This window comes from Anser anser (genome assembly GCF_964211835.1).
Source record: "Anser anser genome assembly, chromosome: 1".
NCBI lineage: Eukaryota > Metazoa > Chordata > Aves > Anseriformes > Anatidae > Anser > Anser anser.
Genome location: NC_139720.1, coordinates 34862541 through 35006719, shown reverse-complemented (window position 1 = coordinate 35006719; position 144179 = coordinate 34862541). Strand labels below are relative to the sequence as shown.

The window sequence follows — 144179 nt, the reverse complement described above, 5'->3', positions numbered from 1 at the left end:
ACTTGATTGTTTTGTATCTTAATATCTACAATTCAATGATAAACAATAAATGGAAACATGACTTTATTTAGAAGATGAATTATAATATGATGAGGTCTACGGTAAAAGGTACTGAAATGAACAGATCCAAAAAAAAGAGACTGGGAGGTTGCAATATGAAAAAAATAGACTTAAAAAAAATAAACAACAAAAACAAGCTTAAGTAATTTACTTACCAACCAGTTAACCTACTGCTTTGTTTTAGTAAAACATGACCACATATGCCCAAATGATACAAAAATTTCTATTAATCACTTCACATTTAAGGGAAAATATATCTTTGATAGCTACAGTATTGCACAGGATACATAAAGATTGTTATTGTTATTATTTAATTATTCACCTTTCTGCAACATATTGAGTGTTTTTTGTTTGTTTGTTTGTTTGTTTGTTTCCAAAAAACACCTTTTCATTATTCCTTGAAGTTATAAAAAAGCCTTTCCCTCACAGAATACGGCTCTTTCCATGCAGGACTGAATGAATTAGCACATTTTAATATTTTTCACAGTTGCTCAGAATTTCATGATGTAAAAAGACGAGTCCTTACTGCTGGAGATAAAAGATGTATATCTGGTAAAAACCTGAAAGACTCAATTTTTAAAAAGGGAACATGAGCTATGTAAATCATATAAAAATAATAGAAATATAATTAAAGTCTTGCAGTGGGGTTGGTGGGATTTCATAAAACCGAGTAAATGCAGTCATGTCATTTTGGTAATTTTCCCTTAAGTTTTGCCTTTAAAATTAGGTTTCTATAGACAGCTGGAAGTGATCAACTAATTTACAAGTACATAATTGTGCTAAAAACAATGCTTGTAGGGTGTTGTTCCTTTTCTATATTTTTTCTTTAGGGAAAGGCAGAAAGTCATGGATTGCTTTCCCATGCCATAGAAGGCTCTTCAACCTAATCAAGAGTGGGAAAAAAATCTATTCTTTCCAATCCTCAGTCTTTCAATTACTCAGATTTTTCAGCTTAGAAATTAGTTCCTACTAATCTAGAATAAAATAATTCTCTTGACATGTGGATTCTTTTTGACAGTTCTCTCTTTGTTGTGAAAGAAATACCAATTTTCTGTTAGAAAAATCTAATTATAAGTTCGATAATACACAAAAATAGATATTTTGTTTTTCTTATTTTTGTAAGAAATAAATTTAACAGTTTTTGTTTGTTTGTTTGTTTATTTTCAGTAGGGATTGCCCAATAGATTCTGGCTTACCGGTGGTCTTGGAAGTAGTTTATGGTATATAAATATGTTGTCCCAGTTCTTAATACTTCTTTTGAACTGGAGGCCATTACCTTCAAAACTGTCATAAAAGCATCTTTTCATTCTGCTATATAAGGAAACATAAGAAGTTGTCTAAAAATCTTACGTTCAACAGCTACAGACTGACTCATGTGGTTTTTAGCTATCCTAAAGTGTATCTATGTAGAGAATTACTTGGGATATTTTCTTTCATGACGGAAAAACCATCAGTGTATAATGCTAACAAAGCAATGCCACTGTCTCTTAGCTGTTTTCTACACCAAACACAGCTAGTAGCAAGAACTCCATGGACTGATGTGAGGGGAGGCAGAAGAGCTGGGGGCTGAAGGAGAATGGGAAAGTGATGTCACAACACTCATCTGAACTGAAACTGGTGAATGAATTGATAGCCCTAAGGATTTTCAGCCAGAAAGGCACGTGGTTTAAAGAAATACCAATATGATACATGTTGGGATCTGCAAATCTCAAATCATTGTTTCACAAAATAGAAATTGGAGGATGAAACATATAGAGATTTAATTGCATCCCTCTTCTTGGTGTCTCAAAACATTGCCTGAAAATGTATTGGGCACCATGTCCTTCTGTACTGACTACCTCATATCCTATCTTCTATCTTCACTGAGCCTCCTGGCAAATGCAATAAAAATTAAAACAGCACAATTTAGGTGAATTTCAGAAACTCTTCCAAACCACCAAGCAATTCTTCATATTAGTACTGCCAGCATTTCATTTTCAATTCAAAACTTAATTGCTTTCAGTTTGCTCACTCTCCTGATTGTGTTGGTCTAATTTTCACAGTATTCTTCAAACACAGGGCTGATAGATAGTCACCCCAACTCCATTATCGTCCTCAAAGGAGTGATTAACATTGTGTGTGATCTTCATGAAAAGTCAGTAGTAAACTGTGGGTATTAATCCTTTTTCTATTTTTGTAAAAAGTGGAAATGTTAATATACCTGTTTTATGATGAAAAGCCTCAAAGCCTTGAAAAGAGTGGTCCTACACACAAGCAGGTGGAGGCACCCCACATATTTCTAGCAGGACTATCAGTTTAGGAGTTTGCTATCCTGTTTATTTATTTATTTGGGGGTTGGAGGGAGAGTTGCTTTTTTTTTTTTTCCTCAGTTTGTTGTTTTTGTCATTGCTTTCTTTGTGTTTTTTGTTTGATTGATTGATTGTTTATTTTACTATTTTGACCTATATTGTTCTTCACTTTAGACCCTCTCTAACAGTTACAGCAGCATAAGCAAGAATCAATGAATTAAATTGAGGGAGCAAAAAGGAAGTGGCAAGAAGACTGCTCTTAATGATATTTTGCCAGCAGATAAATTATAAAGCTAGATCACAATGGAGTTTCTTAATAAAGAGCATTCTATCCTTCAAAGAATTAAGTGCTTTCTAGCAGTTCTTTGGAGTAAATGAGGTATTTCTGTTAGCTCCAATAAACAGATAATCTTTAAAAAAGGGAAAGGCAGATGGTAGGCTTGGCTAAGGAGATTCAGAATGTCTCCTCATTAAGGGCAAGTAATCTCTGAGGAAGGGAAATCTTGAAATTGTAAACTCCATCTTCAAATCCCTCAAAAATGTTGTGTTAAAAAAGCCGGTGTTCTACCTCAAGCAGATATTTCTTACAAAGGCATAATGTCCATTAGGAAACTGTTTCTGGACTACACAGGAACTGAGTTAGGGTCCAGCCCGACCAATGGAAAAAGAGGGAGGTAGATATTTGGGTTTGATTCTGATGGGGGTTTGCTTTCTTCCTTTTGTGTCATATAAATTATTGTACTTTCATCCCTATTTTAAGTTTTGGAAACAAACAAAAAAAGTTTATTTTTATCTTCCATTGTTATGTAACCACCCATATGCTACGGGTGGTTGTAAGCTAAAAATCAAAGCTCACCATCTCTTTGATACACCCTCAGTAAGGAAAGTGGGACTTACTGGCAGTTTGAACTCTTTCCAGTTTATGGCTCCAGAGAATCCCTAGGGTAATATGTTAGCTCAGTGGTAATATGTAGTATCTCAGCTGCATCAGGCAAAAGCTAGTGAAATAGGAGCCTTGGGGGGATAAGATTTTTACAGTCATACATGCAAGTGAAAAAGAAAAAGAAAATAAAAGAGAAAGAGAAAGTAGGGCAATAAAGAGCAAACCTGTATCCTAAAGTTCTCAGGCCAGCTTATGAGCCCAGTTTTCTGACTTTTGCCTTTATTATTGCCACTGAATTGCATGATCACAGGAGTAAAATCACTCTTTCATTAAGGGCTTGTTATCGCTGTCATTAAAAATAGTGATAACATCTGACAAAAATTTTCAACAGTCTGACAGTCAAGTGTCAAGGCTGATTTCAATCTCAAATAGAAAAAATAATTAAAAAAAAATGTCAATTTGCTTGGAAAACGACAAGAAATAACTGGTTAAACTTCTTTCCCCTGTCTTTGGGGATAGCCAAAACACTTGGATTTGTTCACTATCATACTTACCAAATAATCTTATATGTTGTATAGACATTTTGCATTGTATGAAAGCCTGCAGTTTCTAGCTCTTGATGAATAATCATGTCTGGAACACAACTTTTCTTATTCCATAGTTATATGATCGAGCCTTACACATATAAAAAACTTATTTGATGTGTTTCTGACAACTTAATATACCGTCAGACCTGAAATCACATTCATAAAGCAGATCAGCAAAAATTCATGAAAATCTTCATAAAAATTCTTTTAGAATCTTAGTAGCATTAACGAACAATTAGAAAGGTTCCATCAGGATTATGTTAGTACTCTCCTCCACTTGTAATCCTATCAGTGTGGTTAATTCTGCCTTATTCTCCTCTAACTCACAGTAGTTTAAAATCCATTTTGCCCTTACTCACATCACTAGCATTTTTTGCCATTCCTTGGTGTCTTGTCCTGCTCAGTGGGGGAGAAGATGTTTGTTTTGATCTCTGTCAGAAAGCAAGACTGTATGAGTCTTTCAGGATCTCAACAGGGTTAAATTTTACTGATAATTTACTGAGGAATCATTAGAGGCTTGGCAAAAGCACATCCATTCTAAATAAACCAAAATAAATATAAGGATAGAGAGAAAAAGTACAGAGGTAGAAACAGGGATAGAAATAGAGATAGAGATATCACCACCCATGGATCCCACATTGACTTGTCCTCTTCAGGTTCTCCAGTGGCAGGCATGCACATGGGTGTTCTAGCATTGGAGTTTTAAAGCTTAGTTCCTGCCTGTTTGGGCAGTCCTACACAACCCTGGGAGTCCTACACAACCCTTTCCTGGGTATGTGCATTTCATATCAGGGAATGTTTGAGAAATGAGTCATTGGGGTCTGTGGTGGTCTTCTACCTGGCCCTCTCCCTCCCTTCCCCCCCTTCCTATTTCAGGAGTAGTCAGCCAGGTTACTTTTGCCTATGTGCTGGAGTAGGAAAACATGTCAAGAGAGACACTGCAGTGCCTCCATGAGGTGAATTCCTCACCTTTGTTCCCTCTCAAGATAGTTAAGACATAATAAAAGCTGTGTTGTGGTTGCTTGGGGGAGCTGGACTGCACACCAGGAACAAGAAGTTAGCTGAATGCTAGCAAGGTCTGGATCCCTTAATGATCTGGAAGTCATGTGGTCCAACCGCCCTGCTTAAACATGAACACCCAGAGCAAGTTGCCCAAGACCATGTAATATCTTTATTGATGACTTGGATGAGGGAATTGAATGCACGCTCAGTAAGTTTGCAGATGACACCAAGTTGGAGGGAAGTGTCGATCTGCTAGAGGGTAAGGAGGCCCTGCAGAGGGACTTGGACAGGTTCAGTCGATGGACAGAGGCCAAGGGGATGAGGTTCAACATGGCTAAGTGCTGGATCCTGTACTTTGGTCACAATAACCCCATGCAGCACTACAGGCATGGGACAGAGTGGCTCGAAAGCTGTACAGAGGAAAAGGATCTGGGGGTATTAATCGATGCTCGCCTGAACATGAGCCAGCAGTGTGCCCAGGTGGCCAAGAAGACCAACAGCATCCTGGCTTGTATCAGGCATTGTGTAGCCAGCAGAACCAGGGAGGTTATCGTCCCCCTGTGTTCTGCTCTGGTGAGACCACACCTCGAGTACTGTGTTCAGCCTCGGGCCCCTCACTACAAGACATTGAGGCCCTGGAGCCCTTCCAGAGAAGGGCTACAAAGCTGATGAAGGGCCTGGAACACGAGTCCTAAGAGGAGTGGCTGAGTGAACTGGGATTTTTTAGTCTGGAGAAGAGGAGGCTCAGGGGAGACCTTATTGCTCTCTACAACTACCTGAAAGGAAGGTGTGGGGAGCTGGAGGTCAGCCTCTTCTCTCAGATAACTAGTGATAGGACAAGAGGGAATGGCCTCAAATTGTGTCAGGGGAGGTTCAAAATTAGGAGACATTTCTTCTCAGAAAGAGTAGTCAGGCATTGGAACGGGCTGCCCAGAGAAGTGGTGGCATCACCATCCCTTGGGGGTGTTCGAGGAAAGGTTGGACTTGGTGCTTAGGGACATGGTTTAGTGGGTGACATTGGTAGCAGTGTGATGGTTGGACCAGATGATCCTGAAGGTCTTTTCCAACCCTAATGATTCTATGTCCAGATGGCTTTTGAAAATCTGCAAGGAGGCAGACTCCACAGCTTCTCTCAGTAACCTGTGCCAGGGCTCAGTCACCTGCATGGTAAAAACACAGAATCATAGAATCATTAAGGTTGAAAAAGACCTCCAAGATCATCTAGTCCAACCTAGTAAAGAAGTACATCTTCCACAAGATGGAACCTCTTGTGTTCCAGTTTGTGCCTACTGCCTCTTGTCCTTTCACTGGTCACCACTGAAAAGGGACTGGCTCCACCTTCTTTGTATCTTTCCTTCAGGTATTTATATACATTGATTCCCCACTGAAATGATGTCCATGTATATAGCTTTGATACAGGAAAAGTTTTTCCATCAGAGAAAACAATTACTTATTTTTTTATATATATTTAAATCCCATAAATCAGAATTACCTCCACACAGTTTTTATGGAAAAGAACACACAAGTAATGAGCACACCATAACATGAAGTTACCAAGTCAAGATCAGACTTCTGGAAGATGATTTTTAGTTATAAACAACTTGAAGAACTTAGCACACAAATAAGTATATAAAATTTTCCAGTTTTGTTACATAAGGTGTTGGGCTAGATGGTCTAACCACAGATTTCAGGGTCAAAAGCTATGAATATGCTAATATGTTATCTTGATTTTTGACAAATTTAGGTATGTACCTAAGTACTTTTTAAACCAAACCAAAACAAAACCAAACAAACAGAACCCTTAACAACAATCAGTTTGGTCTTAATTGTAGCTAGTAAACACCATTCTAGAAGTAATTCCAAAGACTTTTAATTATGGAATCAGTAGAGAGATGTAAATATTTTTACTGTGATTACTTAAAAAGAAGATAATGAGTAGTCTGAAGCAGTCTGCAAACCCAGAGACTGTGCAGAGCAGATAATTATATAATTGGGAATATGTCAGCACCCATACTCTGAATTAGAGAAAGGACCTGAAAAGGAAAACATCTTTCTTCTATTTGAATTTTATGGATTTTTTAAAAACAAAGTAATCAGTCCTTGAGAATAGGTGTTGGGTTTCTTCCTCTGCAATTTATATTAAATTGTCCTCCGACATTTTATTTTGCTGTTTAAAGTTGTTGCAACTTTGAATAAAACACTTTTTGTGCATTGTGTGTTGTAAATTAATTGCTCCTGTCAGATGAACAGCTCATCTTGGGAATACAGCAAATTATTATATACTTGACAATGGCTTTTTTAGTACACCCATGAAAACTGAAGGGAACTGATGCAAAAGAAACCCCCCAAACAAAACAATGAGTTCCACTCCCCCTTGAACAGATAAAATAATAAGCAGAGCTCAGTTCATCTCAGAAGGAGCCTCCAAGCAGTGTCATGTCAGATACTGAAGTGTAGAGTACATTCACCCTTCAGGAAAGACATTTTTAAATTCATTTCAGTCATTGCTCGTAATTGAGTTTAACAGCTGAAAATCCTTCAGTTGACCTCCTGTCTATCTTTGTTTCTTCTTCTAATACAATTGCTCAGAGAGAAAAAAAAAAAAGTCTATCTAAACAATCTAGAATTTTGTTTACACCAATACACATACATACACACACATATGTATGTATATAACAACAGTACCAGCTTTATATATATATAGTACACATACATATATTTTACACACATGCATATATACCTAATATTTATGTCTAATACATATATACAGTATTGTTGTTCAGTATATGTATTGTTTTTCAATATATATAGCAATATATATTTATATGTATCCACTATCTCTCTACATACATAAAGAATAAATAAATAAATAAATAAAGTCAAAGCCATCTGTTTTGGGAACAATAGAACTGATGCAGGCAAATAATTGCAATTGTTTAAATTGCTTCTTTTTCCATACACAAAGAAAGTCTCAGAGCCACATGGTACAAACAGATCACATATGGAAACTAATTAAAACCCTGTCAAAGTGAGCTTGTCATCTTCAACTGAAGTGAGTGAAAAGGAAAATGGAACAACACTGCTATAAAATTTGGCACCAAAAGTTGCTTTTATTTGAAAATATCTTGAAAGAATTTAGAAGCTGAAATAGCAAGCTCTTGAAAACACTGTTTTTAATCATATATATTTTATCACTCCCCTACTATTCTTTAGATATTTTGAAGTTTCTAGCCATGCAATTCCTCCAGCTTGACTGGAATGGTAACATCACAACTTTATCTGGTTTTGACTATATGCTTTTTTGATAAAAGCATATAGTATTTTGTTCCATCGAAGAAAGATATGTAAGCAAGTAGAATATGGATGGGGAAAGAATGGTGAGGGGAAAAAAAATTAAAGGAGGAGGGTTCTTACAGATGCCCCTTGAGCACTCCTACTGCCTCTAGAGAAGTCCTACTGATCCATCAAACGTTTGATCAAAGGACCAAAAATGATCTAATTACCTAAATGGCTGATAGTCTGAAGCTCTACCTCATCCAAAACATTTTTTTTCTTATTTAATTTGCTTTGGACAATTCCTTTAAAATGTTGGTTTTGCAGCTACCAAATCATTCCCTTTTAGCTTTGTCTCTGTCCTATCAACATTTCTTTTTGAAATCTGATCAGCATGTTTGACTAAGCTAATAAGAGTATGCATTTCTAAGGGAGACACTTACCACTGAACCACCAAACAGATGGAAAGGTAGGAAAACAGTTGTTTTCACTACATGATTTCCAAAACCTGTTGTCATACTTTGTACCATTCTACTTCTACCTTCCTTGCTGTCTCATTTCTTTTTCAACTAGTAGAACAGAAAAACTTTCTCACCCCTAAAGAAAGGTCAAATAAATTTTGACATCTATTGGCGTTTTAATAATCTACTGAATACCTTAGATCCAGTTTGCTGAAGGAAACAAATATTCCCAGCTAGGTTTTCTACCTGCTCTGTTTCAGTACTTGCTGTCTGTCCAGCTCCACTTCTTAAAACAAAACAAAACAAAACAAAAACTAACTTTTACTAACTTGGAGTTTATTTCTGTCAGGACCCCAACCAGCCTCATCTGGAACCTCGACCCAAAACAGTCATCCCAGGAGCAGTATTTAAGATAAACCTGGGGGCATTTACTCTGCCTATAACAGAAATGAACTAGTCCACAACTTAGCATCTGTCTGGAAACTGCTGGACCTAATTCTGATCTGGAGGCTGACTTAATGGTTTGATCTTGGACCTGCTTCATCACTGTGAGGAGAAAAAAGAATAAAAAAAATTTTGCTTTAGTTCTCTCTTCCCCTCAGTTCCTTTGTTTTCTTTCCCATTCACCTGCTGGCTTCCAATGCTTCCTCACTTGCTTGAGTAACTTTCTCCAATTTGGGACTGCCTTGTAGTGCTTTTCTACGCCCTTATGGTGAAGCCAGTTTGGATGTGGTAGGCCTTTTGTTCAAGACGCTTAGCCTTCAACGCTTCTAGGGAGGGGGCATCCACACCTTCCACGGGCAGCCTGTTCCAGTGCCTCACCACCCTCAGAAAAAAGAATTTCTTCCTAAAATCTAATATAAAGCTGCCCTCTTTTAGTTTAAAGCCATTACCTCTTGTCCTAGCACTATACTCCCTGACAGAGAGTCCCTCCCCAGCTTTCCTGTAGGCCCCTTTAGATACTGAGAGGCTGCTATAAGGTCTCCCTGGAGCCTTCTCTTCTCCAGGCTGAACAACCCCAACTCCCTCAGCCTGTCTTCACAGGAGATGTGCTACAGCCCTCTGATCACCTTTGTGTCCCTGCTCTGGACTCCTTCTAATATTTCCATGTCCTTCTTGTGGTGGGGGCCTCAGAGCTAAACACAGAAACCCAGGTGGGGTCTCACAAGAGCAGAGTAGAGGGGGAGAGTCACTTCCCTCAACCTGCTGGCCACTTTTCTTTTGATGCAGCCCAGGATATGGTTGACTTTCTGGGCTGCAAGCACATATTGCCAGCTCATGTTGAGCTTCTTGACAACCAACACTCCCAGGTCCTTCTCATCAGGGCTGCTATTCTACCATATATTCTTGGGTAGGTAATGTTTGTTTGTTTGTTTTCTGATAATTTGAGAAAACTAAAGGAAGAGTTAGGATAGAACTGAAAATCTTTAAGCATATTTACTTTATTTATGAAGTAAAGTATAAGGCAGTCCTACTGTGGTGGTTTCACACCTGCGACCAAATGAACTCCACCACACTGCTCTCTCATTCCCTGTCCTCAAAGGAAGAAAAGAAGAAAACATGATGAAAAAGGGATTAAGATTATTCTTCTCCGTAAAAACGGGGAGATTGCTTACCAACTATTCATGGGCAAAAGAGACAGCACAGGGAGATTAATATAATTTATTGATTATTACTAGCAGACTAGAGTAGTGAGAAACTAAAAGCAAGTGAAAAACACATTCCCCCATATTCACCCTCTTCTACCTTCTTCCCCTCAAGTGGCACATGGGAATGGGGTTGTGGTCAGTCCATAACGTTTCATCAACTGCTGTTCCTTCACGGTCACTGCCCCTGCTCCACGTGGGGTCCCTCCCATGGGATGCCGTTCTTCCCAAACTGAGCTTGCAGGGGCTGCCCACAGGCAGCAGCTCTTCAGGAACTACTCCCACATGGCTCCGTACCACGGGGTCCCAGGAGCAAACTGCTCCAGCACGGGTCCCCCACGGGTGGCAGCTCCACCCAGACCCCCTGCTCCTGCGTGGGCTCCTCTCCACGGGCTGCAGCTCCAGCCCGGGGCCTGCTCCTGCGGGGGCTCTCCATGGGCCGCAGCCTCCTCCAGGCCACATCCACCTGCTCCACCGGGGGCTCCTCCACGGGCTGCAGCGTGGAGATCTGCTCCGTGTGGGACCCATGGGCTGCAGGCGGACAGCCTCCCCTCTTCCAGCTGCTCTTGTACAGCATTTTTTTGCCCCTTCCTTAAATCTGCTCTCCCAGAGGCCCACCCAGCATCTCTCACTGACTCAGCTCTGGCCAGCAGCAGGTCCCTTTTGGAGCTGACTGGAGCTGGCTCTGATCTGACATGGGGCAGCTTCTGGGCTCTGCTCACAGAGGCCACCCCTGCAGCCCACCCACTAAAAACCTTGCTATGTAAGCCCAATGTGAGAAGAACCAGATAAAGGAACAAACATTCTATCCTGTTATTATGTAGAAGACCAGTCAAGGTCCAGGACTCTTAAGTAAGTTTTAGTAAAAATCTTAAAGAATTTCTTTTAAGAAAGGAGCTTAAATTCATATGGATCATGAGCAGAGAATGGAAGGTTTTTATAACTAACAATTGCTTATTTTGTATTCTGCACTGATAATTTCTGTATGCTTACTTCATTCACTGACAGAGTAGGAAGAGTTTGGAATTTGGCTTTAGCTTTTGATAGCCATTTTCCTTTCTACAGAATAGTTCAATGTGTACTGGTTAAATATAAATACATCATAAACTGTTTAGGGTAGACAAAAGTGGACTTTATATGAGTACTGCATTCTGAATGGTGACTGAGAATCAAATCAATGTGTGTGATTGTTTACACTATTTACCGTATAGAAGTGAGGCCTGAAAGGTGGTTTTGTATTTGGAAACAGGCTTATCTTCTCCCATTTATTTCTCATTGGAAATATAAACAAGATTGCTTTTTGTCTCCCTTGGTTGCAGGACTTCTGAACGTCCTATTAATATTTTAGATGCTCTTTGTGCTTACACTGGAAAGTTTATTCAGTAGCATGAAAGATACATTTATTCACTGCTGCCAGTGGATGTTTATATAAAAATTCCAAATATTATTTCTACTATTTAATATATGTAGTTTGACTATGCCCATGAGCTCTGGCATAGAGAAAATATGATTAATTGATCTCTACAGCCTGCACTTGGTTTGGATATATTCCATTGCAAAGACTGTGAATCCTGCTACCATGTAAGATTTATCTGCATGGAGCAGATTATCTTGAGGGTCATCACGCGGCACTTGCAGGGCAAGCAGGCGATCAGGCCCAGTCAGCATGGGTTTATGAACGGCAGGTCCTGCTTGACGAACCTGATCTCGTTCTATGACAAAGTGACGCGCTTGGTGGATGAGGGAAAGGCTGTGGATGTCGTTTACCTTGACCTCAGTAAGGTTTTTGACACCGTTCCCCACAACATTCTCCTCAAGAAACTGGCTGCTCGGGGCTTGGACTGGCGTACACTTCGCTGGGTTAGAAACTGGCTGGATAGCCGGTCCCAGAGAGTTGTGATGAATGGAGTCAAATCTGGTTGGAGGCTGGTCACTAGTGGTGTCCCCCAGGGCTCGGTACTGGGGCCAGTCCTCTTTAATATCTTTATCGATGATCTGGATGAGGGCGTCCAGTGCACCCTCAGTAAGTTTGCAGATGACACCAAAGTAAGTGCGTGTGTCGATCTGCTCGAGGGCAGGAAGGCTCTGCAGGAGGATCTGGATAGGCTGGAGCGATGGGCTGAGGTCAACTGCATGAAGTTCAACAAGGCCAAGTGCCGGGTCCTGCACCTGGGGCGCAACAACCCCAAGCAGAGCTACAGGCTGGGAGATGAGTGGCTGGAAAGCTGCCTGGCCGAGAAGGACCTGGGAGTATTGGTTGATAGTCTGCTGAATATGAGCCAGCAGTGTGCTCAGGTGGCCAAGAAGGCCAACAGCATCCTGGCCTGTATAAGAAGCAGTGTGGCCAGCAGGTCTAGGGAAGTGATTGTGCCCCTGTACTCAGCTCTGGTGAGGCCTCACCTTGAGTACTGTGTTCAGTTTTGGGCTCCTCGCTACAGGAAGGACATGGACGTGCTCGAGCGAGTCCAGAGAAGGGCGACCAAGCTGGTGAGGGGTCTGGAGAACAAGTCTTATGAGGAGCAGCTGAGGGAGCTGGGGTTGTTCAGCCTGGAGAAGAGGAGGCTCAGGGGCGACCTTATCGCTCTCTACAGTTACCTTAAAGGAGGCTGTAGAGAGGTGGGGACTGGTCTGTTCTCCCACGTGCCTGGTGACAGGACGAGGGGGAATGGGCGAAAGTTGCGACAGGAGAGTTTTAGGTTGGATGTTAGGAAGTACTTCTTTACCGAAAGGGTTATTAAGCATTGGAACGGGCTGCCCGGGGAGGTGGTGGAGTCACCATCCCTGGAGGTCTTTAAAAGACGTTTAGATGTAGAGCTTAGCGATATGGTTTAGTGGAGTACTTAGTGTTAGGTCAGAGGTTGGACTTGATGATCTTGAGGTCTCTTCCAACCTAGAAATCTGTGATACTGTGATACTGTGATATTTCTCAGATCCAGCCTCTGTTCAGTAGTTACGCTGAAGCGGGACCAGAATAAATCATTGCAGACTCTCTAAGCCAACAGATATCATTAGGCTTGAAGTTATGAGCTTAGACAGATGTCCTGAGACTGCAGTACAGATCCATCTTTAATCAGTGAAAACGAAGAAGAAAAATTACAGTTGTACTTCTACAGTGAATATTAATCAAATCCCAAACTCCAGGTAGAAACAGACAAGGTACTTTGGTCCCCTTCATTTGATGATCTCAGACATGACTTTATGCAGTGGTTCTAGATCTCAATTTGCATATTACTCTCCATGCCAAACATATTAATCCTGGAGAACTGCTAAGAAATCTAGATCTCACAGAAGACAGCAATTCAGTACTGTTTTCATACTCAGAGCTTATTAGGAGAAAAGGGGGGAACAGGATTTTTTGCTTTCTTTTCATTGTGGTTTCAGAATAGTCAGCTGGAAAGAATTCATCACCTGCAGATTCTTCCTCCTTGAAAAATACTATAAGAAACAAAACTCAGGTAACTCTGCATTTCCTGTTCTAGCAGTAATGGGAGCACTGGAAGACCTGCTAAGTCTATACACCTATGGTATTTTTTTATTTGGTTGTAGAACAAAAATCCTCAAAGCATAGACATGTTTGAGATGAAATGCAGATTCTGTCCTTCAAATTATAATTTCAATGCCCTGCATTTTGTCCATTCAGCATTCCTGATTTTTTCAGGCTGTTTCCTTGCAACCTTTCTATGACATTTTCCTCAAATCTCTTGCTGTCTTCCAAATTCAATAACACTATACAGGTAGTGCTTGTAAGGTATATCTTGATTTGATTTTCTTGAAAGGTAACTCTTACAATAGCTCTTAGAAGTGACTGTCAAGATAGGTGCAGAAAGTGCTTAAACAAACAATAATTGGAACCAATGAATCTAAATTTCTTTTGTTGTTGTTGTTCTATTTGATTTGTTGCCTTCATTTATGGAGTCAGAGAAACATATTCATAAAATTTCATTCTCTCTTCCTCAGCTAAGTTATTGCTTCGTTCACATGTTAAGAAAGCTTCAGCAAACAGACTTCCAAATCTTCATAGCAGAATGGAAAATTTATATAACACATTTCACTGAATGAATTTATGATGTTTTCTCCTTATCTTGTTGTTCTGAGTGTATCTGTCCAATAATGATGTTTTACACTCTCTGGATCAATTAAGAAAACTCTAAATTCAGCTACATTATAATAATATCCATATTGTAATGAAACTATCTAAATTGCAAAGAATTATTTCTGTTCCCTGGTTGGAAGAGAGATCAAACCACTTCAGCACAAATATTAAAAAGTAATTTAATACTGTTTTCCATAAGTATTGATGCCAGTAAACTGCATTTCTTCAATGTTCGTGGAAAGCAAACAAAACAAAACAAAAAAAAAAACACCTGGAATGTGACCAGTTAGATTCACTTACAAGTCTAAAAAAATACAACTAAGAGCTTTTATATTGTTCGTGATATTCTTTTTAATACTAGGAGCTGATGTTGATGCTGGAGACAACTTGATCCTACAGTGGGGAAAGAGACTAAGCTACAAAGCAGTCATTTCATCTAGTGGTTGTGCCTTTACACGTGTATATTTTTAGTGTTTCTTCTAATAAAAGTTCTAATAACCCTTTTCCAAATAGTATGAAATAAATGTTATCCTGTTGTAACTTCTTTTTGAAAGGTTCTAGGTAGATTACATTAGTTTTATTTTGTTAGTGCTCACCCAGAATATGGTTCGATGAACTTGTGTGAGAGAATACAGAATATATCGAATGATTAATAGATAGACCTGGTTATGCAGATTTTATGGGTTGATTATATTACTGAAGGATGAAATAGATGACACAGTAAGCATTAAATGCATTTTCTGATGCCATGTTTTAGAACTGACATTCTAAGTTTACACAAAAAATACTGTTATAAAAATACCAAGGAACTTGAATACAGAATGGAATAGTTTCAGTGTGTTTTAGACTGATTCATTAGTATGTATTCTTATTGCTGTTACAAATCTTGCTGTTTGACCATTAGCTGAAGAATTTAAATCAAAGGTTCATGATTTCCCCACAAGGACACTAAATGGATACCCTTATGTCTCATGCAGCTTGACAGAGTGCAATTCATCTCTTTCTTCAATTTGCCTTGCTGCCTCTATTTATAATATTAACAAGTCCCAGGCAGACCAGACAGGAATGTAGAAATTAAATGTAGCTCTGAAAGCACTCAGATATTATTATTTTTTTTTTATTTTATTATTATTATTATTTTGTTTTGTTTTCACACTTCCTCTGAGAGTAGACATTTGAAAATATTGTGGTACTGCAGTAGGAGGAGAACAACTTCTGAAGAGAAGGTGTAAGCAGAGCTGATGATCAGCAGAGGCAACTGTCAGTTTTTGGAACAGGGAAAACCCAAACACAGAGCAAATCCTGAGATGAACAGCACACAGAACATGCACACAAGGAGGAAGGAAAAATTGGTGTAGAAAAAAATATATATATTTATCTAAATGTATATCTGACAGTCTAACTTCCTAGAATTGTTCCTGGTTCATATGTTGCTACTTCAGAATGCAGTGGCCTCTCAGTTCTATCCTGGAGAAACATATCTAAATTCTACAATACTGAACTGGAAGGGTGATAATGTTCACAGTCCTGACTCCTACACACAGCACAGTTCAACAATGTGTATGTGTCTAAATTTAGTCATTTATACAAGAACTCCAGTACACTGAGATAAGAAGTTTCTTGCTATATATCGTACCAATCCATTCATCTCAGGACAAAACTTATGTCTTAGCTCAATTTTTAACCTGATACAAAACTTGAAAATAGATCAGATATGGAGGTCTGCTCGGATCTCAGCAACTGGTCACATTATCTACCTAATTTGGGTGCCCTTTGCCATCCAAAATAATCTGGCTCATCCTGTTCTGAATATTCTACCCTATTTCATTTTTTTGTTTGTTTGTTTGTTAAATACAAATACACACACAAGTATGTATGTGTATACATCTCCCTCTCCTCCCCCTCCCCGCTAGATGTATATCTGAGTGCTTCTGCCACTTCCAAAGACGTGAAAAAATATTTGGATTGCAGTTTTGTTATTGTCATTATATACTTTCTGAAATGTCTTTCAGGTTTGATTTTGACGACATCATCTATTTTGCCCTATGTGCTTCAGGCCACAATTTAAGCCTGAGAAAACTTTGTTGTCAAATAGTCTAAGGATGAAGTAGTATACCACAAGACATCAAACAGGAAAATGGCAAATACAAAGACCTCCCTGTCAGCTTCTGTTCAGAATCTTTACAAGGGTAGGGTTACCTCTGTTCTAATCTAACCTTAAGTATTTATATTTCAATAAAACCTGTTTTGTTTGTTTATTTTAATTTTGAAATACCTAATCTTAGAGAATTGAGTTAAGGGGTTTTATAATTTGCCCACTATTGGAGGTTTGCTCTAAACATTATTAGTATTCCGTACTAATCACTTCTGGATCATACAATTATACCTGCTGTTTCAGTAAAAACAAATGAAAAGACTCCTTTAAAATAATATAGTTCTGTTCCCTCTCTATTCTGTAAAGAAAAACAAGAACAAAAGAGAGAATATGTATAAAATCCTGAAATTTTAATTGTGATAGCTAGTTCTGCTGCAATTTAACCAAAATAGGCATTTTATGTTCTGATAGAAATGTTCTGAGTTAATCTTGCAGCCTGACATATCCCAGCTTTCCCTGAATCTTATTTATTTATTTATTTATTTATTTATTTATTTATTTATTTATTTATTTATTTATTTTGTCAGTGTAGCTATTTCTTTTGCCTTGTTGTTTGCCAAAGTTTGGGGGACAATATGGATTTATTTTTTTCCTGATATTATGAAGATATTGTTCTTCCATTCTTAAGTAGCCAAGTTCCACAGGACACAATGTAGTCTATTTTTCTTTCTTGGTTGAAGATTTTTAGCAAATATTCCTCTGGAATATGTTAGCAGATTATATTATACACTTACGGTGTATAATGCACGCAGTGAATGGTGAAATACTCCCATTTCAGATCTTACATATAATTTAAAGTGTTGATTCCATTAGAGAAGGGAATGTAAGCTCCCTTTATGCACCTTACATATTTTTTCAAGTGTCTGTTTAGACTACTGAGGAAAAAACAGGTCTTTATTGTTGGTATTGCAAAGTCAATACTTGAATCACAAAATACAACTGATTTTTTTTTTCTGATACATGGATCACTAAAACTAACTGCTTAATTGCAGTTTAGGAATATGTCAGTGTATGTAGTACCTGCCAAAGACATTTCTGGAGCTTCAGAGCAACACAGTATTTTTAAACAAGCTCTTCATATTTCGTATTGAATGGTTTGATGCAATAAAAGGGAGATAGATGGGCAAGTGGGACAATCATTAACAAATTTTTTAAACACTAAGCATTTTCTTTGTCAGTCTGCCTGCCCATTTTCTAAATTAATCATTGATATTGACTAATGAATATCAGACTCAGAAACCTGAGATATAATACAGAGTAGACCAAATTTCCAAGAAGGATTTCTTTCCTCTGTATTATCAAATATTTAGTTTACTCTTCTAGTTATAATATCAAAACTGAAGCAAAATATGTAGCCACTGAAAAGTCTGTCTGTTAGTTTGAGTCAAATTTGGTTTTAAATTTTAAAATGCAGAAGGGAAAAAGATAAAGAGTTTTCACCAAAACTATTAATGTTGGTTTCTTCAGAGAAATTTTTTAATCTCTTTAGAGATTGAGATGTGGGTTTATGGGCAGAAGTGGACTGCAATCTTGGTGGCTTTGACATCAGTGAGATCAGAATTTCAACAGTTAATATGTTGGTGAAACAATATCTCTAGCATACACATATTTTGGAGTTCTTTACATACCTGTACTGGAATATTGCCATAAGTTACAAGACTCAACTCAATAAATACTTAAGAATTGGCATATTTGAAAATTTATCTGAAACCATACAAAAATCTACTAGAACTCATTAAGTTCATTCCTACAGCTTTTTGGTAATATAGACTTCAATTAATATTGAAAAATTATCTCTGATGAGAGATCAAGTTTTGTAATTTTGCAGGTGCTATTGTAATTTTATTTGTTTTTTTTGGGGGGGGGGGTGGCAGCATTCTTGAGTTTATGCCTATTCAATACTATTGTTAGCACACATAGACAGAATAAGATGTAAAAGCCATGCATTATTTAAAAGCCAACCCCCATCCCTTGACAAGTGATGACAGTTGAACATGACAACTTTGGAGATGCTTATTTGTTAAGATTTCACAATAATCACTTTTCAGACTTCTTGCAAAATTCCTGTTAAATAATAGTTTGAGGCAGCTCAGAAACAGTACTTTATTCTATTAAACTAGAAAATTCCTCTGCAAACCATCTGGGCTGGCAGGTGTTCATCATCAGATCTAGGTTGCTATGAGACAAGAGATTGCTTATGCTAATTAGTCATGCAGCAAGAAACTCTAATTTTGCTCATTTAAAGCAACGTACATTTGCTAGGGTATATTATCAATACCTGTGAAGCTCAAGGTTTAAAACTCAAGGATGTGAAAAAGTAATGATTTCATCTTTGAAAAAGTCCTTCAGAGTAAGACCTGTGAGGGGGCTATGAGTATAAGAACATAAATGTTCACAGGTTTGTCCTTACCTCTCTGACCCATGGACATCTACATTGTATGAATGTGTTAGTGTTTATCTGCTTGAGATAGTCCCAAGTCTGGCTCAGTTATTCAATTTAACAGAAATTTGCAGTGCTTCTCTGAGTTGGAGTTATTGTAGTGTTCGACTCCTATGAACTTTCCTAAAGCTTCAAGGTGCAGGACAGTAGAAGGCAGGAAATGCCATGCAAAGCAGTATGAGAAGCTGAAAAGTCCTTGACTAAGTGTAAGCACTTCTCTGCAACGATTAAAACATCAGTATGTTATCAACTTCGTTCTCATCGTAAATCCAAAACACATCACCATACCCACTATGAGCAAAATTTATTCTATCCTAGCTGAAACCAAGAGAATTCTCCATGCCACCTAACCCTGGTAGCACTCTAAGGAAGACTCCAATTTTGGATCCCCAATTTCTCTACCCACTGGCTCCCAGGTACTCTGCATATGATGTTCTAAACTCTTGGACTCTTTGTAAACACCATAAAAATTCAAAGTTGGGTTGAGAGTGGTATACAAGGATTGGTTATACCTCCACTAAGAGGTCAAGACTACTAGAAAAAGGCTGAGTTCAGTCTAAAGAACAATTGGCCAAGATTTCACCATCACCGTGGTCTCATTCAAGAGTGATAACTGCAAGAGACAATGTAACTTACGGTTCCACAGAATGGTTTCTAGAGTATCTTCTGATCCTGGCTTCCAGGTTTATGCATGCATATTTTTCTTCACCACAAAAAATGTAAGGATTTCAAAGAAAACAGAACTCAGAGAGTCCTTATGCCACAGGAATGTTTGTTTGTTTGTTTGTTTGTTTTCTGCTTGTTGTTATTTTTGTCCCATAAATCTTGCAGAGCTTGTAGATGGGCCTATGGAGGGGAAGGACAGTTTGTCACTGTCATTCACCATGATCGGTGAATAATATTGTAAACTATTAGTGAAAACTGAGAGTTTCAATTGTCTTGGACTGATAGAGTCCCCATTACCCTTGTATAATGGCAGTTTCTCTGTTTATCTAAAAAGCCAGATATTTTTCTCTTTAAGTTTCCTGTACCTGTTCTGAAACCTAGCTAAAACAAATTCGTAATGAGCAGCCCTTAGTCAACTGTCAAGGCACCTGAAATCATCTTAGACGTAGTCTTTGCCTACTCTTTCTCATTCGCTGGTTGTAGCTGCTCCCTGACAAACCTACAGGAGCACTGAATCACTCTTTGAAGATCTTGCTGTTAGAGGACTGAGACTGTCACATCAGAGGCCATGCTGTCTCTGATTTTCTGTCCAAGGTCATGAACCATGTTCTGGGCTGCATCAAAAGAAAAGTGGCCAGCAGGTTGAGGGAAGTGACTCTCCCCCTCTACTCTGCTCTTGTGAGACCCCACCTGGGTTTCTGTGTTTAGCTCTGAGGCCCCCACCACAAGAAGGACATGGAAATATTAGAAGGAGTCCAGAGCAGGGACACAAAGGTGATCAGAGGGCTGTAGCACATCTCCTGTGAAGACAGGCTGAGGGAGTTGGGGTTGTTCAGCCTGGAGAAGAGAAGGCTCCAGGGAGACCTTATAGCAGCCTCTCAGTATCTAAAGGGGCCTACAGGAAAGTTGGGGAGGGACTCTCTGTCAGGGAGTATAGTGCTAGGACAAGAGGTAATGGCTTTAAACTAAAAGAGGGCAGCTTTATATTAGATTTTAGGAAGAAATTCTTTTTTCTGAGGGTGGTGAGGCACTGGAACAGGCTGCCCGTGGAAGGTGTGGATGCCCCCTCCCTAGAAGTGTTGAAGGCCAGGTTGGATGGGGCTTTGGGCAACCTGATCTAGTGAGAGGTGTCCCTGCCTATGGCAGGGGTGTTGGAATTACATGATCTTTAAAGGTCCCTTCCAACCCAAACCATTCTATGATTCTATGAAATGAAGTCAGATCCAGAGACAACATCTACATCTTCTGATGCATGGCTTGCATTTTAGGTATGTAATTAGTTCAAACAGCATAAAAAGTATTATTATTATTATTATTATTATTATTATTATTATTATTATTTTGTTTTATCTTTTTTTTTCCAGTTGGAAGCTTTTTTCTCTGTTTCAACTCTGTCTTCTTGTCTTTTAGCACACTCGACAAAATGCATATGGATTAACTCCAGACAGCTTCTCCTGTAACTAATACGTGATCATATCTGTTCTACAACAAGCTTCCTCCTGGCTTAACAAATATACAGGGGCTCAGATTTTATTTTTATTTTTCTTTATTGCACACAACCACCCAGACAATGAAGAAAAAGAAATAGTGTGATAGACCAGTTTATGATGTAGAAAACTGCTTTAGACTTTTAATTCATAATGCTAATAAGCAGTAGTCAGCCTTCAGCAGAAACAGTGACTTGCAGTGTGCAGCTTATGTTCCTTTCTGTGATTCAATATTTCCACTCTATCCCCTTATCTTTTTTTAATCAGAAGAGCCCAGTTTCAATTAAAACAGAACAGTCGGGTTCTGCAAATTTAATTTTACTGTTAAAAATTCTTCACTCAAGCTTAATACTGCAAGCCTGGTTTTACTTAAGATAGTCCTGGGGGACCATAACCATCTCCAGCTCTATCTACATTTTCAAGTCACAGGAATAAAAGCAGTGGATCTTCAAGAATGAATCACACGATGATGAAGGCTTGATGTCCATATGCATTTTGGAGGTTGAAGTGGGGTTCTTACTTCAGACCAGAGTCTGATGTTATGGAATGAATGTTAATTGTTCGAGGTGCACTAGATATGTTCCTGAAGCATGACTTTCAGTTTATTTTTAATCTGAAAACAACTGACTTCATGTACTCCAAGAATGTCCTGATATGAAAGACAGCAAAGAAGGCCAGTAGATTCACTTTCAGAAGCCTGTCTTGATCTGAACTAAAAGCTTCATATGGATGCATCTTTCATTTTTCAATTCTCCAGACATAAAATGTGAATCATATTGCAAATTTTCTACAGTATCTCTTTAAACCTCTTTAAACCATAAGTTATTTAGGTCTAAATCATCTTGAGTCTCCTTATACTATGCATAACTTCAATAGGCTCTTACAGACTAACTGCATTAACATGAAAATAATAAAGACATAGTATACCCATTAAGTTCTAATGCTTGACTGGGGGTCTAATTTTGGTTCTTAGTCTATTCCTAAATTTTCATTTTCATTTTCAAAATATTAAAAGGCTCAAAACTTTTGATCTAGTAATTTAACTCTGAAGAGTAGAACTACTGTAAAGCCCCTCTGTTTCATGTTGAAAATATGTCATCACGTGTCGTTGTCCCCCCAACCCAATCCTATAAATCCTCATAATCAAAATTTAAAAAAAAAAAAAGGTGGGGGGGGGGGAAGGAAAGAAGGGAAAGGAAAGAAGGGAAAGGGAGTTCATCTGAAGCTGACTTGAAAGGGATTCATTGCTTTCCCCACAGAGAAAAGTTTGTTGCAGCAAGAGATGGAGCAATGTAATGTGTTCCACTCAGTTGTTGAGTGGCCAGATTCATTAAAGTCTTATTCACTCATGCAACAAGCAAACTGAAAAACATGCTGATTCAAGGAAATTTTGAGTATTTTTACTTACATCATTCTACATCCAATTATGGAGAAACAAAGTTTTGTTCTGTCTTGGTATGGAGGACAGGAAATCAGGCATTTTATTTTCTGGTAATGCAAACTTATAAACTGAGAATGTGGAAAAAAAAGCTCCTAATATTTTTGATGAACCAAGTACCCAATGCAGCTGCTCCTTTTATTTTTTTTTCCTGTTTAATTCACCTGTTTGTTACCTGATTATGCCATGCGTTTTCCATTTATTTTGTTTGTTTGCGAGAATATCTAAGGAGGAGCTTTTATCTGCTATTTGTACATACCACAATATAAACACTATTTTTGTCACTGCATACCTGCCTCAGGTGGTCTGAAATGTAAATATTGCAAAAAGAGCAGGAAGATAGATTTCCAAGCACTAAACAATCAATTAAAGTGAGTTAGAGGGTGGAGGAATGTGGGGAGTATCCTGCACAGAGAAGGCTACTTTGCTGGAGAGCATTTGTTCTTCAAAGAGTGTCCACTGTATAGCTTGATGATAAGACAAGTTGAAAGACCAGATGTTGCACAACATTTGCTGCTTATAACAATATTTGTGTGAACATAAGTTAATAGGCTATGGGCTTCCAGACTAGTTTGACTAGTCAGAGGGGATAGGAAGGAGATATACCACACATGGTTCTTTGTTCCACAAAGAACAGGAGAGAAAGGAAGGAGGAAAGAGGGTCATAGATAAACACTACTTCTTATAATTTGTATAACACCCCTTTAACAATATAAAGGCTGTTGAACACTGTATCCTACTGTCCTACTGTGTTCCTATCAGCATCTCATCTTACTAAGTGCAGGTCACTAAATTCCAAAATAGTCATTTAAGAAGCAAAGTTGTATGCTTTTTAAATAAAGTTTTGGGGTTAGAACAACATTTACACCGTGTCTTTGGAGAGCTGTGAATGCCCATTGTTACAAACACATAAAGTCAAAGAAATACTGCTTTCTCCATTGTCCTTTTAGATGGCTTTAAGCAATCATCTTTTCTATAAGTTTTTCTGTTAAATCAAAGCCATGCAGTTGAGATGATATGTATGTCCAAAAATAACCTGTCTGGACAGATGCCAGAAAAGGAACTAAAAAAGAAAATCTGATGATAAATATAATAATAATAATAATAAAGAAAAAAAAATCTGATAATAAAGAAAGTATAACCTGTGGCTTTATTCATTCTAGACAAGTATTTGCACAGACCATAACATGCATGCACCCTCCACAAAAAAAAAAGCACAAAAGTGGGATGTGGGAGCAGATGTTGTGATAGTCACTACCACTAGAAGGATGAAGTAGGTGCTGTGGTGGGTAGTGCAAAACTTATCTGGTCACAGCTAAGAGACTAAGAAAAGGAGAATGGGGGAAGTGGGACAGAAAAGTTTTAACCTGGGGGGTTGGGGGGAGGGGGTGGAGGCAAACAAAAAGAAAAACAACCAAGAAATAGAATAGAAACCTGAGACATAATACAGAACCTGGAATTTTCTCTGGCAAAAGAGAGCAATCAGCTCAGCCTGAACCACAGCTTTACTTACTTTCAGTAGAGGTTTAGGAAATACTGTGTCCTGAAATTTTTGGCGATGAAGTCATTCACAGTGTGACACCCTGCTTACACTTTTGAGTCAGTCACACTGTAAATCAGAATGGTTTTTACCCCCTCTTCCATTGCCCATGTCTTTAAAATACCTCTTGATGAGCAAACTAAAAGTCTGCTCAGTAGTCTGACTGCTGGGCTGACTGTTCCCACAGCTGGCAGTGAGGGTTGGTGTGGGCTGCAGTCCCCACCTCACATGAGGCTGTTGGAGGAGAGGGCTAGGTGTGGTACTCCTCAGCATGAGACTTTATGCAGCCCATGGGAAGGCTGAAGGAGCTGCCCCACCGCCCCATTCAGAAGTGGCAGCAGTGTGGAGTGAAGTGCCTGGTCAGCACCTGACCCGCTGCAGGGATAATGAGCTCTGCTTTGCCTGCTGATGCCTGGGACACACCAGAACCCTTGTGCTGTGCAGGGCAGCCTAAGGGCACCCTTCTGTGGCTGAACATAAAGAACATAGGTACTTCCCCTATGATGCAAAAGAGCAAGGTTAAGTTTTTCATTTCCAATAAAGACTTGAGAGTTTCCATGCCAGAGGACATTTCCCTTGGACCTTTCTTGCTGTCCTGTGACACCCTTATGATTCATCAATGATGTAGAAGGCCTGAGTCACAAATGCGGCCCACACCTTGCATATAAATCACATTGCTCTGAGTACTTTGTCTCAAAGGATGCTGATAGAATTTTAAAATATCCTTCAAAGAGAAAAACAACCTCAAACACATACAAAATCCTATAAAAGCAATTCCCTTAAATAAATGTCTAATTGGAAAGTGCTTAGTGCTTATGGTTCACAACTTATGACATTTAATTCTTTTTTTCTTTTTTTAATAAATTAGTGAAAGTCTGTTGCTGAGCTAATTAGTCAACTGCTTTTCATTAGAGTGTTGTTTCAGCTTATTGCCAGCTCGGTTTTTTATAAGTAAAATGAGCATGATGATTACAGCTTACTTTCTAGCAACCTGATATACTGAATCCTTATATCTGGCATACCTCAGCAATTAGCATAATGCCCAAATGTAATGGGTTTGCTGGTACAGCATCTGAGCTCCACCTCTGGTAACTCATATAATTTACTAAACAAAATTAACCAAGCATGGCTTGTAGATGCTGAAGCTTATTGACAATAAGACATACAAAAGCTTAAACCCTTCTTTGCTTCAGCTGCGTGTTCTCTCCCACTAACATTGTATTCCTTCCCTGAATAATCAGGTTAACAGAACTGAGCAACATTGTGAGCAGAGGATTGTTATATATGTGTAGACAACAGGGTATATACTGATAACAAGGACTTCATCATCAGTCTATGTGATGCAAATGGGTTGTACAAAAGACTCAATCATTAGGATGCCTGCATAAAATTCTTTAAACTACCAGTTACTCTCTGGAATAAATTTGTCCCAAAGTATGTTTATTCCTCATCTGGTCAGGTGTGAAACAGGGAGAATGGCTTTTCTGTATCTGTGAGCATAAACACATTTTCAGGGCAGGGCAACAGGATAAAATAGGTAGAGCAGTGCTGACAGCTAAAACAAACTTCCGATCCTTTCCACAACAAAGAAATAATTGCAGATAAATTCTGCACCAAGGTGGACATGAGATAAGATCCCCACAAAACTCCCTTTTTTAGCCCACGTTAGATTTATTTTTTTTCATCTTTGAACTCATTGCAATAACAAAGCACTTCAGAAAAGCAAACAAACAAACAAACAAAATTTAAGTCAAACCCTCTGCCCCTCAACCAGAAAAAAAAGCACTGCTGTTGTTTTCTTTGGATGAAAGAAACTGAAAAAAGTGAGGGAGTACACTACCAGTTGAGTAATAAGCAAGCCCTCCACAATAAGTACACTTTGCAAGACTCAAAGCAAGATAACAGGATAAGAAGCCCTCTACAAAGCGATAATGGATACATTGTTCATGATAATACCAGCAATAACAGCAAGTTGCATTTTACAATAATGTATCGTCTTGTACAGATGATAGCGTTTGAACTCCTCTGTGCTCTTCTTTCTTGCTATGAAAAATGAACAGTAAACAATAATGAGTGCTTCTGCCTAACATCTTGATTCTCTGTTTGAAAGATGCCACTTTTAGGTAAAGAAAGCTTCAAAAGCCTACCATTATCAAATGAAATAAAATCAGTACGAGTTGGGGTGTTTGTACTTGTTGGATTTGTAGCAGCATTAGTGCACACACACACACATACACAAAATAAATAAATAAACAAAACTAAAGCTATCTGATTTAATTTGTTTCTTGCTTTGGATGCAATTCTGTGTTGAAGCACACTAGTGAAGCCTTCTTACTCTTTACATTTTACTGTGGCTGATATAATGTATAAAGGCAAAGGAAAACACAGACTAGATCTTACTGTCATTAATCACTCTTCTAAAAGAGCAGCCCGTAGCTGTAGACTGCAGTTGGAGCCATGATCTCATTACAGGCTCAATGCCTGGATGAGGGCAAGTCCAAGGCAAACTGCAGATGTGTGAGGAGGTTGAGCGGATGCCATAGCTGCGACCCAACTGGCACTCCTGCCTTGACATGAGAATGGAATGGCCTTGGCATTAGGATGGAAGGTATGGATCAAAATGCTGCAGATGGTGTTCTTTTAGTAACTGAAGTAATTAACCCAAGAGTAGAAAGAAATGGAATATTCCAGAAGCCTGTGCAGGTATATTAAGTTGCTCACAGCTGGAAGTGGATGAATAGTGCAATAGGCTAACAGGAAATTAAATGTAGTACTTCCAAGAATATGTAACACCTGTCTTCTGTTACCCTCTGTTCCACATAGAAGTGATCCCCCTGGTCTATGATGTTCAAAGGAGTCAAAACAGAAAAGTAAAAGCATCAGCTAGCTAAATAGAAAATGTCAGTAAGTGCTAGGGAGAGGAAAGTCTAAATTCTGCCCCTCAAAGGGCTGACCCCCACAAAAGCTGGCAAGCAGTCAGCAAAGGCCCTTCCCATTCTTCCTATGCCTCAGAGAAGGCATGAATTTCAATATTTTCCTGCACTAGTAGTTCACTCCATTTCATAGTAGTTCACCAGAAGCAATCCTCATTAGTTGCTCAGATGGTGACAACTGCAGTTCTGAATCTTTTTTTTTTTTTTTCCCTCCCTTAATGATACAGGGAGCCTGTCTCTCTAAAACCAAACTCTCAGAGCATGCTGTGAGCAGTTGTTACAGGATTTGGCTCTTAGCTCAAGCTCTGATTTATTTCATGAGAGAGTATAAAGTCTTACTTCCAATTTCTTCTTCATAGTTTGTTTTTTTTAAGTTAACAGAAAACATGCCAATTGATTTAGGTAGGTTTAATTTTATCCAAGAAAGAAGGATTTAATGGTGAATTAATAGAGAAAGTTATAAAAATAAATTGCTTTTTATTTATAGCTCTTTTAGTACCTGGATATGGTAGGGTAAGCTCCTTCATTCACCTATTTATTACATTATTATTTTTATTGTGATGATTTATTTTGTGTTGATTAAATGTTAATGATGGGAACTCTTCTCATACATCTGTCTCCAAATATTAGTCAGTGCTGGACCTGCAGACGTTCAAAATTTAAGAAAAGAAGATGGTCGTTTTCAGATGTTTAAAATTGTGAAGGTGATTTTTTTTTACCCACTTTTGGTGCTAACTGAAAAAAGATTACCTTTATTTTTTCCAAGACTTTAACCTAAATTTTGCTATGGAATGAAACACCAATGAAATTAATGTCTGAAATTTCAGAGGCTTTTGAGTGTAGAAGAAAAAATGTACAATGAAATGTTAATACGTAGTGATATTCTAATTATTCCCATGGGCTTAAAATTGTGAGGGAGTCCACAAAAATATAATAAGTAAATAGAGCAGGTTTTGTGTATTGTTCTTTTGAACATATTTTTCAGGACAGCTCTCTTGGTATTAGCACTAGCTCCTTCCTGGTAAGATTTAAAAAAAGCAACTAACTTCAGTACACTGTCTATTACATGAACAGGACTTGTCATTCTTTACCTTTGGAAACAACTACTTAGTATGCTAGATGTTCTCTGAATGCAAAGACTCCATGAAAGTGTGTTAGCCCTTGAATCTGTGACTAGTAATGAGTTTTAGCTTTACTCTGCCTCAGTTCAAGAACACTCCCGTATTACAATTTCATATCAAAATGAACAAGGAAACATTATGACCTCGTTTTCTCTTAGATTTTTTTTTCATGCTATCTTTTCATCTGGGAGTACTGAATAATGACCATAACTGTGGACACTCATATATATAATTGGTTAATATAATTGCACTATTATCTGTATTTTTCTGTTCAAATTCAGTGAACTGTCTACAAAGGTTAGCTGATTCCTATATGAGTTTTATTATTTCATGGTAAAGAAGCATTTTAAATACAGAGAAAAAATAAAATACATAAATTATGCAAACATGCACTTAAAAAAATTATCAGCAGCTAAAGATAAATCTGAATTTTGCATTAATAACTTTTTCAGGAACAGTTCAGAAAGCCATGAATATAGTAGTCAAAGGCTATATCTCTATGGACCTACATAGAGATATGTTGGTCTCATGCATGTTGGACTACATGCATGAGAACTCCATACCAAAAGGTCTCTCTCTATGGCACAATTTTTCAAATAATAACAATAACAATAGCAATAACAATAATAACAACTAGATCCTTGGAAGATAAACATTTTTTACAAATATATAATCCTCATTGTTATTTTTTCGTTTGTATCCACTGCTCACACAATCACAAATAAATATAAATTGACCAAAATAATTGATTTCTGTTATTAGGTAAAACAGTTATAGGTAAGGAAACTTTCTAACGAACTTCCCAATAAAGTTTTATTTTAAAAAGCACATTTCCATCACAAGCATACAAATATTTTCAATGTCCCTTATACAGAGTAAGGTTTCTTCTCTCATTTTAAAAACCATCAGAAGTGTTGTCCCACAGATAGGAGCAGATTGAAAAAGTTTCTTGATACAAAGTATGTAGAATACATTGCCTTGCATTAAAATCTCAAATGTTTCCCATTATGTCAAATGTAATTTCCTTCTCCAACTCCTAGGACGTTTTGAAGCAGATTCATTCCTATAAATTTTACAGGCATGTCAAGCTACCTTTTCTCAACAAAATAACTTCGCTTATTTGACTTCTGAGCCGCAACTCACAGCAACTTTTATCTTTCATGTAGTCCGTTTCTCTTAAAGTACCAGTACGAGACATTAGGTCACATTTAATCACATTTAATCAAGAAACTCTTGCTTTTTAATGAAGTAAAAAAAAAAATGTAGCATTTTACTACTATAACTTATAATGTCAGTGGATTTAGTACTCACAGAGATAAAACTGAATTTCAGCAAATCCGTCAGCGCACACTACCACACAGTGCAAACACTGTTGAAGGTATCCATGAGTCTCTGTCACTGTATGTGATTCATCGCTGGGACACACAGTAGGAGGCTAACAGTCACAAATGTCTTCTCAGGGTCTTTTGATGTAGTTGTGAAGAATGATTGAGTCGGAAACATTAACTTCTCTCATTTTCATTTTGTAAACCAAGACAACGTGTGAAGAGAGGCTACATAGATTAAATAAAATGTATTGACTGACAGTGTCATTAGCCACCAGCATTGCATGTATGGAGTTGGAGAATCTATTTCTGCCTGCAAAAATGCAGAGTTTTATAGAAAAATATGTAAATCAATGGAGTTAGAGTACTGTTGCATCATTCAACCACTGACAAATTGACTTAAGAAAGTTTGACTTTCATAGTTCTGTGTGACAACAGGAAAGTATTTTTGACCACTGTGGGATTTCTACCTTCACATATTTGCAGCAATACTGTCTGATCATTATATAGATCTGATGAAAACATGCAAGACAGAAAGTGAAAATAATATCTTAGTTTTGGTTTAGTTTTTTGTTGTCGTTGTTGTTGTTGCTGTTATAGTTTATTTTCCATTCTGAATCTTTTTATATAATTATTGCTTATTTTTTTTTTCCTTGACAATGTATTCTTCTAAGTAAATATTCTGTTTCTTTTTGTTCAGTAACAGGCAATTGTTTAGTGTTTTCTGGAGGTTAGAATTAGCTATTTTCCTCTTCACCAAAATGATTATTAAAAAGGTTTGTTCTAGGGGAAAAAAAGTTTTCCTTTCCTTTGCTGTTTAGAGCACTGACAAACAAAAGCTACCAGCAGATTTGGAATTGCATTGGTAAATATTTGTCAGCTAACACAAAAAGTAGGAAGTGTCAGTAGCACTCTTTCTTATTTCACGTATGTTTACAGTATGTGGTGTCCCAGCTTGCTTCCACAGGAGGGACTTGAGAAGAATCGTGTGTATCTAACGCTGACCATCTTCATCAAGAAGTGCTGTCTGTCAGATTACAAGACAAAAGCTGCCAACCTTCCCAAAAGTGTAGTGGTTCTGAGTGCTGAAGTGGACCAAGGTGGGTGTCTCATGTGCCCGTGGTGCCAGCACATGGCACAATGAGGGTGTGCTGTCACTGTGTGATGCTGGCCAGCACCGAGCTGGACCAGCTGGAGAGTGGGGCAGGTGCCTGGGGGCCAGGGGAGGGTGTCCCTGGAACTGGGACATGTGGAGGCCTAGGGTGCTCAAGGGCCCCAGGCTGCTGGAGGCAGAGCAGGAGGCCCCTCAGCCCCATTATAGGGGTATGTGACTGTGTGACTCGCTGGACAAGAAACAGCTCACCAAATGTCACCGGCACTGTTCCTGTGACAGACTTTTGGAATCAATCTTTGACTCATCTACGGTACTTTGACTCATCTGTAGTACTATTACTGAAATGGAACTTTATTTTCCAATGAAATGGAAATTACTGAAATAGGGAGCTTTACATTTCGATTTGAATTGACATGACAACATTTTAAATGGTGGATAATGTCATCTTTCTGTATTCCATTTTATAAAGTGATTTCCATCTGTTTATGAAGATTTATGAAGTAATGGGGAAACTTTTGAATTAGATCAAGCCTCTCTAGGAAGAATTGGATTCAGATAAATCAAAATGGAACACTTTTTAAAGATTATGGAGAATTGAAAATAAAGGGTGGTGGAAAAGTGATAGATCACACTGATCTGTATGATCTCTGGCCTTGAAGACATTCATGACCCAACTGGATAAAACCCTGAGCAACCTGCGCCCCAGAGCAGATGCTCAGGGTGCCATGAGGCTGGTGGCTCCTATGGGCAGGCAGTGGCAGGGTCTCTCCACGGGGTCTGTCATGGCAGGGACCCCCAACCAAGGCCTGTCCCACCACCCCAGCAAGGAGCAGGACAGCCAGGGTCACTGGGATAACCCCAGCCCCAAAGCTGGCAATGGGGATGAGCCTAGGCCAGGCTGGGCCCACAGTTGAGCCTAGCTCAGAAGGGCCTATGGTCATGCAGGACAGGACTGTGGGGAGCTGCAGCCCAGCCCTGCTACGGCCTCACTGGGGCAGGGGCTGACAGCCCTGGGGACAGGCATGAGGAAGGGCAGGGCAGGGGAGGGGAGGCCCTAGAAGAGCAGGTCAGGGACAGTCAGGATTGTGACAACATTCAGGACCCAAACAATGACCCTGCTTTGAGCAGACTGGACTAAAGACATTTTAATTTGAACTATTTTAGGATCCTATGACCTTGGGAATATCAATTGCATTAATAGCAACAATTAGTACAACTATATTTTTTGTTGTTGTTCTTATTTGTTTTGTTTTGTTTTCCACAAAAAGCTGAAAGAATTCTCTGTCAAACTACTCATAATCATTTTGTAGTTAGTGGTGTGTACGGTTCATTAAGTTGGCTTTGGTATGAGAGAATGGAAGTCAATAAAAAGTGATGACGATTATAAAAATGTTTAGGGACTTCTCAGAAATTACTGTTCAATAAATCTGACTCATACTGGAAAAGCTAACTGAAAATATATATTTGACAATGGTTAGAAATGGAATACTTGGAAATATGAGCAGCTGCTCTGTGAATGGATATTTGAAAATATCCATAATACTATTTCATTTCACGGAGAAACAAAAGAAAAACAGCAATACAAACTATGCTAATACATTCTGAATCATTAAAGAAAACCCACAACCTATTATAACTGATTCATTTTCACTGGTTAAAACACAGAGTAACTTCAGTTGTTTAAAGTGCCTTCGATTTACACGGTCAGATATAGTAACTGGATTGGGAAAGCTATTGGATTTTGCATATAAATTTGTATTACATTATTTGTCTGATGCTCTAATATGATGAAAGAAAGAATAATAACCTTCGTAAAAAGAAAATAAAGTCATTTTCTTCACTTTTTTTTTTTTTTTTGAATATCAATTATAGGTTTTAGATGTCTGGTTTAGTCAATGTAATGTCTTCACATGTTACTGGAAGAGAGGAAATTAAGTCTATTATTTGCTAATATTTGAGGTTTTATTTTCTCTCTCTTTTTTTTTTTTTTATTTTGGTGTAATCTTTGCCTTAAGGCACTTGAGTAAAGTTTGGATATGTTCACAAAAATGTTTAGTAAGGTTAAATGCAAAATATAACCTTGCTGTTTTAGCGGATTTAGGCGCTATAATGATTTCAGTCAGTAGCATGGGGACACTTTGAATGAACAATATTATTTAATTTTCCGGGGAAGAAGTCGGTGGTGGTAGGTGTGAAAATGGAAGCTTTCTCTGGAAGAAGTGGCAAATAAGTGGTGACTGCGGAGTAAATTTCTAGAGGCTCAGTGATTGTTAACTGCATTACCAAGTTGATCTACATGTTGTACACTTACAATTACTTTTATAAGGAAGCCTGTGAGTTGAACTGACAGGAGAAGATATTTATTTTCTTTTCAAGTTTTTGTTTCCTCAAAGCATTTCTGATTTTCTTTGAGTTGCTTACCCACTAGGAATGTTTGTGAGTAATAAAGGCTTTTTGACACTCTATACAATAACTGCACACAACCTTTTTTATGTTTTTAGTTTTCCATTAAACATGCATCCAGTCCCAGCTCTTTATCAAGCAAACAAACAAAAGATGATCTCATGGTTACATGAAGGTATCTAATATTGATCTTTCTAGAAAATTAACAACAACAACAACAAAAGTAAGATGACTTATTGAACTTAAGAATTACAAATGAAATGAAACTATATACAGTAGATGCTTGCATGTAAAGGTGTTTTTGCAGATATTATTTGATCTGAGAGTTCTTGATTTCTTCACTTCTCGCTATTGTGCATGAACCTACAGGTTTGGACTTAACTTTCACCTAAGCGTCATTGAATATAATTCTAATTCTGACTATGGGAATGACCTAAATGTAACTTGAGTTGTTTCAGAGATATTTTTCCACACATTTAATGACCAAGAATAAGACATCCATGAATGAAAGGCACAGCCACTACCTGTCTTACACATCCTGGTGATTAGAACACTCACCCTCAAAGTAGGAAGTATGTATTTAATTGCCTACTTAAATTGGGAGATCTCCATTTACATTTCTCACTCTTATTTCCTCCAAAGTTTTCAGCAGGCTATTGGATAACCTGGAAAAGCAATATTTTCCCTCCTCTTCCTCTGGAAATAGCATCAAAAACTCCTGTTTAGTGATTAGGCTACTGATCATCTTCAGTTCTACTAGACTCAAGCTCCTCAAGCAGTTCTGCAATTTGCATTGCATTGCTATTGAATGAAACCAAAAATAATACTGGCTGATCAAAATCCAAGACTCTTTGGTAGAGAATATAAAAGTAAAGAATCAATTATTTTTTCCATTTTTTCTCATCTTCTGTCTACAGGGCAAGGATTCAACATCACAGGGATTACACAGGAGAGATATTAAACATTCCCAAGTCCCTCTTATGCTGGAAGTTAAGTTTTCCTAGGAAGCATAGATTTGAATTCCAGTTTCTCCCAGAACACTGAACCAGGGTATTGCTCTTAGTGATCCTTCAGATAAAAGGATAAAAAAGACAAGCTTCTTGTACCACTGCCATCAGACACAGACACAGAATAATTTGTATTCACCTAAATTCTGACTAACAATCTTCTGAATTAATTTCAGGCTCCAGTTTCTAAGTAGTAGTTGTTATATTTGTAATACCGAGTAGTACTCAGTAGCCTGATTCTGATGATAAACTCTGAAGAAGATGAATTGTCTAAAGGCACCAAAAATATCTGCCTTATTTAAGTTGAAAGCACCTAAGCATGTAACAGAATTTAATCTAAGAAGATATTTGCAGGACTATCTTCTAATGTGTAACAGGCTGTTTAAATGTAAGACAAACAATGGGGCACAAAAAACTGGTATTACCTTAATTAATAGGCTGCTGAAATTCTCAAAAAAGCTGGTTTGTGTTTTTGTTTGTTTGTTTGTTTGTTTGTTTTTCATTTAATCCAGCAGCAAGTGGAGATTATCTAATTGTCTTGTTCAAAGAAAAGTGATATTAAATAACCACCAGTACTAATTCCTGTATCATGCATAGTTTCCTTGAGGGTCTCCAGTCCAGACTGAATGCCTCCACTTCTTCTTCCTTCCACACACCCTCAATTCATTTATAAGATCTGACAGGACAACAGCTGGGAGTAATATGGCTGTGAGGCATAAATTAATATTTAATATCTACTAAAGAGAAGATATTACCTTTGTAATATCACTGAATTTTACAAATGTAAGTCAAAAGAGGGTAAAGATTCTTCACAGCAGTAAATGAGGTTCCATTCACATGATAGAACTTACTAATATTCTCTCCAAATGGAAAAATAAGCAAACATGCTCTTTAGAAGTTGACTGAGTCACACTGTTCCAAGCACAAACTCTTACTACTGGCAGGACAGACTGCACTTGTATTCTGGAATCCCTCGGAGAGTCTCAGTGCTGTGTGATCAGGACAATTTATTCTTTTTTTTTTTTTCTATTTGTCCTAAATGCAGAATATGGAGAGATGCTGCATTCATGTACATCACAATACTACAAGTAACCAGTGTGTCTACATAGCATATTATTTCTTTATTAACCTACCTTACCCCCCGCCCCCCTTTCTGCTTCTGATTTCCCATGCTTGTTCCTCTCCAAACCACCTTAATCCCTCCCTTTCCGCACCTTCACTACATCTTCTAACCATTCCACAGCAAGTCCTGTGCAGTCCCAATATCTCTTCCTTTCTCCCCACTGGGAGCCCTGTATCCCAGACAGTGTCCTTGGACTGTGGGGAGAGCCTCCTTGCTGATGTTGGGGCACCCGGCTTGTGGGGCTGGGGCTCTTCTGGGACAGCTCTGGTGGGGGCTTCTGTCTCTAGACTAGGATAATGGGGTTCCCCCCACAATCATAGCTTTGTGCTCCTTTGGGGCTGTGGCAACAAGCCTTTCTGCACCCCATGAGACAGGACTCTGGTAACACAGAGCTTAAGAGACACAGCTTCAGAGTGCAGAGGTCTGCAGCAGCACCTGGAAATGGTGGCATGAAACCTCCATTTTTTTTCACTCTTCCAAATTTAGAAAATTCCAGGTATATGTGCACCTGTGCAGGTCTCATATAGGACTCTGTCTTTTAACAGATTTGATATTTTTTATATTTTACAAATGAAGTTAGATAACAAGTATGTAAGTATATGCCTTATCCTTTATACACAGTTTTCTTAAACAAGTTAAAAGAAGAATTACAGTTTTGCAAGTGTAATATTCTTGTCCTGTCTTGAAAATGATATTCTGAGCTCCATCAAATGCAACAGGTGAGACTGCATTTCCCAAAGTAAATCAGGATATTTGAGGAACCACTCTGGGACATAAGAGAATGCTCCTTGAAATATTAACATTCTTTTTTTCTCTATTTACATTTGGCCATTCCTATTCAAATGAATGTTTTAATCTTGGCCTAGATATGTCACTCTTCTCAGATGCAATAATGGACAAATTTAAGCACCTGTTATTGAATGAAAGTTCAATAAATCATCAGGAACTTCAGTTTTCCTGCTGCCAGCCTTAGGTCATTGTGTTATCTATCCAGCTCTACTGCTCACAAACAAGGCTTCCATAGTCTGATATCACTAATAGTCTGTGTCAATGAGACACAATTATGCAACTTTGCCTCATGATGGGATACTTTATTTCCACTACAGTTCTGATGCAGTTATCCTGCATTCATTTTATTTTCCTTGCTCAAGAAAAAGAAAACCAAAACTTAGAATCTCCAGACCCTACAGGAGTTTGACTTACTGCTGAGAACTCTGTAGTAGAAGTTCCACAGGAATAAACTGAGAAGAAAATGATTTACTAGGAAAAAAAAAACCAATGAAACAAACAAACAAACAAACAAACCCTGCAAATAAAAAAAATGAAGTTCTTAAGTTTGGGACTGATTCAAAGACGTAGTATTTGACTCCTGTATTATTTTAGTGGTTTTGTTTGTCTGTTTGTTTGTTTTAATATTCCTGGTTCAGTAAATATTTTTTTTGATAATCAGGAGGAAAAAATAAGTACCATTATCTTCCTTCCACCTCTGAGATATTATAGTAAAGAGTGGCACATCCTTGAAGGGGTGAGAAGATGAAGTCCAAAAATAAAGACAGAAAAAAGAGATAGGCAATCATAGCAACATGACTGGGAGAGAAGGAATAATATCTACAAACTGGGAAAGGCTGAAATAGTCACACAGATTTCAGTCATTTCTTTAGTGACAAAGAGAGTACATATGATGCCAACAAGTTTTATTTTCCTTTGTCTTCCCTACCAAGGCTGACCCAGCCTCACACTTAGTAATTACATGTCTTCTATCACCAAAAATAAAAAAAAAAAAAGTACATCTTTGAAGTATGATTTGATGAGACAGGCAAACTAATTTCAAAACACACAGGGTGTAGCAGTTCTCATTTGGTGACCCTTGGACATCTGTGCTAATGGCTTTGTCTCTTGATTATCAGTGTATTAGCTCAATTACAGGTACTTTCATTACATATGTACTTGTGAGAGTTAGGAACTTGATTAACTTTCCTAGCCTACCTGGAATATGTGGACTGACATACCAGTTGTGTCTTCTGTTGCTGAGCTTAAAAATCAAAGCTGAGTCAGTGAACTGGAGTGTCAGTCCAGGTCTAAATGCTCTTAAATGCAATCATTTTAGCTGACACTAGGAACAGAAGTTTTCTTTGTAAATAGTGTGTTTAGTTTAGATTGGACCAACAAAATAGACAGAAAATATTTGTATTTTTCTCTTATTACATAAAGATGATGAATGAATTCTAGCTTGATTTTTTTAGAATGTTTTTAATTTCTGTGTTTTTTACTTTAAATATTGTGTATAAAGATACATACATTAATAAATATAAATATATAGAATCAAATGCAGTAGTCATTGTTCTTCAGTACTGTTATTCCTGTCTTGTCTTGGATTTTTAGAATTATTTGTAATAAAGTAATTTGTTACAAGGTAATGAATCTGCATACATCCCTTTCATGGGTAAAGTTATGGGGAATAGTAAACTTCCAAACAAAATGTAAGGCTTGCACTTTAATATTTCAAGAAGAATAATATAGCATATCATAACATCCTCTCAGGTTGCTGAATTTTAATATTGAATCTAGTAAAGGCCAAGAAAATTACTAAGAGTTGAAACATGATAATTTTCAAAAGATACAGAACCTATGTGAAGGCTCTTACATCATTTCCTCTGTTTTCCACTACTGTTGTAGGGGAAAAGGCACCCAGACCAGAATTCTGCTGTCATATTGGTCCAGGTGATCACTGTACTGAGAAATTCATGATGACAGTGAAAGTGAAAACAGCTTTGAAACAGACTGGTCTAAATAATAATAATAATAGTAATAATAATTATTATAATAATTATTATTATTATTATTTACTTTTTCAGTAAAAAAATACTTTTTTAAATTTGAAAATAGCTCTTTTTATTTGAAAATAGTTCTTACAGGATTTTTTTACTTTGGTGAGGTTTTTGTTAGTTGTTGTTGATGATGTTGAGTTTCTGGTATATTTTTTTCAGTGAAACTTGAACAGTGGAGAAAAATGAAAGATAGAAATTACAAAGATAGAATGACTGTGGAAGAAGGAGAGAGAGGAAGAGGGAGATGTATTCCTTAGTCTCAATTTGGAGAAGAGACAGATGTCTCTACAAGTTATTAATCTCACCTCACTTAGAGATATGAGGACAGCAAAAATCCCCTTTATTAATAGGATTAATAACCAGAAAGGGAAAAGGGGCTTATGTGTGAAATGAATTAAGTATCAAATACTAGCAGTTCAGAGAGAGAACTCTGAACAGAGCAGTTTAGAGAATAGTAGTGGTTATTTTCCAATAGTACAAAACTAGTTCAATAGCACAAGACATACATTAAAAATATTAGGTTTATTGTGAGTACACAATCAGATTTATCGTGTAGCTAATGTATTTCTACTGAAAATGTATTTGCTCTCATGGAGAGCAAGAGCTCCTGGTTTTTGTTGTTGTTTGTTTTGTATTTTCATTTTTTCTTGGTGTTTTTTGTTTGTTTGCTTGGATTGCCTTCTACTATGAATAAAAATATTACTTCATCAAACCCCATTGGTTCTAGATAGAACTTCTGCTCTTTTCCTTGTTTCCTTATTAAATGGGTGAAATTATTGTGTAGGAAAACAGACAAACAAACAAACAACTTATTTTTAAAAAAGAAATATACTGTCTTTGTGCACTGTAAAACTAATGTAATTGTTCTAATTCACATCAGACAAGAGTCTCAAAGACAGCATTACTTAAGCAAGTGTTAAGGATATGATTTTATCTAAATCTATTTTTGCTGTAACACATGCTTTTGCTTTTCTGTCCATATTCAATCAGTTTCACAGTTTAAACATGTGACACATCAAATCCTCTTGTTTTTCCCTGAAATATTATTTATGACAAATTCACATCTCTTAGCATCAGGCTTGAAATGCTTTAGATGATATATGACTTACACGGTGAGATTTTCAAATGAACAAATATCAGGTGACATATCTCTTTTATACACCAGTCAAATCTCATTTAATTCTAAGAGTGTACTTTTATTTTTAAAGTTATGTCCTTTATTCTGACAAAAAAAATTATTTTCCCTTGCATACAACTCTGTAGAAGGAATAATCCAAAAATTTTTGTGGAAAAGTGTATGCTATTGGGGCTCAAGGAAACTTGTTACAATATAGCTGTGATGGAAATATTCTCCATAATGCTACTGGAATAAAAGAATCAGAGCTGGAGGACCACTGACTTAGCACAGGTATTCACTGCAATGCGCTGTGCAGCACACTGGGAGATCAGGTGAACAGAAACACGCTGAAAGGTCAGAAATTTGTAGACGGCCGTAAACTTTAAAATTCTCAGATAACTGCATAAAGTGTTATTCCAGCACATTAACATAGTCTTTGATGAGATTTAAATATGATTGTTTTGGAGTGGGTACAAGTTGTTGTACTTGGGTGTGCCTTGTCAAATTATTTTAAAATATTTAGAGTCTGGATATCTTACAGGAAGACTTGAAGCACTCTTTATAGGCTTAAACCTAACTTTTTTTTCTCTTCATTTCAATTCAAAGCTTAAGAGTCTTGAAGTCTGAGAAGTCCAAGGATGCCTTTCATTTCTTTTGTTAAAGTGCGGATTTCATGAACAGAGCAGCAAGTATGCTTTTTGACTTTACACAACTTCGATTACCAGGATGTTTCGGGGACATTCTTTTAATCTTCTGAGAAGATTCACCTGATGACTCAGATTATAAGGATAGATCTCATTTAATGATCAGTGCAAGCAGACTAAATTTCTTATACTTTCAAATATACCCCCCACCCCGGCTTTTTTTTTTTTTTTTTTTAATATAATCTTCCTAACAGAAGAGCTTAAGGAGCTGAAATATAAAATAGACAGTTAATTATGTATATAGAGAAACTGCCTGAATGAAATAAGGATTGTTCCCTATGAGCAGGAAAGCTTTAAAAGTTGAAATATGAAACATTTTATTTTTAATAATTAATATTTTAAAATTGAAATGAATCAAATGGAAATTCAGCTGAAAGTTACCTGGAGAGTTCTGCAGGAAGTATATACTCAGTACAGTGGATTCCTATGGACCTTTACACATACTTGCTAGGGAAAATGAAAGTGAAGAGATATAAAAGCTGTATTAAACAGTGGGATTTTTAATTTACTTGATTGGGATTTTTAACACTGATGGAAAACTTGCTTGATCTTTTCTATATAACAGTTTTCATTAAATGTGAAAGATCAAATTAGGCAAATAAGTTGTCATTGTTGTTGATTATTTTTTTTTGGGGGGGGGTAGAGGGGAGGAAGGGGAGAATATTTACAAGATATTGAATACCAAGTAAAATGTATAAATAAATGTGATAAAACATCTTTTATAAATGTATATGTATTTCTTTCTGTTTATAGATACTTGTAATTGAAATATGTGTGTATATATATATATTACCTCTCTCTCTCTTTCCCCCCTAGGTCTTCATGGGTATTTAGAAATTCAGTTGTAAATCCAGTGCTGAGTTGAACGTGTATCAGAATGGACATGTCCTACCATAAAACACAACTGTAAAAGTGCTTCAACTAGCTTCCTAGAGGTTTGTTTCAGCTATTCTATAATGTAATAGAAATAGTATTTAAATAAAGAGTAGCATTCAAAATTACACTGCAGCAGATAGAAACTCAACATTGCAGCTGAGGGTCGGGCTTTCATGTAATGTAACTGAAGGCAGCGAATATGATTTTCATCGGTTTACAATGAGTTTCATAAAAACTATTGTTAACTGAAGTGAAGACACCACTACACATTGAACTTCATATATCAGACTATAACTAACAAATAAACATAGCTTACCATGTCCTTTGTGGATTGCATCCATTGTTTCCTTTATCCCTTCTCCTTGCCTTTGCACTGTTGAAATTAAGGCTTTGGAGAACAGCTTATTTCCTGTTCCTGAGAAGATGCTCTATTGTTATTGTAGAGTCCCAACAGGCAATTCATCTATGACTGTCTCACAGACATATGTAGGTTGGTAAAGCTGAAGCAATAGCAGAATGTGACAATAGAAGACCTCCTCATTCTCTCTTCCCCTCTTGTAGCCTTATGAAGAAAGAGTCGGAGTCTGGTTTGAAGGACTATTCATCAATCCGTTGCTGCCTGGAAGGACTCCACACACACACCTTCTTCAAAATTTCTCACCTTCATACAAGAAATTTTTGCTTTCAGATGGGTAGAAACAGCAAAATGTAATGTGGTTTAGAGATAAATTTATTTGGTGATGTAGCCAGGCTGCTTCTCCACCTTTAACATTGCGTAAATGAAAGGGCTTCTTTTTTTTTTCTTTTTTTTTTCTTTTTTTTTTCTTTTTTCTTTTTTCTTTTTTCTTTTTTCTTTTTTCTTTTTTAACGTCTCTACAAGTATGCCATGAAAATCCCAATTGCTACAGCATCCATATGTCACAACCTGTCATGCAGCAGCAAAACTGTATTGCTGTGAAATTATTCCTATTCAGCAACTCTTATGTATGTTTTCAGGTAGATTGCACTTTGAGAGACACAATAGTGGATTGGGAAAGCCTCTGTGAAAGGAAACAGTGAGAGAAGGGCTAGCCCAGCTACTACCTTTCATGGTAGATGCTATTGACATGTCCCTGGGAAAGGTGAGTCTTACCCCTTCTGACCCTGACTGGGAACTCTGAGACACCATAGTTTAACTTGTGAAATGGGGGGAAAGATGTAGTGGGAAAAGAAGACTTTATACCAACCTTGCAACATTTGATCTTCAACTGTTGGTGACAAAAAGAAACTGTCTCATCACAGCAGCTTCAAATGCTCAAGGGAATAGGCAGCTGTATGAACTTTCCCTTGCTCCACATCGTCTAAGTTATGCAAGGCTGTATAGTGTTATCCAGTCAATACAATTTAGGGGAATCATTTGGACTTACAGATGCCTGTTTTCATAGTAAAAAAAAAAAAAAAAAAGTAACTGTGTGCAAGGTAAGTTTTCATGCAGACTAGATATTGTTTCTGAGGTACTTGGCTTACATTTTCAGCTTTAAAGAGCATTATATATACTTTACCTAATGTATTAGCAGTATTACAAATATCCATATCTATTGTCTCCTATGATAATAAGCCTGACAGAAATAAGAAACTGAGCAGAGAAACAGTTGTCTTTAATTTAATATGTGGCTGTGAGTGTTCTGAACTATGAAGTTATTCCTAGCTTGGAGGTGTTAGAAAGTGAGTAGCTGTTCTGGTATTCTTTCTTCAGGGACGTTAGCAGCCTCATGCTGAGAACATATTGTCTGCAATTTTGCAGCAGGGAAAGTGGTTCTTCAGCTGCTACAAAGGTGACAAAGAAAACAGTATGTGTTTTGAGAACATAAAAATATCAGTAATCACTGATATTACACCTTGAATTCATAGGTCTCTCTCTCTCTCTCTCTCTCTTTTTTTTCCCCCAAAGGTCTTTAGACATCATTTCTTGTATGCTTAGAAATGTAGGATAATAGTCCAGAAAGTCACTAGGAAACTTCCTAAAATAATCCACTGGACAGATACAAATCAACTTCCAGTTATCTTGCATTTTAATCTTCATTTTATTTATTCTGTGGTCCTATATTAAAGGTAAACTTTCTAAATATACAAGCTTTTCCAGAAAGTCTGTATGGACTTTCAAGAGAAATGATAATTTATAAGAGTGGAGGAAAGACTCCTGGGTGTGCAAATTCTGATTCTCCTTAAATTCGGTCATTTTTTTCATATTCCTTTCACCCACCCAAGATCCTGCCATCATGGGATAGTTAACGATTTTCACAGCCACATGTGATTGGTCAGAATTATTATCCCCAAATGTATTCTTCCATACAGTGACTGAAAATTTCTTGGCAGAGATGAAACTGTCATAAGGACAGGTTGCCTGAAGCGGAAAAATCTACTCAGAAAGCTTTTTGATTTCTTCCAAGTGAAGTTCTTAAGGTCTTTGGCAAAATCCATCATAAAGAGAATTCCTCATATTTAAAAACCTGATGTTTTTTCCAGTGGAATATAGTCGTGCACACTGAATCTCATGACTAACAGAGAGAGAACCCTCCCACACCCCACACCCCCCCAAAATGTTTAGCCTAAAAGCTTTGTGTTTGTCCTTTGAGATGGTTTGGGGCAAAGAGAGGAAGAATCTGGACTGTGTTTAAAACAGATACTCTTCGACATAACTTTCAGTGAGCTGAACCACTGAACTGAGCAACTTGCAGAGCTGATGTAAGGCATTGGTTAGTTATTTTGTATTGTGTATGCTTAGCTGTAAGCTGGAGAAAGTAAAGAAAAAAAAAAAAAAAAACAAAGGCAAGAGATTTTCACCACAGGCTCTCCAGGTAGCTGTCTGATCTGCACTTGGAGGAAAGTGAGAGAAAGGTTATCATGGAGGCCTCTCAGTGACTTGCTTTGGTAAACAGAAAACTCGTTGCTAAGACTGATGACACAGATGTGGGAATAAGTTATTAACTGATATACAAAATAGCGTTGTAAATAGTTCCAAGGTGTTTCGTGCTTGTTGATGATGCCCTGCAGCAAATGCAGAACTTCAAGCGGTCTGCTGGCTGCAAACTTGTGTTAATCTCAAATTCTTGAAGGCTATTAAGCATGTCACACTTTTGAAATCCTGTGACTACATACTTCTGTCAAAAGCCCCCTTGCCACCCTCTACCAGCTGCACTGAATCTCCAGGTTGCTGCTGCTGCTTTCATTAAAGAAGAGTTTAGGAATGAGTTTTTAGTATCTTTTCACTTGATCCCTGAATTGAGATCATTTAGTGACGCTGTTAACTTGTGGGGAAAATCTTTCTAGACAGATTAAATCTCTTGGAAAATAATTGCTACTTTGGGGCAGTATGTCACATTTTCTTTTTGGATACTTTTTGTATACAGACTGAACTTCTACATCTCTAGATTTGAGGATGGGAAGACAAATATCTAGTTGTGTGAGGTAGTCATTTTCAATCATCTCAGGCTCTGAGTTTGATACAACAAATCTAGTGTCCATGTAAATACAAAATATCTGACTGTGAATTTTATTAATATCCAAAAATTAAACCTTTTGTTTGCAATGCACATCAGCCAAGGAAAAGAAAGAGATCATCAATACAATCTATTTTTTTCATCTTTCAGAAGCGATGCGTACTGTATCTTTCTAAAACAATGCATTTCCTACAATATTACCCAAACACAATTCCATAGGATTTTTCTGGCTGGAGAGTAACAGAAAGTTCTTTCACTGGTGCTCTTTCACTTTGCATAAAATATTCACTGTTGGAAGACTTATAATCCAGGTGCTAGAGTTCATCCATGTGAAATGGAACAAAAGATTACCAGTCACTGTGGCAGTAAAAATTATGTAGAGCAGAGGACAGCAACTCACTCACTAATCCTCAATTTTTTTTGGAAGAGGGAATCATGAGTACATTCACAGAATGTACAGGCAGAAGAACTGTATCCGTCTGTTTGTATGAATGAATAATATGATCATCAATGAATCCTGTTGTTTTATAAGTAGTGTCCAAATCTTCCTTTATTTCCATTCAAAAGATCCAAAATGTAATTGAGAACATGTGTTTTGTAATTAAGGCAAAGAAACACATTTTCTGAAGGAAAAAAAAAAAAAAGTTACATTCAACCTCAACCATTTTTTTCTCAATTATTCAGTTCATTGATTGAACTGAATAATTGCACTGCCTAAATGCTACTCATCTATCATTCAGGCAAAATGGAATTGCAGTTATTAATCAAAGTGTATTATGATGGTTGGCAAAATGAATCACTGTTCCTCCAAAATAAACTTTTTGTCAGTAAAAACTGATATATGTATGACACTTAAAAAAATTTGCCATTTCTTTTGATGCCTAACTATGGCTTTAGGGTTTAAAAGGACCATTTCTGTAAATATTTATTTGGTGGAAAATATGACCACATAAAATTTAGTTATTTCTTTTACTGTTTGGTTTAAACTTATTTTAATAGAAACTTTTTAGAGTGTTAAGATTTTGAATAATTCCTAAATATTTTCCTAAACATTTCACATGATTTTTATGCTCTGAATTTCAAATACTATTTAAATTAAAGAATTTTATTATATACGGCATTCTTTCTTTTTTTTTTTTTCTTTTTCTTTTGCAGGCTTCCATGAATGTTGATGAAGACAATAAAATCAAAATAAATTGTGTTGATGAACTGCTGTCTGAATTAAATTAAGAAATAAGAAAAGTTGTATTAGCAAGTTTTTCATTCCAATTTCATAGACATTAAAGAATTCAAACAGTTTGTGCACAATTCCAGCTTATGAAACTGATATGAAAGTAAAAAAGGAAGTGCAACAGCCATAAGACCTGACTGGGAGTATGTATCGTTGGTATAGAAGGCACCAAAACTTTTCTGGTATCACAGTAAATTGGCAACAGTTTTATACAGAAAATGGACTCCCAGCTATTGCTTGATTTACTATAATTGAATAATTTACAGGGGGGAAAATATATATATACATACATATATATATATAATCAAATTCAGAAAAAAAAAAAAAAAAAAAAACACAGACATTAAAAGAAAGAAATTTCATATATTTTGTAAGAAAAGAAAGCCTTGCAAAATACTGATAGATTCTGTTGAATACAAGTCAACAATGTGCCCTGGCAGCCGAAAGAGCCAACTATACCCTGCATCAAGCACGACACTGCTAGCCAGTCGAGAGAAGGGATTGTCCCTCTCTGCTCTACACTGGTGTGACCTCACCTTGAGTACTGTGTGCAGTTTTGGGAGCCAAAGCATAAGAAGGACATGAAGAGTGTCCAAACGACACTGTGTGGAACCAGAAGTTGAACTTGATGATCATACTACCACTTGAAAGCATTCAAATTAAAATTGGAAAAAAAATCAAAGCAATAGCGTCTAATCTTTACTATATTATAAATATATTTCAGTATATAAGGATGGCATTTACAAAAGGTGAACAACATGTCCTCCAGTCATGCTTTTTTTTTTTTTTTTTTTCCTTTATGGAGACTTGGCTGTTTCCAAGAAATTTCTGAGAGATGCTTTTTATCACATATGATATGACACCTTAATCTTCCAAGATGTTGGAAAAACAACAATATTTTTTCTTACTGTTGTTATTTAGGTGTTTGTGCTTTTTGTTGTTGTTGTTTCATTTTGTTTAGCTTTGATTTGCTTTTTAAATAAAATCAATGTCTAGCAGCTAAAATGTATCCCTTTACTTGATGGGTGTTTCTGCATGGCCAGTGTGGAAAAGTCAGGAGGAGAAGAGCACATGAAAGAGGAGAAACAACTTGATTACCCTCCAGGTCCATTTACATATTAAAGCTCTGAAGAGAAAGAGAAAGAAAAATAGAGACTGAGGTCTCCATCTATCTTGCCACTGAACTATCAAAATACAAATGCTCAGAAACAAGTATGTTTGGTCAAGTATGTCAGTGTCTATTAATCAGAAATGTATTTTAGTCAAGCAACTGGATTCATTGAGGCAACATACGTTTAGCCATGGAAGTGATAGCAACAATGTCTTTGATTAAGGTTAAATATTATATTCACATGGAAAACAAATGGGAAAGAGCAGTATTGGACTACATTCATTCTGCCATTTCTTTTACCACTCTGTATTTTCAATTTTAATTTTAGTCTTTGGTCTGTGTCTCAAAATTGATTATTTATGAATATTACACATATTCAAATATGTAAATATTATACGAGGCTAGAATCTAAACAAAATCTAAATATACTCTGATAGCTGAATCAACATTTCCATATCAAGAGAATTATTGATAACATTATTTGAAAATTGGTTTTGCAGTTATTAGAAATCTAAAAATAAAGGTCATTTGCTTTCATATTCGGTTATTTTTTGTATTCAATAGTTCAACTTTCTTAAAAAATTTGGCACCTTTGTTTCCTACTAGCTTATTGTTCTTCTGTGTAGAAGGTTCATAAACTGTATGCAAAGGATATTAATCAATATCTCTAATTTTAAATACCCAATCACATTCTATAAATAGACACTAATTTAACTGGGGCAAGCAAGCATAACCTTAAGCCAATAGACAAATACATAAGACCTGGAAACACTTCGAAAGACGAGAAGGAATAGAGTTTTCTATATCCACAATTTCAAGCCATATGGACAAATTCCTCTTCTGTATGAAAATGACTGATAGTGATAAATGAATGATATTCCATGTACATGGAATATAGAAAAACATCCCAACCAGACTAATGGGTGTCCAGATGTTTTCTGAGTAATTTATAAGATTTAATTGTAATTACAGAGGAGTTAGGGATAGCAAAGGGCTGGTAGCACATTCTACTGCTGGTAGTATTCTTCCTACACAAGAAAATTTTTAGTTCTGTTTCTGTATGCAAATACAAGTGATTTTGAGATCCTAGCTAAATCTGAATAGTGACTCTATGAATATATCTATGAATATCTGCACATTTTAAAATTGCAAAACATTTACTACTAAAAAAATAAATAATTAAAAACAGAAGCTCTTACATTTTCAGAAACTTTACATGGAAATTTTATTTTAATTTCTCTCTTTTTTTTTTTAATTGCTTATCATACACATTTTTTCCTTGTACTTTTCCATAAATATATATGGACAAACTGGACATTAGACACTAGTATAGGCCTAGAATAAAGGTTCATGAGCAAGAATGCATATAATTACAATTTAATGCAGTGCATAAGCATTTTACAGGGTTAATATACATTATGAACAATGAATTTTGTCAGGTCAAAAATGCATTTGGCATGTAGAAAGAGAATGTTATCATCCACCCAGATCTCTTTGGAACATAAATAGCACCTCTAGCTAATAAATGATTGTCAAAACAAAACAAAACAAAAAGCCTAGCCAATATATTCAAGTAAAAACCATACAGTGTTGCGAAATACAAAAAGAAAAAAATTTGTTAGTCAACAACAATGGCTACTGCATGTTGAATTATTGCATAGCAATACCAAGTTCTATTGGTAGATTGTAGACATGGTGAACTTTCCACGTAAGCGGTAAGCAGAAAATACACCTATGCCACACTTAAGGAAAGGTATTTATTTAAGTGCTTTATGTACCACTCTGAAAATTTTCTCAAAAAAGCTTTAAGGTAGAACGTTTTAAGAGTCAGAGACTAATGTAGACATTTCACTGACTTGCCTACTTGCAGACAAAATAAAAACAAAATGTGGAAAAGATACAAAAAATTGTCAGGTTTTTTATAGCCTCGTGTTCTGGAGAGTTTCCCATAATAATTTTATGGGAGTATTGTTTGCAGGGCCTTCGGTATCCTCATTTTCCATAGTTTTTACAAAAGTATCATGTCCATCAATATTTCATATGATCTTGACCTACATACTACAACAGAAAAAAATCAGTCTACATTTTACAGTCTATTCAGAGATCAAGTAGATAATACTTTCACAGCAAAACCAACCAACCAACATCTCTACAATGGAGGATTTCTGCAGTCTAACAACAATGAAAATTCTCAATTATTTTAAGCCAACTTTGAAGTGAGTCATGATTGACATATCAGTGTTATGGAATATTTCAGTTTTCTGAATGAATTTTTAATATAAATGAAACCACCAGAAACTGAGAAATAATAAAATATACTCTTGTAGAAAACATTTAAAATTTTCTGTCATTTGCTGCAGTCTTTTATCTGTTTACAAATACGTTTATCAGGCACAGTATGCAACTTACTCTAAAACATTATATATATTTTATATACACACAAATATATATAATATATATAAATTAGAGTTGTATATATAGGGGAATACATATATACACACATACACACGTGTGCGTCTATATTCCCTTATATATATATTAATATGTACATTCCAAAAGACACAAACTAATTGCTCTGGAAAGAAAAACAGGGAAAAATAAAATAAAATAAAATAAAATAAAATAAAATAAAATAAAATAAAATAAAATAAAATAAAATAAAATAAAATAAAATAAAAAGGATTTTAAACTGTTGAAGGAAGGCTTGAAAGGAAATAGATAATTTCCTTAGGGGTTGAACAGATTTGATCAGATATATATTCAAATATATCCCCTATATTTATAATCTACATTCAGAATGTTTTTTGTTTTGTTTTTGTTTATTTACAGACTATTAAAACAATACATATTGTGCGTTAACTTAGGAACTGATTCATTAGGAATATTATGCAGGGATAGCTAAATTTGCCAGTTGCAACAAATCCTGCATTTGCTGTTTTATATCTGACATTCCTGAGATTTGATATGGAGAAAATAAGGCTGAAGCCTCCACTGAAGCCAGATCATTTCCAATGTTTCATAAAGTTCTTTCACTTTGATAGTTTGTTTATGTTGGCTTCAGTGGACTCTGTACTAGGTCCTAGAAGGCAAGAATGGTTTGCGGACTAAAAAGAGTATCTTTGAAGAAACAATCATCTCTGTTTTTGTAAAGAAGATATGAACAACAATCATTTTTCCTTGGCCCCAGTGCAATGTTTTGTGATCATCTTCCCCAACTACCCCACAAAGGGAAAGAAAGTTAAAATTCTGTATGACTCCCAAATCAAATAATTTTATTTATTTATTTTTAGGGGTGACGAAGAATGTGAAGTATTCTGTAATACTTTTTAAAACTCTGTGGATGTGTTAATGATGTAATGTCTCCATTTAGTTGATTTCATTAATTCAGATATGGGGGAAAAAAAAAAAAAAAAGGGCAGCATCATCTCACAGAAAGGGCAGTAGACTTTGGATACTTAAATGACACTTTTTACACTTTTTTTTCTTTTTCTTTTAATGACACTTTGAATTTTTACACCAGCTCAGTAATGTAAAAACTATACCAGTATGGCTTAAGTCTTCATACTTACTAAAAACTATTCCAATTGATTCAAAGAATTTGGTCATCAGTATGCACTGCCTTAGAATATAATAGAATATAACTGTAAGCCAAAAATATTGGTGAGACTTTACAATAATCTGTATGTTTTACCACTATGCTTTTGTTAGCTGTATTCTTCCAGGGTCATACAAGTCTCCAAACTGTAATTGAGAGGTAGATGACAGAGAAAAAAATGAATTGCAAAATAATAACATGCAATTTATGTTGAAATTATATAGCAATACTTATGCAAATTGTGATTTAAAAGGTGTCTATACATGCAAAGGCTTTTAAAGTATACATGCACAAATATCAGAAAAGTACCCGCTCCCCCCAAAAATCCAGAGAGCCTTGTTAAAATTGATTTCATCTCTGATAATAATAAGTATTTTTAAAAAATCCCTTTATATCCCTCATTGTGAGTAGAAAAATAGTAATCTATAGCGAAACTAACAAAAATTGCCAGTTTTGTTTTAGGCAAAATTGTCTGTATCAGTTACAGCAAGTTCATCTAAAAAAAAATGGTAATTTGCTTTGTTTAATGAAATCCTGATGACTGCACCCAATTTAGCTATGTTGTATCTGTAGCTTACCAAATATCTGAATAATACCTCCCCACAACCATATAGACCTGAAAGTAGCAAGTGGAAAACATTACTCAGGCAATTGATGAAAGACAACGAAAAGAAAGCATTTAACAAAAGTCACTACATGCCAGGTCCGAGATCTTTGTGTCACATCAGAATGGAAAATTGGGGGTGGGGAGAACCTTCAAGAGCAATGAGAGTGGAAATGAAATTATAAAAATTGCAATTAGGTATGCATTTCTAATGGGAAATAAAATCAGTACGATTTCTACATTGGTAAAACTAAGTGAGATTAATCCTACTTCTTAAGTGAGTATAAGATGCATTGTTGCTTCATGGAATCTTTATGAATAGTTGCAAAAAACATTTGAAACTTCTCATTTGCCAGCACAGCTTGTGACTCTTTACAGACTTCTCTGGAAGAAACAATTATGTACACACTGTCAAGTGTTGTTTTTTTTTTTAAGTACACTGGATGCTGGCATGAAAAAAAAATAATTAAAATTAATGTGAATTTTGAGCATGAAGTCAGTGAAATTGCTGTCATTAACTTCAGTACCAAGAAACATTGAATTTATTCTCATAAGGAGAAAGTAAATAAAAAAAAAAAAAAATCTATTTGAAGATAACTTTTTCCAAAACAGTTCACAAATCACACTCCTGAAATAAAAGTATTGCAGTCTAACTACTTATGCTACAACATTTCTTACAAAAAAAATACTTTTGTGAACTTGAGGGAGATACAGAACTGGTAACAACTGCAAGCACAGTTGAATGGTGAGAGGTGGCACGGGTGAACGTTTGTTCTTGAACAAGTACTGAGAATTATTGGTGAGAAGTCTTTCTCCAGAGTTGGAAAGGGCAATGCAGAAGAACCCTCCAGCTACTAGAGAAGTATGCTGTCAAAAAAACCTAAAGAGATAAAAGTACCTGGATATGTACTCTGAAAGTGTTTGAAATTTAACCTTGATGTTAAAAAGGAAAAATATGATTGATGTAGGTTGATCAATCTCCTTTCCTACCAATTTTAAGATTATGGCATTACTTGATTGATCAGATACAATTAAGATGATAATTTAACTCAGTGACACTATGGCAGAGGTTTGAAGAGGCTGAAGTATAAAGGAGATTAAGACCAACTCAGGATTTGCTTGCATTGACTGACAGAGACTACAGACTCCGTACTGCCTAACAGATGCATGTGGTACATCTTCAAATTTGAGAGCACATTTCTTGATTGTAGGGCAGAGGCATTTCTTAATCTTGACCCTGCAGTGGTCCACACTGGAGACTGAGGTAACTTAAAGAAACTAGGAGGATTTAGAGAGACAGTGTATACCCAGGTCTCATTCTGAAAGCAGAATTATGATGAAATGATATGCAGTAAAAATTAGTGCTAGTAAGAATGATATTCAGCAGGTTGTAAGCAAGTTATGCTCATTTTGAGACTTTGCTGCTTAGTATAGAATTGATGCAAGGCTATTTGTTATTATTATTACTTTTAGAAATAAGACCTACACATTCAAAGCAATTGCCTCTTTAGAACCTGTTACTTGGAAGACATATTTTTTTAATTCCAGGCAGTTTTTGCATAGATATGGTTCCAATCTTCTTCATCCCACTCTGGATTCAGAATTCCATAATACTCATAGAATGGCTCGGGTTGGAAGGGACCTCAAAGATCATGTAGTTCCAACCCCCTGCCATAGGAAGGGATGCCCCCACTAGATCAGGTTGCTCAGGGCCTCTATATCAAGTGTATTCTGATTTTTTGTTTTGTTTTGTTGCCAGTTTTAAGAGGAAAATAATGAAAGAGGTGTAAGGAAATGTTTCACTTGAGTCAGTTCACACTTTATATTGTTTCAGTCGCTTGCTACATCATTTTACCTTATTATATGATTAAAAATTGTATATTGGTGAGTGGTGGTGAAGCAGCTCTTTCATTCCTAACATAATTGACTGGTAATAAAAGAGCAGGAGCTCTGCAGAGGGTTGTGTTTATATAAATTTTGATTTCCTCTGAGACAGTAACATCATTTTTGTTACTCATGGTCAGGTGTGTCTATGGCTCAAAGAAGCTTGTTTTTCCCTTATTTCCTATGCCACGTGTATTCTGCAATCCTACAGAGAACAGGTTAGTTGCCTGCATGTTTCCTAAGAGCCTTTTTGCCTTTTTTTTATCATCTTTCTTCTGAGTCTCTTCTTTACCCAACAGCAACATTTAACAGGCTTAAATCAAAAGATGACACTTGCTGTCTTCTACCCTGTATTTTTAATCATTTTTTTATTTTTTTTATTTTTTTCCAAAGAGATAATGAGCACCTCAGTCATTTTGGCTCTGCCTCTATATTCAACTCCTTTCAAATAATCTCTGCCTTCCTACCACTTGCTGTCAAGAACAGAAAGAACAGAGTGATGTTCCTGATGACTACTCTTTAGCTGAAGTTTCAGTTCATCTTTTGCAATCCAACATTTATAACTGATATTCCTAACTGTATGAAAGCTTAGTGTTTATGAAACTCTTCCTCTCTTTCTGATTCTGGGCATGTAGGGCCTTCACAGACTGGATCCTGGAATTCACCCATTAAGTCCATATAGCCAAAACCAGAGAAATGCTTTTACCTCATGGGGTGTTGGCAGGACTACATCTTGGAAAGAGGTGCAATGTATTTATTTCTTCTCTGAAACAGAGGGTTGTCAAAGGAACTGGAATTTTACTGAGATTAAATCATTCTCCTTTACACAGTTCACTGCTCAACTCTGAGCATGTAACCCTTATTTTCTCCCAAAACTCTGAAATGCAACTATTTTCTTTCTGGTGTACCTACACAACTTGGAGGTGTTTCATTTTCCTGCACATGATTAGGTAAAGACATTTATTTCTGTACCATGTTGCCACTAGATTCATGATGTCTCTTCCCCAAAATTGCTGAGATAATGAAAAAGATCAGCACTACTGTGGAAAATCATAGCAAATATGATGATAACCCTGCAAAACAGAGGCAAGCACTATCAATATTTTTAGAAAAAAAAAAAAGGAAAAAAAAAAGAATGAAATTAATTGTATTGAACACTATTCTTAAGAAACTGCTTTCTCAAAAGCAGTAACATCTGCTAGTTTTTACTATTCTTCTTTTGTTATTGGCACTTCAAAGAGTGTTTAAAACATCTGTCAGTCCAAGATATTTGCAACTTTTTGAGATTTAAAAGAGGGCTAAAATGAATGATATTATTTTTTCCTAAACTGAATGTATGTGTATCCTGCATAAACAGTGCATGTTTTAGGAATCAGACCCTTGATTTTCACAACGTCCAAAGTATTTATATACAACTCTCCAAAACAAATACCACCTTTCCTTACCTACAAATAGAATAGAAGTACTTTAATTTAATACCTTCAGAAGATTGCAATGCTAAATCATTTTTGTAAAGTAAAATTTTAGGCTTTGCTTTCCTTTACATAAAGGATGAGGAAAAATTGTGTACATTTTAATTGGTGTAAGTGAATGTGTGAAACCATAGACACAAGATCAAATACCCTGCACAAAAAACTGATATGTTGATACAAAGCTCCCAGACTGGCACTGTCAATGTGCCTTGCAGCATTCTTGTTTAAACCAGCAATATGAAAAAGAAGTAGCTTTTCACTAAATGCATGGGAAAAGGAAATGAGAACTAGTATGAAGTTACCTGTCTGCAAGGATCAGGATCAGTTAGACCTTACATCTCCTCTTAGGAGACCATCAACCGATGACTTGCCAATAAACCCAAGCATTTACACTGATGTCACTGCCATGAAACTGATTCAGGCCACAAAAGCCAAGGGTGGCCTGGATCCTTTTAACATCAGCAGGTTAAATCTAGTCAGCACGGTTAATCTAGTCCCTGTAGAAAGAAAGCTTCACAGTCTGGTCCAGTTCCTTTGACCATACAGGAATACGCAACTCAACAAACTGATGCTCCTGTTAGCAGTGTAAATCCTGGTTCAAAATTGTTTCATTTAGGTTAGTTCAAATTAGTGAGCTGTGTTCAAATGTATCTGTTGAAGTACAACATAGCCACCTATCACAGGAGGAAATAACCTCCAGAACGTATTCTAATTCAGCTGTTTATTGCATTTTAGAGATGGTACCCACCAGTTGTTTGTCTTCCAACCTTAACTTTTACATCCATATTATAATTCTTTATACAGGCATAATGTATATTTTGATCTAGTGGGCATACAAGTGAGAAAAAAAGTTTCTATTGTGCTTCATTCAGGTACTCTTGTGTCCTTTGAAACAGACCTTTGAGCTTATATTGTTTTTTGACATAAGTGGTAAGTACAGTTTGGGCAGATTTTTTTTTGCAGACATTAACAATAAGGATGAACAAAAAGTATCCTCCCATATAAGAGTAAAAGATACTTTTGCATTAGATGTATTTTTGAAACAAAACTGTCACTGGAAGTCTTATGTGTGGTTTACCTGACTCTTGATTGTCCAGAGTCATAGTTTGGATGGGCTCATTGCATGGAGTCACTACCTCTGTAACCTCAATTTTGTATCTCTGAAATAAATAAACTGTAGATAGTAATTTAACTTGGAGTCTTGCCATGGGGCAAAAATCTGTTCCCATCCAATATTGTGACTGATCATTATTACCAGAAAACCTGGCCTGTGTGTTGAAGGCATATTTCTAATGGAAGTCATAAATGTTGCCTTCTGAGCTACATTGCAGATTAAATATTGGTTTCTCTTTCTGAAGGATCTTCAAGAGCTTTGTCTGCTCTGCTTGCAGCATCTTCGTTCTCATTGTTTGTTAATGGTTCTGCCTCCTTCGAGTCAGTGTTCTTCTCAGCTTTCTGCTTCTCATCTTCTAACTTCTTTTCTTTTGCCAAAAGCCTATAGTTAATGGCATTGCCAATGAACAACCAGATGCTGGCCACAATCACAATCACTCCACAGACAAAATACATGTATTGATATTCACCAGTAACATCCACTAACCAACCTGGAATAGAAAAACAAGAGGAGAGAAAAGCATTTTTAGAATAGAATACTCAATATAATCCAAATATTTCTCTAGGAAAATATTTATATCTGGCCTGGTTTTGAAGTTGGAGCAGAAAAGCATTTTCAATGCATTCAAATTCTATAGAACACAGAGTGGACCTCTAACAAAACCTGTATTGGTTAAACTACCAATTGTCACTGGAATCAAACACAACAATAAAATATTGAAGAATGAAATAAGTAAAGCTTAATGAATAATGATAGACAGTTTCAGTTCTTTCATTTTCATTCTTTCATTGTCTTACTATTTTATTCACCTCCTAATTTTGTTTCCTATTGTTTTGGAGTGACTGTCTGACACTCACAGAAGCTGCATACAGACAATAGGATGAGGAGGAATGTGCCTTCTTAGGCTGCTGTCACTGTGAATCAAGTGCTTGCTTTTCATTTTTATTTTCCAGTGAGTGGTGAAAGAGATAGAAAGGCTTGTCCCTTCAGCCATCATCTTCAGCTGCTGAGTTTTGATGAAGCCTGTACCTTAAAATTATATTAACAATTCTCAGATTAGTTTGGTCACAACAAGGAAAATAAAATCTAAGTGTGGTTCCACTTTATGAGCCATTCTTTCTGATTTTTCCAACTCCCTAATCAACATTTGTACATACCCAAGTATTTAGCTCTGAACTCAGCTACACTAGCACTGAAATTCAAAAGATAACCTGTCCATTACAATGTATCTATTTAGATGCTTTTACTGGGTTGCAGCCATAATGCCATAATTCACCTGAGACATATATACAAACCATCAAATTATTTTAGTCTTTTCTTTATTTCACAAGCCTAGTATTAGGAAAAACTCAAGTAGCACTGCAAGTGTATATTTCACCTATTAGTGTAAATAGTACTATTTACCAGTTTTTATCTCTAAGCAGTCTTGCAAAACATTAAAAATGAGATTCAGCATAATATTTTAAAGGATATGAACTAGCCAAAACTGCAATTTAGCTTTTCCCCATTGTCTCTATTTAACAAAAGAAATCAATTACTCATACACTTATAGCACAAACGCATGCCTTTCAAAACGTCTGCAAACCTAATATATTGAAAAATACTCACATATGCTATTGCAGCATTAATATTAGATTTGATATCCTTAGAGTTAATATTAATATCAATTTCACAGCTGGAATGAAAAGACTGGGCTCTATAACTCACGGGCTCACTCCCCCCACTAGGTGGCATAGGAAGAGTCTGTGTGAGAAGAATGCATTTCTTCTGCCATTACCACAATGAACTCATATGTTAAAAGACAAGGAAAATACGGAATATCTTGTAGACTATTGAACATTTACTTTTACACATATTATTGTATTGAAGTAAATGGAATAGCTTTGGCTTATTTAAAATTTCACTCAAGAATGCTATTTTCATACAGATACTGAGAATAATCCTTAAAATACGTGGACGTGTGTAATGGCCTTTAGGCACATATGGTCTTGCTGACCTTTCTGGCACTGCTTATTTGTGTGTGGTGTATGTTCACAGGGCTGGGAATCTCTGTATCTTTGTATTTTTTTATTGTTGGGCTTACACTGCAACACATACACACACATGTTTAACCTATACTTTTTAACAAGATTTGAGCATCTATGCCTTTAGTCTTTTATATGCTAAGAAACCTTATGATTATAAAACTCACTAACAGCATTACTAAATACTTACCAAAAAATAAACTAGCAAAGAGAAAATAATCTAAGAGAAGATGCTTTTCATCATTTTTGGTGCCAGAAGCCCCAAAATTACAAATAGCTATACACAAAGCTATACACCTAAGTTCCTTTTGAGATCTCCTTACTTACAGTGAAAAGAGAAGTCACCAATGTTAAGAACTTCCAATCCAGGCAGGATGATTGAATTGTCTTAAACATATCTACTGGCTATAGAAACAGGCTGAACAACTGGTGATGGTTGGAGGTGTGATGTGAAGTCCATGCCAGGGCACAACGCTCCACAGCACAGCACTTGGAACCCCGCCTGGGCTGGTGAGCCTGCCCCTCTCCTTTCCAGCACCTCTCTACTGGTCTCTTCTGTCTAGATACACAAATCCTCTTCATTCAGACAAACTAAAGTTGCTACTTTAAACGTAAGCATGTGCTCTTCTAGCTGTGATGAGGTTGGAGGTTTTACTGAGATCTTCATAAAAACTGAGCAGTGGATTTGATCAATTCAGGAGAGTAAGAATTGTGCTGCTGAAAAACAAAGTGGAACTGAATACATGTAAATTAAGGCCACAAAGATAGCACTAAGTGCTATCAGGAAAGCATACATCTATCACCTGGATTTATGGGCCAGTCAAGATATGCTCTTAATCTATCTATTGCATATGCATGCAATACACCTTTAGATTTTCCCGTGGGTCTGAAACTGTAAAGTGCAAAGTTAATAGATGTAGTGCAGTGTTCCTATAGTGCATTCCTAGTCACAGAGAAAGCGTTACATAACACTAGGTACAAGTTTTATATTAATTCAATACTAAACTGCAAAGATTATGCTGTCATGTCTGGAAAAAAAATAATAAAAGAAATTCTTACCTCCTAGAGGAGGGCCTATGAGCACAGGGCAGCATTCCACAATCGTGACCAGTCCAACCGCACTGGAAAATCTGGCAGCCCCAACGAGGTCCATCAGTGTCTCAAAGAGAACACTGCTAACCATTCCAAATGCAAACCCAAAAAATACAGCATATATCACCAAGCCAGTGTAGTTTGTTGCCAGAGGACACAAGATATGACAAACGCCATTGTAGAAGACGGCAAAACTAAAAAAGTACTGGATCTTTGGCCGGATAAATTTGGAGTTTGCTACAAGTCCCATTGAAGGCCTAGCAAACATGTCTACAAAGGCTAAAATAGATAGTAAAAAAGCAGCAGAATATTCATCAATTCCCTTGTGCTTGGCATAAGGAGCCAAGAATACTATTGGAGCAAAGAAACCAATAAACATAATGACATTTCCTGACAAATAGATCAGAAACCCTCTGTGTTTGAAAAGGGATAGATCTAGGTATTTATTGATAGTTTGCCAAAAAGACTTCTTGTTGTTTTTGTGCAAGGTAGAATCTCCTGTGCCTTTTTCAACATCTTTTTTCACAGGAGGGATTGGTTTTGGTCCAACAGGTCTCATAAGTGACCCAGCCACACAGCAGTTCAAAAGAAGTCCTCCCAGAATGAGAAAGCTTCCTTTCCAGCCAAATGCATTAAAGAGAAATTGATTGAGAGGTGCCAATGTGCTCAAAAACACTGGACTTCCAGCCATGGCCAGTCCATTAGCAATGGGACGCTTTTTATAGAAATACTTGCCGATCATGGTCAAGGCAGGTTGTAAGTTGAATGCCAAACCCAGACCTAAACAACAAATAAAACAAAGTATTATTGCATGCCATGCACTAAACAAAATATATCATACATCTGCCAAGCTATTTTTAAAATGATCAGTATCTAATCTAGTGATTTTCAGTGAAGATGAAAAGCAACTAGCATAAAAGAATGAAAAATACAACTTCTTCATGGCTTTCCGTGTGTGTAAATGCCAAGACTATGTCACAGTGATATTCTGTCATTTCCCCCTGTAGCATTGCAATAAAAGCCCAAATTCCTTGCTGTGTTTTAGCAATGATAGAGACAGCGGAATGACAAAGGAATGACGGTGTCAGTGCCGTGACTCTCTGTTTTTTATTTACTAAGCTATAATACAATTCTCTCTTGGCTCATTTCACAAAAGTTATTAAATGTCATCTCAGCTACAATGAAAGTAGGGTGAATTTAAATGCGTAAATCTCCTCACTTTATATTTCCCAGCCTATTTAAGATTGAACTTGTGTGTAAAAGTGGAATTTAAAATGGCTAATTCTTTTGGAACATGTTCAGCTCTACTTCCTCAGGTAGTGAAGTCCCCAGTAAAGGTGGAAGAGTTGCGGAAGAGGGCGACAAGTATGGGAGCTGACCACACATCCACATCAGCCAAGTGCATGAGGCCTCCAGGCCTTCTCTCCACATTAAGATGTCTAGGCAATAAAGGCTAAGTAGCTACGAAACTGCTTGATGGCACAGGAAAGAAGTATTCTTCTCCGACAGACCCATTCCTGGGCCCAGACTTTACTCTTTAACTGGGAACAAGTTTAAAATGTAGTAAATTAGAACTTTAAAAAAAAATTGAAAAAAGGAGGAATCCTTTAGGCCCAGTGTAGAGAAAGGTAAGCTGGAACACAAGAATAAGTATTATTCATTCATTACATGCCAATATTTCACCTCTTATCTCATTTGCCTTCCTTATTCTGAGGAGATAGTTCTTTTAAGGTACTTCTGGTAAAGAGGTTATTTAATTTACTGGCTTTATGACTACTTTAGTTCATCACTTTTGGCAATATCCATGTCTTTAATGACATTTGAATAATTTTATTTGGGGTTTGACTTGGATTTTAAACAGAAAGCCATTGAGCTGAAAGTTGTCATGTTTTCTATGGGAGTATATGTATGTATAAACCTACAGAAAGCTGGGAGTGGGTTTTTGCATTTTCAATAGAATTCTGCTAGCCTCTGCCATCCAATTTGACATGTAGTGTGATTGAAAGCTAAAACAATGAATGTGAAATTCCACACAAATTACTGTAGTAAGTGCTGTCACAAGCCAATCAATTTTTATACTATAATTACAGTGAAGCATGGAACAGTGCATACATACAACATCTATTGAATAAAATCATCAGTTATTCCTGGAATATCCTATGAAATAATTTAACATCATACCAGCTAATTTAAAAAATTAGGTAGTTCAGCTAGCTAAAGTGAACTGATCTTGCTACCTTCTTGTTTTGCATTTGTACAATGCCTTGCACAGTGGGTTCTTGCTCAGTAAGGTAAAACAGCATTAGAAAAAATAAAATATAATAACACATTTTAAGGAACACTCTTACCTCCAACGACCCCAATACATAGATAAAGCTCCAAGACGCTATTGCAGAAAGAGGAAGCAATCATGCCAAATGAACACAGGATACCCCCTGCTATCATAACTGGCCGGCTACCATACTTATTGACCAAAATGCTGCTTATGGGACCTGTTGGTAGAAAGAAAAAAACATTAGCAGGTAACAAGTAACTCCATCATACGTGTCATTTTCTTCAGGATATGTTGGAATGTCTTACTATTCCATCCTACAAAATGTTTAGCTGTTTCTATACCAATTTGTTGAACAAAAACTGTTTGCGGACACACGAGCCTGGACATGGATATATATACTGCCTCCATGGCAATATAAATATTGATTAGTCATGGAGATGGATCAAAAGATTAAAGACATCAGACAAGCAAGAGGGATTGTTACAGTTCACAAGGAATCAATACTGAGATCAGTCAATGGAGGTTTTGAAAGTGCAAGGACTGAAGAATTTCACATATGAGACGGATATCGAAACTCCACTTAACAGAGCAGAGGGAATCTCCAGGCAAGCAAACTAACAGATCTTGTTGATACTGTAGCATGTCTTGGACCCCTACTTAAAACTACACATAGACTTACAAACACCTCAAATGAGAATGTAAATCTCTGGCCCCTGAGGCTCATTTCCCTTACCTGACCCAGAGAGGAGCATTAAGGGGCAGTAAAATGACTATAGGCTGTCTGAGAAAATCTAAGATGTGGTTTAGCAAAAAGACCTATAAACTTTAAAAATATTGCTACAAGTCTGTTTTCCAGTTTCAACTGCAGTTCAGTTTATAGTGTAATTATGTCCACACTAAACAAACAGCTAGTGTGCAATTTAGCATGGCATGCATTATATGTTTTTTAAATGACCGTGACTAGAATAGATGGCATGCTACATATCAAGATTAAGAGGTTGTCAAAGCTTTTTAGGTAAACCTGCACACCATCTGATTGCACTATATTTGACCCAAACCATTATGAATAGTCCTGTTTTTACAGTAACTAAACTTACTCAATTCAAAAAAAAAAAAAAAAAAGTAATAAAAACTAATACATTTCAAATATAAAACGGGTAGCTGGCATAAACTGGAGAGCCAAGCACTGAACCTGATTTCACTGCAAAACAGTTTTAAATCTCTCTCTATAAATATATTACTATTTAGGAATAAATACCAGAGTTTCCATGATGCAAAGAAGCCAAATTCCAACAAATTTAAGAATGTGCGCTTCATAGGTACACTGTCATTTTAGACTCCATTGCTTGAATTGCTTTAAATATATTAAATTACTATATCTACAACAAAAGTCTTAAGCATACTCCAGATGATCAAAATTTAGCTTTCTTCCTTAAGGAAATAAGCTTCTACCATAGTGTTGCCCTGTGCCTGTCCCCCTTTTGTGAATCCAGAGGTCAGTTTGAAATTAACTTGACTGACAAACTTTTCAGCTTGACTGACTGAACATTTCAAGTTCTAATTTACTACAAGATTTCAGTGATGTTTAGATCTTACAATCTGTGCATTCATTCAATAGTATAGGTCCCAAGGAGCCCGGGGTCCTAGGGAAGCCTCTGTTAATGAAAGGGCAGCACAGACACTGGGAAATGTACTCAACGCTGCCCAAGTAAAAGCACTGTATGTAAAAGCACTTTACCTTCTTGCCCTGGCAGCTGGGCAAGGCTGATAGGTGGGGGCATGGATGATAAAATGGATGGCTATTTTACTGGGAAGGTAAAAGATACTCAAAGTGAGGGTGTTAGGGCTCATCTTGAAGACATATAAAACAAGAGAGCAGGCCCTGTTAGCTCTGCTGCTCACTGAATTCTAGGTTAAGCATAACTGTGTGTATTGAAAACAACAAACAGAATCCCACAGCACAGAATGACCCACCAAATATATAATAGCCCAGAGATTTAATAAAAGATTTTAAATCACATAAGAAGCACCAAAACATTTAGCTGACATGACACCTTACAGAGATACCCAACACTTTTTTATTTCTACTTGAAGAACTACTACTTTCATTTCTACCAAGAAGAACTGTAGTGAGGTGGGGTTTCTCCCTGGAAGGTGTATGCAGAAGGCAGTGAAAGATGAAGGACTGACAACTTATGTTCAGAGCACTTGCTAAAAGCACCATTCTTACCTCTTGTCTTAATAAACTTGTGCACCTATAACTACACATAAGGATAATTTCAATCATCAATTTTTCAATAAAGATATGTTTGGACAATTGGTAGTTTGGCCCATGTTTGAATTAGATAGAAAGCCCTTTTAAAATACATGAATGGTATAAATATATTCTCTGGGTCAAGGAAAAAAACAAACAAACAAACTTTTAATTCAACTCTCTTTAACTAAAAGTAAAATGTTTCATCCCAATATCAATGATATTCAATATTATTTCAATATTATTGAAAAAAAGATGAATTTTAATGTAATTTCCTGACAGAAAAAGTTTAATTTTTCTCATTGCTAATCACAGTAACAGTATTTCACTTCAAACATTCCAAAATAATTATTTTTTATTATTTTCAAGATCCTTTTCTTATGATGAGATGGAAGTACTTCTAAAATTGATCTGAGCACATGAACATTTTTTTTAGTATTTGTTAATATTTTGACCTCCCCTCAAATTATGGCAGTGTTAAATGTTGCCTTTCTGTACTCATACTTAAAATGTTCCTTACCTCATCCTTAGAGAAGAAAAAAAATCTACAAAAGAGGCATGACAATAGGAATATTTGGCCATACTATTTACAGATTTATTCACCACAGGCAGCACATTGAATTGTACCTTTATGTAAGTACTTAGGAAATTATCCAGATAGCAAAAGACCTGTCAGCAATCTCTTTCTTTTCTCATTAAACAAAGACAGCATGAATAGCCAGGACAGGTGTGAGACCACATGAAAAAGATGAGGCAAATCCACACATAGTAGACGATCAACTGTTGGAAAGAGAGGAATGGTAATAAAAAAGATTGTTGAATAATATTGCTAAATTGCAAATTTATTTTCAGTAAAACTATTGATCAAAAACAGAGCATTGCACAGCACTGATAAAGTTTTCCAAACATAACCAAGGACAAAAATAAACTCTGTTGTAGTATTTACCCCCAAATAATACCAACTGTAGTATCCATATTCTTTAATACTGTTCCATCAATCCTTCCTTCCTTCTATAAGCCAGGAAAATGAGTCAGACTCTTGTTTGTTTAGGGGGTTAGGGAAGATATTTGCTTTTGGATTTTTTTATTTAGGGGGTGGAGGGTATCCAGAAATGGCAATTTTCATAGCACACAATTCTTTCAGAGAGATAGTTTAGAAATAGTTTAGGAACAAGAAAACTGCATCTCTGTGGATCGCAACTGTGGCAGCAGGACCAGGATTGTAAGTTACGGCTTTTCAGATGACATGCATGCAACATCAGCCTCACTTACAAGATCTGTTAGCTACAGGTCAAATATAGATGTATTAATTTAGGTAGGTAGTGGATGAAGACTCCAGAGGAAAGACAAAGCTGCCTCATGTGTCTGAGCTCTGCACTTTCAAATGACCTAAATCTGGACTGTATTATAAATTGAAAATTATTTTAAACATTAGACTCTCTTTGAGATGTTCTCTTCAAGGTAATGATGTGTATTGACTACAACAGCTCAATTTTTATTTCTATTTTTTGCATATTCTGGTCATTGGTTTAAAATTTGTGTATTTGGGAAATATTGTTTTATAAACCATTATATTAGTTTAAGCTAACTCCATAAGTTATCTAGAAACCCTTCCAACCTGATGAGTAGGTTAAATATTTTCTTGTGACATCTGTGTACATACTTGGTTTTGAGTCTCATAAAATCATGCATATTCATAGAGAAATGTATATGAATCTACATTAAATTCCAGATGTTCGCCCGTCATCATATGTTTTATAGCTATACACAAATCTCACTTCACATTTAACAGCTTGTACAATTACTTAAGCAATGCTCACATGCAGCAGTTACCTTGGTTGTTGTTTTGTTTATTTGTTCGTTTGTTTTGAGAAGCAGCATTAAGCTATTTAAATAATGTATCACTGCCAAAATCATGCTATACATTAACACATGTTAATGCACTAAAGGACTACTGGATCTGTGACTCTCCTGAAGCCTGAAGTAACTACCTAACAGATGTTAAGTAAGGAAGCTCATAAGAATATTTACTCTGATCTCTCCCTTACCACCTACAAACCACTGGCCACATAAGACTGTGTACTCCCTAAACTAAACTTAAGGCCATTATCATAATATGCTAACGGTCCCCTGGCTGTATTTTTGTTTTATATCTATCTGTTTGAAGTAATGACCAGACCCTAAGAAGGAGTAAGATAGCAACCATAACTGTGCCACTCAGGAACAAACACCTTAGAAGAGGATGAAAAAAAATGGAAGCTTTTCATATTCTTCATCATATGTCAAGGGAAAGATGGCAAAAGCTATTTCAGCTATGTGGGCAGAAATTGGCTCATGCATTTAGGAACTGTTTATGATGCTTATACATCATAAGTTTGTTTGTTGTTGTTTTGTTTGTTGATTTGTTTGTTTCTCCCTAAGGAACAGCTAAGGAACATTATGACTACAGCAAGGCAACATTTACTACTACCATAATTTGACAGGAGGTCAAAATGTTATCAAATAAATATATAATAATAAACATATGCTTGTACATACATAATACAAAGCTTATAATAACATGCCACCTATTTTGATGGCTAAGTAAAACATTTACTTGTCTACTTGTACTGTGGAAAATGTGAGGACAAAGCTGCTTTGACTGGCCTTCAGTGAATACCAGTGAAATATATTGCTTAGAAATAAAATTTATTATTACTTGTAATAGCAGTGGTAGCAATAATCTCTTTTCCTCTCATTTCCAAGTTAAACTTTTCACTCACCATTTAAATCTTCCTTCTTCTGTTAAGCAATACTGTTGTAAATGAAAAGCAACAAAAAAGACTACCTAACTGAATAGATTTTAAAAGCAGATGCCTGAAGAAATAATCACTTCTTTTTTCTCTTAAAAGATGTCTATTGTGTTAATATGTATTAAACAGAACTTGAACAATAGAGTTTTCTTTTTACAGAAATGTATTCCTTGCTTTTTTTTTTTTTTTTTTGTGGAAATGAATACAGAGCTCAAATTATGCACTATACGTTTAATAGTCTCTCTCTCATAAGTTGCATTCTGAGACATATACACACACACGCTCATGTACACATGTATTTATTTGCTTTTTCCAGTCCTAGGAAAATATACATATAAAAAATGATCTGAATCTGGCTTATATCTAATATCTCTAAAAGCTTAAAGGATGCAAAACAGATTATAACAATATTTCCACTTCTTATACCTACAGGTAATACCATCAGATCAGTTTGAAGGCCATGAAATAGAATAAAGGAAGATTTACTTGGCATAAAATCTATATCTTGCTCAGCTCTCTGGTAGAGTAACATTTATCAGTCCAAATGTATTAGGTACACTCCATTAATTTATAAGAGGAAGAGAATCTAGGGCATTAGAATTCTTGCTGGCTTCTCTCTTTTCCACCATTTTTTTTTTCTTACTAAAAGGAAAAATAAAATATATTTACCTTAGTTCTCCCCTAAATAGACAGCACTTTCTGTGAGGGATGAAAAGAATGATCTGCTGCTTAAAAATGTAATAACTAGTCAGAACAATTCCAACACGGTTTGTAGCAGTATACTACAGGATCCAACAAGATATTTGTAGCAGTATCAAGCTGCCACAATTATATTTTATTTCAATAATGAAGTCATCCTTGGGTCTTTTCTACATTTATATTCACTGGAGTGACACTTTTTAAAAAGTATATAAAAAGCTAGGTTTTAGAATTTAATTTATTTGTTCTTGGTTGATTTCTTGATGATATAATGAAAGATGCAATTTAAGATAATTCACATCTGTAATTTTTTTCATACACAACCCCTGCATTTATGTTTTTTACTTTCCTACCTGCATTATCTTTAATAGGCAACTAGAGAAGAACCTGTTTTGATATAAATGTAATTTTTAACATAAATTAACAATGTCATACAGTGTTCATAGTGTCATTGACCCAGAGCAATCTGAAATGACTCAGTCTGAACAATCTGACAATCTGACATTTATTCAAATAAAGTGAAATCCTGAAAGAAGCTGAAAATAAATGGAATAATATTTGAAGTTGTACAAATGCAGTATCGTAGATTGCATCCTGTCAAGTCAAATGATTTAAACACACATACATTTTTGGCACCTGCAGAGCATTGCACCAGCTATCCTTCCAGTCTGGCTGTATTTTGTTTCTGTTTCCTACAAGGCTGGAAAACCCAGAGGAGTTCCAAGAATTAAAATGAGGACAAGCTACTTGCTAATATCAGTCAGACTTGTATTTTTTTATTTTTTACTACAGAGAAAATCCACTTTCTGGAGCTGATTTGCTTTGTTTGGCAAAGAGTTTCCAGTATTTTACTAAAGTAGAGTCTTACCTTTCATTTTAAAACTATTCCTTCAACCACAAATGCTTTATGCTAGTACTTAGTACTACTCTTAGAATGTCGTCTCTGTCATTCAGAGGAAAAGCAAGTCAAATTTGATTCTGATACTGTTGAAAATCTGTTCATGAAGGTGGAAAGTGTTTTAAAAATACTTTGTTTTTCTCAAGGTGGACTAACTCAGAATACTGAGCAATCTATGACATTTTTGTTTCTAGTTCAAAAACCTTTGGCTAAATACTATCATTACTCTCATTACTCTTTGGTTTGTATTTAGAGAGGGCTGTAGTGGATAGGTAAAAAAAAAAAAATGGTATGCATGTTAAAAAGTCAGGAAACCTTTGTTGTATTAGATTCTTTATCACATTTGTGGGAATGGTAACTCCTTTTGAACACAGTCTATGTGTCTGTGTAACAGCAACAGAGGTAACATAGTTCAACAATGGCTCTAAAGTTTTCTCTGTAGCTCCTCTATGCGTTTGACAGTATTTTCTTTCTTGTTTCATACAACTGGCTGCACTGATTCCATAAAACCAGATAATATAGTAACACTGACAGAAAGCAAAGAGGAAAAAATGTTCTTGCAATAAATAGCACCAAAAAGAAATGGCTAACGCTGATTTCAGGTAGCTGAAGTATGAGTTAAATAGCTCAGCAGCCCAAAGCACTACATGACAGGAAGCAAGCAGTCAATGGCTCAACCATCCACTGCCGTGGTGAGCTTTGCTCATCACTTCCCCATCTCAGACTGTGTTTCCTCAGTGTCATCACCTTATGTCCTGAAAGAACAATGAATTTTATGAAATTTCTATAAATTTGACCTTCAGATATTTTTTAGGACTTTTATAAGAAATACAATAATCATGTGTGTGGTATCCCATAGAAGCCTGGGTGATAGCAGTGTGCCTACAACTTTTCTCAAGTTTATTCCCCCTCAGAAAAAAAAAAAAAAAAAGGTTACAGCTCGTAATTTTGAACTGATGTACTTATTCAATAACATATACATCCAGCTGTAAATATGAGAATTTCCTGAAATATTCAGAAGAAACATAAATAAGTGATGAACACTGCTGGTGCGTACTCCTAATGAACTACTTGTATGTAGAAATTACAGATCCTTGTACTTGTTTTTATTTTGTTTTATTTATTATTTTCGCGGATATATCAGAAGCATTACGTACTTTGATGAAAGCTGTTGACTGGCTTGTATTTTTTTTTTCTTGTTTGCCAGGGTACTGAGGTATATGGAGCTATGGACCACATAATTTAGAAAATTTATCTCCAAGTTAATGAACTGCTCTACACATATGAATTTTAAAAAGTTGGAAAAGTACCCATTTTCAATCAAGGGGTAGACATGCTGATTATTATTTAAATGGATATATATCAATGCTTGATATTAATTATCTTTTGTATGCTCTGCTATGTGTTTTTTTTCATGAAAGGTTCAAACAGTCAATCACAAAGCTGAAGTCTTGAAGATGATTTATGATTTTTTTTTGAAACTAGCAATATGAAACTTCATCACATTTAATCAGAAATGAGTGTAAATCTGTGTGTTGCTGAACACTGAGCAGTTTTCAGAAACATTTATGGTCACTGACTACCCAAAAGGAAAAAAAAAAAAAAGTTAAAATTAGTTCTCCAAATTTTGCATTAACATATTTATTTTGAGAGAGGTCAGAAGCACCAAAACATTTCAGCATTTTTTAAAACTTCACTTACATTTGTATTCCTGTTAACTTCAGTATCCCGGAGTAAACTGAAGTAAACTGAAGCACATGGGTAGATATTTGCAAATAAATGAGTTTTCCAACTTGGAAAAAGGAAAGAAACAAGAAAGAAAGGATGGAACAAGCCAATGATAAGATGGAACAAAAGCACCTGTAAGGGAAATGTATTTAAATAGAGACATTGTAACACCAGGCACATACTTCTCACACAGTAGCCTGCATGCTTCTGTAATGCTGATAGCTGGAAATAGAACCAGCGCATGGTAAGTGAATCCCAAACAGTCTTCTCAGAAACCTGTTGTTTTCTTCTCAGAAAACCATTGCAACCAGCTTGTAACTTAGTAAGCAGTAAATGTAATGTAGTGCATCAACATGAACATTAGAAAACTCAATTACAAATGTGAGTCTCCTGGAAGACTTAATGGAAGTTTCCTGTAGAAGAAAAGATGATGAGTTTTTCCAGGGTGGTATTTAACAGCAATCAACTTAGCTCCTCAGTAGCTCATGTACTTTTGTGAATCTAAAGTTAACACATCTTTTTCAAACTTAAAAATGTGCTGGAAATTCCACCTAAATAATACTACTGGTGACATGCACAATGAACCCATGCCACAAAAGGTTATTTCTCCTTCAAATGAAAAAAAACAAACAAACAAACAAAGATTTAATCATTTTGCCTCTCAAAAATACGAGATAATAATACTAATACATAAATATTAATAAAAATAATTATCTATAGCAAATAGTTAACATGAAGGTATTAATAATAAACTTCATTAAATTTTTGTCCTTTTTAGGGTTTCAGCAGGAATTTGAGGAGGTACAGAAGTACAGGAATGCTCCAATGGACATATTTAATGGTTTTCTTGCAGAGGTCTTATCTTTGAAATATTATTCATTCATCTCAGTGGCTGCTCCTTCTTTCTCTGTGGATGTTTACAGGTGAAAGACTGTTTACTTTGGTAATAGCTGTGTTTGAGCACTTGTACTAAAAGCAGCATCACCTTTCTGAAAAGATTAAAATAAATCCTATTTAATTTGTCTACTTTCAGGGAGCAAAGGAAAAATAATACCAATCTAAACTGAAGGATAGCATAGTTACACAGTATTTATAGTACCTATATCTCAAAGATATAAACTATTACTAAAAATGCTATGCGCAGATACAGGAACTACATATTCAGATATTCAGACAATATAAAACAAACAAACAACAGCAACAGAAGAGCAGTATTCATCAAGAATTAATCATAAAAATATTAAGAAATAAATATAAACACTTATTTAAGATAAAACTTTAAACCATTTTTCCTCATTTGGTTGTGGGACTCCAAATGGCACAAATGAATTGTTTTCACCTGGGATAACAGAGAGTATTAATCCAATTTAAAAGTATTTTTTTTACCTGGAAACTTCTGAACTCACTAGTGAGTTCAAAGAACTTGAAAATTCGTAACTAAAGGTCAACATGCAGACTTCCGCATGTCAATGCAGATCACAATTCTTAGCAATACAATTTGTCTTTACATCTTGCTACCTGTATGAATCAGATTGCCAGACAAGTTCTGTATATTCTGATGCTACAAAGGGGGTATGATTTTCTGTATTGTTGCAGATCACAACACTGAAAAGAAAGACAGCAATTACAGTATACCATTGTTGCAGCTACAATTATAGCAACTTGAAAGTAAGAGCTATGTTGTTAATTTCAGAGCTAATCACTGAAAAAAAAAAAAGAAAGAAAAAAAAACAGTCCTTGTTAATATTTAAATTCTTCACAGATATTTTTGCAAACCATGTTATTAACTTACAAATATATAGTTACAAATATTTCCCTAGATTTTTTATTTCCTCTTTGAGTAACAACTGTCTTTTCTCTCTCTGCATATGTGCATGCACACATGAGCACAATATTCAGAAATGTTCGTTATTCAACACTTTCTATTTATTATTCCCTATTATGATTCATTATTTTTTTATACACTTTCTTAAAAATCACTGGCTACTTTTCCTGAAAACAGAACAAAACTTTGTCATTTGGAAGCCAAGCAGACATCACAGAGAGCAAAAAGTCAAAGCAAACTCTTTCAGAAGACCTTGAACAGGCTATTTAGTAGTTCTTATGAATGTAAGATACATTCTCTGCAACCCAATTCAGTATGTTTTTCAGGTAATGCATTCACTGTGAAAAATCCAACCAACTTCAGTCAAGATTAATATTGCCATTTGGACTTCTCTGTCTTCTTCAAACTGCCCATTGTATTTATATTCATACAATATCCCATTTTCTCCCTACACATCATCCTATGGTTTGTTTTCTTCCAGAACAATATTACGTCTAACTCAACTTTGAAATGATTCCCTACACATCGTAACAGACAATAATACATAATTTCAAAGAGAGCACAAGATACATGCTTCCTCTGCCTAGTTCCTTTGTTATCATATTCCTGTCTGGTCTCAATCTTGCACTGTATAATTATATTTGAAACTGAAAATACTCAATCTACTAGCTACGATGTTTCTGTGGACCACTTACTGTGAATTATGAATCATGAGTGGATCATTAAATGTCATTAATGACATCAATGTCAGGAATGTCATATTCAGAATATATGCAATGAGAAGTATAAATCTGGATTTATTTAGAATGGGGAGTCCTGAGAAGTCATCACATGTAGGTCATTGTCGATAATACTGTTAGATTAGTTCCAAATGCATTTGTTATTTAACACATATGTAACACTATATTTAATATATACTTTATATAAAATCTTTCTAAAATATTATTTTACCATTATTTTCATTATAATTGTATTCTTAATAATATCTGATAAAACGCATATGGTGACTTTCAGTGGTAACAGTTTTAAAAGCTTAAAAGTGGGAATTTCCCAAGTTCCTTGATAGCCTGTAAACTACCTCACGTCTGAAAATTTGTATAAGGTAAATAAATATATCTGAATAATATTTAGGTCACAAAATACTAGGGGAAGGGGGGAAAGGGAAGGGAATTTATTTGTTGTTCAGAGACATTGTACAAAATGGGAACTGGGTGTTCTCATTAGATTTTGGCATCCAAGATATTTAGAGTGTAAATGCAGGAGATAGCAGTATATTAATGGGATCACAACACATGCAGAATTTGCATTTTTCCCACTATTTTGCAAAAGAGGAGACTGAGCAGTCAGGGTAGTGGAGTGGCAGGAGATGGGGTAGAGGCACAACTACATGCAGTTGTCAACTTAAAGTGAGAATACTTTTTTTTTTTTCCTGTTTTCAGACAAGTGAAAAGTAAGATAGAGAAAACTTAATGAACAATTCCAGAATTTTAGAAGTGTTCCATGGGTTCAGAACACTTTCCAATTCACTTAAAATTTAGACACCCAAAATTATTATTATTTTTTAATAAGAATATTTAGGAAAATATTTTCCAGTCAATAAGTAATTTAAGAATGAGCTCTTTTCTCTCTTAGTTCTTTTTCTCTCATTTCTCCTTATCCTTTTACAGCAAAATATACACACATGACAATAACATTCTACTCAATAGAGCTGAAAGTGAAATCATACCCAAAACGTTAAAAGTCAAGCAGGAAGGGCAGAAGGCCAGCTTGGTTGAGCAAGGATTTTCTTCAAGAGCTTTGGCAGAAAGTGTATGGCATCTGGAAGCAAGGTCAGGCAACATGGGAGGACTACAGGGATGCTGCTCACCATTGTAGAGAGAGAATCTGGACAGCCAAATCTCAATTAGAGTTGAAGCTGGACAGTAGTGTTGGGGACAATAAAAAAGTACTTTTTAAGTATTCTAAAAGGAAAAGGAGGACCAGAGCAAACATTGGTCCGATACTTGATGAGGATGGTCACTTATCAAACAGGGACATAGACAAAGCAGAGACATTTAATGCACTTCTCGCCTGTCTTTCACACCAGTGATGGGCTTTGGGACCCCAGCTGTCTTAAGTTGGAGGACCGTGACTGCGGGAACAGTAAACTCCCAGTTAACCCTGAACTTGTGCAGGATTTGCAGCTCCACCTGGATGCATAGAAGTCCATGGGGCCTAATGGAATTCATCCCAGGGTACTCAGAGGGCTGGCTGATGTCATTGTGGGACCTCTCTCAAATATTCTTCAAAGGTCTTAGAAATCTGGAGAGGTTCCAGTTGACTGGAAGCCATCAAACATAGTTCCAGTTTTCAAGAAAGAAGATCCTGACAATTACAGGCCTGTCAGTCTCACCTCAGTGCCTGGTAAAATTATGGAGAAGATTATTCTGGGAGTTATTGAAAAACACCTAAAGGACAATACAGTTACTGGTCACAGCCAACATGGGCTCACAAGGGGAAGGTCATTTCTAGCAAACTTAATTTCCTTCTATGACAAGATCACCCAGCTAGTTGACCAAAGGAAGCGAGTCAATGTAATCTTTCTGCATTTCAGTAAAGCTTTTGAACTGTCTCTCACAGTATCCCTCTACACAAAATGACCAGAATACAGTTAGATAAAAGCATAATAAGATGGGTGAACAATTATCTGACGGGTCAGGCCCAGAGGGTTCTTGTAAATGGAGTTACATCAGTCTGGCAACCTGTCACCAGTGGGGTTCCCCAGGGCTCCATTTTAGGACCTGTCCTCCTCAATGTTTTCAAAAACGATTTGGGTGAAGGACTTGAAGGTTTTTTTGAGCAAGTTAGTGGACAATACCAAACTGGGTGGAGCTGTTGACTCTGTCAAGGGTTGTGAGGTCTTGCAAAGAGATCTGGACAAATTTGAAAGCTGGGCAATCACTAACAATATGCGGTTTAACAAGAACAACTGCCAGATTCTACACCTGGGAAGGGCAACCCTGGTTATATGTACAGACTGGGAGACAAGATGCTGGAGAGCAGCCCCACAGAAAGGGATCCGGTGTTTTGATTGACAGCAAGTTGAGCATGAGCCAGCAGTGTGCCCTGGCAGCCAGGAGGGCCAACTGTATCCTGGGGTGCATCAAGAATGGCATTGCTAGCTGGCTGACAGAAGTGATTGTCGTGCTCTGCTCTGTGCTGGTGTGGCCTCACCTCGAGTACGGTGTGCAGTTTGGGGTGCCACAGTATAAGATATTAAAACTATTAGAGAGTGTCCAAAGGAGGGCTACAAAGATGGTGAAGAGTCTGGAGGGGAAGATGTATGAGAAGCCACTGAAGTCACTTGGATTGCTCAGCCTGGAGGAGACATCACAGAGTGAACATCACAGTCTACACCTTCCTCACAAGGGGGAGTGGAGGGGCAGGTGCCTCTTTTCTCTGGTGACCAGTGGTAGGATCCAAGGGAATGGCTTGAAGCTACTACAGGGGAGGTTCACGCTGGATATCAGGAAAAGATTTTTCACCGAGAGGGTGGTCGAGCACTGGAACAGGCTCCCCAGGGCAGTGGTCAAGGCACTGAGTCTGCCAGAGTTCAAGACGTGCTTGGACAATGCTCTCAGACATATGACCTGATTTATTTATTTTTTTAATTCTATGGTTCTATGATTCTATGATATACCTGTATATTTTATCTATACATTATATGAGCAGCTATCAGTTTATCTTTGCATATTCCCATACCTACCTCACATATGTTTTGTCATCTGATTTGAGTTTGTCATCAGACTCACACTTTTTGATTTCCTTCTACAATAAGAGCTTTGTATAATGTGTCTTTCAAATTTTTAGAAGTTTCCTATGCATATTAGCCATATGCCATTTCTTTCGTGGACTTGTTCAACACATACTCTTTCCACAGACCGCAATCAACCAAAACATGATGACTTCCTTTAATGTGGGGGAAAGTATGCTTTCCCCTATAAAAAGAATATTTCATAAAATATGACCAAGTAAGGAGTGTACGAGTCATGAAAAAATGAGTAGAGGAAGCCTGGGACTTAACAAGTGGAAAAAAGAAGATATTAGCAGGGAGCTGGGCGAAGTTATTTATGGCATTTGCGTTTTGCCTGGACTACAATGGAAACAACATGCATAATGTTGTCTACAAAGTCCCTTCCCTTATAGCAACAGAGAATATATCCCCGTAGACAAGGTTCTCTTAAAATGGGAGGGGCTGGGGAGGTCTAAATCAAGTTTGCTCATATGAATAAGGAATATTTGAGCTCTGCTGCAAGCAGCAACATAAAGTGTCTTTACAATAGCCATCTTACTGCACTTGAAGATAATATTTGTATGGCTTTTGAAACAGTCATATTTCCTTACCTGTTGTGAAGAAATAAAACAACCTAGCACTGGCAGAAACCTTATTCTCTACCAAGTAATGTAAAGCAGCTTAGTTCTAATGATTGTAATGCATCATAAATTCAAAATAAATTAGTGGCCATTAAAATATAGGCTTCCTATGATTTGTATTACAGATGCTGCCTAGGTATCATGTATTCCTGGATCCACCTTTCATCTAAGGTGCTATGCTGATATTTTTCAGCCAGAACATATTAAAATGATCCAGTGAAATACACCTTCCTCTGCAACGATTTAACACATGTGCTTGTGAGAAGAATATTACTTAGGTTTCCTAATAAAATAATTATTTTATTCCTTCAGGAGGAACTATGCTTCTCTAGTAAGTTTTAATACATCTTACTGAAAAGCTATTTCTTAGAAAATTGAGAAAATTGACTTATTTAGGCAGTATGTGTATCTGAACACCCTGTCGTTTTTGTCTGGTTGGTTGGTTGTTTTTTTGTTGTTGTTGTTGTTTTTAATAATATCTGGAGAAATGATCAAGAAGAAATTACATGATCCAGATTTGTTCCTGTCTTAATCCCACCTGCCACTTCAACTGGTTCTGAGTATAGGGTCAAGTGCTGTGCACTCAAGTTACTGTTTATATTTGAGTAAGTAAATATGAAAAGCTTCTGAACCAGAATAGCAATGGATTATATATCTTTGCACACTCTCTGCACAGGTATAAATTCACTGTGTGAAGCACAAAAAATCACTCAAAAATGTATTACCTTTGTGAAATACTATTTGATTTTTAAGGAACAATACATAAATTAGAACTAGCATTGTATGAAACACTCTTACACTTTAACTTCCATTTTATTCCTAAAATGAAATAAAAAATCCCAATCCCAGAATTCTCAGCTGAGTTAAATCTGTTAAAAATCTTCAAATAACTCACTCTGAATTATCTCAAACTTCTTCTGTGGTACTAACTAAAGAAATTAGAAATAAAACTATGCACTATTCCCATGTTCCAGGTCACTCAATAGTATTTTGCATTTCTAAACATTACCAAATCATCTAAAAAAAATGTTGCAGCTCTACAGTTTGTTAACTGCAGCTTAGCGTATGACCAGCTACAGGACTGTATTGCTCATTATTATACATAAAGTCACAAAATGTACAGTGGACATAGCTCTGGGATGAACCCCCATCACATTCTCAGAGGTGTAGTCTTTGTGTAAATCCAGCCAATTGGAAGGAGGGATTTTATTAATTAATTTATTTATTTATTTATTTTGAGATTTTCTGTAAGTTTCTATTACACTATGTGTTAATTAGAAATGATTGTTCAGGCTATCAACAGCTTAAAACCAACTCTCATGTCAACTGTATTCTCACTTGAGAATCATACAGTTTCAGGTCATTACCGCTGGATACTTTGTTACACTGTGGGTTACATCAATAAATATCAGAACAATCCTTACAGTCAGGGTGCCTGATTGCCTACTGCTCAGCCTACTTTGCAATACTGGAACTACACAGAATCCAAATAATTAACATTTATGTTAGGAGAAAGACTCATACTTAAGGTCAAATTGTACTGCGTCCTTGAATTTTTATTTTTTTAATTTATTTATGAAGCAGAGATAAGATTACTGAAAAATAAGTCATACCAAAAATGTTGATCAAATGATTAATAAAGTGAATACTCCCATTTTTTCTTAAATACTATACACCCTCAAAACTAATCTTGTATATTTTATATTTTATTTGGGGGAGAAGAATCATTTATGTATAACGTATTTTTAAGGTTGATATTAATAAAAATGAGATTTTAATAAGTGCCTGTGGGAGCTCTTAAGTCATTGAAGGTACACTGCCAAAAGACATTTATGTCACAAACACCTATACATAAACATATTAGCATATGTTTATATGTTGACTTGAAGCAAGTGAGAAATAAATCTTAACTTTGAACTTCATGAGATCACTTAGGCATTTGAAATTAAGCAGGATTAGCATCATGGAGACCATACTTGGAACAGAGTCCCAGGCAGTTATTTTGCATATCTCTGATAACAGCATAGCATTGTCACTGAAACATGTAACTTATCACTACATATTTTATGTTTTAAGTTTTCCTACTGACTCCTTCTCTCCCCCCCCCGCAATGATTCTAGAGTATCTGGCCATAGATTCAAAAAAGACCTGCAGATTCATCATATCTTGAGCATGAACTAAAGTTCTTTATCAATAATGTATCTATTTACCTAGTTTAGTTATTTTATTTTACTGCATTTTGCTCAGGAGATGTCCAGGACAACTAAAACAAATAAATAAATGAATAAATAAATCTTATTCACCATGTATAATGCCATGCTGCTTCTCACCAGCTTCAATACTTCATGTGCCTTAATTAAACCTTTCATGGCAACAGTCTTGGTTTCTCATGGATTAAATAGTTCCTGCAAAGAGAGTTGTTAAATAGAAGATCCAAAAGTAAAGCCTCCTGCTCTTTGCTTATTTACTTGCTGCTTTGAAAATTACAACTATTCCGATTAGGCAAATAACAACATCTTAATTAGAGACATTCAAGGCTTAGCAACATCACAATAAGGAGGGATTAATTCTGCCATTTACGTATATGATAATAATTCAGGCAATTTAGAACAGAATTGGTCTTGAAGCATTTCTGAGTGAAATTTGACTTCCAAGGACACAAGATTACTCCACTTCAAGGGAAGGCCGAATAGGAAACCTCTCTTCCTGAATCGTGCCTACTCTGAGAGCCACTGCAAAGAGTCCTTAGGAAGTCCTGACATTAAGCTGCTCCTCTGAGTAAGTTATATTCTACTATATAGAAAATAACAAGAAGATGAAATCTAGGCTACATCTTCAAATCTGGAAGCAGCATGGGTGGGACAGCAAAGCTTGTTCTTGTAAAAGAGGAAAAAAATAATCACTCACATAATTACTGCTCCTTGAAAAGCAAAGGCATTCCTCCATAGGAGAGCGGTATGAGCAAGATTTGTAGCAAAACACATTTGGTACTGCCAGCTGATACTGATAGGGAAGTGTTTGGGGAACTTACTTCAAAAAGACTGAAATGTTTTCAACTTTCAGATCATTCACAGAGCATAGGAAAATATAACATAGATTATAGATTTCTATCCATAGATTTCTATCAGCTTATAATCAGCTACAGAAGAATGTAGACTTAGTCAATTATTAAGCAAACAACCTTTCCTCCCAGCTGGGTTTTTTATTTAGCTAATGATGGAAGCTGAGGAATTATGGGTATGAGGAAAGATTAGATATTTACAAGCTAATAAATAATTTTAAGATTACCAGAGAGTTTTAATAGTATCAAAACTAGTACAACCTAAACAGTGTCATTGAAACATGGAAGAATTACAACCTATGCAACATTCAAGAGATCTAGAAAGACTAAAAATATTAATAAAACCTTTAGCAGGACAAGTTCAAAATCACTATCAATTGGGTGCATATCTCTGCAGGAACATACTTAGATTTTAAAGTCTCTAGAGAGTGAAATATAACGTATTGGTATAGGGCAACAATTGTGTAGGGTAGCATCACTTAAGATGTGTGCAAAATAGAGATCTGAAAACTTCCTCTAGCACTGGTTCCTTTAGCACTGATAAGACAGCCAGTCTTTCTAAAACATGATTCATCTGTCGTGTTTTGGACATTTAACATAGCAAAGGATGAATCAGAAATTTCCATTTTTATTGACTGACAACAGAAGTTGTCTAGACAACTGGTTCAGATGTAGGTACCTATGCTGAGGAAGACTAAACAACACATGAATACCATCCATATGATCTCTAGTTACTATTGTTAAAAAGCTGTAAGGGTAGCACTATTTCCTTCATAGTTTTCTAAGAGTCAAAGCGCTTAATGAAAAGTGTTTCAAAGCAGTACATACAGAATACCCAAGAAGGCACAATTAATGTAAAACATGTCCATGGAAAAGTGCTACAAGAATTGTTTGAACTAGATGATGAAATGAACAGCTTATTTCACAATACATTCTCCTATTTTAATCACAATCTTCACATTTAACTCCATGCCATTCAGTTGTCTCATTATAGTTCATATTAATCTGAACAAAAGTCAGGTAAAATTGCAGCCATAGCACTTATCTGTTTCTTGATAGTTAAATAAAAATGCCAAAATTTGTGAAAAATAAAGGTAAACTTTTTTTCTGCTTACATGCTCCAATGAAACACATATTATTACTGAAGCTGTAGTTGTATGTGCTCTTTGACATGGGTAATCTTAATAGCAATCTTAATAATCTTCATGGTAATAGCAATTTTAATAAACTTCAGTTAGATGAAAAGGTTCTGACTGATTAGAAAACTCCTTGTGTGGTATGTATGTTTACATGCAATCTCTGCAAAAATTGTCAAAATCAGTTAATCAATTAAGATTGTTTGAAGTAATCTTAAAAGACAATTTAAAACCACCTAATTCTTTGATTTCTGTAGTTCCCCTGGCATCAGAATAAACCTGTCACTAAGTTCAGTTACCTCTGTTAACAACTATGTATCTACATACCATTACGAATGTCAGTAAAAACCTCAGTTGTTGCCAATTTATACTGGTTTATAATATCTTATAAATATCGCAGTTCAGCTCTGTTTCCCTTGGCTATACCTTTCAAAATAAACAAGGGAATAGTTCTTAGACATTCCAAAACAATGGACCAGTAAAATTCTATAATAAGTTCTTTGTAAAGTGCTAGGTTTATTATTTCATTTGAATTGCTGGTGTGATTACAATGGTATACACAGCATGAGTAGATAGACTTTTCCTTCCCCACAGAACTTCACTGGTATCTGCTTAAATATCTCATGATTCCCAGTTGTGCTACACCATTGTTTCATTACCTTTGAATTACGCGACACACATCACAAATGCAGGCATTGTATGATCCAGTGATATTAAAAACTATATGGGAACTGATCCAACATTATTAGTATACAGAAATAATTAAAAAAAAAAAAAGCATTCCTTCGTCTAAGTTTTACAAGCTCAATGAACATATCAAAGGCCTAAGTTAGTCCCTTGATATCTTTTTAAAACAAACCCAATGTTTTAGTCCCTTAGAAAATGTATTTTATGATGCATGCTATTTATTATTGTTTGTCTTTGACTCGTTACTTGAAATGAAGTGGGAGAGAAAAAAGAATCTTCTTTAGGGATAAAAAAGATGTCAATATTGATTACTTTTACTTATAGAAATGAAGATCAAGAAAAATGCAAAGCCTTACATGGGAAAAAAAGAACTTAACTATGTTAATTATGTAGTCTATTATGTTGCCTGCTTGTATATAAATGAGAATTGTTTTCCTTACAGGATTGAATTAATTTAAGTCACCACAAACATTTCTAGGATAATCATTACTATTAACCTATGTCGTGGACATTGAAAATGTTAGTAAAAGTACAGGGGGAATTTTCTTGTAAATGTCTTTCTGTCAATTATTGAAAAGACAAAAATATTTCTCTCAATGGCAGCATGTCCTTTAAGATTGGCTTCTTGAGTGTGGCTAAACAGATCCCAGCAAAAACTGTTTCATGAAAACTTGACAAAATTGGATCCCCAAAAGGCACTGAATAACAATTACATCTTGTCTGTTCAGCCAAACATAACAAGCTGAAGAGTAAAAAAGCAGCTAGCTCCTGTAGACAGAATGATACTCCTGTTCAAAAAAATATATTTTATTTTATATATATATATATATATTAAAAAAACCATCTACACCACGTGTTTTTTCTCATCCTTCTTCCCACATCCAACTTTAGGAGTGCTTACTAACACTCTATTAGGGTAGAGACAGAAACCTCTTTTTGTTTAAAACACTCATTACTACCAGAGAACATTGCCCTACAAGGTACAGTTTTATTAAATTTCAAAGGCTTCCAAAAAATGTAAGAAGTGGCTGTGCTACCCTTCAGAGGCTTTATCAGAACTCCTTAGCATTCAGGTCTTTTTTTAAAAACTGAACTACTGTTAAGTTTGTAATATTTTTGTTACTCTTGATACTTCTTTTTTGTACTTATCTCCATTTGTTAGTAAGATTCAAAATGCTCTGTTCCTGTGTCACCTCGTTACGACTTCTTTTCCTTTATCTGTGAGTCTCAAATTAACTTGACATAGATGTTTTACATATATTTTAGGCTAAATGTGAAGTATTCCCTCATGCCCATGAGGCATTTGGAAAGTTGATAAGTTCTGTTTTCAAGGACACTCTAAATGAGGTTATTAAAATTCAACACTTTGCATATTCTGATGGAGAAAAACGTTTGTCCCTGACTACAAAGGACATAGGTCAGTTCAAGAAAGCTTCTCGATTTTCTTATCCATGGGCACTGAAGGCCTTGTACCAGTATTTGTAAAATCAAAATAAGAAAATGTTACCAGGGAGGGAGAAAAGTGTAGGAGCCTAGATTCTGTCCAAAAGTAAAAATCCATAACCATCTGTTGTTTGTGTTGCATGCATTTCGCAACTGTCATCTCCACTGTGCACGCCATTTCATCTTCACAGCAATATCTCTGAAACACCCACTGAGATAAAATCACAAATATTTTGAACATACCATATGATACGTTATTTTCCAAATTAATATTCGACAAAGTCATAATGAGAACTTTTTTTAGGTTACTTTTGTGTTGTCACCTGAAAAATCTTTTAAGAGTTTGTTACTACCTGACAGTTAAGCTCAAACTTGAACAATTAAAGAAACACAGAAAAAAAAAGAGAGGAAACTATTAAATGCTGCATTTTTTTAATTGTAGGCACGTTTTCAAAAATAGTAATGACCACTACTTACAACTCTACAGCACTTTTTTCTTCAAAAAGGGTTCTCAAATGCTTTTTTAATCATTTACTTGGAAAAAACATCTAGAATTTAAATGGTCACTGTCCCTTGGGTGGTTTAAGAAAAGGTTGCATGTGGTACTTAGTGATATCATTTAGTGAGTAGTATTGATGGTAGGGAGATGCTTGGACCAGATGATCTTGGAGGTCTTTTCCAACCTTAATGATTCTGTGATTCTAAGACAATCCTACATTTCACAGCTGAGTCTGGCTTGGAGAATTTAACAGCTCTCAAGCTAATTTCTACAATACAACGTCACGCCCAAGAAGTAATTTTTGAAAACAAACAAAACACCAACAACAACCAAAACCCAAACCAAGCCAACAAATAAAAAACACCAAATAGAAATTTGCCCTTGGAAAAATGACAGAAAAAGAGTTAAAGACAAATAAGTAAACCAATTGCTTTTCCTTAAGGAAATTTAAAACCCAAGGTCAACTGCGTCTGAAATCAACAGACCTGTCAAGCAGCTTTCCTGGCTGCCACTAAGGCTCCCATCGAAACTACACTGAAAGAAATAAAAACATTTTGTGCTTGTTTTTGTTTTGTTTTGTTTTGTTTTTTGCTGGAAACAGATTGAGCTCTGATAAGAAGCTCTCTAATCATCTTTGGCTGGTTAATGATGCACAAAGCGAAAGGTGAAGTTTAGAAAAAGAGAATGAACTGAGAGAACTTGATATCAAATATATTTGGTCTTTTTCTTCAATTCCTTACTGTTTGCATGCATCAGAGCATACATACAGCTCTGTAAGTATGCATACATAGTCGATATATATATAAGAATACATATATGCACGCATATCATACATATCTACGTGTTCATATACATACACAAACACAGGGTACCCTGTCAAGATAGCTCAACTAATTTCATCTTATCCCAGATTCTGTCCTCCAGCACAAAAAGTTTGGTGGTCTCAGTCACAGTCCCTTGTGTGTAGGAGTCCATCACAAAACCATCACCCCTAATCTAATACAATTGACAGTCTCTGCTCAAGAGAGGCAGAAGAAGGAGTTGCCATGGAGACTGAACTATTGCTCTTCTCCAGAGGATGCTTCTTTCAAGCACAGGCTGAACAGCGGAGGCTGTCCAATATCTGTAACCTTGATCACATTACAGGATCTTGCATTTTGGGAAGGCTTTTTAGTAAACTCTAACAAATATCCAGGAGACAAGAAGGGGGGAGAAAACAGAGAGCTTGAGGGAAAAAAAAAAATAAAAACAATAAAAAAACAAACAAACAAACAACAACAAACCACCACCACAACAAGAACTGTATGAAAGTGCATATTATGCTAGATTGAGAGAGGGAAAAGAGTTTCATATTGACTTGATTTATCAGATTTGTCACCTCTGCTTAGTGCTTTCCTAACGGGGTGAATGCTGTGCTTGACCTATTTGCTGGAATTAACCAGGACTGCAGGAGACCATATGGATTGCCAGATGGTCTGCTATAATTTAATGCCATTTATTCTAAGTATGAAGTAAGTGATAAACATAATTAACATTCTTTTAGCTCCTTACTGGATGCCTTTTATTAGCTTCCTTTTTTTTTTTTTCCTCAGGAATTGAAAGGTAAGTTAATACCTTGTTACTGAAACACAGATGCCAGCTAATTACTGCAAGAGGCTGCAGCCTCCAAAGCAAAGAGTGTCGGCACAGACTCTTACTTATTCACTGACCCCACTGTGATGATTAATAGGTTGAATGCTAAGCTCTAATGAGGATGACAGATCTTAGATGTTTTCAAGTTACCTTAATTAATAGCATGATGTACAGAGTGTTCATGCAGACATATCACACTTCATAGTAAACACTACACCCTGTACTCATGGTCTTAATGTGTCTTTCACATTACAGCACATCAAATGCTAAGGAATCAAACCACCTTGAGACAGTAAAAACAATGCAGTGATTTCCTTCAGAAATGTTTTTCCTGATTGCTATTTCATACTTTGCCAGTGATTGTCTAAAAGGCCTATTTTTTAGGAAGTGGTTCTAGAGAAGTTATGGCTTCAAAGAGTGTTTATATCAGGCAGGATCGTCATTCTCAGCATTTCAAAACCATGAGTCCATAACAAGATATGCAAACAACTTTGCCTACTGTTCCTGTGCTGACAGTCTTCATAGGGACTGGGCTAGGTCTTAGCAGAATGAATAGTCAACTATTTTGTAATGTTTAACATCAATGTACAGGTGAAGTTAGCATGCTGGTACTCATAACACTGAAGGAAGTACTAGAGAAAAGGCAGCAGTACTGAATGCTTTGCATTTTACATTAAATGTTGTGTACATTGAACCTGGTATATAAACATGACCACAGCTGAATGCCCTTTGATTTGCATCTGTACTGTTATTAAAACTTAGATGAACTTTGATATGACAGAAATGGCATAAATTAAATGTTATTCAGAGATTAAAACAAACAAACAGCACCTGTGCTATAAAGCAAATTTCCCCTTAGAAAATTTAGCTGATTAAAAAATACAGTGAAATAGGGTCCAGACCAAAAGTCACAGCATAAGGTAAGTGGAAGCAAAACCCAGCTCTTCATCATCTGTGTTCTTCCCTTCTTCCATATGGGTCCACACTTGTTCAGGGGCTTCCACAGTTACACATGTATACTCTATAGCGCAAATCTACTCAAACGTAGATATGCATCCTTTGGAGAAGCTAATTTAAAGGGGACTTGAACATGACATGCTGTCCATCCCCACAGCTGCCATGCACACTGACTGCCTTTGGATTGCTTGTAGACAGTCTGTCCAGATGTGCCTGGCAGAGCCCTAGTCAAGCATGCCTGGGCACAAGAAATGCCACATCACAGGGAAACTCATTTCTAGGCTTGCAGTACCCATAAAAGCCAGTCTGGTTTGAGAGTGACCTGGTCACACATAGCAGGAACATACATGATCCTTCACCCTGCTCTTGAAGGCATTAATTCAAGTTACTCCTTCATTTGGTGAATTTTCTCATGACTGTTGCTGTTCCTATAAATTCCTTCAGGATTCTCCATATGAATAGATATAGGATCAAAATATCTTAACAGCAAACTTTTATTGCTATTGACACCACTTGTGACGTCATCTTTATTGGGTCTCTGCCTCTGCCACCATTTGAAAAAATGCATTCATTTTTCATTCCATTAACTGAAAAATATTTACCTGCAGTGCTTAAGCCAACACTGTGATGGCTGCAGGATCTTTTTTATAGTCAGAGGTGAAAAACAGGTACTTAAGAGAAACTCCCATAGCCTGAATTCTCTTCTATGCGTACCTACCTCTCTTCCTGGACTACTAAAGCAGCTATGACAATTCAAGTGCCAAGACTTAGGAAGGCTGAAATCAGTGATAAAAGAATTACCATGATAAAAATGAGACCATGCATCTTTTGACAAGTTGTTTACTGGACCTGATAATACCATAATTTATTATAGATACCACTTCTGAAAAATATTGGAGTGATGCTTTTCAGTGAGTAAAGATACAGTGCTATTGGCACAATGTTTTCAGTTTCTCTGTATACACTTTTATACATATGTACATATGCATATATAATATATGCATTTAATACCTCCATTACTGCAAAGAGTCAAATGTTCCAGGTGGTTACCTCATAACATTTTTATTTTAAAAAGGGCATTAGGTAAGTTCTTACCTGATCTTAAAATTATTACCTAATAAATTTAGGTAATAATGATAAAATCAGGTAGTAATTAACTTCAACTGCTTTAAGATCATAGGGAAAAAAATAGACAAACACAATATTTGCAAATTTCACAAACATCTTACCTCCTGCATACATGACAGCCAACATTATTGATGATATCCAAGCTATCTCGCTATATGATGTGTGGAAGATTTCCTGTATTTCTTTGAAGAATACTGTGATGGCTTTAGGGAATGCATAGGAAAATCCAATGGAAATAAAAGCCCCAAAGACCACAACCCATCCCCAGCCTCCATCTGGAGGAGGGTATTGTGGTGCTCCTGTTGCTGGTGGCATTTCTGGTCTTTGTCTCTTCTCGGACTAGGCTGAAAAAGAAGAGAAGAGACAAAGTTTGAAACAGTTTTCCTTTTTTATCAAACTGCAGTATTCTGTCATCATCTGCAGAATCCTCAAAGCTGAGACCAATTTCCAGTTTACATGGGACCACATGGGACCTGTTTTTAGAAGCAAAACCTGTTCTGAAAAACAAACAAACAAAAATATTTGTCAAGAATATTTGAAATATCCCATTCGGTATGCGCCACTACTACAAAGGACTGACCTCAGTCACTGAAGTTGTGCTTGCAATTAGTCACTTAGAAAATTAGTCACTTGGAAAGCAAATGTGTCTCTATGGGTAAATTTATGTAGCTTTATGCTCTACAGTATGGATTTAGGATAGGTATGAAACAGAAAAAAAAATGAAATCAGATGTACAGGAAACAATGGAAGTTATAGTAAATTATTCATAAATGCTATTTTGTTAGCAACATTTGCAGGTACTTCAGAAAAATCATCAGCAATGACAGCAAGTCATAGCACAGTGCTTTATCATATGCTGCCATTTTCCAGTTGTTGACAATTGTTAATATTTCTCGCTTAACTCATGAGAACATTTTAAAAGCATGTTTAAAAAAAAAGACAAAATTCCTTGTGTATCCATAAAATAAACATAAAATATTACAATTCCAAATTGTATTAACGCTTTCATCTGTGAATTGGTAGATGTTGCTATTACTTGCAGGAACAAGGTGGTGGTACTCTTTTTGCTGTTTCCACATTTAAAGACATCAGGAAGTCTTTCACTAATAAACTTGCAAACTTTCCACAACTATTCTCTAATTTAGAGTTTACCATAATAGAGGACAGCAGAGTGATTTTTTGTAGAAGTTCTGAGAGGTGCAATCAAGAAATTTAGGGAGCTCAAGAAATCATAAGTAATTCACATAGAACTCCTAAGGCCTGAAATGAATTTTATACTTTTATTATCATCTTGATATCTAAATACTTATGATGACTACATTACCCATTACCTTTCTAGAAAACATGTAATAGCAAGAATCCATTTTGTAGTTCTGAGATTTTTCCAACATAAAACCCCTTTATTACTAAACAGAGTTGGGAGTCTACTGTGTTTTCTTCTGTGCAAACCAGCCTACACAGACAGCGTGAACTGAAAATTCCTCCTTCCTCTGTGTTCCTTCCTTGGGCATTTAGGTAACTTAGTACTCTTGATTGGTCTCCAACCACAACAGTACAAAAAGCTGTGATTTATAACAGTATGTAGGTTTTTGTTATGCTTATGATTAACAGCGAGTCTCTGTAAGACTTCTATGCCACTTATGCCATATCCCAGTTTCTCACAGCAAACTGCATTAGCAGTGGGATGATATAATTACCTTAACAAAAAATAAAAAACGAACTGTGTCAGCTTATACTAACCTCTCAGGATAGTGTCTAGAGTACTCTCAGGGTAAATGCCATGCAGTACTGCCTACAACACACGACACAAAACTAGCAAAGTGTTGTTTTTCAGATTATCACAAGGCCACTCCTGTGATAGAAACCTCTGTACTTCTGATTCTCCAATTTACTGCTGTTGGTTGTAGACATCATGTTCATATTGGCAGACCTCCAAAGGGGCTAAATCAACCACTAAAACATCTGGCTTCTACGCAAGGTTGCAGAAACCCAGGTAATTTGGCTTCTGCATCATATCATACAGATTTTCTGCTGGCAGCAATAGATACTTACCACTCTGTACCCAGACTGCAGACATATTTTTATATGCACATCTAGAAAGAACCCTTGGCATGTATTTTTTTTCCAGCTACCCTGGTCTCAACTTAGTCCATTAACATGCATCAGTGAGGAAAACCTGGGTCTGCCCCTAGAAGTTGTATAAGTAGAGACAATTCTGGTTGCTGAAACTTAACATTGGCAAAGCAGTTAAACATCCATTTGCTGTTGCTGAATCAGGACCCATTGGTAGGAAGAGTATCTCAAAAAAATAAAACACTGCACTTGAAAAAACATGTAGTAATTGATTGCCACCACAAACACCAAAATACAAATTGGCATGAAAAGCAGAGCCTATTTCTGTAACCTAACTGGTAGTAAAAAACAGCTTTCTATCTGTCCCAGAAAGCTGTTTTTCTGCTCATCAGAGAAAACTTTTGGTTATATCCTAAAAAAAAGGTTAACTATTATTTTCTTACACTTCAAAGTTTGAGCATATTTGTTTTCATATTTCATATTCATATGAAAACACTTCTATCTTTATTATAAATTTTAGTAACGCAACACAACATCAAGGCATTGCTCCCCATAAAAATGGCAAGTGCTTACCAATTTATTGAGGAAGTACTCCTTTTTCTAAAAACAACACACAACTGTTTTGCAAAATCACTGCCACCACATTGGTCAGAAGAACTCCAATGGCTCCTGAGTGTTATAACAACCCAATGCACTGATACAGGCTTGGGGAAGGGTGGCTGGAAAGTTGACCAGCAGAAGACCTGGTGGTGCTGGTCAAAAGCCGGCTGAACATGAGCCAGCAGTGTGCCCAGGCAGCCAAGAAGGCCAAGGGCATCCTGACCTGTGTTAGAAATAGCACGGCCAGCACCACTAGGGAAGTGGTTGTCCACCTGTAAGTGGCACTGGTGAGGCAGCACCTTGAATAGTTTTGGGCACCTCACTATAATAAGGATACTGAGTTGTTCAAGCATGTACAGAGAAGAGCAACAAAGACGAGCTGTTTGGAAAGACCCCATTATATCTGCTTTTGCAGAGGAGCAGCACAGGCTCTGACAATTCAATGCTTTCCTCTCTTAAAAAAGCTTCACAGTAAACTAAGAAGGCATCAGGGAAAAGAGCAAAGGGGCAGTGGCTGTTCCTATACCTAAGCCTAGAGGCAACCTGCTGCAAAGCCAACTGCACTGCCAGCTTCTAGCACTGCTACAGTAAAAGACTGCCTGCTAATGTATGCCAGGCGTTACCCTGCCACAAAGAGAAGTCTGGATCATCATATCTCACACCTCCTGTTTATCCCACAGAGTACAGTTAATAATAGCTTCCCTGATATTTCTTTATGATTGTGATAGCCAATTTTAGCACCAGTTAAAAGGTAAAAAGGAAATAAATAAATAAATAAATACATTTGCACCAAAAGGAAAAAAGTATTCATTTTGTCAGAAACATTAAGTCCAACATTTCAAGTATCCTTAGCAGCTAAAGCAGCTTTCTTCTGTAAAATATTTATTTAATATCCCTGAAACTGAACTTCTAGAGCAGTCTAGCATGTTAACATCCCCATCTCTTATCTAAGCCTAACTGTAAAGATCTGGATAGTATAGGAAGTATACAGACAAATGCAAAATCCATTAGCAACCAAAACAAAGCAGTGTTTTAGATGAGTGGATGTAGATGCTGAGAAGGTGAGAGACAGAAGAGGGAGGACTGAAGCAGCGACAAGTGAAATGTCTTCCCAGAGCTCTCAGGGCTTATTATGGGCTCTGAAGAATAAAAAGACATAGGGTAGAAAATGTAAAAACAGGCACATGTGAAGATGTTCAAGTGAAGGACACGGTGCCTGAATAACAACAACAACAAAAGCTGCATCTGAGTAAATAAAGGTCACCAGCAGAATCCCTGGTCAGTCACGTGAATTCCACCGTGTGCTCAGGGCTCACACGGGAGCACTGCTAATACCCCTCCTTTTACAGGCAGGCTGTGGGTGAGGGACGCTGCTTGCCATCCATACAGAGTGGCAGCAGGGCAACAGTGACTGAAGCATGTCCCTGGTAAAGCCATCAACCCCTCTTCTCTCTGTGAGGTACAGAGATGCTGCTCAGCCTTTCCATACCCTGAATCAGGCTGTGCACAAGGATCTTCTCCTCTGTATAAATCCCATTTATGAAAGCAGTGAACAAATACATAGCTTACAGTAATCAGAGCTCCATGTTATTTACTAAGAAATAGTAGAAAGAGGACAAGAGGACACTTTAAAAACATGTGACGTGCTACACTATTATTATGTGGGTCTCTCATCACAACAACATTTAATTGGGCAAATGAGAACTGAATTATAAAGAGAGAGGTGGAGAGAAAGCGAGGGAAGGAGGAAAGAAAGAGAAAGGAGGAAGGAAAAAAGAAAAAGAAAGGAAGAAGGAAAAATGGAACACAGGGAAAGGAAGAAGGAAAGGAGGAAGGAATGGAGAGAGCAAGAAGCAAGCAAGCAAGCAGCAAGGTCAAACTAAGAGCAAATGCTACAGACAAATAATGCACCTTGATGCGACTTCATTCAGTCATGATCAACGTGTTCAGACTGCTCTTGTACCAATGCTTTGTTAATATTCTGCAGCTGCCAGCTGCCAGAACCAGCTATCAATACAACAGCTTGTCAAAGACTCTCCTCAAAAGGAGTTGTGTTGTTCTCATATTTACGGAGACGCTGATTTTACTGGGAGTTTTAGTTTTGTGTTTCTGCAACATTAGAGTAACTGTTTTCTTTTCCATTCCTGTTTTGTCTGCCTTGTCCTCAACATGCCCCATCACCATAACTCAGCAGCCATTAGCCATTTGTCCCAGAGGAAAAGAACTGGTATGAGAAGAATCAGTCCCTAGTTGTAGAGTAAGAATATTTGGCATGTGTGTAGTGCATTCCAGCTCCATGTGGTAAGCCAAGGACCACAAAGTTTTAAAAATTTGAGCAAATTCAGTCTTTTAATATTCCTGTGGGTTGATTCAGAAGTATCATCCACTTTCAGACACGGGAAACAAATACAGCAACAGGTTAAATAACTTGACGAAGTCTTGCAACAAATGAATGGCAGAGCTGGGACGTGGATTAATGTCTAAGTAAATTGTCAGTTAAGCCTGAGATTTTTAAGAACATGTGTGTTTTAACAGTTCATTAGGTAATAAATGCTGATTGATCGTACAGCTTGATACCTGAGTTGGAAGCACAGGTGTGGTACAGTTTTTGCTTTATAGGTTTGGAGAGTCTGCTGCTCTAGCTCAAACTTAATGAATATAAATTGCATTTCTATATTTGAAATCAATGATTTTGTGGTAACATTACCTAAAGAATGAGCTATATAGGAATTACACTTTTATAAAACACCCTTGTTTTAAAGATGTAAAAAAAAAAAAAAAAAAAAACAAGCCCAAGAAGGGAAAGGGGTATCATCTCACCAAATGGTACTGCCTCAGCAACTTCTACAAGCTCTTCCCATTATTCTGTGAGCAACATTCAGTATTTGAAAATATATATATATATATCTTATTAGTTTTGAGAGATGGTGTTGCTCTGACTTGGGATTTTGTTGTGGGGAAAGGGAGGACGTGGAAAGACTTGGGCTGAGGGACCAAGAGAGATTGTTCTTTGCTCTTATCTCTAACTACTCACTTCTGGAGGCAAAACAGCTCCTAATGAGCACCGGTACCCAGACTGCCGATCTTTCTGAAAGAGAAAAATAGGCTATATTTTGTGTGAATATCTGTATTCAGAGACTGAAGGGCATGTGATAAATAAAACCCAGGTATATTACACATACACTCAGAATCTGAGTTTACTGCACTTTTTCCACTGGGGTCTAACCTGCAGGACAAATACTCCCCGTGAGAGAACAAACCTGCTAAAATGTACCCAAGTTAACAAGCATTATCAAAAGCTGCTGGATTTTTTAAAATTTCTCCAACATGCTTGAATTGAAAGGCAATGTCTGTGAATGCTTTCCAGACAGCAAAATGTGACAATAAAGTACATTATACTATAACTATAGTATACTACATTCATTTGTATTTATGGGGCTTATGTTAGGATTTGTTATTTCTGATAAAAGTCTAGGCAAATCTTAAAAACAAAAAATCACTGGCCTTAATTGATTTTAAACCCTATTTCACATCAGTCTCCAACAGCACAGTAACCAACAAAGGTAAAATATATTACCATGGTTATTCTAAATACCCAGTTTTATCTTACTAAAAAAAAAAGACAAATTATTTTTTCCCTTGAAGAGGGGATGAAGGAGTAGTTCTGAATTTTCATATTTATGAAAGAAACATGCCTTTAGTCAACCCATCCATAATTTATAGTTGAGAATCAATTGTAGAATACTTTTCATCCCACTGAAGCAGTACCAAGACAAGTATGTGCCTGAAGACAGCGTGGGAAAGTAACAGCCCCTCACACAGCCAAAGCAGGCACAGCAGTATTTTTCTTCCAAATGCGTGGAAGGTTAACCGAGGCAGGCTCTGTGGAAGGAGGCAAAGGAAGGGAAAGCTACTTCCTGTCAGATAAAATAAATGAACAATCCTAGTAACTTTCTTTCCTCTTAGGGTTTGGTGTTGTAATGGACTGAGTCTTAGTAACAGCACCAGCTGAGCAGATAATTGGATGGAAAAGCAAGAACTGTTTGTTGAGTAAAACAAGCATGATTACAGATGTGAGTTCCTGATGCCTGGGGGAATAATGAAAGGTCTAATTCACTTTTACCAAGAATACTGGAATAAAGGCACGTCCTCTGTTTGTCCCAGTTTGAAGACTCAAAATAGGATTACTGAGACAGAAGTGAGTCCTGTGTGGTAAGATATTGTCCTATAAAAAGCAAAAGTGTATAAATTGCACTAGGAGAGAGTAGCAAATCCCATTCACACTAAGGCACTGTTTAATCCATGTTTAAACAAAGTCTGAAGCCAAAGGCTGTTACTAAGTCACTAAAGTCAGGTTTTTACAGAACTGGGACCTCCACCTGACAAAATTACATTGAAACTACTGTTGCTACATGATTGAGATCAGATTGTGAGCACTACTGAGTCAGTAGTGAGAATGATAACAATTTCTCAAAACTAATATTAATGCAGCATTTATAATTACTTGGATTTAGTTTGCTGTTGATGTTTTTGTTGCTGCCTCTTTCTTCTAGGAAATCATATTCAAAACTTTAGAAACCAGTTCTGTATTCACAGTCATTCCGGGTAGGACTTCCATTCATCACGCCTTCTGTTATTACCTTTTTTCTTTGACTTTATGGGAAAACTAAATGACTGGCTTACTCTGGATGACTAAATGCCTGGATGAGTAAAGTTAAGTGAAATGAATTCCAACCAAAGTGATTGCAATTCTGTTTTAATTACTTCAAAAAAGCAGTCAATAGAATATCTAACCCAGAGGAGCTGGCATCCCACCCAAATTGGAGCACACTGAAATGAAATGTTGATGGCTACATTGAAAATGACAGTGATACAGTCCGAAGAATTAATTAGTTTTAACAGTAAGTTGATTGAGGCTGATGAAAAATTCTGTGCACTTGAAAAAATCCCCAAACTAATCAACCTTTAAAAAACAAGAAAAACAACAACAAAAAAAAACCTCTGTTGTACCATTAAAGAACAAGTTTTAATAAGCTCAGCTAAACTTGTTTGTTATAGCTCAAAGTGTCAGCTCTCTGCACTGCAAGAATATTGATCTGCTTATTAGTTTATTTCTAACCACCCCTACCATCCTTTCAATTCTGGGAGTACTCCATCATATTTATCTATAAGCTTATTATTTTAACACTTTAGAAACCAGTTTTGAACCACTGGCAATATAAGCCTTTTTGGTACATCAGCACATGTATATTCTTTAAAATTTACATTGAATGAATGTTATAAAAAAGAATATCCAGAATAACAGAAATAGCTTTGTATAAATCTGGAGCTGTATGTTTGATAGATATTTTTAAGAGTTCTGATATTTGGAGGTAGGAGAGTTATATATTCACTTATTCGTAATATTTTATAAAAGTAAGAACAAAGGTTTCAAGTCAGTGTTAATGGAGTTATCTGCACTGCTGCTGCATGTTATTTGAAAAATAAATAGCATAATCTTTCCAAAGCAGCAGATTTTCCATTATCAATAATAACATATATTCATTTTAATATCATTCTCTCAGTACTAGGCTGGAGGCAAAATATTGATGATGGGGAAAAAAATAGTCTATTCTTAGTCTGTGCAACTAGTTAAAGTTTTTAAAATCAAGATTCATATCTTTTTACATAATTATATAATTCAGAAGTGGCAATATTTAATTCATTTCCTACTGAAGATAATATTCACATCCATCTATCAGTTTAATATTTAATGTTATGAAGATGCAATAGATTCCAATTCAAATTCTGCTGACATAAATTTCTGTAAATGCTATCAAAGTTAATCTCTGCTCTTGAGGCTAGAATCCAAGCCCTGGCTGTCTTCTTTACTTCTGCGTTACTGCCCAGGGTACTTTCTGCATATGTCCTAGCACTCACCTAAATCCTGTTCTGGAAACATCATCTCAGACATAATAAGAAAACATTTTTCTTCAATGCTTGTGCAGCACATGACTCCCATGGGTGGAAATAGTTACTAATATTTAAGTCTCAGTGACAACTACTTAGATTATGTAACAGGAAGCAAACTGATCTGGATTCTGTTTCTAGGAACATATGACTGGGATCAAATAACAGTCCAAGCCCGGAAAGTATCTCCAGACTGCAAAAGCTTATGAAGGGTTCACACTTCAAGTATTCCTGCCAGTTTTGAAACTGTTACTGGTTTAAGAAATGTTTTCTATATTATCAATAAAATGGAAAAAGTTAGCAATGTTTCTGATGAGATAGAAACATTTAAAAGTGTGAACTGAGAGATCTAAAGAATTATACATTACCTTAGCTACAGTTAACTTGTGTACTGTACTGAAACTTACCGCTTAGGCAGGTAAGAAGGAAATGGACAGAACCATCAAAACTTACAATGAGGAAAATACCCTTTAAAAGAAATTATTTGGGAACTACTGGATCTTAGAAAAGCCAGAATATTTTCTGCAGTTCTAGATATCTGGTCTAAAAACTTGCAAAGAATTTAGGTCATAAGTAAGAAGCTACTCAGTTAATGTAGAATTTTTAAAGCTTTGTGGAAACTAAGAAAGTGAGCCATCTATTTGTACGAAATAAAATTAAAAACATATAGTTAGTTCAAACTGAAAAATTAAATCAATATAGCTCTGCCCATAAAGGCTTGATGCCTGAGCTCTTTCTGAGAGCCAAGGTTAAAATGTGAGCCACTGATTCCAAGCACAATAGAATCAAGAGATAAATTAATCCAGAGGTCATTCAAGAATTACTGAAATCTATAAGGCCAGTAGAAATGACGAAAATAACTATTTCATCCATGTGCCTTAACAGAATTTAGCAGAGATTAAAACTTTTTATACATTTATTAAAAAAAAAAAAACAGATTTGAGAATTGAATCAGAGTGAGCTCATAAAATAAAGTGGAAGAATTCTGAAAATGTCAACACTTTTCTTACAGTCACTGTTTACCCAGGAGTCTTCTCAAGATGGAGACATTAATTACCATTGTATTTGTCTTATAACCAGTGCTTCCCAGGGCTCTGGAAAAGCAAAACTTGAGAGCAAGGTATGCTCACTCCAACCACCTCCAGTTCCATGCAATAGATTAGCAAGCAGATATACTAATACGGTGTCTGTGTTGTGGCCATGCAGAACCCATCCTTGCAGATGCACTTGCCATTCCTTTAGTATGGAAATTGGATTTTAATAGCACTTTGAGGACCGTGCAGGGACAAGGTAACATCTCTAACCACCTAGCACTAAACAAGACAGCAATGTCCAGCACATCCAATTTACTGCCTCTCTCATACTGATATTTATGTTAGTAAAAGATTATAAAAGAAGATCTATTTTTATTTGATAAGCTCTTAACTGAATAGACAGCTAAGTAAACGGGGAGTTATATATTTACATGAAACAGTGTAGTATTATGCAGAGATGCTCACACTCTCTTGATGACTAAACATGGCTAGTAGGAGCAGAACAGCTATATTAGCTTATTACCCCTTCTAGGCAAATTAGTTCTCCTCCAGTATCATGGCACTGTGCTACATAAAGTAGGTACATGTATGATGATTATTTGTCCAGTCTGGAACATGATGATAAAAAATTCATTTGAAGTATGTACCAAAACTAATATAATTTAGGCACTGACAATGTTTTAGCATAAACAAATACAGGGAAGGACGAAGATAGGATTGTATTTGATTTCCATGGGAAGGAAGAGGATGTTTAATTACAAACTTACTATGTACTTTGTCCAAGTGTTAATGAGGTGACCTGCTGATATATATACAACATAACTTTAAAGACCAAGATGATTTAATCAAATTCTAATGTGTACTCTGCCACCCACTGTGAGAAATTGGACATGGGGAGATCAAAAAACCTCTCATGTCTATTATGGGGGACACCTTCCTAGCACAGTACACATTGTCCAGAGAGTGTATCATACAGCTGTACCTCTCACAGAGCTGTTCTACAATGGTGGAACTAAAACATTCTTTGAATACTTTGCAGAAAGTTTTAGAATTCATCAGGAGTTAATCATATTGTTTATACCTGTATCATTTGCAACTTCTACATTCTGCACTCATTGGATGTCCAGAATACATGTATGAAGACTGTGCCTCTGCTCTGGCACAGTGTCAGTGAAAGGTCGTTGCTTGGCACTGCTTGATGCGCTTAACAAGATGAAGAGATGACCAGCCACTAAAGGGATCAAGAGAAGCACTACACAATTCTGAAACCCCTTCCCTCTCATGCTGACATGAGAAATGACAAAGACTCTCGAAATCAAGTATTTACTTTTCCCTATTTTTCAGATTTTTCTGTATTTGTCCAGATTTGATTCTCTGATAATATTTTTCCCATTGAGCCCAGAACAGTGTTTACCTTATACACCACCTGTTTCCCTTGCTTATGGTGGTTCTGCAGCTTTTTGCAGAACATAAGACTTTTGATCAGAACTTATCAAGCATCTTAGCCTGTTACAAAAGGGCTCCTTTCAAACATTAAGAGTAACTCCTTTCCTTAATACAAATGAACAGTCTAAAGAGACCATCGTCTGGGTTGCAGGCCCAAAAAGATATGCAAATAGGAGTTTTGAAGTGTGGCAGCCTATTAATTATGTGATATGAAATTGCTATTGTGATAGTTCTGTTTTAGCTGATAAATTACTCATTTTGGACACAGCACATGAACAAGGGCCAGCATTGTTTCATTACTCAAAAGCAACCTGATAAATCCACAACTAGAAGAACTTTTGTGCTGAGCTCTAATAGTAATATATCAGGTGCTGTAATTTGTGAATTGCTCTTAGATATAAAATAAACATACTGAAGCTCCACACTCAGAATCAGTTTGGTTGTAATGAATTTGTATGGTTATAGTGGCCAAACATTGCTGTGAGTTGCTCCTAAATTAGTGTTCTGAAAGGCTGCTCTGACCATACCCTGAGTCTTGAATCATCCACACTCTAAAGCTTTTACATCACTCAGTGAAATTCACTGTATCCTGGCTTCTGCAAAGGTCTGCAAATGGAACATCTCCCAGGGTTCATTAAGGTAGATTAAAAAAAAAAAAAAAAGTACAAAAAAACATAATTATTTACAGATTAACGCAGTCTGAAAGAACTGAAAGAAAAATTTTACAAATTACCTTTCTCTGAAAACCTAAGAAAGCGAAGTAAGATTTAACATCCTCTGTGAATAACTATATAATGCCAAAAAAAAATCATTCCAATTATGAAAATCGACTTAAAAATAGCAATGATGTTGACATGAGCTAGATAATAAGGTTTTACTTGTACCTCCTCCAGAATTGCATAAGGAAAAGATAACTTGCAGTTATGTACCTCACATACACAACATAGCTGCAAGTCTTTACGATGAAGATATATGCATAGGTGCACCTCACTTTGAGAAAATTATTTCTTTTGTCTCTTAACACAGCAAAGCACAGTTTTGTTTGCTCTAATATGCCATACATACCTGCTCTGATGTGCAACAACGTGATATTGCTCCACCATATGCTGTCATGTAGCTACAAAATCATTGTTAATTGCCAATAAAGCACTTGAAATAAAGTGCTTATTTAAGCAAAGCAAAGCAAAGATGGCTCTAGGGCATATTTGCACCATGGGACTGACACAAAATGGCTACTATACAATCCCATATGGAATCTTTATCCTCATCAATTACATATATACATATATATATTAAAAATAAATAAATAAATAAATATCCAAAATAGAATTATTATGTGCATTCTAGGGTACTCCATTTACTTCACAGAAAAATGATACACACAGATGAATTTAGGTATAATAACTGGTTGTAGGTTTTTGTTTCTTCTGAATAACAATGCTGTCTGAGCAGCTGAATTTGAAAAATATGCAGTATGATGCTTATTTTGCAAATAGGTTGATGTAACCAGGACAGGGAACATGAAGCAGAAAGACATTAAAGTCTTCAAAGGCATACATTAGTTCTCTCACCACTGCACATGCTTCTACTCCCGTATGAGTTGATTGGTATGTGTCGAGTTGATTGACACATTTAATTCCTTCTTTGAAATATCTTGCGTTTAGTTGGTTCCATTATATTTATTCTTTCATCTTAATGATTTTCTTAATTTTATATATATATATTATATATATAATTATATAGATATCATTATATTATATATAATTATATATAATTATAGATTATTTTCATAATCTATATTTATAATATGAGTGTACCAATAATAATAAGTATACACCTGACTTATTTTTAACTCCCTGCATTACACAAAAGCATATTCTTCTAGTCAAGGAAATGACTTACATTTCAGGTGACCTGTAGCCATTCTCTCACTCTGCATCAAACCTTCTAGTAATTTTAGGGAAGGCTTTCATGTTTCATTTCAACAAAATGCTTAAGAATTAGGATAAATTTATTTTTATTTCAAAGAAAACATTTAGGCTTAAGACCTTTGCAAACTGGTTGTGAGTTACACATGCCTAACATGTCTGTATCAGAAAGAAACCACTACAGGAAAACCTCTAGAGCTTCAACTCACCTCAAAAGCACAACTTCTCTAGCTCAAGCTAAATTTTGTTTGTAGTTACATTTTCAGCAGCCATGGAAAATGAGATTATTTCCTCCAAAACTGAACAATTTGATTAGATGGAGCAGCAGTCTCACAGTCTCACAACTGAAGTACTCTCTTGAAATAGAAAAGACGCTGGCTAGAATTCTGTTTGACAGAAAACAAACTTGAACGTTAGGTAATGCTCTGATCACTGTGCAAGCAGCTAAAAATGAAGTGACAGGGTCACGACATGGCCAACAATGTGACACCGTACCGACTAGGTGTACTCTACTAATGTCTAACAGCCCAGACCTATCAAATAACCTCATGTTGTTTACTTAACAGACCCCAAAGGCAGAAAAACATCTAGCACAATCAAGACGGCATTTTTGACCATGCTAAGCAGTAGAATTTTAGAACCCTGAATCAACTAGAAAAAGAAATTTAAGGGCCTTCATTGATGCAGTGGCTGCTTGAGGTTTTGATTATTGAAGTTTATATACTTGCTAATAAATATAAGCTTATATGTATGAAACTTGTATACCAAGCTTACATGTGAAGCTTGTACTCCTTTTTGTATCAATTGTATTGAATTAAGGGATGATGAGAACTAGCCAAATACATTTCTACAAGGCAAATAGCAATGATGACCATTTATTCAGGCATGAACAGCTCTCAGTGTAACTGCTTATATATTAGCAGTTCTGTTAGCTTTGTTTTGTCCATTAGAGGAATTCAGTGATTCTATTGTTGTAGTATATATTGTTTATTGGCTTCTTTTCTCTTTCAGTCTTCAGTAAAAGAATATGTATTCTTGATGGCAAGGTCTTTAACACTGTATTATCATTGCCCTTGAAAACTGCCTTTTGTGCAAGCCAATGTCAAATCCTGTTTAATCTATCTGCATTTTTAAGTGTTTATCGCCATGGCACAGTACCAGGAGTTATGCACAAAGATTAAAATGCAACAGGCAAGCTACCTGCAGGTAGGTAGTAGCATCTGTGTGTTTTGAGAGCTGTGATACCATGAAGTTTCTCTGGAACAAGCAAGGCCGACAGAAAAAGACCAGGCACAGCAGACAGAAAAAGACCAGTGCACAAAACTTTCCGAAATGAGAGTCGTAGTAAGGTTGAACTCCATATTTCAGAAGGCCTTTTTTTTTTTCCCCCCACAGATTCTTGTGACAGCATTAAAGGTTTGTTTATGCAAATAACCTTACATGTAAAATGATAAAAATAAACTGATAACTTTCAGCAATTTAGGTAATAGTTACCAAAAACATTCCATACAATAAAGACTAAAAAGATTCCTCCTGAACTCAGTGAGAGAAAGGTTATTTCAGAAACACTCTTTCTCACCCTCTCTTTTCTAAAAATAAATAAATAAATAAATAAACCCACAGATTTTTAAATGTAACTTTCTTATTTGGTCTAGCATACACATTCAAAATTTACAAATTAATTTATTTTGCAAGGAAAACAATAATAAGCCTTTTTTTTTTTTTTTAGCTGAAAAAGAGGCAAAACAAATATTGAAGTCAACATCTCAGATGAAGAGAATTTTTTGTAATATGAGATACTATAAAATATTAAGGCCAATGTATACTTTGCAAAAGTATTTCCCTATGTCTTCAGTATTAACTTGGCAATTTCAATGACAATCACTATTTTAATTGGGAGTGAATGAAGCCTAATAGCAATGCTAATTTATTGATTATATGATAGCAACAGTCTCTCTACAGTAAATCCCAGATTACTTCTCTCCCCTAGGCAAAGAAATGTATCTCTTTTATTATTATTACTTCAACAGATTCCATCTTTAGCAGGTCAAGTCAGAATCCATGTCCAAGCTCTTCTATTGGAAAAGTATGACATCTTGATTTTGAAAATCTGAAATCATTATGTAGCCATAACCTCCCCTTTTTACTTGTTGCAAATGAAAGAGGCTAATGTGTAAAAGACCCAGTATTCATCCCCATCTCCAAATGTATGGATTTACTGGAAAAATTGAAGTCAGTGCTGGCTTTGTGTCATATGTCACTTAGCTGAAATTGTATATCCAATGTGCATTCTGTATATACATTCTGCACTAACAAAGTTACTGAAAAATTGTATTTTGCAGCATGAGCAAACACTTGTTAAAGGACATGGGAAGAGGAGCATATCAGCCTATTTTTTTTGTGCCAAAATACAATTTACTTTTAAAAAATAAAAGTTGCTATAAACAAAACAGTAACTCATTTAAAGGGAATAGCATGCTATGCGTAGTATTATTATTAATTTTTTTTTTGAAGCCTCGATTCTCATCCATTCTGGTTTCTATATTGCCACACTCAGCTTATTTAAACTTATTTATTTTTCCAATACTTCACTACCTGTGCTAACACTCAAGGATATAGCCAGAGGACTCAGTTCAGGTTTCAGATAAAATATTTGGCAACACAGCACAAGGTCACCTTTTAGCCTTATGTCTAGAGGTTTTGGTTCTCCATCATTGACCCTGCCTGTACTCTATTCTGTGTTAAGTCATGCATGGAGGTGGAGAATTGTGTAAGAAAATGCAGACAGACTCAGCAGTGTGTATAGTCACATACACCTGCTACAAAACAAGTACTCAACTCTCTCCTCTCAATGGGGTTTGCTTCTCTTTATGGCCTTACAGATTTTTCTTCCTTTCTCCTCTTTTCTAGTCAATCCAGAGGAAACTTCTGTACTTTCACACAAATAGTTAGGGCATGTTTCTTTTGTATAGTATCGACAGAGACAGGTATTTTAAAAAAATTATTCATGGCTTGCTATCACACTGCAGCACTTTTTCCAAGAGCCACTCTCAACTCAGATGACCAGCTCTGAATGCCACAGCATTTCTGGAGAACTGGTATGCCAAAAAGCTTTCAACAGTGACATCATTCAATGGATTTTGGAAAGGATGTAGATCTGGGCCAAGCTGCTGAGTGTTAAATAGAACTTATCAACATAGAATTTCATGCAGGTTTGTAAGAAAATTTAAGTTTTTAGCTTCTTCATCAGATGGTCTAATTAAACAGTATTTCAAGGAGCAAATATAACATAATTTCTGTGGTGTGGCATCCAGCACACAACCAGTTGCTTCTTTGGAATTATCAGATTCATTATCTCCTGCAAGAAATACAGACACGTGGGCTTGATCCCTTTCTCAAAAATAGTTCTGGCCAGTAGAGCACTGTCAGTACAGCAAAGATCAGGTACAATGAAGGAAACTCATGGTTTTTATCTTAGAACAATCAAAATCTGAATCAAATTAGAGAAGGACAGGTGAGTTTAAAACTAGACTCAGATGATAGTAATACCTTTCTTTCTCCCCCTTCCCACCCCCCACGCCCCCCACCCCCCAGGTTTCAGAGGCTTTATACATGGGGGAAGGGGGGTAAGAATAAAAAATTCAGTATATCATTGAAAGAAAATTATGTAAAACTTCTCATAATTCTCTTTAATCATTTTCCAACAATCAAATAGATATGAAACTGGGAGTGGGCTTGGTTTGGTTTACCCGAACATCAGGGTATAAATATCTGTCATAAATACTCAACTAAGCCATAACCCAATTGCAACAAAATATTTATGTGAAACCTTCCTCTGTTTATTCTAACCTTCTGAATAATATTAGTATGCTTCATATTATTATGTGTGTTTTAATTTGCCTTTAGTAATCCCATTTCCCATAATTCATTTTTTCTTCATCATATCATCATAGAAAAAATAAATAGCATTTAGAAAGGATTCACTTATATCTGTTTCAATTCCTTATGGTTTCTTCTTTCCTTTTTTCTTTTTTTTTTTCTTTTTCTTTTTTGAGTAGGCAGAACAATCTTATTTAGAAATGATCTATTAATTCAGAGTTCATCAAGCAGTAATGGAGTACATTTCCCACAGATGTTTCAAATGCCAGTGATTTTTTTTTCTAAAAATGTTAAAGGAAAGTGTTGGCTTTACTAGCAATGAATGGAAATTACTGAGAACAATCAGCTGACAATGTAGAAAAGGAAACAGACAATATTTCCATATCCTTAAAAGTTTACCCTGTCAAACCTTACAGCTCTGAGGACCGAACAATATGTACTTCAGGCAAAGGAAAAATTTCCAGTAAGTTAAACTGAGAGAATGAAGACTCTAAATTATTCCACTAAAAACGTTATTCCTCTTAAAAAATTGAAATTTTAGTTCTGTGGAAATATATAAAACTTCACACTGATACTGAAAATGAAGAATGGGATCAAACTATCTCATATCCATGATGTTGATTTATGTGATATAATTAGCAAAGCCTATTTAACCATGTCATATATGGTACGTAATAGTTTATGAAACACAAGCAATAAAGCAACTAATGCACAATGGCAAGCATTGGAAATTATGTCAAAATGAGTCAAACCAAACCACACCAAAGCCTCAGTTTAGTTTTACTCCACACACTGCCTCTCAGAAATTTCAGGACTCAAACTACAAATCCCTTTTTTCAGGACTCAAACTACAAATCCCTTTGCTACTACTTGACAGGGGTAATTAATGGTCTATCAAAAATTACAAGGAAGTAAATTTTATACTAACAGAGTAACTTGCTGAACCACCCCCAGCTAGCTGAATCCAGATAAATGAACCAAGTCATTCTGCACTATGTCAAAGCTTAAGTACAATTTTCCTACTTGCATGGTATGCCTGCAACAAATACAGATTGAGGTTTCCAACAACAGACATGCTGTTATTATGGCAACTACACAGGGTAATAAAAGAAACCTTGTGAAAGTCACATGTAACAAAAGTTGAAAGGAAAGTCACAGTAAATGACTGAGTCCCAAAAGCTGGGCCTATTGCCGTTATTTCAAGTATTTCCATGATTATTTGGTAGTTTGCAGGTTACATAAATTTCATAAAAAAAGAATTTTTTATCGGTATTGCAGGCAAGCAGATGACACAACATTTCGTAAAGCAGGTTTTAGACTAGAAGGATGTCTTGATTTTTGATTGCTATATCATGACAGCATCAATCTATTATCTTTAATTGACTTCATCCTCCCTTACAGGGCATAGGAAAGAAACAAAGTTGGTTCTCTAGTCACAGAGATGATAAGATCTTAAAAAAACAGCAAGAGATGTGTCTCTTGCATCTCAAAGATGTGTCTTTGAATCTTCTGTGAAACAAAATAGCATTTTATCCTTATACTTATTTAAATAAATAAAGCATTTGTGGTTATTGATATAAAGATTTATGAACTTGACTGGAAGAGAAGAAATCAAGGTAAAAATATGCATAGGAATTTAATGGATGACTTTCAGCATTTAAAAAACTGCAAAGCAACTTTTATAATTTGTAACGATATAAGATATTTCCATGACATCTCCACTCAGAAATAGTGTCTATGGTGACATAAGGATCTTCTGGAAATCTAGCATTTCCAAAGTTGGATGAATCTTTTCAGTTCTGAGTAGGCAGAATCACGTTTGTGCTGTTCATACAGTGGAACGAAAGAAAAGATTGAGAAGTAGCTAAAAGTCTGTAGCTAGGCATTTCTGCTATAGGTTCAGAAAAATCCTCCTTCCAGTTCAGTACAGTTGTAGTGCTCATAATGAACAGATAAGCAAGCTGTGCTCTGAAAGCAAGCTCAGACACTATTGTCATATGAAATGAGGAAATAGTGGAAGCAAGCCTTCTTGTGAGAGTACACCCCTCTGACCTGCCATTTTAGACACTGAAACTATTTTTCAGAGCTCACCAGTTTTAAATTATCCACAAATTCAATAGCCAATGCTTTTTTGTCCAATGCCATGTACAGGTGGCCATCAGGCATGTGGCCATCAGGCCAGTCTACACTTTCTGCTCATATCTCAGGTTTTGCATAAGAAGCCACCAACATACGTCTCTTCATAGCACTGGTCCTGTTAGCAGGTACCCACACATTAGGCTATCTTGCATCTTGAAAAACAGTTATTGTCTGCTACCATGAAGAACATCTGAGATAAATACTGTGCTGTTGCTGGATTCACTTACTAACTGAGTGATGTAGAGACACCTACAAACCCCTAACCCCTATGTGGGGAACTGCAGATGCCTCCAACTAAAAAATGTGCTCTAGGCTTCCAAAACACACAAGATATCCCTTGATTTCTCTAATACAAATGCTTAGAAAGCAAGCTTTAGATGTCATACAGATAACTAGACTAACCGAGATATCTTACACTAGCTGCAGAACCAAACCACGACAAATTTGGGGTTAAAGAATTAAAGACTGCACTTAAAGTAATTATTTAGAGAGACTTTGGGGAGATGCCATGGTCAGTGCTGCTTAGGATCTCAAAGTCAGTGCTTGCCACCTTGAGCTTCTTTCTTGAAAGTGAGGGATGTTACAAACCTTCAGCAGAATCTTGTTTGGATAAGTACAAAATGAATTGTGTGTCAGATGAAGGGGAAGAAAGAAAGAAGGGGAGGGAGAGAGAGAGGGATGGATGGATGGATGGATGGATGGATGGATGGATGGATGGATGGATGGATGGATGGATGGATAAATTAATACCTGGGAGACAAAAAAAAATAATAATTGCTTTTCTTGAATATTGGCAGACAAGAAAAAAACAGTTTCAGCTTCTGCACTCTTATGGTTAGCACAGAAGGAAAGAAGAAGAATTTATATTTAGCTAAAGGACAACATTTTCCTAGTGAGATAAGGAAATTCAGGCATACCTACTTCTCCATGAACTTAAGGTTAACTTGCCCTTACGAAACGTTCCTCAACGAAATGTTCCTCAAGAACAGATATCAATTGTTACCCTAGTCTTCAGATGCAATTTTGTGACTCAGCCGATAGGACAACTGCAATAACTAACAAAGACACATTTTTGTTGTTGATATATTTCATTGTGATAACATATAATACATCTACCGGTGAAAGGTTTGTTTCTGTAATTTCTTTTTGAAACTTCTATTTCAACTGTATGATACCCAGCAAATCACCAGCCTTACAGTATGATTTGAATACATACAGGCCTAGCACAATTTTTCCTGTTTATATCTGCTGCTTAAATTACAGTAACTTTTATTTTGGAACTAATTACATTTTCCCATATTAACACATCTCAAACTGTCTCTGCTTTGTTGGTCTGTTTAACCAGCATTGCACAAGAATACTGGGCCCTTGAGCCTAAAATTATGTATATTTGCTTGCCATTTTCTTCTCTTACTGCTATCGCATGAGTAATTCAGCTGCACTACGCAGCCAGATGTTAGTACATACAGTTGATCTAAATCATTCTTGCCAAGTCAGAAATGAATACCATGGGATCATTTTGAACAAATAAAGTACTTACTGTGGGATGGAAAACAATGTGTCTTATGTGAAGGATACAATGCATCCCACAAGGCTTTTCAATAGACTGTAATTAACTCTTTATATTTTCATACATTATAGTAAGTCTTCCTTGTGAGTCAGAGATGAATTACTAAGCAAAAAATATTAATGTTTGCTCCAATGGTGCATTTCATACTTATGGATACAAATGAGTTTCCTAATAACATGTGAAAGAGAGTTCATTACTAATGGAAAAATTCCTGATCTATGGAGTTACCTTCCTGCTTATGTCTTCTTTTATTTCCAAGTTAAAAATGAGTCATTTTGAATTTCAGACTGAGGACATATCAGTAACTGTATATATTGTAGTGCTATTAAAATTCAATTCATCATCTCTGAAAAGCCCATCTTACTAAATCAATAGATAGACAGACAGACAGATAATCCAAGCCACTTAAGATATAGCAATGAACACGCCGAAGCATTTAAATGGTTGTTTCATTACACCAGTCATTTTAATACAGTGATGGTCTTTATATAAGTAAGTAAAAGTGTCTGTAGCACCAGATTTGGTTAAAATACATTTTATAGATTCTTGATTTGTCATTAAGCAAGATTTCTTCTTTTCCCATCTTTCTTTATTTCACCATTCAATATATTTTTGAACTGCCTGTTTTGTGGGGACGAAGGTGCATAAAATGAAAAATTGCTTCCTCCTGAAACTATGCTTTGTCTTCTGATTTGCAGAGGGTGTAATTTTGCCCTCATTCAAACAGATCTTTTCAAATGTTAATGATGTCTACTTTTAAGATGAGTGGCTGTTATAAAACTATTTGAGGTAAAGGTTTCACAGCTTAAAGATTTCTGCATTTGAGTAGATAATCTTAGGTCACCATGCTCAAGAAGCGCCAGTTCATCTTCCTGTAGCCACATCTCAATTGTCCTAATCCACACAGCAAAATGAAGGGTTTTCTGGCTGCCCCTCATGCAAACTTCTGGATTTAGTACAGTCAGTTGTCCCCCACATCATATTCTCTTCATCACAGACACCTCCTTAGTCCTGCCTTTCTACTGCATGTCTCAAGGTCTCACATCACTTAGGACTGCCACAAATCCCATTGCGCACAAGGACAAAACCAAAGTGTGTCAGAGACTTTCTTCCCCACAGAGCAACTGTTCTATTGTTGCTTTTCTAACACGTCTCCACCTAGCACACTAGCCGTACTGATTGCTTGAGCTGGGCACCACCATCACATTACAATGATCTCAGGTTGATGGTGTATCCACCTGCCATTTCAAATGTAGATTAAGTTTTTCGTCTGGAGCCATAACTCAGACAACTTTAGCAAGGGCCAGCCAGCAGCACAGGTACGAATTACCTCCCTAACTGTTCTGGGAGCATTGGCTGCTGTGTGCAGCCTGTCAGGGGCTTTCCTTCCGACAGTGACCTGAGTACCAGGCTGCACCAGCATTCCTCTGTGTCTGCATTCCCAAGAAAGTGAAGGCTATGAAATAAATACAAAGACCAAGCCAAAAACATTCATACTGTATTATCAAATGAGCATCCTTTTTCTTTTTTTTTTTTTCTTTCTCAAAATCCATTTGTATCATACTCTTCTTTCACAAATACCTGAAGTTTACTGTCAGCCAAGGCAAGAGCTTCAATGAATCTGACAGGAATGGGGGAGAAGAGAAAAATGACATAGCACTTCACACGGTCACCAGAGATAACTGTGAATGAAGTAAAACATGAGATGGCTCTTCCCAGGCAGTCTGAAGATGATGTAATGATATTAATCACATATTTTTGCTGTTCTGTGTCTGTGACACTATAAAATCTGAATGATGTAACGAAGGAAGGTAAGAACCACTTGCTGTTTCTCACAATACAAAGAGGGGGCACACAAAGAAAGGATTAGGTAGATTTAAAATTAGTATTTTTTTACAAACACTTCTCAGATTGACAGGGGTAAACTTGCCACAGGACATGGTGAACATCAAACCACCAAATGTTTATTACAAGATCACACTAGACACTTCCAGTTTCTTATAGTCTATGCATATCCAGCTAAACACTTTTGGAAAGAGGATACTGGGCTGACTGGAACATTAAATAATTTGGCATCATTTGTTAGCTTTCATGTTCTTGCAAGGGACACAGGCTATAAAAAGTGGTGTAAAACCAGTGAACCTAGCTTCCATTAGGAAAGTATTCTATAGAATGAAGGATTCTCGATTGTACAACCAATATAATTATTAGAGTTTTAGTGAAGATTTCTCTTAATGCACATATATATATATATATATACTTTTGCATATATATTTAAAGCTAATAACAAACTACTTACTCATTACTATTCCTGCTCCTTTGAAAAGGTTTCAAAGGAAGAACTAAGGACAAAAAAATCAACAATATGTTTCAGAAGATGATCTATAAGAATTTCCTATAAATTTCCTACAATATTTTAATTCTTCTTTTCCTGTGCATCTACACTGTAAAGTTTGTTTTCTTTAATGATGCCTGTTTTTAAGGCAAATCCAGAAGGAGTGAATTGCATTGCATTCTACTTTCCTAAAATGCACTTTGAACCTTGTCTAAAAGGTTTCCAAAATGTGGAAAAAAAGTCCTATTCCTCAAATAGACGTATAGCAACGCCACTATTCCTTTCTCTTAGAACAAGCATTGAAGAGGTAGTTTGTTATTATTTCATCTTTCTTCCACAGATCTAGATATAAGAAGACACTGTGTGGACTGGAACATTTTGCAGTTACTGTCAGTAGTGTAAGCATTTCCTGAACATATTGCAAAATTAACCATTCTGAAAAAGGGAGAGCAATTATTATTCCCAAATGCAGGAGTTAGTCTTTGGAGGCTAAGTGATAAGAGCTTTCTTGACACAAGTCAATGATAAATTTAATGAAATGTAAAATAGTTCATTATTAAGCATTGTAAAATGGTAGTTACCAGGAAAATACTAATTTCTTCAGACAATATTCCCTAAAAAAAATATTCAATAAACAATGTTATTATCTCTCCCAACAAGGACTGTAGCTTGCCTCTAGGAAAAGACACTTCAGTGGTTCAGTGGCACAAACAGAGGCTAATTATCTTTTTCTGGATCAGAGCTAGAAAGCCCAACACACACAGGGACCGATTTCTGGACAGGCCAAATGACTACTAAGAAGTTCGTCTTCCCCTTTTTGCTTCCTGTTTGCAGCTCAGCTGCATCATGGCTTGAGAGCATAACTACTGCTGTCAGGCTGATCTCATGAAAAGGAGGGGGATGTACAGGACAGCTGACCAGCAACAGATGGGGATACGCTGTTCCATCTCACAGCTCCTTTTGCATCACATGCTGTTCAGAAGGAATCCTAACTAATGCAGCACTGGTGTTCCAAAGGGGACCTGGCTTTAAACCACAGTTGAGTCCTAGAATTCAAAGCACTCCTTAAATTGCCTATCCACTACTCTAATAGTCCAGTTCATTTAAGTTCATATCAGTTGTTTGTGCTGGAATTTAATTACTGAGTTCTTTAAAATCCTTTCTGTTTAAGACAAGGTGAACGAATGCCATAAAGTTTTCCAGTTTTGCGAACAGAACTTGATACACCTGTTGACACTTTAAAGTATCTTGTCCTTGAAGCAGGAAGTTCTTTGCACTTCTAATCACATGATAAATGCAAAAAGGTCATCATCTGTCCCATTTAACACAAGGATGACTGCTTCCACTCACTGCTTTACAGCAATATTGGCTTTGACCATCAAATGACTTCTGAAATAGTTAAGCTGCATTAAAATTAGACTGTTGTTATTGAAATTTACAATGAACAGAAATTATCTTTTATTCATTCTCATCTTTGTATAGACACCTAGAATTTAATTTTGTTCTTTTGATATTTCAAATTAAATATTACTTGAAAAAGTAAAACTAATTTGAAAACTTATAGAAGCAGAAATGAAGATACCAGTTCATTTTGACCTTCCAAGTGAAAAGAAATGAATAAATTAAACATTGATGCTGGTTCTCATTATCTAAGGGAACTGTACGGTTCTTATTCTATACAAAATCACACTGACCCAACTAGTGATTGTGTGTCAATTTAAAAAATCACGACCTTGTTTTATTGCCTTAAAACATATATACTGTTTATTATGGATAAAGTTATCTATACATACCATAGACACAACATCAGAGCACAGTAATCCTCTGTGATAGGTTTACACCAGGGTTTAAACTGCAAGGCACTATTATATACTAATGTAAAAACTGAACCCAAGCATATAAAATGTAACAAGCAAATTAAAGGGGATTGAAAAATAGGATTTGGCTGAGAAATATTGCTTCATTGCATTACTGTCTGTGGCACTGAGTCTTTATGAGCTGAATATTGACTGAATATGCGCCAGCAGTATGCTCAGGTAGCCAAGAAGGCCAACAGCATCCTGGCTTGTATAAGAAGCAGCATGGCCAGCAGGTCTAGGGAAGTGATTGTCCCCCTGTACTCGGCTCTGGTGAGGCCGCACCTCGAGTACTGTGTTCAGTTTTGGGCCCCTTGCTACAAGAGGGACGTCGAGGTGCTTGAGAGAGTCCAGAGAAGGGCAATGAAGCTGGTAAGGGGTTTGGAGAACAAGTCTTATGAGGAGCGGCTGAGGGAGCTGGGATTATTCAGCCTGGAAAAGAGAAGGCTTAGGGGCGACCTTATCGCTCTCTATAGGTACCTTAAAGGAGGCTGTAGCGAGGTAGGGGTTAGTCTATTCTCCGAAGTGCCTGGTGACAGGACAAGGGGGAATGGGCTAAAGTTGCGCCAGGGGAGGTTTAGGTTGGATACTAGGAGGAACTTCTTTACTGAAAGGGTTGTTAGGTATTGGAATAGGCTGCCCAGGGAAGTGGTTGAGTCACCATCCTTGGAGGTCTTTAAGAGACGTTTAGATGTTGAGCTTAGTGATGTGGTTTAGTGGAGGACTTGTTAGTATTAGGTAAGAGGTTGGACTGGGTGATCTTGGAGGTCTCTTCCAACCTAGACGATTCTCTGATTCTGTGATTATCCAAAAAGTGTTATAACATCTCAGCATATGACTAGACACATTGAGCTCATATTTCGCAGCTTCTAAGAAATTTTATGCAAAAGACACTTGTCAATCCCATACAGATCCACAAGTGTTGGTAGGATATTTTTTTCTTTATGTGTTTTTCTTCTTTTAAAGTGGATTTTAAATAAAAAAAAAAAATCTATATTAACAGCAGTGTATAAACAGAGCTCTGTATTAAATCCTTTTTAAACATACAAATTACGAATTAGAAAAATTGATTTTTGAATAATATTCATTAAATGTTATTTTCGTACTATTTATTTTTAACTAAAGGGTCGGTTTTACAGAAATACATGTACAATCTGACCCTTTTAATTCATTGTTTACTGATTTCAAAGAGAATCTGTCAAAGAACAGAAGTGCATTTTTACAGCTTCCACCTCATTATCAACAAATATTTCAGTTTTTGAACTAAAGGAGTAATTCTTGTGAATGCTTACACACAGCACTTTAGTACTTGTGCATATTCTTAATAGGCCCTATAGTATAAAGTTTCACTCTGATGAGCCTCTTAAAGGAAGTAGATGGGAAAAAAAAAAACACAACTTCACATAATGTGCTCTATGAAAAACAACTAAATATTCTTTCATATGAATAAAATTAATATTCAGATTAAATGTTTTCAGATGTGAGCCTTTATACAAATGCAGTGAACTACAATTGAGTTTACCTTACTCTTACCTACTATTCACCCTCACCAATAAACAGAGCATAAATCAGATGGAGTTTCACCCAGAAAAAGGAGTTACCTCATTGAATAAGATTTTGCCATTTTTACATCTTTTCTTTCTTTGCAAAGTCACAGCCCATTCTTTCCCTTTTTTGATCTTTCTGTGCTTAAACTTGAGTCCTGCAGTCAAAAGTTCATTATCAGCTTACCAGCTGTCAACTTACTATTACTAATACTAAAATAATTAGAATTGTTATTACTTACTACTCCTTCTCCAGTTTCTTCATACACCAGATATTTGTTGCTAGTTTTATATGTGCATTATTATCCATGTAAATCACAATCCCCATATCAGAGTTCAAAATGCAGTGCAAAACCACAACTATAGATAAAATTACACAGTTTATAATTTTCATACCTTATTTAATTTGCATATGTATAGTTCCTAGCTTGTGCATCAGTGTACATCACATACAGTGACATTTTTATGATCAAAGAAATGCATCAATTATGATACACTGTTTCTAAACCTATAATACTAATTTGTTGCAGTATAATGAAAGTACAGAATTTTAAATGTGACAATGCAGATAGCTGAGTGTTTTGCCAGAATTTTCAGGACCTTCAGAATCATGCATCACATACGGTAATTTTATTTGAGGTTGACGGCCATATCCATTTGTCATCTACAAGAACTTGATTCCATTAGTTTTGTATTGTTTTGAATCACCAGATGCCACTTTTCCCTTCTCTAAAGACTTGCCATCTGAGTGTGTAGGAGTAAGATCTGGTAGAAACACTGTCAGCTGAACTGAGATGCTTTACAGATCTTGAGCACCTTACCAGTAAAATGAAATAACAACAATAACAAGAACAAGAACAAGAATAAGAATAACACTTGTCTCAATCTCCCTCTTTAGCTGGAATATTATTTCTCAAATTAGTTGCTGTAGATAAGCTATGTCTACAGAAATGGAAAAAATAAGAAAAAAAAAAAAAAACACTTTTGTCAACACATATGCACTGCCCAGGGACATTTTTAAAGGCGTTCTTTCACATTCCCTACAAGATTATATTTAAAGTTGCACTTCTAACTTGAATAAAATAATATTCACAAGTTCAAATAAAATTGTGTTGAAAAGTTTGTCTGCGTCTAAATGCCATTATAATTTTGCCACTTCTATTTTAGTTATTTCCTTCAAGTAATTTCTCTCCCTTGTTTCCATGAGCAATCCACAAAAAACATAACAAAACAAAACAAAAAAATTAGAGAAGTATGCAGTCATGGCAAGAGCTCTTAGTGAAGTTCAATCATGATTCATTATCATCACATAGTAATGGAATATCTCAGTGGAAACACCATAAAGCAATGTTTAAACATCATGCAGTGATTGTTTTATAATGTCTGTAACTACACTGCACACATGTCTTTCACTCTCCTGCATTCTTCTGTTATGTGGGTCAAGCACAGTGCTTCCTTTCTTTGTGACTTTTGGGAGAAAAGGCAGGCTGATTTTTTTTATTTTTTTTTTCTACTACATTTCTTTCCATTTTCTAACTCTTTAAGGGGACAGAGAGGTGTATTAGCAAGTCAACTTTGTGTGACAATCTGAAAAACAGTTTTAGGAGGTAAGCTAAAGCAAAAGGAATTGTCATCATATTGAAGCTTCACTAAGGTTGCATGTTGCATCACACTTGTTCAAACACGACTCCTTTATGTAAAGATTCAGCGGCCTCTCTACCTTTATCCTCTTGGAACACCATTCTGTTATCTTCTTTTATTTTTACTAATACCAAATGACTGTTTTTACTGTTGGAGAGTTACAATCCATCAGTTGTACATCAGGATGGGACTACGTGAAAAAACACTGGGGTTCCAGCGCCTGTTGAAAAACAGTATTTTTTTCTAATCTTCCCAATATTTTTTTTTCAGAAACAGTTTACGTATAATGCATCACATAGATTTAATGAGAAACATATAATGAACAAATAAGAATCAAAAACATATAAAGAGAGGTATAAAAATACTCAATGTAAGTTTATAAAGAGAGGTATAAAAATACTCAATGTAAGTTAAGTGTGAAAACTGTCACCACTGACCAGTTGAGTAATTTTTGATTTTGTAGTCTGACCTAGTTATTATGCTTTACTATATGGGAAGCCATTAGAGTGTTTCAGAAGAGCTGTGAAGATGACAATGAAATTCTGGTCACTGAGCCATCTCTGGTGAAATCTAAGACAGTTTTGCGCTCTGATTTGAGCTCAGTAAACACCGAATTAGACCTTGAAGCTGTAAACATTGATAACAGAGGTAAAATAAAAACAGAACTTAAAAACATCATCCTATCTCCATGAAATGAGCTCAGTAAACACTTGTCCACAATGTTGTATAAACACCCACTGTAAAACTGCTAATGCATCAACCACTAGCAAAACTGTTTAGGTTGGTTGGAGATTTTTTGGGGGGGGAAGTTTGTTATATATGAAAAACACAACTGGAAATTACTATTTCATTTGCTTCAAAGGAATCTAATAATTTTAAAGTGCCTACAGCTAAACCCAGTCATAGGACATTGAGTTCTGAGGTTGCAAAAGACTGAAACAAAGTTACTTGTGTCAGTGAAATAGACACCCGCACTGCTTGTTTTAAAAGCAGTCCATCATTCTTTATTATAAAAATCCCTGGCACTGCAGAAGAACCAACTGTGTAAGGGCTCAGCGAGGCGGAATAGCCTTCATTCCATTACTTGGTTCCATGCAATGGGCTTATGTTATTGCTGCCCTCCCAAATGCTTATGAAAATAAGATGTATATGATAAAGACTTTTCTTGTAAGTAAAATTGATATTGCATTTATAAATTGTATGTTACTTCAGAACATATGAGATTAATTTTCCCTGTCAGCCTAGGCTCTACTCTTTATTACCACACGTGTTCCCACAGAGATCATCTACTTTGCCTGTTGACTCAGCCGCATCCAACTTGTCTACAAATCTTCTTCCTGCCCTCATTCATCTTTTTGTATATGAGTTGTGAGGTTCTTGAGTTTCCTAAAAGCTGTGCTTCTGCCAAACACTTTGCTTGTGCTCTTTACCACCATCTTATCATTCTAATAATTCAGTCCAAGTCATATAGCCACATAGCAACTTCCATCACATCCTTCATTCTAACTCCAATTTACATTTCACGTCCATCAGTTCTGAAATCTGACCTGAGCTACACTGATCTGAGCTACTTCTTCAAGTTCCTCGTTAGAAGTCTCTTCTTTGAACTTTCTTTTCTCAGGAATGTTGGCAAAATACATGAAGAAAAAATGCCAATCAAATCTATAAAGCCTGACAAGACCAGGGAGTTTCACCATTCAGTCGTATTACTCCTTGTTATAAATCTTTAGAGGTAGGAAGAGTGTAAAAATATTTCTTCTTTAAAGCACTTCACTCTTTTTTTGTCAATAAATGCTATATAATCATTAAAAAGCCAATAGCAAATATTGTGCAACGTGTGCTGGTGCATTGACTTGTCTTGCATTTAATTAGTCAATTAGTTTTGCATGGATTACCACAGTAATCTCAAACTATCTATTACACAAAGTAAAGCTAAAAGGAAATAGAAAAACAGCACATTACCTGGCAGGGAGCTGCTGTCCAAGACAATAATCTGAACTTGACAGATACAGAGCCTTTGTTCAGTTTGAACATTTAAAGACTCTTTGGAGACCTGATTGGCTGATGATCACACATGATGTTTGGATGGTTTATTTCGTGTGACCAACTGCCAAACCAACAAGGATCTCAAATTACTGAGGCACAAGAGGTTATGGTGAAGCTCAAGACTCAGAACATGATCCCACAGAAATGCATCCTTTGTTTATGAACTCTGCATAGGGTTTCTTTCACAGTTTCTTTGTCTGACATACAGGATTTTTCTTTATCATCCCCTGGAGAAATGTGTGCATTCAAAAGTGCATTTAAATGCTACAGCCTCTAAAATGACTGCTACTATCTGGGGACATCTGCATATCGCTTATTCCTAATGCTGCAGGAGTTCAGCATTTACAGAGATGGTGGGTGTGAACTTGCCATTTAAAATGTAGAGCATTAATATGATTTTGTTCAACCAATTAAAAATTTAATACAAAATGCTCTAAAGATCATAAGCAGAAACTTAAAAGCAAAATGCAGGCACTCAATCCAGCTAATAAGTTCCAAAAGTCTAATATTTTTTCTCATTTGAAGAAAATTGTCCAGCAATTGACTATAATTATGCAATTAACTTAGACTTTTTTAGACTGTTCCATTTACAGGCATAGTAAAATTCCACATTAGGTTTGTAGAGTAATTAGAAACTTCTTTGTATTAATAACCAATACTAGCCACTACATTAATCAAAAAGCTGTGCTTTGCTGACAATAATGCGGAATTTGCTTCAGAGCTCCAGAATTTATTTTTTATTATTTCTTAAATTGTACAAGAACTCACCATTTTTGTATAGGAAAAAAAAAATCTAATTATTTGCCATACTGATGACAAAATAAATGCGTATATAAAAGGCAAGTTGTATCTTGGAACAAATCACAATTTCACTCATGAATTCTAAGCAAAATGCATATACAAGTTCACTTCAAAACATCTTCCTTTTTAATTCAATAATGACCTTAACTATTTTGCTGAAGAAGCAAACAAAAAGTGTACATGTTGTTACAGTTGTTTTTTTCCACCAGTCTCATTCACTGCACACTGAAGTGAAATGGAAAAAAAAACCTTCTGATGACTCAGCTTAAAAAAAATGAAACTTCTTGTCCCAAATATCCACTGTGCAACAAATATTAAAGTCTCAAAGGTCTCAGAAGTGCATTGTTTATGAATTTTAGGCAGTCTCTGGGACGGATTATATGAGAAAACTGTTGTAACTTTCACAGCCCAGCACTTGGAATATTCATAGGGAAAGAAGCAATTCTTACACCATTTTTTTTTATTTATCTGAAAATAATGATGCTAATGATGAGCAGTATTCATAAGAGCTGTGGCTATCTGTCATGGAAATTGAGACAATTTTTAGAACTCCTATAAAGGTACCCAATCCAAGGGTTACTCAAAGAAAAAGACCGGCCTAAATATGAGAAAATATTATCATTTAATTGATCTCTGTACTGTCTAAAACTTTAATTTGAAGCTGAAATGGCTCCTTCAGGAAGGATGAAATATAGTGGAGATAATATGTAGCAGGGATAGGTAAGTTTCTAATGTAGAACTGCAGGGAGGGCTCTTCGCAAGGGGCATTCATCTCAGCACTGAGGACAACGGCAGGAAGGGAACATGTTTGCTGACAGAAGCACATAAGAGAAAAAAAGGGAAGTAAACACGGGTTGTTGAACTCTGACAGAGAGCATGTGGTAACAACAATACTGCGTTTCCTATTATTGGGAAGAAATAGGAAGCGAGCCATTGTTTGTGCTGGACACCCTCTGTTAAGATTTTGACAACTTGCATGTAGTTCTGGGTGCAGCATCTCACTTGTGTCAGCAAAGCTGTTCCCCCCCAACTGTGGCCTTCGGGGGGGCCCTTCCTTTCACAGGCTCCCCGTCCCACCCAAGGAGAGATGGGGCCGGGGAAGATAAATCAGCTGCAACCTCAAGATCTCTGCAACCATCAACAGCAGATGCAGAAAAGAGCATCAACACTGAGCACCACTTCAGTGTTCCTAGAAGGTGAATCCGCAGCTGACCTCTGGAGACACTGACTGTACAGTCAACACCAGCAAGCACAGAACAGAACAGCATTAACTTGGCACCACAGTAGTGGATCAGAACCGGCTTTTGTCCGCCCACTTCAGATAGCAAGCAGAATGGCTTAAATCCGCTCCTACAACAATCCTAATCTTCTAAATTCAGGGAACTAAGCATGAGGTAGAAGGTCAGAGCTCACGTTAAAGTGTGCTTCTGAGTGACAGAGCTAATTGGCACAGGGCACAAAGGTGGCAGACAGCTGGCCTCCAGTTCACTGCCAGCTTGAACTTGACTAAAATAAAGTTAGTACTGTCTTGGATTGTTGTCTATAAAAATGTATAGATAGTAGGGCAACTGCTCAACTCAATGTACAGGACTAATCTAGCAGGGTATTTTGTGAATAATAATTGCAGTAGATTTTTAAATATGGATCTAGCTACTTGAGAGCACCTCTGATATGGATGCCTTGAGGTAGCTGCCTTACTGCACCACCTTGTTGCCCACTCACACATATGCACATACTCATTAAATTTAACCACTCACTCCTGGAAGAGGTCCAGACGCCAGAAAGAGGCTGAGATTTTATTCTCAGATCATGAGATTAAACTGTAAAAATCTAAGTAGGTTCACAATGATCATTTACTTCAGATGCTCGCCTTGCACTCTGGTTTGCAACTCACTAATGTCTGTTCCAGTACAATGCCTGCTTATTTACAGACACTTAAAAACTAATCCCATTTGCATACAGCCAAGTGATATTTTTAATACTCCAGCACAATTTGTCCTTCAATCACAATTTAAGGATATCGGTTTTCTTGAATCTTGAATATGTTAGCAGTATTAATAGTGCTTAAAGCTAAATAATGGTTTGTTCTAATAACAGGGATTTGGTCACAGTGTTTTCTGTTATTTATTTATTTATTTTGGTCTGATTCCCTCCAACACCTCAGATATTGGTGGAGAGTCTCAATTTCTCCTGCATATTCTACTGCTGTATAATTTTAGCTTTTCGTATTTTAGGAAAGATTAAGGTTTGTAATAAAGCACTTCCAGGTATTCTTTGGCTTACACACAATGTGTCACTCTTTCTGATTTAAGGAAGGGATTCATCACAGACATTGACACTGACAGTGCTGACATTTACATGTGATCTCAGTATCTGCGTTCCGCTTATAGTCAATGGGCAGAAATGGGCTTTTGGAATGTATCTCACTGACCTTTTTAGATGTCTAAGCTACAATGAAAGAATTTGTTGCATAAAAGTGCCTATATCTCACCATTATATAAAGTGAGTTTAGATAACTAGCTCAATTATAGCTATCTATGCTGATGAACTCTGCATTTGACCAGATGAAACCAGGCCTACATGCTCATAATACATTCTCTTGGTATGGCAGGAGACTGAAATAATAACCCATTTGCTTATTCTAGTCAAATGCTTTTAAATCTTAAGTTTTGGGGAGTAGGAGGTGATTTTTCTTGTTTATTCACCTCCTAATAAGAAATCAAAAAGTATGTGTTCTGGATTCTAAAAATGGTTCTTGTGATCTTCCTTGAAATAGATCCGCAGCTTAACAGCATGGTGTTGAAAACTGAAATTTTGCAATCTTTTCTGTATTGCTCAGAAAAAAAGTAAGTTCATTTTGGCTGAGTAATGAGTCTCTGAACAGCATGTTCTGCAATACTCATATTTTGTGCAGGATTTTCTTTTGCTGCATTTATAAAATGTGCAACTCAGAAATGCTACGTTTTAAAATGTGCAACTCAGGAATGCTGCATTACTAATGTTTTTGTGGTTATCGTGGCTACACAGAAGAAAATGTATGGAAAGGGAAAGTAAAGATACACTACCTCATGCTTTATGTACATACCATAGTCAACTAATACTATCCTCTTTGAAAGTAAATCTTCAGGTCAAGTCTTACATAGCAAAAGCAAATCTCTAGCTGTCTTTAGACCAAAAAAAAAAAAAAAGTGACAAATTTCATATGTGCCATATTAATTCACAATTTACTCAACCAAGTCATCACATAAACCATGCAAACAAACACCAATTATAACTTGAAAAAAAAATGTTCAATGCTTTACAGAAAAACATAGAGGACAGCTTACCTTATGTAAAGACTGGATAGTTGCCCAGAGCTGCAAAATTGGAGAGGCAGCATTTTAGAGCCAATTTGTGACTGCACTGATTAAATTGTTAATAAGGCATTAATTTGCATAAGGTACAAATACTTTGTCTCATATTTTTTTCTGGGATTTTGTGAGACTGTACTTTGTAATAGCTGAATATGTATCATTCTGAAAGTCTATAAAATGTGTGGTACTAAATACAATTTCTTGTGAATGTTGAAGTAGAAGCAACAAAATACATTTTATTCAAGGCAACAAAACAGCGAAGGATGTTCCTGATGATATAGATATTGGATATGCATGAGAGAGAGCTCACTACTGACCAGAAAAAGAGTAACGGTTTGCCAGATAAAGTGGCAAACTTTTTGAATGAGGCCAAGAATTTCCTAGTATATCAATTTGCAGAAAGAAAAAAAAAAAAAAGGTAATATTCAGTTAAAGTTATTCTCTGTGAATTATTTAAAAAGTGTTATCATTCAGGCCTGATATTTTGTTATTTTGTTGACTTAGATAACTGCAGATATACAAGAGCTTGAGTAATAAGACATGCCTTAAGGCATGATAGTACTTAATAAAAACAAGTTTGAGTGTGTTAGGTATGAAGAAAATGCAAATCTGAAAGTTACGTTGCATGTTACGTTGCCCAACACAGTGTGAACTCACAGCCTTTTGGGCTGCTTCTTGCTCGATTCTTCTGCAGGCACTCGTTTTCAGTGGTTAGCATTAAGAGATAGCAAGAAGTGAATGGAGAAGACCGTAAGCAACCATGAAGAGACAACAGCAGGACCAGGCAGAGCTGCTGTACCTGGGCAGTGGAAAAAAAAAAGGGTTTTCATCTGCCTCCAAGGCGAGGAATGGGGAAGAGGCAGTGGTATTAACTCTCCCTCTTGCACACCACCCTTCAGAATGAGCCAAACACGTTGGTGGGTTGGTTACAAGCTGCAGCACACTGAGGGCTGCATGCCTCTGTGCACAAGTTGCAAACACTCAGGCTGAAGAGAAATATTAGTAGCTTCCTTCTCACTAGCTCTAATTTGGCACTCACAGCAATGCCACTGCTGCGAAAACACATGCTCCCTACCAGTCTGCCAGCCCTCCACAGCAGCCACCACTGCGTCCGCCTGCCCCACAGGAGCACATGCTGCCAGCCTGCCGTCCACTCTGCCTCCCTAATCCACCAACCTCCAAGGCTGGTGGGTTCACCCCTCTTACTGTTACAGCTCTAGTAATTCAAGCACACATTCAAGCCAGCATACAAAGTCCAAGTGAACAAAAACTCCACAACTGACTTCAGGCTTGTTCACCACAAGAGTGATGTTTAATGTTTCCCCTAGTCTTCTGACTATCTTACATTATCTATGAATGTATACACAATCATACACAAGATAAAAGAATGCACTACCTCCAAAATTATTTTTAAGGCTATGGATGGCTGTAACTCTACAAGGGCAGAGCTAACAGCTGTTCTTATCTCAGTATCACCTAATGCATTAAATAAAGCAGTATAAACATAGCCACTAACTTTCTTATGTTTTTTTGGTTTTTTTTTGTTTGTTTGGTTTTTGTTTTGTTTTTAAATAGATCATGAAGGACATAGATGAACAAATCATTAATATGTTTGCAGTTTTTCTGTTTTAGTCAGGTCACTTTAAATTCCGGTATTGAATCCCTTCATTTATCTTTCATGAATTATTGCGTTTGCAGGCAAGCGTATTTTTTTAGAGTAGAAAAATATCTTTTTGTAGTCAGATCAGATAATGCATTGAGCCTAGTTCTGTAGAACTGAGTGTGTGTACATGAGGATTAGTGAGTTATAGAAAATAAAAGGTGTTCTTCAGAGGGGAGAGTATGCTGTGAGAGTATGCAAAATATAAGGGAAAAGGAAAATGAGCTTGAATAGAATGGTATCACTGTCTTTTCTGGCAACTTAACTTTTAATGGTATTAGTCTTGTGAAAGTCTCCTGTAACTCTTGGTTTTAACTTGGCAAATATTTGTAGTTGCATAGTTATGCTAAAGAAAAACACTTGTGTCCAGCCTGTAAGAAAATACAAATGGTCTACAGTTTTTAGGTTTACAATTTACATACATAAATCTTTAAATATGTGTTATATTTGTTGGAGGTTCACTCAGTTTTCATCCAAATGATGAAAAACGAGTAAGCAGTAAGTGTAGGTGTACATTATAGTGGCAACGTGATAGTTGTACTTGGGTATGTATTACTTCACATAAGCATAGTGACAAAAGTATTCGGCAATTGATGAAGTAATTTTATTTAAAGAAAAGAAGGAGGTATACCGCTTACTGATTAAAGTATAATTTATTTCTACTTTGCCTAGAGGGGCAGCTGTGCTGGCAGAAGCCCTCAGCCCTGAGGGATAAACTCTTGGCTGTAGTATCTACCAGGGTAAAGCAGGTTTATTTTTATGGGCAGAAATCCACACAAGTCCTGCCAACAGAGATTCCTCAAGAGAGATACAAATTTTATGCAACTCCCAGCTGGCCTGAATACTGCCACAGCAGCACCTTTCCCTCACAGCTCACTTTTCTTTTTTCTTTCTCTCTGAACTAATCAGCTTCTTTCAAGCCACCCTGAGTATTTGAGAGAAATATAACAGCTTTAACAACCACAGACAAAAGATTCAGATTGTACAACTTTGTTATAGCTCTACAGCAGCTATTTTGTGCATGTATGTACTTTTTAAAGATGGTAAACTTAGCAAAAACAGCCTCTCAAAAGTCAACCTATGATCCACAAAAGAACTGCTCAATCTGATCTAATATTTATTCTGCTGCATTTTAGGATTTAAATTAAAGCCAGTTCTCTGACAGTACAGGATGTCCTTTCCCTTTGAGGCACACAGCTTTTTTAGGTATCTTGGGCTACAATGCCTTCCCTTTAGAGCAGGGCAGCAAATGAGTAGATGCATTGCTGGACTGCCTGAGAATGAAATCCCAGCAGCCTGATGTAATACATCATATACCTTTCCTTCCTTTCTCTACTTTCAAAACCTTGCATCTTCTCACTGCTGTCACCAGCATTCCTATTCCTGCTTGAAGAATCACTGCAACAATATCCAGACAAGAAACTGCCAATTCTCTGAAGGGAAGAAAAAAAAAAAAGAAAAAAAAAAAAAGTCTTACATAAGCTCTTCTCTCTTTTGGACAAACAATAGTTTCTCTTGGTTCCCTTTTGCAGCAGAAAGTAGGCAGCCCATATCTCCCCAGCAGGCCCCAGGTAAACTTGTCTACCAAGTGAAGAAATAAACACGGATTCCCTCAGGCAAGGTCAGTGGGACAGATGAAACTGACCATGGGAGCATGAGTTCAACCAAATACAAAAGGTTCCACACTGTGTGGGGTTTGGATAAATAACTCAGGTCTAGTCTTTTAGGAACACAAATGCAAACCTTTCCCTTCCTGATTGGGGTAACAAAAAAGAACACACAAAATTAATGAACTTAGCAGGGACTGACCAAATAGTTCAACCTCAGAGCAGTGAGAATAGCCATGAAGTAAGTGTTAGCCACCTGGCACCAGAAAACAGAACCTGCTCTGCTTTGGTTGGATCAATAAAAACTTCCTTCATTACTAGAGTCCTTCATTCTTTAGAGGGCTAAATTTACTATTAAGTCATGTCTAAAGGGTCATCAATTCAGTTCTGACAGTTCATGGGGTAAGACAAAGTAATGGCAGTGAAACATCTTCTCCAAGTATTCAATACTTTCGTGTTCTTACTAGGTCTAGAATCTACATCTCCTTACTCTCCGGTACTGACAACATGCAGAGCAAGTTCCCCTCCTTCACCCCCATGCCTTCTTTCACATTGTTCTCCTTGAAAGAAATATTCTTCCTTTTCTATCTATCAGTATCTATTAGTCCTCCTATGAACCTGGTCATAGAAATGTTCCAAACATCCTCTGCTTATGGAACTGTATCTGCTTTTCAATGTACTTTTAAACTAGGCTGTTCAGACTACGGTTGTAACTTCTGATTTCATTCTGTAAGAGTGTTAGTTAGATGAGAGGATTGGCTTGAAAGTAGGATTTAAGCTCCAGTTATTAAGAGATAACAACCTCCTTATCCAGGACCTAATAACACTGAAATTAAAGAACCAAATTTAGGTGCCTAATTTAGGTTTGATGAGACTATTTTTCTGCATTAAAAAAAAAAAAAGTATTTATACAACTGGGATAAAGCTGGTAAATGGAAAAAAAAGTGTAACTACCTTATTAGGGTCAAAAACATATTCTCTGTCCTCAGTAAAAAGTATCATTCAATATTCCGAAAGAACCCTATTCTATTAGACTAGCAATTTTAGTATAATAATTTTAAAATAAGCTTGTATGTGTCAACTACAATACTTCTGCTAATTTTTCAGGAAATAGGTACAAGGAAAAGAAAAAGAAAAAAATGGCCCTGTATATCCATTCATGAGTGAGACCAACAGGACTTAAATCATTACTTTAGATATACAACTTTTAAGCAATACTTAAATACATCCAGAAATGCAAGCTGATTACCTAGTTAAGCAAGAATGTCTAGTTTCATTCACAGCTGTTAATGCTGTCAGAGTCAGAACTTATTTTAATCATGAAAATGACAGGTTTTTTATATCCAATTACATTATAAATACAATATAACTGTATTTTTCAGATTGCATAAAACAATCAGCTTTATTATTAAACAGAATATTGGAAGTAATTTCTTCATTTTTTAATCACAAAAATAATTCTGAGTTGGAAACCTTCAACTGGATCAACACTCCCTTATGCATTTGGGCAGGATAGGACATGGCAATGTACCCATGACATTTCTTCATTTCACGTCAGAGCACTTTTTTCATGGTACTGTTCTACACATGCACCTGTGCATGTGTAGAAGAACCTAGAAAACACGCACTGTAGAATGAGTTCACAGGCTGCATGCAGTTACCTGGCTTCACAGGGCCATACAAGCAGTAAGTAGAGAATAATGCCTGTTTCACCCACCCACCACTAAAGCACCTGAACAAATCCATACTGCAGAGTCCACATCTCCCACTCCCGAGGTCACCAGCTATTATTACTCAAGGAAATCTTAAAGATTTAATCTTTAATCATTTTTACAGTGTTAAGTGTAATATTTTTGAATGTATATTTTTGCAAAGTACTTCTGGAATCCAAGATATTCTCAACCACTAGGCTAAACAACGACCATAAAACTCAACACTTTTTATTTTCAATATTTTAGTATTACTGCTTGTGAATTGTATTGTTTGATTGTTAACCCTTCTCATATTGTATTTGGTATTCAATCTTTTATTAGCATCCTGTTTGACAGATATACTGGTATACAAGACAGCACAGCCAAGACTGTGTGCCCACTGTGAACAGATAACATAACAGTTCATCAAAACCAAAAACCTTGCTAGCTGTGGCCTACAATTACCACACAGATGTAATAAAAGAAAAAGCCAACATTCTTTCTACTCCTTTCCCAGTAAATAAATACATAAATAAATACCTGAAGGCAAATAAATACAACTCAGAAAATATGATCCCTTATTCTACTTCTCCTACCTTGAAGGTTTTTGCCTCTGTGAAATTCCTCAAAGTAATATTTCCTCAGGTTAACATCTCTTGCCCTTCTACTCTATTTTCACCTCTTACACTTGTCATCCTTCTCAGGCTACATATTTTTCTTTATCCTCACCATAAGGAGGCAGAATATGACAGGCAGAATTAAAAAAAAATAAATGGTAAAGAATGTAAACACTTGTAAGTCTAAAGATAGCATGAAAAAATACATAAATACTTGTTACTATGGAAGAGCATCAACTATGCCATATAAAAGCTGTCTTGCAAGTGAGCATGTTTGTGACAGTTTCCAGTTTTAAACACAGTATGCTTGTAAGATGAGCAGAGTAGAATAGTAACTTCACCTTTTACCTTGAGGTATTATTATCATATATAATATATAATATATATTATTATAAAGGGGGAGAAGGAAAATGCTCTTACAGAAAGAAAGAGGACAAAGAAAGACACAGGACACATCAAAGGACAAAGAAGATGGATATATGAAAGTATTTGTCTGGAAACAGAGAAATAATTTCTCCTTCTCCAAGTGATACAGGAGCGAACAAGGAGAGGTGCTATGCTGAATCTCATCCTCATCAAGAAGGAGAGGCTATTGGGTAATGTGAAACTTGAGGGCAGCCTTGGCTGTAGTGATTATGAAATGGTGCAGTTTGGGATCCAGAGGGCAGGGAGGAGGGAGTACAGCAAGCTCACTACCCTGGACTTTGGGAGAGCAGACTTCGCCCTCCTCAGGGATCCACTTAGTAGAGTATCATGGGATGAAGCCCTGGATAGAAGAGTGGCCCAAGAAAGATAGTTAATGTTCAAGGATCACCTCCACTAAGCTCAGGAGTGATGCATTCCAACCAAGAGGAAGTCAGGCAAAAATGCCACGAGGCCTCCAAGGATGAACAAGGAGCTTGTGGCCAAACTCAAACAGAAAAAGGAGGCCTACAGATGGTGGAAGCAGGGTGGACAGATAGCCTGGGAGGGATACAGAGACATTGTCCAAGCATCCAGGGAACAAGTCAGAAAAGCCAACGCTCTATTAGAATTAAATTTGGGCAGGGACATCAAGGGCTACAAGAAAGGCTTTTGTAGATACATCAGTGATAAAAGAAAGACTTAGGAAATTGTGGACCCTCTTTGGAAGGAAACAGGAGACCTGGTCACCCGGGATACGGAGAAGACTGAGGTACTCAATGATTTTTTTGCATCAGTCTTCACTGGCAAGAGCTCAAGCCACACAGTCTGGGCCCAAGAAGGCAAAGGCAAGGACTGAAAGAATGATAGGAGGGACACTACAGGCCCACTGTAGGAGATCAGGTTCGAGACCAGCTAAGGAACCTAAAGATGCACAAGTCCATGGGATACTTCCACAGGTGGATGTAACCACCATGGGATACATCCAAGAGATACATCCAAGGGTCCTGAGGGAACTGGGGAATGTCATTGCTAAGCCACTGTCAATCATATTTGAGAAGTTATGGCAGTCCAGTGAAGTTCCTACTGACTGAAGAGGGGAAACATAACTCTCATTTTTAAAAAAGGAAAAAATTAAGGCCCAGGGAATTACAGGCCAGTCAGTCTCACCTCTGTGCCTGGCAAGATCATGGAGCAGATCCTCCTGGAAACTATGCTAAGGCACACAGAAAACAAGGAGGTGACTGGTGACAGCCAACATGGCTTCACCAAGGTCAGTCAATACCTTTAGTCATGCCTGACAAATCTGGTGGCCTTCTACGACAGATTTACAACATTGATGGATAGGGGAAGAGCAACTGACATCATCTACCTGGACTTGTGCAAAGCATTTAACACTGTCCCCCATGATATCCATGTCTCTAAACTGGAGACATGGATTTGACAGATGGACCACTCGGTGGGTAAGGAATTAGCTGGATGGTTGCACTCAAAAAGTTGCAGTCAACCACTCAATGTGGAGGTGGAGATCAGTAACAAGCAGCATTCCTAGGGTTCAGCATTGGGACCAGCATTGTTTAACTTCTTTGTCAGTGACAGGGACAGCGGGGTTGGGTTTGCTGATGACACCAAGCTGTGTGGTGTGGTCAACACACTGGATGGAAGGGATGCCATCTAGAGGGACCCGGACAGGCTTCAGTAGTGGGCCTGTGCAAACCTCAGGAAGTTGAACAAGTGCAAGTCCTGCACATGGGCTGGGGCAATCCCAAGCACGAATACATGCTGGGCGGAGAATGGACTGAGAGAAGCCCTGAGGAGAAGGACCTGGGGGTGTGGGTTGATGAGAAACTCAACACAAGCCAGCAATGTGTGTTTGCAGCCCAGAAAGCCAACTGTATCCTGGGCTGCATCAAAAGAAGTGTGGCCAGCAGGTCGAGGGAGGTGATTCTCCCCCTCTGCTCTGCTCTTGTGAGACCCCACCTGGGGTGCTGTGTTCAGCTCTGGGGCCCCCAGCGCATGAAGGACATGGAAATATTAGAACAAGTTCAGAGGAGGGCCACGAAGCTGGTCAAGGGGCTGGAGCACCTCTCCTATGAAGACAGGCTGAGGGAGCTGGGGTTGTTCAGTCTGGAGAAGAGAAGGCTCCGGGGAGACCTTATAGCAGCCTTTCAATACCTAAAGGGAGCCTACAAGAAAACTGGGGAGTTACTCTTTGCCAGGGAGTATAGTGCTAGAATAAGGAGTAATGGCTTTAAACTAAATGAGGGTAGATTTAGATTAGATTTTAGGAAGAAATTTTTCACTCAAGGGGGTGGTGAGGCACTGGAACAGGTTGCTCAGACAAGTTGTGGATGCCCCATTCCTGGAACTGCTGAAGGTCAGATTGTATGGGGCTTTCAGCAACCTGGTCTGGTGGGAGGTGTCTCTGCCTATGGGAGGAGGGCTGGAATTAGATGTTTTTTAAGGTCCCTTCCAATTCTATGATTCTATGATTCTGGTAATAATTACAAGAAATATTTTTTATTTAAAAAAATAAGGCAAGTCAAAGCAAGTGATCCACAAGGCTGAGTCTTCAGAAGAAATCAGAAGAGTCTCTTAACCCTCACTGTGTGCAAACCAAGAGTAACACAGTGCAATAGCACCAAGGAATGCAGATCAAGATTCAGAACCGGAATCACAGAAACAGAGGAATTGCCAATTTAGCAGTACTGTTGAATTGTTTGAGTGCATCTCTAAACATAATTGACAGATAATACCAGTGTGTTTAGGTGTCAATTTTAAATGCCCTTCCTTGATTTTTCAGCCTCATGTCAGTTTGGCCCTTACATTCATCAGCTTTGCTTATAAACCTCTTCCGCTATTCTAATATAGCTAAAAGCGAAACAGGCCATGTATGGCACTCATAATGATGTAGTATTGTGTATGAATGAGAAAATAAGCTAAATTGAAATAATACTCTCATATCCAGCATAACCATATCAAAACATCTCTTTCTGGATAACTATATCAGAAAAACATGAGAACAAAAGCCCGTACGCCTCTAGCCAACATAATTATATCTGCACAAGAACAAGAGAAAAGGATCTCTTTTCCCATTATTCTTCACCAATACAATGCATACTTCATGCTTTATACATACAGGCTATTATGGCACATTCTTTTCTATGCATTTTCCTGAAATATACAACCCAGAGGTCGCAAAATATACAAGCTTTTATCACTCCTTGCTAAAACCTGGTGTTGTGACTTCTAATCATGGGCTACTGAGTCCCCTTTTATAGTGCTGATGAGAGGAAGAGAAAGAGGATGCCTAATGGAAGACAGCCAGTTAGGACCTCTGTGTGATACAATGAGCAGAGATCTCATGAATTCCTCAGCGCAGAAAGGAAGGCCTTAGTTTAATAGTATGTACAAATTACTACAAAGATGTAAATCTTTAAAAGTGTTTGGTAATGGGTTGATAGGCTCATTGCCTTCTTCAGACTCCAGCACCAACTTCCCCCTACAGTCCATTCTGTTCTCTCCACCTGCTCTCAGATGCAATCTCCTTGTTCAGCCAGCTTGAGTCTCTGTCTCAGGCATATTTTTTTCTGACCTTTAAATCAGTCGTCAGTTCTAGGCTGAGGTTTATGTCTCCTTGGTCTCCATTTCTAACATCAGCAGGAGGCATTGTTAGATGCTGAAAACACAGGGTCCAGCATCAAGTTTCAGACCCAAATCCAGCCCTGGCATAGCATGCAAAAGCAGTCAACCTCTAGAAGAGACCCATTCAGTGGAGAACTTACACACCAATAGGAGAATCATCAAAGAATTTAGCACGTACAATTCCAATTGTTAAGAAATCAGACACCTACATTCCCATGGGGAGCTTATCTGCATCAAGTTGTTTTTTTTCCCTTCTGTTTGAAATTTGTCCTGAGGGCCACATTAAGAATGCAAACTATAGGAGCCCAATTTAGTAACTGCAACTCCTATGGCATTTTAATTCAATAGTGTTGCAAAACATTAAATGTCCTTCATGTTAAGGCTTTCAATTTCTGTCTCCCAATGTGGTCAGCAGAGAAAAGCAGCAGTGTCTAAGAAGCCATGTTGTTAGAACTGGTAGTTCTAACATAGCCCTATGTCACTTCAAAAATTCTAACCCTCACTGCCAAATATTTATATAATTATCCCAGAGAATAGAAAAAAAGGCCACAAGATACTTCATTTCTAGTGTTAAAAAAGTTCTAATACAATTTTTCTATCTGCAATACTAACCAAATAAGATATAAGAGAAACCAATTTTGTTTAAAAAAATAAAATATGCATGTTGCATGTGTGCTTTTTTCAAAGCAATGGTAAATTCTTTTTGGCTTGTTTCTTCTAGTACTGTAACGTACACATTTGTTTTCAATATTTTTTTAATTTGGAAAACAAGCACTGAGAAGCATAAGCCTGAAAGTTGACAGTATGATGTTGAAACAATTTGAGATTTCATCCTTTATTTTCTCCTTTTTTCTTGTTCCATAGACTTCAAGAATATCTAAATGATTGGTAGCTTCTTACACTTGGAAGTATGTTGTTAAGCACGAATGTGAAAATATAAATTAAAAATATATTTATTTGAAAATAAAATCACTTCTATGCTTAGGGATTATGTAGTGCTGTTTTGTGACTCATTTTAGCAATTTCTGTTGCATGGACCACATGCATGAGGCAACATACATCATCGTACTATCATTATCACCATCATAGTGACAGCAAATGGTAAAAGTTCTTTGATGCTGAATACACTTTGAACACAATTACAACTCTGTGTTATACTTGTTATCCCTGTGTGCCAAAACCGGGAATGCTGCCAATGGTCTGCTACCACTGAGGCCATAGGATGGGAGGGACATGCACATGCCTGAAGGAACAGCAGGAGTCTGCTAGCAGGTGCGGGAAGCTATTCTAAAGGATCAGAACACCTTAAAAATATAGAGAAAGATAAGAGAAACCATGAATACAGGAGATGTTCTGAGCTGTCTTCTGCATAGCATGTGCTTTCTGAATGTTCCCACATTGATCATCACCTTGATCATCACCTACAGCTGAGTCCTCCGTAAGAAAACCTGAAAGAGAGCTAAAAGTGAAATAACTACTGATCTTCCTGTCAAAACAACTGGGAAGTGTTCTTTTGAGGGGTGTTCAGAATGAAGGAAAGCAAGCACCATTTAAATAACCCTGCATGTGTTTGGGCAACTCTAGTCTGCAGAGGTTTATACTTTAACTGTTAAAATCACACACTGTCATTATCTTTCATGGTAACCATATGAACGGAATGTCACATCCACCTACTCTGAAATATTCCTGTTCATGCAATGTTTGGGCTTTCTACAGTTTGTCAATAGTTGGCTTGCAGTACAAGTTTCCTGCTGTATAAAGTTATTCGCCAATTCTGTATGTTTTCCACCATTATTCAGAACACCACTTTCTTGTTAGGTAGGACTGAAATGCATTCAGTACTTCACATTGAATAACCATGACGCCAAGTTAAAACAAAACACATCAGCAGCTAAACTTAAATATATATATATATATTAATAATAATTTCAGGCTTAAGTTTATTCTCTAGTGCTTCCTGATTTCATGAATTAAGATCAATTCCATTTCTTAAGATCTTCTGTCTTACAGCCACTAAGGGGAAGAGTATACCATGAAGTGTCAAGCTAAGGTCCCATTCTTTTCCAACAGTTTTCCGCTTTCTTTTGGGGGAACTTTTTTAATTGCCATAGTTATGTCAATAACCTTTGGGAAATGGTTATTCATTTTTTTTTCTTTTTTTTTTTTTTTTCGCCCCCAGCAAACACTCTTCATGCACTTGCCTGATTACATGTTACTACAACTGTCACAAGACAGGAAAGCTCCATCTCCTGAAAATAAAAAAATATTAGGAAGTAACTGGTGACTTGACCTTGATGATAACAAATAATGGAACTATTTAGCACTACTGTATAAACTAAAATCAAAAATATAATCAACAAAAGAAGGAGATGATGAATCACCTCCCTCCAGACATAAATGAGAGAGAGAAAGCGTTTGTCAGCCACCATGATCTGGTGAGCTAAAATTTTGTTCTTCAATAAAAGCTTAAGGCTGTTTTGATCACTTAATTTTATAACTTTAAGAACAACAGATATAAGAAATGTTGGAAGCACACACTAGATTGTAAAGTTAAGCGGTGTTCCCCAGTCAGTAAGTTCAACAGCCTGTACTCCTGAAGTCATGGATATTATCCCCTTACTCCTATAACCCCATTACTTTTGTTTGACTGTTCCAAGGTTCGCAATAAAATTATGAAAGTTGGCACTATGGCTTGCAAATACATACAAGCCAAGGAATGCAGGTTTGGACTGGGATGCATATGTGGAACGCAGCCTGTTTCTCACATTCACTTGATACATAAAACAGTTGGTCAGTGAGGTCCTATTTTCCTATGTAACCTACTCCTTGGTGTTGTGCAAACTTTAGGCCACATATGTATTACATGATCAGGAACAGAAACTAGTAACATTCTCTATCAGTGATTAATGGCAATGACCTAACCCTTTTTTTTTGAAACATGAAATTCATTTAACATCACAGATAATTAGCATAACCAAATACTATTCTTCTTTTTCTTGATCTTCAAATAATAAAATGAACAGCATTAACTCTAGCAAAGAGTTTAAGGGATAGAGATAATTCAGAATTGTATACAGACACTATTTGCTAAAGTGGGAATTTACTCAAGAAAAATGCAACTCTTCATAAGTATCCCCTGATGTTGCAATAGGAAAAAAATCAGGTGAGCTGTAATATTTTTCCTTAAACTGGAAAGGGCCCAATAATAATCAGAGTTACTGGAAGTAAAACCACCTGCTTGTCATGAAAAGAAGACAAGATAATGTACTTAAGAAAAAAGGAATACTGAAGAGGATATTTAAAAAAAAAAATCTCCCCAAAAAGTTTCTATCTACTGTTCCTTTATCACTTTGCATGTACAATACCTCTTCAGATCAGTTGTATCAGTATGCAATCCAGAGTCTTCCTATCCACAAAATGTAGGAATTTAGTTTTCTGCAATCCATTAAGACCCACATTTCTATCACATTCAAAAATAATGCTGAATTCATCAACCAAAATCACTCAGTGCCACCACAAGAAAAGGAAAAATATTCATAGTAGGCAATCATGGAAGGAGAGAGGAGAGCGCTGTCTTTAAAAATAAGAAGGGAATCATTTATACTTTATTCCCAGATTTAAAATGTATACATAAAAGCATTTGCAAGCTTTACCAAACTACTTGTCAGTTTTCTGTTTCCTTTAGATATCAGTCTACCTCCCCCTGTCTTGAAGACTAACTTTCTTATCATGATTCATCTGGACAGAGCTGAGGCAATATTTTGTTGGCTCGACTGGTGTGCAGTTAAGTTTATGGCCCCATTCGTGCAATGGAAGCTGCAAGCACCTCTTTCATTACTATTTGATAAGTAACTTGAGGCCCACAGGTGGATGTCACTATGGAAACATGAATGATTATTATAGACACCAACGAAACAGGAATGGACGCTTCCATGAGGCATCGGCATCCCTCAGATTATTCAAGGCTGTTTTGGGAAAAGCAAGAATAATTTCAATAACATTTCTTCTTTGCTGAAAGCTCAGGCTGGTGCCTGAAAAAAAAACTGCTCTCTCTAAATATTATTTTACTTTGGTTTATTTTCTTGTGCACCTCTGACTTGAGAAGCAGTGGGGAATCTGCATGAATGCTGCGGGCCTGCAGGACTGAGTGGCAACCTGCCCTCCCAGGAGCACTGGGGGACACTTTGGTCTTCAAAGTGCGAACAGCATAGCTTCTTGGGCTGTTGCATGATTGTTTCTAGTGTCTTGTTGGGAACACTTCAGCAACCACAAAGCCAGGGCACAGAAATCACTGTGGGCATGGAAAAATGCTTTTCTCTCGGGACAAGCCTACGACTGCCCCTGGCCAGAGTCCCCTCTGTGCTACAGAGGCCGTATAGAAATAACGATGAAGAAAGGGCACTCTCCCTGCTCCAGCACCAGCCCCGCAGGCAGCTCGCCGCACGGCCCCCAGCCAGACCCAGCAGCCTTTGGGGATGTCACCACCAGCGCTGCGCGGCCCGGAGCTGCCCGGCCCGGGGCCACCGGGGGCCGCCACCGGGGTCCGCCCGGATCCCCCTGCCCAAGGTCACCCCGACCGCCGCGCTGTGACGTCACGGCCCCTCACTCGCGGCGCTGATGACGCCACACGGGGCAGCCCCGCCGCCGGCACTCCCCCCCCCGCGCTGCCCCCGCGCCTGGCGGAGCCGGGGAGGGAGGGGGCCACGCTCCCCACCCCCGCAGCCGCGGCCTCAGCACCGCTGTCAGAGCCCGGAGCCCGCAGGGGCGTCTCTCTGGTAGCAGATGCTTCGGTACCGCGGGGTGGGGGGGGTGGGGGGGGAGGCAGCGCATCCGTCCATCCTTCTATCTGTCTGTCCGTCCGTCCGTCCCCGCGTGGGCGGCGGCTCGTGGGCGTGTGTGTGACTGACACTGCGGCGGGGCAGCCGCCCGCCCGCGGGGAACCGGGGGGCTGGAGGGGGGACGAGAACGACAACGCCGGCGCCCCCCGGCTGCGGCAGCCCCGTCTCCGTCCCCCGCAGCCCTCCCCGGCGGGGGCGACCTCAGCGGCCTCGCTGCTCCTCCTCCCTCCTGGCGGGTAGGTTACGTTACCTGCTCTCTAGCTCGGGCTGGATCTAATCCCGCCGCCGCCGGCTCCCTTTCGCGCTGCCGCGGGGGGGTGGGGGGTGAGCGGGGCTATTAATTTATTTATTCCCCCATGAGGCGTCCTCGGCAGCACAGCCGCGGGGAGGGAGGCCCGGGTGCTGCTGCTGCTGCTGCGGGGCCGACGGGGCGCCGCTGTCCCGGGGGTGCCGCGGGGGAGCGGCCGAGGCGCTTCGGCACCGGCGCGGCGGGGCGGGGGCTACCGAGGAGACGCCTCCCGGGCTGCCCAACCCGGCTCCGCGGGGCCGGCGGGGGCGCGGCGCCCAGCCCGGCGACACCGAGCCAGCGCCCGGCCCCCGCCCGACAGCATCACCCACACCCGCCGCCGCCACCTGCCCACGCCGGCTCGCGGAGTCGCCCCCTCCGACCTCGCCGCGGGTGGCGGCCGCGTACCGCGCCGTGCACCTCGCTCCTGGCACGGCGAGCCGGGTCCGGCCCCCCCGCGGCCGGCACCACCCCGTCCTCCGCCCCTCCGGGGCGCGGGGTGTCGAGGAGTTTGCGTTACGGGGCTGTTTGAGATCGCTTGCTGTTCCACGCGGAGGTTGCAGAAAGGAGCACTCAGTTTGTATGTTAAAAAAAGAAATAAATCTCAGCGAGCTTTTTGTCCAAAATATGAGACCTTCATCTTCTCAAACAGGCCAGTCAACAATGAGTTCTTGATGAAAATCTTTGTCATCTCTCCCTTCAATCCCCTTTTCTCTTCTTCCTCCCCCCCCAAAAGTCAATCTTCTCTTCTCTTCCCCCCCCAAAAAAGTTACAAGAACTTTTTTGTGTATGTCATGAACATATTAATGAGAGTGGCCACTAAATTCTCTGAAAATCCTATCCTTGAGGCTAAAAGTCTTATGGGGAAATCTGCAGAACATAACGACATAATTACATAATTAGAACCTTTACCATAATGCCTACTCACACAGGTAGGGGTTGCACGTTATGCGGAACGTTTAAAGTAGTCTACGAAGTATAGAGAGTAATTACAATTGTTGATGTGGTGTTGCAAAAGTAAATATGGTTATCAGGATTCATTTATATATATATATATAACTTTATTGCATGTGCATTGTTTGGTGTGAGCTTCATGAATAGGATCTTTACAGGCTTACCAGGAACTGAGGCTACATCTAGGAAGGAAGAGAGAGAACTGGGGTTGGGAATATTCCAGTTTGCTGAACAGCTGTTGAACAGGGCAAGGACTTGATAGGCTTGTGTATTTTCCGGTAATAACATTTGCATCTCTTTGATAGCATCAGCCATAGCGTCAGCATCAGCTGATAGCATCAGCATCAGAAGTTTGGAAAATAATCTGCAAAGGAGCATGGCACCCCAGAAAAGGCTGCAGCATGAACGGCGATGCCTATTACATGTCAAAGAATCCAAGCACAGAGGACTGCCATCTTGAAGCACACAAGTTCATAAAAATCAGGTTTCTTTGGGTCCATTGCTTATTTGCTTTATTTGCTTTTATGTGAGAAATGTGAGGAATTTTTCTATTTTAACCAAACATTAAACCAGAAGACAGACTCAAAAAGCTCAGTAATGTAATATTTTATCATTTCCTTCTTTCTCTAAGATATTATTGTTATAATGCATCATCAGCTTCCACTGCCAGTTCTTTAGATTCAGAAGGAGAGAGTAATTTGTCATGTGCTTGTAAAGCAGCCAGTACACTCCAGTCTCCGGGCAGATCTTGGCACGGTAGTCATATAAGGAGCAGTAAGTAGTTCTCTGGGCGACACAGCACACACTTCTGTTGCTGTGTTGACCAAAAAACAGACCAAAAAATTACAAGCCATTTTTGTGGCATCGCATAAGCTGAGTAGTACCTGAGCTACTTTCCTGAGTCCATGGACGTTTTTAGAGGCAAACATCCACGGTGACTGCCAGGGCAGCTTGTGAAAGTCACAGTTGCTTTGATGTAGGTAGCGGTGTCAGTCATCTCTTGTGCAACTGTGGGAAGGGAGCCTGTGCCCAGAATCCCCAGTCACAGTGTCTGTCCCGGCATCGGGTTGCACTGCAGGCTTTGGAAGACCAAAAAGCAATTGAGAGAGGCCCACTACACCAAGCGGAGGGGAGAGTGAACACCAAGCAGTGACTCTTGGGTCTACGAGCAAAGGGGACTTTGGTACAAATGCCCGTGATCAAACTGATGGTCACTTCCAGGCAGGCCCACAATTACAGGACTGCAGTTGTTTAAATTAGGGTCTTTCAAGCTGCTGTTGCTGAAATCAAAACTTTATGCTTGGCATTATAGCAGTGGTAAGCTGTCTTCAATATTGAAACACTTTGTGTGCCCTGAAGAATATCATAGGCCGTAGAGGATCTCAGATGGTTCATGTAAAATGCAGAAGAACATGGGTAAATTGTCTTTTACAGTGAAATATTCACAATTCACATACTGTTATACAGAATGTCAAAAGTTCAAAAGGGGAGCTGAAACAATAGATGCATGAAGATATAAATGATACTGTTTTTTCATTGCATAGTTCTGTTTCCATCACTGATGTGCCTTAACTTCAATGAATGTCATTATAGAATTTCTTCATTTATAAATGTATACAATACATATTACAGACAATAAATTTTACAGTGATGTATGTAATAAATCATGTATAGTATTTGCTGTGCATAGTACATACAACTCACTATACAGTACAATGCCACATGCAGTACAAATAGATATACTTTGTGTGTATATATAATAAATATTTATACATTACCATAGTTATACAGAAATAGTAGATGATATTAACCTGTTAACCATTATATAGATATATACATATTCTGTATATACATATATGCCCCATGCAGTTTCGTTCTACACCTCTTTTCAGAACAGCTTCTCTAGGAAACGTGTGTGCATCTTAATTGACTTACTGTTTCTGTCTGCTTCATCACATTTTGAATTTTCTAATCTGAGGCAGAAATTGAACATAAGCTACCTGCAATTATAGCTGTGATTCCGGCCTACAGTCTGCACAAGTTTTGATACAGCTTAGTGTCCTGCTTAAAGTGACAAAAAGCTATGATTTGCCCTTAGATTAAAAGTTGGCGTATGATTTTATTTTTTATGCAGACCCTGGTTTCAGTAGCACCATTTTTTTAAAGCAAATGAACTTCTTTGTGAGTGCTGCAGAACAAGGGCTCAGGAGTGAGTCAGGTCCCTGATCCAGGTACAGCTGTCATCGTCCTACATCCTTCCAGCCTCTGAGCACCTTCGGTGTAGGAAGCCCATTATTCAAAGTAAAAATGTTCACAGCCACCTTCGAAGGGTAAGAATTAAAAATGTATTAGTGATAGTGATTAATAATTTACATGTGAATTTCAAGAAGCTAGCAAAGGTTCAGAGCTGTGTGTGCACGTGTGTATGTGTCAAGGGGGAGGGGGAATTGTGTACTTTTCGGTGATCTAATTGAAGAAATTAAACAAACTTACCCATCTAGTGTATGTGTGAAAAGAAGTCACACATTTCACGGAATCACAGAATCACTGAATCATCCAGGTTGGAAGAGACCTCCAAGATCACTGAGTCCAACCTCTGACCTAACACTAACAAGTCCTCCACGAAACCGTATCACTAAGCATTTGGTTATTCATTCCGCATCCATTTGATAGTGAGATAGATTTTGGGGAGGCTGCATGTTATACACTTTCCCCTTTGGGTTCATAACAGTTTGAGGTCTTTTTAGTGATTTTAATGGAAAATGTTTTTACATATTTTTTCTTCATCAGAGAAAAAAGAAAATGCTTCAAATGTTGAATAACTAAAGGTATTTCTGTGTCCACTGACAGTTTGGGTAAGTCTCCTAATGAATTAGGCCATATTCCCCACCACCACTTGTACTGCAGTTTCATTTGAATGCAAAATTTTTCACTTTCCTCTGCTACATTACATATTATGTCTTCTAATCACAGAGTCTGTATCTAAAGGATCTATGCATCATTCTGGCCTACAGCATACATAAGATGACATTCTGATTACATTTTTTCTGGACTGATTCCTCTTCCACACACACACTGCTCATACTTCTCTCATGTACATATGTAAGCTGCTGTGGTCTGCATGCTCCCCATTTCCAGCAAATATTCAGTGTTATCATTAAAATCATATTGGTAATTCACCTCAGCCACTTTCTGACTAATTGTCAGCCTGTGTCCCACTGCACCTTCACTCGTGCACGCAGAAAGCCCAGTCACTAACAAAAAACTTTCAACCTAGTTTTGTTAGTGAAACAGATATGTACACTTTTTTTGTGTGTGTGATAAAATTCATATGATTATGATTAGACTGTAAAATTTCTAATGATAAAATACAGCCAATGGGTGTCTTTCTGTTGAGGTCAGTTTTCTCTACAAGCATCAACCACACTTGTTCCAGGCCCAATGAAATTCTTGTCTTTTACAGCTCCTGGGGACAGAGAACACAGCACATCGTAACAACAGCAACAGACTCAGCTGCGAAAGATCTCTATCACACATCAGAGAGAATTTGAGGCAGCTGGCAGTTATCAGCTGAAGCAGGTAGTCAGTAGAAGTGTAGAAGATAAATAGATAATAGAAAAGCAATCTGGAAACCTGGGAGATATAATAAACCTCTGTTCTAGAGGGGAGGTAACAACTCAGGTCACTGATGAACTCAACTCCCAGATCAGTACTGCATCTAATACTGCTGAAAATACAGCAGCAGTTTACTGTTTGTGCCTGTCAGGTCTGAAGTAGTATTTAGGATGTTGTTGGAAACACAGTTTGATATATTCATTTATAGAAATTGCTATCACAGTTAAGTGAAGATGGATCATGCTGCTGAAAAGCAGCTGACCACAATCCCAGGGACACCATGACCCTGTATTAAATTATGCTTGCCAAAACAGAAAGATACTTACACCCACTTCTTATTCTACATGCTGTTGTGTCTATGCTGCAAGTGCAACCATTACATAATGTTCCTGTCATATTGATCATGGTTCTCTGTGAAGAACATGATTTTTTTTTTTTTGTAATTTCTGGTTGTCTAAAAATAGTTGAACCATTATATTTTCCTTAATATGAGCACAGAGAAGAGAGAGTCCATCTCTATGAGTAGGAGAAGAATGAGGCATTCTTAGTAGGTGTAATTAAAATAGTCTACAAAAAATCTTTTGCTTCAAGTCACTTTATAGTTCCCAAATTCATACCTATGGAAAGCGTGAAATCCTGCATGAACACACAAGGAAAATGATACCATATGATCTTCTCTTGCTGTTTTCTGAGGTGTCATTGAAAAATGGTGGTAGGGAGATAGCATCAGATGTTGATCTGTCAAGGTGGCCACAGAATAGAAATCTGTTAGTGGCGTCTTTCTACCAAAAAAAAAGTGTTAGAATGACATCTTTCTCGATTTGTTAACACACTTAGGTGAGTCACATAAAGCAGCTGATGTCAGTGAAACGTGAATTCTTATGCAGCTGAACACACATGGGGTGGGGCTGGAGGGAGGCTTTTGCCCCATTTGCTTAGAAATATGCTTTAAAAAAACTGTCTGTATAACAGGAATTATAAGTCATTCTGTGCTTTTACACTGAAAGAGCAAAAAACAAGACATGCATCAAATGTTTTTTTAGATGTTAGCCACCACTATTAAGTAAAATCCTAACTTTCTTTATGAATGCAGCATATTACATTCACAAAACCCCTAACAAAATTTGTATGTGTCCATGTTGCTGGTTATTTAAACGAGTCCTTTGAACAGTCTTCTCTGTAATTCTTTAAAAGTAACTGCAATAAGTGTTTTTATTTTTAATGTCTTGTTTTAATGTGTTTTACTATGCCACTGAATGTGAATTAATTGTGTGCCTCTGTAAGTTCCAACTCTGAGTGGTGATTGCTTAGGATATTTTCCTTTCATATCTTATCTGATGACTGCTAAAATAAGAAAATAATAACAGACCAAATTTTCAAAGCTTACACACGTTACAAGTCTAAAATGACCATGAGATCTTAGTTTGAAACTTGATTGGTCTTGTAGTTGTAGGAATATAATCCTAGAGATAGATTTTGGGCCAGTCTAAATCCATTTTTTATATCACTTACTTAGTTCAACTGTTATAGAAATGTAAGTTACTATCATTGTGTTACAAGCTATACCTAACTTCATTAGATTACAAAACTTTTTAAGTAGCAGGAGACTTTTCTTTCTGACTTGTTTTAAGCAGATGACAGAGAAATAGTCAAAAATAACTTACTCGATAAAATTCTAGAATGTACCTAATTTTTTTCATATAAAATTCCAATATATGAGTAATTATCAGCTAACAAGATGTTGACATGTTGTCCTAAACAGTGCAAATAATACACAGGGAATATACAAAGCTAGAACTAAGAAAGTATCACTCCCAGGGAATGATCTGTATTGTTAAAATATAAACAGGTCTTTTAAACTTTTTTCTCCTTCTCATTAATTCTTTGAATATTTCAGTCTTTTTCTATGCTGTGATCCAGATTTAACAAGAAAAATGAAGAATAACTTGTTCAGCTCAGTATCCAGCCACATAACTCTCTGTTACGGAGGCATTCATGTGGGAGGTATAAACAAAGGTGGGTCCTAGAACCTTTTTCTGGTGACGTTCCCTAAATGTGAATAAAGAGAGGCATCCTTCATTATCTGGTTGTGCTCAAAAAGTGAATTCAGTGCTCTGAATCTCAAGGGATGGAGGTACCTGTTCTGCAGAGATACATGAGTTATCTAACTGTTAAAACAAACATCATGGTTTAGTGTACCCAAAGACACTTTCTGTACTGCCAGCTGAAAGGCAAAGACAACCTACTTGAGCTTTCTGAATTTCCTCTTGGAACCATTTAACCCACTGACTGCATAAGAGCTGGGTTACCCAAGGGAAGATATCTGAATCATCCTACTATGTAGATGTTAGCACGCTGGCAGCTACTGTAGTCTGAATATGGCCCTTTAGTGTAGATTGGTTTGCAGAAACATTAAGCCTCAATAAGTGTACCCTGATGGGATCACATTCTTCACTCAAGGTGAAATAAAAAGCCAACTCCTGAGTTGACTGTAATTTGGTCTACAGAATACCATGAACATTGTGAATACTGTGGACCTATTTAATGTACAGTTAATCTTCAGTACTTTCCTTTATTGTTCATTGTGTTGAAAGCACTGGACTATATGTTCAGAATCATACATGAAGAGCTTTTGCTTCTTGTCTTTATGTCTTCTTGGTAAAATTAAGGTTTTCTTTGCAACTATCCCCTGCAATAGTGACAAACCTAACAAAAAAGTATGTTTTTGTTAATGTTTTGCATGCTTCAAAAATAAAACTCCCCAGGATATGAAGTATTTTCTTTCTTTACTGATTAGATCAAAAATGTAGTTTTGCAATTTGAAGAAATGATGGAAGATTTCAGATGTAGTAATGTGTTTAAGTTTTGAGGGCTACATTCCCAACAAGTCTTTCTTGCAACACACAAGTCAACACCAGGAGACTTTGGAAGAAGGAACCACATGGTACTTTGTGCATGGCTCTGTAGGGAAGTATGAGGAAGCAAAATTCAACTCTTCTTTTGGGAAGGCCTCAGATTGCTAATTAAACCCTCTTGTCCATAAGCAATGGATGGTATGACAGCTGTATGTTTGCAGGTGTTCTCGTATTCTTTTTGGTGACTCTCTTATCTTGTAAGGGCCTGTGCTGGAGCTTCTGCTGTTCTTTTGGCATCACCCTGTTCTGTTTTCATTTTTCCACTCTGTATTTTTACCCTTCACTTTGCAGTCCTGGGAAAGGTCTAAGTCCTTGGCCTTCATTTTGTTTAAGTAAACTGCTTTCTCTCTGTTGTGCTGTCTTTACTGTCTCCAGGTACTTCCAGTCATTCGTGTGCATCAGCCTGTATAGGAGTAAAAAATATTTTTTTTTTTCCTGTGGGTGGTGAGTCGCTGTACTTATGAACTGGGGGACTGTACTGCTATGTCAAAAAATCAGTAATAAAAATTGCTCTCTTCATGTTACGATTTTTTTGTCAGTCATTGTCTCATTGTCAGTCATTGTCTCACTGCCAGAATACAAAACTATGGTATCTTGTATTGAAATCTTTACTTCCCATCAAATAATGAATTCTGCAGCAGTTTATAGTGGGCTAGGGTAAGATTCCAGTGGAGGTTAAGACACCTCTAGGCATCTGTGTGGAAGTGCTCAAGTGTAAACTATGCATGTAAACTTCTGTTCTAGACAACAGAGTTAATCCAATCCACAGAGCTTAGTCAGTGCCTTGTCAGCTGGTGAACTGCCTTGCATATGTTTCAGAATGAGCTGGGTTGTGCTCTAGGCTCCATCTCAACACAGAGAAAAAATATGACATCTTGTGAAAATATACTGACAGTTTTGCATCTTGCATCTTTTGCATCTGGATGCACCCAGACATTGAAAAATATTCCACTGTAATCATTAAATTTCTGAGAAAAGTAATAAATTATCTCTCTAGATTTTTTTTTCCAAGTTAAATTGGGATTCCATGAAATTATCAAATCTTTTGCCATTTTCTGTGGTTTGTGCACATCATACACCAGAATACTGTAAACTGAATACACCAAATAAATGCAGTCTTTGGTAATCTTCAGCATGCCTGTATCCTGAAAATATCCATCAATTTAATGAAGTCAGTTCTTGAATTTCTTGGACTGTTTCAATGTATTAAGATATTAACAGGATTATTTGAGTTGATAGTCTGTGATAACAGGAGGCTACGTTTGTTGATGCAGAAGCTTGCTTTGAATTCTGTGTTCAAGTGTCTTTCATACCTGTTCCATGTGAATAAAATACTTTTTTTACAAATATATATTTATATTCATAATTAATGATTATATTATGTATATATCGGGGAAGCCATTTGTTCCTTTGTCTAAAGATTTCTGTTTCACGTAGCACCTCCAACCTGTTTTGTTTTAGAGCATTGGGTTGATCTGAAGGGTCAGCAGCTAATATGCCATAAAGCAGGTTTGAATCCAACCATCAAATAAAAATGGAAAGCAATTGCAAAGGACGCAATCCACAAGTTATGGTAGGACTAAGGTTACAGGGGGTGGCTACAGACCCAGGACGGCTATAGAGACAGAGCCTAGACAGCTGCAGAGCAGTGGCAGCCAGCCAGTGTTCCTGAACAGATAAAGATGAGGCCAAAAGGAGGAGGACTTAAATCTCAGACATTAGCTGCTCTAATATAGAACAAACAAGCTATGTAGGAACCTTACATACTGTGACAAGAATTACAACAGCTAGCTGGAAACAAACTTGGAAGCTCCCTTTGGAGCTTGTGTAGCTTTTAAAATAGAAATTATCATAAACAAAGTATTTAAAAATACTAGCTTTTGAGACATACTTAGTTCTGAAAATGATTTATGCTAGGTATATGATAAACAAACTTTGCCATCAAATATTAGTGAGTCATTAAAAAGGCCACGGCTTCAGAGGCACATCTCAGTTATGCAAAGATAATCCAAGCTATCCTTCTTTGGCTGGGTTATCTATAGGTATAGTTCTTTTAGTATCTCAACTTCTTCATGATGGTACACTGTATTTTGTGTACTTTAATTGTTCTTTGAACAAAAAGAATTTATGAAAGCCCCATTTCTCTCTGAAA

The 144179-nt window shown here is 37.0% G+C and overlaps 2 protein-coding genes across 5 annotated transcripts; one reads left to right on the top strand and one right to left on the bottom strand.

Moving 5' to 3' along the window:
- Nucleotides 1–47591: 47591 nt before the first annotated feature.
- On the bottom strand, nt 47592–135190 carry SLC16A7 (solute carrier family 16 member 7). 4 transcript variants are annotated; one of them, XM_083852310.1, is made up of 6 exons: nt 134508–135190; nt 119771–119800; nt 85705–85947; nt 60525–60668; nt 58144–58956; nt 47592–55550 (listed from the first exon to the last, which is right to left on the bottom strand). In XM_083852310.1, the coding sequence occupies exons 3-6, from the start codon at nt 85916–85918 to the stop codon at nt 55279–55281; spliced, it is 1443 nt and encodes a 480-aa protein (XP_083708436.1). In that variant the 5' UTR covers nt 85919–85947; nt 119771–119800; nt 134508–135190; the 3' UTR covers nt 47592–55278. The 4 variants fall into 4 exon arrangements, with proteins under 4 accessions (XP_083708436.1, XP_083708435.1, XP_083708437.1 ...); XM_083852309.1 differs by lacking the exon at nt 119771–119800; XM_083852311.1 differs by lacking the exons at nt 119771–119800; nt 134508–135190 and adding an exon at nt 115560–115615.
- Nucleotides 119813–137173, top strand: LOC310905678 (uncharacterized protein). Its single transcript, XM_083852344.1, has 2 exons — nt 119813–134493; nt 135803–137173. The coding sequence occupies exons 1-2, from the start codon at nt 133895–133897 to the stop codon at nt 135828–135830; spliced, it is 627 nt and encodes a 208-aa protein (XP_083708470.1). The 5' UTR covers nt 119813–133894; the 3' UTR covers nt 135831–137173.
- The last annotated feature ends 7006 nt before the right edge of the window (nt 137174–144179 follow it).

Coding starts and splice junctions, on each gene's coding strand:
- SLC16A7 (XM_083852310.1), bottom strand. CDS start 85,918: ATGCCACCAGCAACAGGAGCACCACAATACCCTCCTCCAGATGGAGGC. Junction 58,957..60,524: donor ATGTATTGGGGTCGTTGGAG/GTAAGAGTGTTC, acceptor TTTGTTGTTTAG/GTCTGGGTTTGGCATTCAAC. Junction 55,551..58,143: donor CATAGGCCCTCCTCTAGGAG/GTAAGAATTTCT, acceptor TTTCTATTCCAG/GTTGGTTAGTGGATGTTACT.
- LOC310905678 (XM_083852344.1), top strand. CDS start 133,895: ATGTCACCACCAGCGCTGCGCGGCCCGGAGCTGCCCGGCCCGGGGCCA. Junction 134,494..135,802: donor CTCCTCCTCCCTCCTGGCGG/GTAGGTTACGTT, acceptor TCTCTTTGATAG/CATCAGCCATAGCGTCAGCA.